This window comes from Quercus robur, chromosome 3, assembly GCF_932294415.1.
Source record: "Quercus robur chromosome 3, dhQueRobu3.1, whole genome shotgun sequence".
Taxonomy (NCBI): domain Eukaryota; kingdom Viridiplantae; phylum Streptophyta; class Magnoliopsida; order Fagales; family Fagaceae; genus Quercus; species Quercus robur.
Window position 1 is genome coordinate 49,731,791 of NC_065536.1, and position 144,179 is coordinate 49,875,969.

The 144,179-nt window shown below is 35.3% G+C and overlaps 5 protein-coding genes across 6 annotated transcripts; all 5 read left to right on the plus strand.

The window, feature by feature from the left end:
* Nucleotides 1–1,757: 1,757 nt before the first annotated feature.
* On the plus strand, nt 1,758–90,784 carry LOC126718201 (receptor-like protein EIX1). 2 transcript variants are annotated; one of them, XM_050420292.1, is made up of 2 exons: nt 1,758–5,031; nt 90,626–90,784. In XM_050420292.1, the coding sequence occupies exon 1, from the start codon at nt 2,353–2,355 to the stop codon at nt 4,813–4,815; it is 2,463 nt and encodes an 820-aa protein (XP_050276249.1). In that variant the 5' UTR covers nt 1,758–2,352; the 3' UTR covers nt 4,816–5,031; nt 90,626–90,784. The 2 variants fall into 2 exon arrangements, with proteins under 2 accessions (XP_050276249.1, XP_050276250.1); XM_050420293.1 differs by lacking the exon at nt 90,626–90,784 and adding an exon at nt 6,061–6,399 and having other exon boundaries at nt 1,760–3,586.
* LOC126719711 (LRR receptor-like serine/threonine-protein kinase GSO2) lies at nt 29,941–38,015 on the plus strand. The gene is made up of 7 exons (XM_050422237.1): nt 29,941–30,241; nt 32,598–32,665; nt 32,794–33,040; nt 33,215–33,338; nt 36,651–36,762; nt 37,461–37,759; nt 37,922–38,015. Exons 1-7 carry the CDS (start codon nt 29,941–29,943, stop codon nt 38,013–38,015), a joined length of 1,245 nt encoding a protein of 414 aa, XP_050278194.1.
* Nucleotides 63,984–66,929, plus strand: LOC126719712 (receptor-like protein EIX2). The gene has a single exon (XM_050422238.1). The coding sequence runs from the start codon at nt 63,984–63,986 to the stop codon at nt 66,927–66,929; it is 2,946 nt and encodes a 981-aa protein (XP_050278195.1).
* On the plus strand, nt 77,308–77,877 carry LOC126719713 (uncharacterized). Its single transcript, XM_050422239.1, has one exon. It carries the CDS (start codon nt 77,308–77,310, stop codon nt 77,875–77,877), a length of 570 nt encoding a protein of 189 aa, XP_050278196.1.
* Nucleotides 90,785–120,669: 29,885 nt separating the features above from the next.
* Nucleotides 120,670–121,152, plus strand: LOC126719714 (uncharacterized). Its single transcript, XM_050422241.1, has one exon. It carries the CDS (start codon nt 120,670–120,672, stop codon nt 121,150–121,152), a length of 483 nt encoding a protein of 160 aa, XP_050278198.1.
* The last annotated feature ends 23,027 nt before the right edge of the window (nt 121,153–144,179 follow it).

Sequence of the window (144,179 nt, forward strand, 5' to 3'; positions counted from 1 at the left end):
AAGAATTTCTGGTGTTTACCAGAAAATCATATCTTATATATATAACAATGCTCTCTAGTTAATAACTAAATCTTCTGTTTTATATAAAAAAATCATATTCTACTTGTAATATGTATTTTTCCCATTATTATATTAACTTAATATACGCCCTTAAAAAAAAAAAAATTATTGTTTATTTCAAATTAATTTTCTTTAAAAAAAAATCAAACTCAAAATAGTATCTTAACAATTAAAAGATAAACTAAAAAAACAAAATCCATGATCTCACAGCTTCATTATTTTCATGGGTTCTAACTAGATTAACGGAAAAAGCCTCTTATCTTAAAAAAAAAAAAAAAAAAAAAAAAAACAAATCTAAGTTTGAATCCCAACTATATAAAAAACTAATAAATATCATTATTTTTTTCAATACATCGATAATTAAGAGGGTGATATAATGATTTCTAACCAATAAAGCTATAACGCTCTTAGTAATAAATAAACAAACAAATAAATGATATTGATATCATAAATTCAAATACTATCGTATTAATATATAAATTTAAAAAATAAATTAAAAAAAACCTTCTCCACTCTCATTTAGGTTATTTATTCCCATTTGAATTTAAGGGTTTCTTATCTACATGCGGTTATGGTTTCTTCTAAAAATAATAATGCTGTGATTAAATTAAATACATGCGGCTATGGTAAAAAAGAAAAAATAAAAAATCCACTCCTCGTTTTGTAGTTAAAATGATAACCACCAATAATATTTTATATTTCTATTTTTAATTTTTCTTCAAATGGCAACTCAATTACCAAAACTAACCCATAAATTAATATGAACCCAATATCCAAATAATAGCTAAAAGGAAAAAAGAAAATTCTTGATTAAAAAAAAAAAAAAAAAAAGCTTTAACATACTAGCCAGTAGCGTGTGTCGGTGTGTGAGAAGGCTAGTTTAGGGAATGCAAAAAATTCCTTGTCTTTCCCCCGAAACGTGTTTTACATTAAGGCTGCGTTTGAATCGACTTCAAACGCATTCCGGAAATGATTTTCCGGAAAATAGGTGTGTTTGGTTAGTCCGGAAAATTCTATTTTCCGGAAATTGAAATCCGTTGACCGAAAAAAAAGACCTTTGACCACGGAAATCAATTACCGGCTCTATTTTCACTTCAAAGGATTTCCGGAAAAGAGAGAGAGAGAGAGAGAGCGCGCGCGCGTGAGGGAGAAGACTAGTCCGCGCCGATCTCCAGTCCTAAGACCAGTCCGACGACGGCGATCTCGCCTTCGCGAGATCGCGATCGACGGCGCGATCTCACGAAGCGTCATTCGCGAGATCGCGCCGTTGATCGCGATCTCGCGATCGACGGCGCGATCTCGCGAAGCGTCGATCGCAATCTCGCGAACGCGAGATCGCGCCGTCGCGAGATCGCAACGTTGATCGCAATCCGCCGGCGAGATCGCGATCGCGCAATCTGGATTTGTGTTTAGGCGAGATCGCGATCCGCCGGCGAGATCGCGATCGCGCGATCTGGATTTTTGTTTTCTGGGTTGTGGCTTGTGTCTGGATTTGTGTTTTCCTTTCTTCTTTTCCAAACACTAGAAAATGTTTTCCGGAAAATTTTTTGAAATGCAACCAAACACACAGAAATATTTTCCTTTTCCAGAAATTAGCATTTCCGGAAAATATGTATTTTCCGGAAAACGTTTTACGGCAACCAAACACAGCCAAAGTAACATAATTTCCCTTTCAAAGGAAAGGGGGAAAAAAAAAAAATCTGAAATGAACTATGATCATTATAAATAGCATTTAAACCTTCAACATTGTAAATCGCCAAGCAACGATGTGTTAAAGACAGTCATGATTCTAAAACAGAGCACAAGATGAGAATAGAAGAAGAAGACTCAAAAGGCTAGTTAATGACTAGTTTCATATTAGAAACGATGTCGTTTAAGTTAGCCTAGTTTATGTTTGAATGAAACAGGTCGTTTTGGAGAGATTGTCTATGAGTCAAACCTTCCAGTGCTCTGTTTCCTCATCAAGCTTCAGAGTCACCTTCAGTGCTTGATCAAACTCTCAATAGTCCAGCTCTGACTTCCAGCTATCATAACCACCTTCTAGCTGTCAACCCTTAATCCGCGCCTCATAATGTGGAGTTAGTTATGTTCAGTTAGATTAGTTTCTGGTATCATCTTCATGTAAATACTATATAAACAATCTTGATGCTTGTATTTTATTAAGTTGTGGAAATACATTTTCATTTTAACTCTCCAGAAATCTCTCTCTCTCTCGCTCTCTCTCTCTTTCATTTGTTGATTCTTATTTTTCCGCCATTGTTGAATACTCTGTTAAGCTCCAAAACTTACACGATGGCTAGCATGAAAACCACCTTTCTACTTGCTCTTATTTACCTTCTTTTGCAAACTGAGTTGATTTCACTTGAAGCTATATGGTCCAATTCTAGTACTGGCAACTCCACTGTGGGTTGCATTGACATGGAAAGGGAAGCTCTTCTTAAATTTAAAGAAGGTCTTTATGATCCTTCAAGTACTCTTTCTTCCTGGGTTGGCGAAGATTGCTGCGACTGGTTGGGAGTAGGCTGTAGCAATCGAACAGGTAACATCATAAAACTCGACCTCAATGGCCAACTTTTATGTGATCAAATGTCTGGTAATACCTCAAGAGAATGTTGGAATCCTACGATCGGTGTTTTATCTCCTTTGCTTGAATTAAAATATCTAAATTACTTGGACCTAAGCCTCAACGATTTCCAAGAAATTCCCAACCTAAATTTCATTTATTCTCTCAATAAGTTGACTTACCTTAATCTCTCCTATACATCCTTTGATGGAACGATCCCTCCTCAAATTGGGAATCTTTCTAACTTGCTTTATCTTGATCTCTCTTGGAATATCCTAACAGCTTCAAATTTAAATTGGCTCTCCGGTCTCTCTTCCCTAAAATACCTCAGTCTGAATTACGTGATCCTTTCCCAAGCAACAACTGATTGGCTTCAAACTGTTAATTTGCTCCCTTCTCTGTTGGAGTTGCACTTGTTCGAATGTGGACTTCATTATCTCCCTCAAAGTTTTCCCTCTGTCAACTTTACGTCACTTTCAGTACTTGATCTCTCTCATAATGACTTCAACTCTTCTTCAATTCCTCAATGGGTGTTCAATTTCACTTCCCTCACAAATCTCCAACTTAGCTATTGTAATCTCAAAGGCTCCATCCCTAAGATTGCAAAGGGTAACCTATGCAAATTGCAGACTTTGGATTTGTCAGAAAATAATTTAAGTGGCGAAATAACAGAATTTTTCCAGGCCTTATCGGAATGCAGCAACAGTAGCCTAGAGGAGTTATATTTGGGCGAGAACCAACTCATTGGGAATATCCCACATTCTTTGGGGAATTTAAAACGTTTGAGAGAGATTCAACTTCATAGCAACGCATTCTCCTGTTCAATTCCATCATCTATACAAAATTTGTCCCGTTTGGAGATACTGTCCCTCAATGACAACAAGATGAACGGAACCATCCCAGAATCAATTGGACAACTTTCTGAGTTGGGAGTGTTGCGTCTCTCCGGGAATTACTGGCAAGGTATCATGACTGAAACTCATTTCCTAAATCTCACAAAATTGTATGATTTTTCCTTGTCATCATCATCTAGTAACCTTTTAGTTTTCAATGTGACACATGACTGGATTCCTCCTTTTAGTCTACAAAATGTCTATATTTTGGACTGTCAATTTAACCCTACATTTCCTGCATGGCTTAGAACACAGAAGGAACTCAGAGAGATCTATTTAGTAAATACTGCAATTTCAGATACAATACCGAATTGGTTGTGGAACTTGTCTTCACAACTTGAGGTGTTGGATCTTTCTCATAACAAATTAATGGGAAACCTCCCCAAGTCATTAAACTTCTCTTCCTTAAAGTCGGTACTTCTAGATTTTAATCATTTAGAGGGTCCACTACCACTATGGCCTAATGTGACAAGGCTTTATTTGAGGAGCAATTTACTTTCTGGACCAATACCGATAAGAATCAGCCAAGAAATGCCGCACTTGATAGCTTTAGATCTCTCTGGCAACTATCTAAATGGTAGCATCCCATCATCCATAAATGGACTAGGACAATTGATGTATCTTGCTCTATCAAACAATTGTTTATCTGGAAATATCGACTACCACTGGGAGAGTATGCGAAGTCTGGTCTTCATAGATCTGTCCAAGAATAATCTATCTGGTGGCATTCCAAGCTCAATGTGCTCACTACCTTCTCTTATGTGGTTGCAATTGAGTAACAACAATTTTTCTGGGAACCTCTCTTTATGCCTGAAATTTGTTCCAGGCAAATCACTATTAACACTTGATCTTGGTGAGAATAGATTGTCAGGGACCATACCAGAATGGATTGGAGAAAGACTTCCGTCCATAACAATATTAAGCTTGAGAGGAAATATGCTCTTTGGAGATATTCCTAAACAATTGTGTGGTATCACTTCTATCCATGTCTTGGACCTTGCCCAAAATAACTTCTCAGGATCTATTCCATCGTGTTTTGGTAGTTTGACTGGTTACAAGTCTTTCCATGGCAACATATATGCAGGTATCACAAAGCATATGGATTTGGTTGTTAAAGGAAGACAATATGAATACTACGATCAAATCTCAAATGTTAATCTCATGGATTTTTCGAAAAATAGTCTTTCGGGAGGGATCCCCACAGAACTAACAAATTTGACCTTATTGAATTCATTGAATTTGTCATGGAACCATTTGACGGGAGTGATACCAGAGAATATTGGAGCTTACGCCAATTAGAATCTCTTGACCTCTCAAGCAACCATCTTTCAGGTCACATTCCTTCAAGCATGTCTTCTATAACTTTTTTGAGCCATTTGAACTTGTCATATAACAACTTGTCTGGACAAATTCCATCAACCAACCAGTTTCAAACCTTCAATGATCCGTCTATTTATGAAGGTAACCCACAACTCTATGGGCCTCCTCCATTGCCAACAAGTCTCTCAATGCCAAGTGACAGGAATGCAGAACATAAAAATGGTGAAGATCAATTTGAAAAGTTATGGCTGTACCTAAGTATTGCGCTGGGTTTCATTGTGGGATTTTGGGTTGTTTGTGGCAGCTTGTTGATAAATAAGTCCTGGAGAAATGCTTACTTCTGTTTTGCTGATAAAATGAAAGATAGGCTTTTAGTGATCATTGCAGTGAATATGGCTCATTTGCAAAGGAAGATTCAAGCAGAAAGACACTGAGATTGGGCTTCAATGGAACTAGAAAATGTAATATATATATATATATATATATATGTTTGTATGGATGTATGTATTGTGCTTAATCTTTGTTTGTCATGTATTGTACTTAATATTTAGGTTTAACTTTTGGGTCAAAGTTATGTCTCAATATGTTAGGCCTCAAATAGAGTCTCTCAATGTTGTTATATGATTATCTCACCAACAGACAGTTTAATAAATTTGAAGCTATGTATTACGGTTTGTTATTGCCATTGTGCACGAATTGCAATGTCAAAATTTTGTTTGTTTTGCCATTCCAGATTCAGAAATGTATGGATTAATGGAGACATAAAAGCAGGGGCAGTGCACATCTAACACTTAGTACGTCACATATATGAGCATTTCTCGGAGGAAGTACCTCTTAACCCATATAGGTGCATTTCACAGAGCATATGGATTTGGTTGTTAAAGGAAGACAATATGAATACTATGATCAAATCATGAATGTAAATCTCATAAAATTTTCAAAAAACAGTCTTTTAGGGGAGATCCCAGCAGAACTAGCAAATTGACGTTATTGAATTCCTTGAATTTGTCATGGAATGGGTTGATGGGAAAGATACCAGAGAATATTGGAGCTTTGCACCAATTAGAAACTCTTGACCTCTCATGTAATTATCTTTCAGGTCACATTCCTCCAAGCATGTCATCTATGACATTTTTGAGCCATTTGAATTTGTCATATAACAACTTGTCTGGACAAATTCCATCATCCAACTAGTTACCTTCAATGATCCATCCATTTATGTAGGTAACCCACAACTTTATGGGCCTCTTCAATTGCCAACAAGTGTCTCAATGCCAAGTGACAGGAAGACAGAACATAAAGATCAAGAAGATGTACATATAAATATCGATGGTGAAGACCAATTCGAAAAGTTATGGTTTTACCTAAGTATTGCACTGGGTTTCATTGTGGGATTTTGGGCTGTTTGTGGCAGCTTGTTGGTAAAAAAGACTTGGAGATATATTTACTTTTGTTTTGCTTATAAAATGAAAGATAAGCTTTCAGTGGCCATTGTAGTGAATATGGCTTGTCTGCAAAGGAAGATTCAAGCAACAAGACACTGAGATTGGGCTAATGGGACCAAGCAATATAATATATATATATATATATATATATATTTGTGTGTGTGTTATGAAATGTAATATATATGTATTTGTACTTATTCTTTGTTTGTCATGTATTGTACTTAATATTTAGGCTTAAGCTTTTTGCTTAAGCAATGTCAATATGTTAGGCCTCAAGTGGAGTCTCCCCAAAGTTTTATCTTCCCAACAAGAACTTCAATAAATTTGAAGCTGCACGTAACAAGACGAATGACAGTTTTTGCTTCTCATTCTCATGTATCATGTGCAATATAGTGAAGACGCTAGTTACCCTCAATTATGCACGAATCACAATGTCAACTTTAGTTTGTTTTGCCATTCCAAATTGAGAATTGCATGGACTAATGGAGCCATAGAAGCAGGGGCAGTGCACATCTACACTTTGGCTTGGCTCATCATATATATATATGTGCATTTCTCAGAGGAAGTATCTCTTAACTCATATCTAAAGAACCTATAATCACAACCATTGACTAGAATACCATATCCTCAATGCAAGTTAACATGCAAAAAATTTCTCTTTAGTTTTTACAATTCATTAATAACAAATAAGCTACCCAAGCACTTGTACTAGATATTACATGGATGTCAATTCATATTTCACTTTAAAGACTGCCTCAGCCACAAATAAAATAAAAATAATAATTGCAATTTTGCTTGAAGAAAGCCAAGTAAGATGAAAAGGGAGCTTTAAGATCAATTTCATGTCCAGTTAGGAGTACCGATTCTTTAAAGTATAGACAGTAAAAAGCTAGGCTTTGCTTCCAACACTAGGGTCCGGCAAGGCTCAGCCTCTTCCGCCTCCCCCTAAAGCTCAGGCTGCACATCGAATTCGAAAGGCAACATCTTGCAGACTTGGCAAATTTTCCCTTCCCAGGGTTGTAACTTCTATTGTGTATTGCCTCACTACTGCATGCAAAGTTTGCTACACATCCATAAAGGCTTTTATTTGTAGATTTTGAAGAAAGAGGACAAATGGTAGGATTGGCTTTTGACCTCTCTTGTATATTTTGATTGCCATCAATAGCATCATCCCTAAAGCTCTCTTGAAAAAGCTCAATTAGTTGTTTCTTCATATGTGTTGGAGAGGGTTCAAGAATGGGACTGGAGCTACTGCCCATGTAAATTGGTTTTTTGACGAGAGGAGTTTCTTTCAAGCCGCAATGATGGATAGGAGTGTTCTCACAAGATGGGGTGGTATCTGCAGAAATTACAAGTTAGTAAAAAATCTAAGACGCAAATATAAACTGGTCTCCCAATTTATTTATTTATTTTATTAAAAAAAAGTCTATGCTTAGAATTATAGAAGTTAAGAATAAACATATATAAGCCAGCCAAATTCTGAATCAAATTGAAAACAACTCTCACCACCACTGACATTGAAGAAATCTTCAAAATCAGGTTCTAAGCAGGACTGCAGATCAAAGTATACTTCCTCTTTAGAACCTGCATAATAGGCACCATTCTGTTAAAGACGCTATATAGTTCACGAGCAAGTCAAGAGGAAATGGTTGTAATGGTTATGTAAAACATTTACTAAAATGTGTAAGCTACGGAAGTAAAAAATCTCCCAATTTCAACCCACAATTGATTTATACATTCCTTGAGAGGATAGTAAGGTGGGATGAAAGATAATATAAGAAGAATCAATAAAAAAAAAAAGAAAAAAGAAAAAAAGAATATATAGACATTTCTCCCCTATTTTTCTCATATTTTGGGAAGATTAAAAATGGTGGGCTGAATAGAAAATTAATAATCAATCATTTTTAACTTCTTTTCACTTTTCTAATCAATCCATCTTCGATTCTCTCTTTACCATTTACTTTACTCTTACTTTTCCACCCAACCAAATGCACTTTTGAATGTTTAAAAGACACCCAACAGTGCCAACCCAACAGTCTTGGTGTATGATGGAGGCCATAGGAATAGCTGTTTATAATCATCTCCTTTGGCTGCTACCACACTACTGAAAATTCCAAAATTTCACAGCCCAATAGAATTTACGCTATAAGACATTACAATATTACAGCTTGCTTCCCCCTCCTGCACTGCAATTTTATCTTCATTCTCTTAGAATGTCACCATTTGCATGTAGCCATTCACTCTTCAAAGTCAAAAGGTGATTTGCCTTCATTTGAAGAAGGTAATTACTAATTTAACAGTTTTAATTTGCCAAAACATCAAACTGATTATTATGTACCCTGCAAGTGCCAAGAGACCTAAAGAATGTGTAGAATAATACTAGACCCCTCCTAGAAAAGGAAAAACAAAAAAGAGAGAAATCCAAGAAGAATTCCAAAGGATAAGTGCACAAAACCACTATGATTAAGGACTAAGAAGCCACCAAAACGGTCTCCGTGCTTCTTCAGCCGGATTTTCAAGGCGGCGAATTAAGAAGAAGATCACAAAGAACGCAAAACCGCTAACTCCTAGCATGACTTTGAGATTGACGTCGAAGATCCGAATGGAGTTGGGAGCTTTATTTCTATCTTTACGTAGTTTCGGGTTAGGTTTTGTGTTACGGAGAGGATCGTCGCCGTCGGCATCGGCGGCGGATTTGGTTCTGTTTCTAGTAGTTCTTCGGCCATTTCCACTCATTTTCAGATTAGGGTTTATCCATGCTCAAATGCACAGCATGTCGATTTTTGTGGATATATTTAGTGATCGATATAAGGATGAAATTAAGAGTGTTAGATCAAACGCAGACACAGTCTATAAAACTGGAACTGGAAGTCGCGACGGAAAAAATGTCATTATTATGAGTTCGCAATGGAAATGAAATTGAAGTTGGGCCTATGAGGGGCTTGGGTTTGGGCCTGGTTGTGTGTGTCCTTCTAAGAAGCATAGCCGTGAAGTAATTAGAATGTTAGAATTCTAGGCCGAAAGACTGTTTATCACTAAAAGGCCTAGGCGCCGAGCCATTCTTCGAGCTATAGTAGGTGGCAATTCAATAGCCATGGACTGGCCGGAAACATTTTAGCTCAATAATTTCGAAGGTAAGATATAGTAATAATTTAAAATATTGAGAGAAAAAGTTATCGGATGTTCTAAGGATATTAATTTAGGAAATATTTTTAGAAGTTTTATATGGAAAAAAGAAAAAAGCAATTAATTTTTAAAAATTAATTTTTATATTTTTCATGAAAGCATAGTTATTAAACCTAGACCAGATATTGACCCGATCTATGAGGTGGGTCACTAGGTTACTGGTTCAACTAGTGGGTCATTGGTTGAACCACAAGGTCAAATAATCTTTTTTTTTTTAAATTAAATATATATAAAATTGAATTTGAGAAATCATAACATGAGTATGAAAATTAAAAAAGAAAAAAAAAAAAAAAAAGACATATGCCTAAATTAAACTTGCCATGCATTATAATTCAAAATCAATGTTTCATAAGCAATAGCATTAGAAATTCTATAAAATTCACAAGGAAAATAAACAAATGTCATAAGATTGCAACAAAGTCTTTGCTAAAGAAAATCTTGTTACATGTCTAAAAATTAGGTATATTAAATAAATAAAAAGAAAAATTTCAAACTCTAATGCATATTTCTCTCAATCTCTCATACACTCACACTATACATGACCAAAAAAAAAAATTTAAACTAAAGATGCTTAAATTAAAAAGCAATCAAGAAATAAAGTATAAAAAAAATAAAAAATAAAAAAAAAATCTAAACAAAAGAAGATAGTTGGTGGCATAGAGTTATATGGTCATACTTACATGCTAATTGTTGGCCAAGTACATCTATTTAGACTTCAAAAAATAAAAAAATTTATGCACAATAGCAACCCGTGGTAGTAGGTTTTGAGAATTGTGAAAACTGAAAATTGAAACAATGCTTTTTTGGGATTTTTCAAGTTTTCTCTTGTTTAAATTACCATATTATCACACATTAATATATATATATATATATATATAACTGAAACTTTTGAAACTCCCACAATTTTCCACATCAGCACAATAATAATAATAATAATAATAAAACTTTTCTAAAACCCGAACCCGATGCTCTACCTTCTCTTTCTCCAAAAAGCACGCCCTCAAAAGACATCTTCTTCCTTAGAACAGAGGTCGATCTCCTTCCTGAAACTAAGCAAATTGAAGCCATGGTAGGAAGCATGAAGGTTCAGCTCTTTCTCCAAAATGCACACCCTCAACAACCATCTTCTTCCTCAAAACAGAGGTCGATCTCCTTCCTCAAACTGAGCAAATTGAAGCCATGTTAGGAAGCATGAAGGTTCAGAAGAAACAGAGAATTGAAAAAGATGATGACAACGACAAAGACGACATGATAAGCAGTCAACCTTCCAATACGAGATTGTTGGAAAAACTATTTCTCACTATTTTTTCGCCTGATACTTTTTCTAAAAAACTCTCCACCAATCTCCTTCTCCTTTCCAAAAAAAAAAACCAATCAACTCTTTCTCTTCCTTTCATCCCCATCTCCCTCTATATCACAAGCCCATAAATCACCAAAACCAAAATAATCCCATCTCTCTCTTCATCATCTTCCTCTTCATCCCATAAATTTCTCCAAACATAGTACACAACTAGCACAAACCAAACCCATAAATCACAAACACATGCCAAATCCACAAATCACAACCATTACCATTACAACACCCTCCTTTGCCGTGAGAGGATGAAGAGAGAGATAGATGAGGTGAGAAATCAAAAATTTTTTTTTTTTATTGACTCCACCCATGATTAAGTAGAGGAAGAAGAATGCTTGAAATAACCAAATCTAAAGTCATAGCTCCACCATAGACTTCGTTCTTCATGGTTTCAGCTTCATCGTGGACTAGGTGATACTTTACCTTGTGATTTTGGTCAGAGATAGTGAGTTCTGTAGAACATGGGTCGTTTGTTTATGAGAAAGAGGTGAGGGTATGAATTTTTGGTTTTATCCCAACATGGTTACCGTATTGACCATTGGTCTTAAAAGCCACGATCAAAAGGGTTTACAGTTAAGCTATTTAGATTTTTTTATTTTATATTTATTTGTAGTCGTACTTGTCACTTGCCAGTAATAAAGAGTTCAAATATTTTAATGGCATAAAGTCATAATCATATTCGATTTTAAAGATATTATTATATTGACTATTGCACTAAAAAATATTTCAAATGGTAAATATTTTTTTAAAGTCTATAATAAATTGCTAGAAATATCATTTTGTTTTTAAGCCTCCAGAGAGTTTTCAATCTATGATATCCGCTCCTAATGATAGATCTTTATCATCAGACCAAGATATCAATCAGTTCCTTCTCAAAAAAAAAAAAAAAAAAAAAAAAAAAAAAAAAAAGACATCACCAGATCTCTTATTCAACTATTAGAGACTTTACCAGTTGAGCTAACTGGAACCGACTTTTAAGCCTCCTTTATACTTGAATATCTTCGAATATTTTAAATTTTAAATCAAGATCATTAATTTGTATATATTTATTTTATTTATTTCATACTAATTAATTATATATGGCATTATTGCGGTTCGACCTTGGTTAAACTCAGGTCCAACCTTAAAAACCTTGAACTTCTTTCTTTACCAAGTCTGAAAACCAAGCCACATTTCATTTCAATTTTGAGACCCTCCCTTCCACCATGTAATATGTATGTCATGTCTCTCTCTTCTTTTTTTGTCAACCTATTCTTCTTCTTTTTCATTTCTTTTAAAAAAAAAAAAAATTTATTTTTAGGTTCATATTATAATTGTAATATTCTAGAAAATTTAGTTGTTATTATTATTATTGGGTAAAGATTTGTGTCTGGTATTGATATATTAGTTAAAACATCTCAAAAAAATTATATGAATTTTGACCAATAATATATAAAGAAATATATGTCTCTATATTAAATTGGACTATTTTAATTAATTTTTATATTTGTACTAATTTAATATATTTATTTATATTTTGAATTGGACTATTATTACTTTGAAACCTTTTAAATTGGACTATTTTAGTTAATTTTTTTTTTTATTTATACTAATTTAATATATTTTTTCACGTAAGGCTTTCTTTCTTTGTGGACAAATTTCGAATCTATTCCATGGGTTTATCTCAGATTTTTAAGGCTATTTAGCATTGTCTACAACATTGAATAAGTGATAATTTAAATTCTTCATTCATTGTTGGATTTTTTTTCATAATCAATAATTTTCCCGTGCATCGCACGGGTTAGCGACTATTTAAATAATAAAAGAGTCAATAAAATAGATCTATTAATGTAATTTTACATAATTCACAAACCCGGCTGGGTTTATAAAACCCAACCGAGTCACACGGGTTGCTTAAAACCCACTAGTTTAGACTGGGTCACATACTTTTTCACTCCAATTAATCACCCGGCCTGATCAACGCAACAGATCATCGGGTCACTGGTCTGATCAGCCGAGTTGGACCGGGTTTAATGACACTACATGAAAGCAATATTAAAACATTCTAAGGGTACTTGTTACAAGACCCATATATTAAAGTGGAAGCACCATCAGGCAAATTCACATTTTGAAATTTAAAGTGGAAGCACCAAAACTTGAGTAAATTTTGTTATGAACTTCACTATAGCACAAGCCCTTAACCTCTTTATATAACCTTCATCGCACACGAAATTTGTAAGGAGAGTCCCCATATTGAAGCGCTATAGACCTAAAACGATAAAACCTTCTCATTTTATGTACCTTCTCCCTCTCAAATTGCCATATATCATGAGAGGAGATTAAAACCATTATACATATCAAGACCTTGAGTATTCTTGAGTGTTGTTGGTGCTTGGCAACCATTGAAGTAGCCCATAGCTGGCCGAGAGACTTGGATATTGCAATTAAAGGCTTAATTGCAGATCAAGATGCTAGTGTAGAGAAAGGACTTGCGGAGTCAATTGCAACCTGTATGCAGGTACTCGAAGGGCTCAAGCACATGGTTGCCACTTGATTTGTATGGTTTTGTGGGTAATATATATTGCAACTATCTATTCTAGTGGATCACTTTAAAAGGTGAAGTTGGGGGAGGTTTTTATGCTCGGTACTTGGGTTTTCCTTTTCAATAACACCTCACGTGTTATCATTGTGCTTTTGATTGTCTGTGGGTTCAATTTATATGTTTATACATACATTTGTTGCCATCCATGCTTATGCCAATTGACTAATCACTTTAATTTATACTCAATTAATAAATATGACTAAATTGACTAATTTGTAATTAAAATTTGAGGTCTAAATCATAATCAAAACTTAATTTGATCATTTTCACCTTTAAATGAAAAGTTATTTATAAACGTTACAATACATTATACATGTATTGCGATATTGTAGCACAATAGTTAATATATATTTTTTATAATATTTCCCCCCAACGTTTCTCTTGGTCTTTCTTTCAAGTTTATCAATTTCGTACCGTACCGGCCGTACCGGCCGGAATATACCGTACTGGCCAGCAATCCAGTACACTCGACCTCCCTATTTCGTACCAGAAAAAATACCAGCCGTACTGGCCAATTTCGGGCAATATCGGCCGGTACCGGGTGTACCGGCCAGTACAGAAAAAAGTTTTTTTTTTTTTTTTTTTTTTTTTTAAGTTTTGTAATTTTTGAATTTTTGTTAGGACAGAATGATAACTTATTTGTATTAATTTATTAGTATTATTTGTTTTCTTAGTATGCAATGGTAACTTTTAAGCTTTCTATTTTAATTTTTTTATTTTTTTTCCTTTTTAATTTATACTAAAGTCTAAAACTATGAATAATTAGTTCTGAATTGAGGAAATGTTTTATGGTAAACTTTTATATTTATTATAATATATATATACACAGACACATACATACATATATATATATATATATATATTTCGGGTACACCGGTATTGACCGGTATCCGAAATATATCATACCGGTGGCCAAACCGATACGGCCTCCGGTACGGTATTGACATCCTTGCTTTCTTTCCCATGCTACAGCTCTCTCTCAGTAGATCAAATAGATCAAGAAGGTCACAAGAATCTAGGCAAAGACAAGCTCACAAGGGAAAACAAAGGTGACAGTTGGAGAAGAAAAACGGTTACGTGCTTAGTTTTTTTAATTTAATTTAATTATTTAAGATTTTATTTTTTGTTATTAGGAGTTGGGTAATTAGATAATGAATAGGATAACTTTCTCAAAATAAAAAGATATGAATAGAATAAATTGTTAGTTTAGTATTTGAATAAATCTTATCGACTTGTTGTAGATAAAAATTAGATTTCTTTTGAATTTAAATATTAGCTTTATCTTGAAAAGCCATCTATTTATATGGCTTAATGTTGATTAATAAAGAAAGCTGAACAATATTATTATTGAGTGAATATTCACTTTGGAGGTTAGTTTGAACTCCCTCGAAGTAGTCTATTCATCAATTAAGAGGTCTTAGTTCCCCTAAAGCAACCAACAAACTCAATTGGGTTTGTAACAAAAACTCATAAGAGAAGATGAAAACAGAGAAAAGAAAAATGTGGGAAAAGACAACAATTTTTGTGAAAATTTGTGGAAGGTTGATTTGTCTTTGTGTGAAAAATTATGAATTTTGTAAAAGAATTGATGATGCAAAAAAATCGTTAGTTGAACTCTTTGTCGATACAAATGGACGAAGGCGTTGGCTTTGTCTAGAGACAAACCTTTTGGTGTTGTTCTTCTCTAAATTTATAGCTACTGATGTAGAAAATCGTCAGTTGAACTCCTTGTCAATTAAGATGGATGAAGGTGTTGGATTTGTCCAGAGGACCTCTGATAATTAAGTTAGAGTGGAATTCAATTGGAGTCATCGCAAAAGAATTCAACTTGAGAATAGTTTTAGGGGTGAGAATTGTCTACCTTTCTCCCTTTGTTTTTTGTGGGTTTTATAGCCCTTGTATTCATTGTCTGAATAAATATATGCATTTGTGGGATATAGAGCCGTTGGTATTAATGGCTGTTTTTTATTGTTTGACAATGGCTATTCGTCCGTTGGTGCCCATACGTTACTCCTTAGCTATCTTGGATATTGAATGTCTTTTATGGCTTCGTCCGTCATTGATGTCCATACGTTACACCTTGTAGTGAATAGCATTTAATTTGTCCGTTGAGAGATGGATGATCTTGATAAATTAATACTCATTAGTAATGAATGCGGAGGCATTATAGACTTCAATGATCTTTTTCCCGTTGGTCTGTCGGTTACGCTTTTGTTTGTCTGGCACGTTAACTATTACTCATGTCATTTATGATGAACCCATTTAACGTATGCTGTAGTCGTTCATCACATGGACAATGCTAGCTTGATGGACGAAGTTGGCATGATGGACGATGCTAAATTTTTCTTCTTTTGCTATATGATGAACGAGGGTGATTTTTTTCCTCTTCAAAAATCATTTGTGAAATTGACAAAATAGACACTTTCTCTATGTGTTTGGTTTCTTTTGTGAAATTTTGTTGATTTGTTTGTAGTTGAGAAGATTGAGAACTTGATGAAAATTGAAATTGGGAAAGGACAGAGGAGAGAAATATTGATATATTTGGAGTGATAATAATAAAACTTAATAAAGAGGCATATTTTGCCAAATAGCAAAATATTTGAAAATATTTAGGAAAAAAGCATAGGGTCAAACTTATCTAGTTATGTAGCATTTTTTTTTTTTTTGGGCAAGCATTATGGCAATCTGATCAAACAATGCTTGGAACTTGAGTTTGACAAACTCGAGTTTCAAAAAAGTGTTACATAACTAAATAAGTTGATCAAATGCTACTTAACAAACTTTTCCTAAAATCATGCTATTTAGCAAATTTTTCCTAATAAAGAATATTTAAAAGAAAAGAAGAAAAGAGTATAAAGAGTTTGATGTATGAATATGTGAACAATGAAGTGCCAATCAATTAAGCACTTGAGCTACAAGACTTTTAACTTTTTTGGTTCTTTCATTCATTGATATGCAATAGTATTTCAATAATTTCTCTATCATTATTTGCTGCAATCTCTCTCTTAATTTTATTTATTGCATTTATATTAAACATAATGGCAAAAAGTGAGCATTCGGACTAGACGGAGTACCAAACCATCTCTCTTGGCAATTCAGTCAACTTTTGACCCATGCATAAAATCAAAAGGTATGAATCTTCAATGCATGTTTTCATTAGAAATAAATTTTTTAAGTTAGTCTACATGATGAGAAGGTATAGTGTGCATCATGGGTATAAATCTACCATCTCACAGCAAGTGGGTATTCTACATGATGACAAGGTATACCATGTAGCAAGTGTATACATTCACCCTCTCATATCGGCCACATGTTGTGAGAGGGTGGGCGTATATACCCAATGCTTGGTATACTTTTTGCTACATGATATATTCTATATGAGATTTGTTCCTTTCATTTTCTTGTTTATGTTTATGTTTCTTCTCCTCCTCTTCTTCTTTGTTTTAGTTTTTTATTTTTTATTTTCTATTTTATTTATTTATCTAGTTTAGTTGATGTTTTTAACAAGAGAGAAAAAAAAGTGGTTGGATCTATGTTGGATTTGTCAAGATGGAGCTTCAACGCTAGCCAAATATCCCTAGCCCTTGGGTTAATGGGCCAAACCCCATCAACCATGGTTGGGTAGCCAACAACATTCTAATGATGAGTGAAAGAAATAATTAAAAGCTATCTGCCTTACTTTTCCAATATTTAAGTTAAATAAAATATACTTATGTGAAAGTAGTCTAGGGTTTTAACTTTTAAATGAGTTGAGTTGTGTATTAAAAGTTTAGGCTTATTTACTAAGTTTTTGTTTTTTGTTTTTTTAACACGAGGCAAGCTCAAGCTCGTTACAGAACAAAATTACATATTCAAGCTTGGTTCATATTCTTGACAAACAAACTTGAGATTGTTCATGAGCTACTCAATTAATTATTCTTTCCCTATGTATAATAAAACCATGACTCAAATTTTTTACCCCTTCACAAAGTTAAGATTTTTTTTTTCTACAAGGGGATTGTTTATGTTATACATATATATAAAAAACTACAAATGATATTTTGATATCTTATGGACTTATTTAGTGAGTTTGGGAAGCGCGTTTTGCGCGTTTCCTAGTGGGTGCTTTTTTTAGTGGGTCCTGTGTACTGTTCACAAGACCCACAAGTACTTTTTTTCAGCAAAAACAACTTTAAAACTGAGTCTCACGGCACTATTCACAAATTTAAAAATTATTTTGCTACAGTGTTTTCAGTTATCAGTAATAAGCGGTATCCAAACAGATCCTTACAAACTTACATAATATAATCTCAAGTCTATATACATATATTTTTAAACAAGTATTCATATAAAAATATAATATTATATATAATTAATCAAGCCTTATGTTTATGAGCTTGTTTACGAATACATTATTATACTTGAGATTCATTTAATAATCGAGTATAAACTTGAGCTTAAGCTTGACTTGTCTGCTAAACACACAAACACAAACATAATCTATTTCACTATTCAAGGCTTGAAACATTCAAACATAGGATTGGAAGTCAGGTCACATTATTTTTCCCCTAGTCATTTTCAATGCCTTTTCTTCTATGTTTCCTTAGATTGCTAATGACTTGACATAGAGTCGACTCCAGATAAACTTGAGTTTGAACTTGACTTGTTTGCTAAATACATGAATACAAACATAATATATTTTGCTATTTAAGCCTTAAAACATTCAAACATAGGATTGGAAGTGAGATCACATTTTTTCCCCCTAGTCAATTTCAATGCATTTTCTTCTATGTTTCCTCAAATTATTGATGACCTGACATAGAGTCAACTCTAGATTCATAGATTAAGGATAATTTTGTATGATTTCTTGTACTTGTGTAATACCAAATAAAAAAAAAAAACAAATCTTGAAGTTTTATATTGTCACTTACATCAATTATTTTTTCGAACCATCATTTTCATATTAAAGAGAAAATGTGGCAGATTTAGAGAAATGATACATTCAACTCTCCAGATTCAGAGAATGAGGGTAATTTTGTATGTTTTCTTGTACTTGTGTAATAACAAACACAAAAAGATCATTTTCATAAGCAAGATAAATTCAACCCCTTAGAAAGTCGATGCAGAAGTGCATTATTTATAGTTTCTACCAACAGCCCAAGTAATATAATTTCAGCCGGCCGCATGATAAATATATTTTGGTATTCAAGGCTTGAAACATTCAAACATAATTAGTGGAAGTCAGATCACTCTTCTTCTTTTGTATTTTTTTTTTTTTTGCTAGTTATTTTTAAAGTTTTTTCTTCTATTCCTCAGATGACTTGACACAGAGTCAACTCCAGATTCAGAGATTGAGGATAGTTTTAATGTTTTCTTGTACTTGTGTAATACCAAATAAAAAATAAGACTAAAATGCAAAATTGACCCTCTAACTTTTTTCAGATTTTATTTAAATCTTCTAACTTTGCTTTCGTTCATTTCAGTCTTCTAAGTTTCAGATTAATTTAATTAAGGTATTTGTGTTAACTTTTGTTAAAATTTTTTGAAAAAAAAAATTTGGAAAATATTTTTCAATCATTAATTGATTTTTTTTTTAATTTAAAAAATTTGAAGAAAAATTTATAAAATTAAAAAATTAACCACAACATATAACAAAAGTTGATGGAAATTGGAAAATACTTAATTGAATAAAATTGAAAGTCAGAGAACTGAAATGAATAAAAGTAAAGTTAGAAAACTAAAATGAAATCTGAAGAAACTTAGAGGTTAGATTTGCATTTTACCCAAAAAATAAATAACACAAAGGGAAGAGGGAAAAATCTAAAATAGACAATCCCCACGTTTATATAAGTAGCATCTCAACCTTCGACTTTGTAAGGCGTCAAGGAACAATGGCTAGCCTGTAAACCACCTTTCTATTCCTTTGTTTCCATTTCCTTCTTTTGTCAACTAAATTCATTTCACTTGAAGCTATATGGTCCTATTCTAGTGCTGGGAATACCCGTGGGTTGCATTGAGATGGAGAGGCAAGCTCTTCTTAAATTTAAAGAAGGGCTTAAGGATCCTTCAAATGGTCTTTCTTCTTGGGTTGGCCAAGATTGCTGCACATGGTTAGGAGTGGGCTGTAACAATCAAACAGGTCACGTCATTAAACTTGATCTCAAAAGCCAACCTGTTTGCAATCAGGTAGCAGGTAGTGTATTTTGTAAGGAGTTAACATTGGGTGTTGAGTTATCTCCTTCTTTACTTGATCTAAAATATCTAAATTACTTGTACCTGAGCTACAATGATTTTCAAGGAATTCCCATCCCAAATTTCATTGGTTCACTCAATAGGTAGAGTTACCTTGATCTCTCCTATGCATCCTTTGGTGGAACAATCCCTCCTCATCTTGGGAATCTGTCTAACTTGTACTATCTTAATCTCTACGTTTTTGATTAACTTTTCCGTTTCAAATTTAAATTGGCTATCTGGTCTCTCTTCCTTGCAGTACCTTAGTTTGATTAGCGTGAACCTTAGTAAGGCATCGACTCATTGGCTGCAAGTTGTTAATATGCTTCCTTTTTTAATAGAATTGCACTTGTCTGGTTGTGAACTTCAAAATCTTCCTCAAACTCTTCAATTTGTTAACTTTACTTCACTTTCGGTCCTCGATCTCTCTTATAATAACTTCAACTCTAGTTTAATTCCTCAGTGGTTGTTTAACATCACTGGCCTCACAAATCTCCAACTTAGCTCTTGTTATCTCAAGGGCTCCGTCCCTGAGATTGCAATAGGGAGCTTGTACAATTTGCAAAGTTTAGATATATTATTAAATTATTATATTAGCGGCGAAATAACAGAATTTTTCCAAGTCTTATCAGGATGCAGTAACAGAAGAGGTAGATTTTTCTTGAAATATGCTCACTGAGAATTTGCCCTATTCTTTGGGATATTTTAAAGGTTTGAAAAGCCTTCTACTCTCTAGAAACTCATTTTCAGGTCCAATACCAGAAAATATAGGAAATTTGTCTCGTTTGGAAGAATTAGACCTTTCTTATAACAAGATGAGTGGAACTATCTTGGAAAGTATTGGACAACTTACAGAGTTGACACAATTGAATCTCTTCAGTAATTCTTGGGAAGGAATCATATCTGAAATTCATTTCCTAAATCTCACAAAACTGAGCAGTTTATCTTTGTCATCAACTACCAATCTTTTAGTTCTTAATGTGAGTCATAACTGGATTCCCTCCTTTGATCTATCCCTCATCGAAGCTGATGGCTGTCAATTAGGCCCTGCATTTCCTGCATGGCTTAGGACTCAGAAAAACTTGTGGGATATCACTCTCAAAAATGCTGCAATATTAGACAAAATACCCGATTGATTATGGAACTTGTCTTCACAAATTTATAATCTAGATCTTTCTCATAACCAATTAAGTGGAAATCTTCTTGGGTCATTGAAATTTAATCTTCCTGCATCTATAGATTTGAGTTTCAATCTTTTAGAGGGCTCACTCCCTTTATGGACTAGTGTGACAAATCTCTATTTGAGGAATAATTCATTTTCTGGAGAAATAACAATAAAAATCTTCCAAGAAATGCCACAATTGTTCAACTTAGATCTCTCCATGAACTTTTTGAACGGTAGCACTCCCCCGTCCATAAACAAACTAAAGAATTTGTTTCTTATTGGTCTTTCAAACAATCATTTGTCTGGAGAAATCCATGACCATTGGAAGGGTATGCAAAACTTGTATACTATGGATCTTTCCAAGAATAATCTCTCTGGTGGTATTCCAAACTCAATGGGCTCACTACCTGATCTTATATGGTTGCAATTGAGCCACAATAATCTTTCAGTCGACCTCTCTTCATCCCTAAAAAACTGCTCTCACATATTAGCAATTGATCTTGGAGACAATAGATTCTCAGGAATCATACAAAATGGATTGGAGAAAGATTTTTTTTAATAGTGGCATTACGCCTATGAGGCAACATGCTCTCTGGAAACATTCCTGAAGAATTGTGTAATTGCACCCAAATCCATGTCTTGGACCTTGGGCATAATAGTCTCTCAAGATCTATTCCTACTTGTTTAGGTCGATTGGGTGGTTACCAATATTTGTATCCTACAATTTCGCCGATTGGCACACATTCTAACCTGAAGCATATGGATTTGGTGTCGAAGGGAAAACAGTTGGACTATGGTTACCCACTCATAAATACCATAGATCTTTCACAGAACAATCTCTAAGGGGAAATCCTAATAGAATTAACAAATCTATCAAAATTGGATACCCTAAATTTGTCATTGAACCACCTGACTGGAAAGATACCAGAGAATATTGGAGACCTACAATATTTAGAAACTCTTGACCTCTCATGCCATCTTCTCTCAGTCCCCATTCCTCAAAGCATGGCTTCGATCACTGTATTAAGTAGTCTGAACTAGTCGTATAACGACTTGTCTGGACAAATTCCAACAGCCAACCAATTCCAAACCTTTAATGATCCCTCCAATTATGCTGGTAACACACAACTGTGTGGGCCTCCATTGCCATTTGCCAACAAATTGCTCAACACCTAGTGACAAAGGTCCAGAACATAAAGATCAAGAAAATATAGATGGCAACACCGAAGGGTCTAAAGAGTTATGATTCTATGTAAGTGTTGCGTTGGGGTTCATTGTGGGATTTTAGGCAGTTTGTGGGTAAAGAAGTCTTGGAGACATGCTTACTTTCACTTTGTCGATGAAATGAAAGATAGGCTTTTTGTGGTGATCTCAGCGAATGTGACTCATCTACGAAGGAAGATTGAATCCTAAGGTTGAAGGTAATTTAAATAGAGAAATCATTTGTTAGTTATATTACATCTAATTCATCTTTCCTTTTATATAATTTCACTTCATTATCTGGCCAGTGCAGGTTTGGTTCATGATCATGATGAATTTGAGGGAAGTTACTTAAGAAGGCAAGGTGAATCATTACATGTTAGGTTGTGCTTCCATAGTTCCATGTTATACTTTTTATTGTATTTTCTGTCACAAGTAATTGCAAGGGGGAGCCAGAGGATGAAGTTCGAATGGAACTACGGGTTATATAAATGTATTGTACTTGATGTTTGATGTGTTTGCTACCTCTTTGAAATAATAAAATCAGAATTATATATCAGACAATGCGGCTCTACCATGTCTTTTTTTTCTTTCCAGAATTTAGGCTTCATTGCCTAACACAACGCTACCACTCACTCCTACGTACCTAAGAAGATCGAATTATAACTTTTGGCATGTGTAAGGGTAAAACTAACTTTTTAAGTTTCCGAGCTTTTTAACAAATTCTGTGAGAACATTAATAAAGAGTAAGGCTACAATGATGTCATAAAGGATTTAATTTGATTCAATTTATTCAACTTCTAGCTATTCTGAGATTAGGATTCATTATAAATAGAGTCACATACAAAAGGTAAAAATTCTAGAATTGTCGAAACCTTATTTTTGTACTTTTCGTTTATGGATAAACTTAGTGTACGTTTCGTATGATTAATTTTGCTAACTTATTTTACTATTCAACTTATTTTTGATACTAATCAAAGAAAACATATTTATTAAAATTCACATTCAAAATCCAAAATCAAACATAGAAATGCATTCACCAAAGCAACATAAAATGAAAATGACAAAGCAAAATTCAAATATCTAAGAATCAGTTACATTGAGAGAGAGAGAGAGAGAGAGAGAGAGAGAGAGATGGGGGACGTTACTGTCAGTAGCAAAGGTCTTGAGCTAAGAAGCGAAACCCATCCATTTACGAGGTATGCTATTGCTTTGGCATTTACCATTGGTCGTTGTGAAGTTTCAAGAGAAACAAGAGCAAAGGGATGTGTCGTTTAACAAAAGAAAGATGAAGTCAGAAGAGAAGGAAAGCAACAACACCATTTTATATTTATTAAGTGACAAGATGAAGAAACTAAAGAGGAAACGATGCCGTTTCATTTAAACAAAGAGGACACGGGTTGACAGATTTAGCCTTTTAGTTTGTTAGTGCTTGTACAGATGTCATCCACTGATTGGCATGTTTAGAAATTAGTTTAATTTGTTTGTTTTGGCTCCAACTAAATCTAATAAACAGGTTTTTGTACATATAGCAGAGCAAGTGTAATTAATCTTTCTTTAAGCTTTCTCATTTTGTTTTGACAGTAATAAAATTTCCCAATTTCTATTTAGAAAGCCCGCTCTTTTTACAGTTGTACTTGTGTCATTATTCATGAAAGCAAAGATGAAAGGGATTGAGATCCCGTGCAATACCTAGGGTATTGTATGGGTGCAATAGCACAAATCTCAACCTTTCATTTAATCCAATGACTCATTCTTTTGACACCTCACCAAATATTAAAAAGATCCTTTCACCCTTAAAATTTTTCAAAACCCATCGTTTCTTCTGTGCTGATGGGTCTGAGTTCATATTTCACTAAATCAAATTTCTCTCTCCTACGTAGCTACCCTCCTCTGCAATTGTTTTCAACCTCTCCCTCAACCCATCGTCATCACTGCCAGCATACCTAACTCAAACCCATCAGCTAAAACAAAGAAAAAACTACATCTTACCATTTGAAATTTCTTAACCCCTAAACACTCACACTCTCCCTCTTTCTTTGTCTCCAAGTGTGAAGCTGTCTCAACTCTCAAGGAGTGAAACTCTCTCTGAAGTGACATAGCCAATGGCTAGATCAGTGGTTCCAATGGTACTTGGCCATTGTATCATCGAAAAATCCCCAAAATCTCATTTGGCACAGTCACTGCTGGTCCATCTTTGATTCCTAGGTTGCTTCTAACATCGAATGACTCAAGGAGGTTAGTTCTTTCTTTTGTATACATTGAATCAAAATAAAAATTGTTTTTTGGGTAAGAGGAGAGTTGGGTCAGGAGTTAGGATAGTTGGGGTTTGATTTTAGTTCTACAAGTGATATATATTTCAACATGGAATCATTATTTAGTTTTGTTTTGAGGAATATTTATGGGTAGTTTTTTTTGTTACAACTTGAATATTGCACATTTTCAAATGGATATGTGAAATATGGTCTAGCAAAATTAAAGAAATGGATGGTCAGTGATACAGGGGATATAGCTAAAATCCCTCTTTTACTTACTTAGATGTTACATTGGTTGAATTCTATGTTTTTAGGTCCTAGATGTGTTTAAATTGTAATGTTTTAGTCTTTGCATTTCAAGTTTGCAGTCAGAATTTAGTGATAAAAATTTCTTGTTATAGGGATAGAAAATTTTGATAATTGAATGTTTGTCCTTGTATAGGTATGATACACATAAATAGTTTCTTAAGAAATTTTAGCTTTAAACTGTCCTTTATCAATTGGGTCATCATCTCTCATGATCAAATATTAGTTTGTTGCAATTCTTATATATGATAAGCACAATTTTGGTACAAAAATTTTTAGCTTTTATTTTCAATGAAAACATTCATTCTTTTATATTTATAATAGTAGATATTTTGTATATTTGTTAATTACAGGAGTATTCTTTAATTCATTGCATAGTGTGGCAAGATAATTCTCTCAAAACATATGCCAATGCAACTAAAAGCATATGAGAAACCAATAGAGCAAGAAGCAAGGGCTGTAAACAAAAACACAGATTTAAATTGAAAATGTGAAAAAAGCAATGTGCCATACATGTTCAAAGTATGATTGCCTGCTTCATGGGGATAATTTCATAAATTGCTTCTCTTATAATCATTGTGATTAGGCACCATTAACTCCATCATTATCTTAAGTATAAAATGGTGCGGATGTTTGTCAAGCAAAATGTAAACGTTTTCATACATGAAATTTTGAATAAACATACTTGTTTATATGTTTTATGTTTTGTAGTCATAAGTAGCTAGATTATTTCTTACACTTTTACTCTTATAATCATTGTGATTACATAGGCAACATTCATTAGTACCACCTTTACACCACCGTCGTCTCAAGTATCAAATCATGTGAATATTGGTCAAGTAAAAAATAAATGTTTTCATACATGTTTATTGAATAAACTTATTTGTTTATATATACACAGGGAAATGAAGTTAGGTTCAATTATGCACTAACTCCATGTGTTGAAAATACAAATGCTTGCCTGCAAACACAACACTTTTTTGGTATGTTAAAAACTAATAAATGGTAAGTTCAATTATAGTGAAATTTTATCATGTTTGTTTAAGTTTAAAATGTAACTTGATTTTTTTGACATATTTTTAGGCTAATATTGATTTTGCAATATGATGGACAAATTTTTTTGGACAATTTTTTTGATAGTATATTGCACAGTGGACATGGTAGCATATTGCACAGTGGATAGTATTTTTGGACAACTTTGCCTTGGACAGTTTCTTGGACAACATATTTGACTATTTAGACAACTGATTACACATGTAGCAAATTTTTTGGATAATTTTTTGTAACTAAAGAAGAAGGCAGATTTCTCCATGTTCATGCATTGTTCATAGTTAGAATTCACTGTTGCATGCTAGGTGTTTGACAAAATGTCCTTGTGACATTCTTGTGTTGAATTGGACTCAACTGAGTTCTAATGCTTGGTTTTTATCTTAATTGATCATGTTTATCATGTTTTGGTCAGTGTTTATGTGTTTTACACACTATGTCCATTTTGTACCTCAATGCCATGCCATGCACACTCTAGGCACACCTCATGCATCTCATGTTGCATCCCCATGCATCACATGCTGCACACACATGCATTAGCACATGCTCAGCATAGACACACACATGCACAATGATTCACTTTATGCATTTTACTTTTGTTTACGTGGTTAAACACTTATAGCATGTTGTTTTGTGTTTGTTTGCTCTGTTTTGAGTTGTTTTTGCTCTATTTTTAAGTTGTTTTACTTTTGTATTGAACTAACTTGAATCTAATCAAGTTTTATGTTTTGTCTTTGTGTCTGTGCACTTGTTTTTGTTTCTTGTTCTCTGTGATATTTATGCAGATGTCTTCTACCAAACATTCTGCGACCAAGAAATCCACAAAACATTCTCGCATTGATTCTGACAATTTCAAGTTTGCTGAGGCTGATATGAAATACAATGACTGCTACAAAAGAGCAACCATTATTATGGAGAGGGTGGTCTAGCTAGAAACCCTTGAGGACACCTTCATCCCTAAGGTGTTCAAAGAAAGGACTTAGACCAAGCTGTTGAACCCGGTTGGGTTGTTTACTCGGAGATCATAAGAGAATTTTTCTCAAATGCAACTATAGAAGGAGACCATATAGACTGCTGGGCGAGGCACAAAGAATTTGTGATTACAAAGGATAGCATTCAAGAATTTTTTCAAATTCATCCTCCCTCTCAACCAATCTCAGTCCAATATGAAGACAGATTGGGATCAACTGAGGAGATAGTGGAAATACTTGGTGGTACATCAAAGAAGTCATCCATGAATACAATCCCATTTTCACCGGAGATAAGGGCTTTGGCATATGTGATGATCCATAACTTGTATCTAGTCACCAATCTCACTACATTGTCGGCTCCAAGGACAAAGTTTTTGTACGATCTCTTTACTCATAAGGAGATTGATATATGTGGACACATCTTCCATCTGTTGAAGAAAAGCATTGAGAAGCAAAATTCCAAAACATTTTTGCCTTTTCCCTCACTGATTATGGGCCTAATTGCGAAAACAAGGCTCAAACTCCTAAGTGCTCTGACAGTAGTTCAGAGGGACTATCCCATTGGTGCACACACAGTGACTAGGAGCACAGCTCACATCAAGGGTTCCAAAACAGGTGTGCATACAATACCACATGATCGTGTTGAGGGCGAGGGTGGAGATACAGAGGAGGAGATTGACAGATTCACTTCTGCTCCAGAGACTTCAGCACAACCATCCTCTTCTACACCAGCACGAGGACCCGGCAGACTTGATCACCTCTTGGATAGAGTGGACTAGATGTTTACAATGCTTACCTCCCATGTACAGCACACTGCGGACTAGTTTGCATACATCTAGGGACAGATCATTGCATTGTCTTCACAGATCGACGACTTGTCCATGGCGCAGGGATCAGATTCAGAGTCTGATTAGTTCTAGCCTCTTTAGCCATTTCGGTCAAAAAGGGGGAGAAAATTTTGAGGGGGAGCAGAGCATAGACCATAGCCTAGGCATAGAATCTTTGGTTTATATAGGCGGTTTAGCTTTATTTATGTTTTGGTTTAAACTATTTCAGTTTTTATAACTATTGGATAGTTGTTTTTTTTTTTGCTTTCATTTAAAGCTTTAGTACTCTGTTTTTTAATTTCAGTTTATATTCAGTATGCTATGTTTACCTTATTGCTTTGTAACATTTTTTTGTACTATTAAGATATTGCCAATATGTCTTGAGTACCTCACTCTTGTGCCTTTAGTAGAATTTTGTATCCTAGATGCAAATACTTCGTGTATTTTGCATTGGTTGAGTGTTAGACATGCAATTGATCCGTGGGATTGCTCTTAATTGCATTGCGTGTCCGGATGAGCATTTACTTGCTAAATGTTCATTATAGTCATTCTTTAATGACTGATCCTGTTTGATCAAGATACGCTTACACGTTCTATAGTGTTTACTAACTTGATTGCATTTTACTTGCTCATATACATACCATGTATTCAACTTGCCATAAGCTTAATGAAAGTTTTGTTTGTGTGCAAGCGTTTCAGGTTACAGGTACATACGTGTAAGTGCTTCACAGCTTCTAGATTAGGTGTGAGTGAGTTTTGCCACTGTTCCCAAACTCATGTTTAAGTCTAGAGTCTATTTTAGGGGTTTTGTCATGGGATAGCCAAAGGGGGAGATTGTAAAGTTGTAATTTACAACTATGTGTTTTGTTGGCTTTAATTCCGTGCCAAATTTGATTGTAATTTTATTCAATTTTTTGTACCCTGTATTTATTGTGAGATTTGATTGTAAGGGTTGTGTGATAGAGAGAGAGTGTGTGAAGACTCAAGCAATTGAAGACCGAAGAGTTTTCGCGGGTATCTCGCGACTAAGCATCCCGCGAAGTGACCCATGTGACTTGCATATGTTGGAATGTGAAGAGTCAGGACAGGATGGAGGCAGCTGTGTTTCACGAGTATCTCGCGAGTAAGGCCTTCCCACGAGACACCCGCGAGACATTCTGTTTTGCCAAACTGTCAATTCTGATACACACTTTTTGTGACTACACTATTTATACACACATTACCCACAAATGTTGAGGAGTGCTTTTGAGAGAAAACCCTAGCCAAATACCTTGAGAGTTAGAGATTGTTATACCCACAATCCTCTACATAACTACTTGTGGATTTTCCTCAACTCCTACATCTCTATTTCCATACCATTGAGAGGTTGATAGCCCAAACACTTACCACACCTTTTCAGAGTGTCAAGTGAGGTTTTGGTGCTGCTAGGAAGCATTGGAAGAAGTCAATGATGGCAGATGCAACATGGAGTTTGTTGTGAGATCCGGAGAGCTAGACAGGACACGGTTCCGAGAAGTCTTGTTGGAGTAGGAGCTTGGAGGGCTTAGGTACATTGGGTAGATTAGGCTTGGAGGGTCTCTTGTTAACCCATGTATCCCAACTGATTGTCTAATGGATCGATTACCGCTTGGAGGGCGGTGGAGAGGTTTTTTGCCGAGTTCTTCGGTTTCCTCTTCAATAATACATCGGCGTGTTATCTTGTGTTTGCATCTCTCTTCCCTACTCTTTTATATTCCTTTTTATTGCTGTGCTGTCTTGATTATGGGTTAGAGTAGCTTGTTTGTTTATCCGCTCGCATTTACACTATTCCGCAATTAGAATTAAGTTAGTGTAAAATCTATCGAGGTGTAACTTTAATTTGGGGGTCTAAACAGCTCTTGTGTTTTTAACACATTTTCGAGCTTTCAATACCAATAAGAATTGGCCAAGAAATGTTACGGTTGGTAGAATTAGATCTTTCTGACAACATTCTAAATGGTGCATCCCATCATCCATTGATAAACTAAGAGTTTTGGGCTTTCTTAGTCTGTCGAACAATCATTTATCTGGAAATATCCACAACCACTGGCAGGGTATGCTAATTTTTTTTTTCATAGATTTGTCCAGATATAATCGATCTGGTGGCATTCCAAGCTTAATGTGCTCACTGCCTCATCTTAGTTGGTTGCAATTGAGTAACAACAATCTTTCTGGAAACCTCTCTTTAGGCGTGAAATTTCTTTCAAGACAGATTTCAACACTTGATTTTGGAGGAAATAGATTATCAAGGACCATACCAGAATGGATTGGAGAAAGAAATTTTTCAATAAAGATATTACGCCTTCGAGGTAATATGCTTTATGGAAAAATTCCTAAACAATTGTGTGGTCTAACCAATATCCATGTCTTGGACCTTGCCCATAATGATTTCTCAGGATCTATTCCAACATGTTTGGGTAGTTTAGTGGGTTACACAGATTCCAATGTCGTGGATCATATGAACATCCCACGGTATATGGATTTGGTTGTTAAAGAAAGACAATATGAATACAACGATGAAATTTTTTTGGTTAAAACCATGGATTTTTCAAGAAATAATCTTTCAAGGGAGATCCCAGCAGAACTAACAAGTTTGACATTATTGAATTCCTTGAATTTGTCATGGAATCAGTTAACTGGCAAGATACCGAAGAATATTGGATCTTTGCGCCAATTAGAAACTCTTGACCTCTCAAGCAAACATCTTTTAGGTCACATTCCCCTAAGCATGTCTTCTTTGACTTTTTTGAGCCATTTGAACTTGTCATATAACAACTTGTCTGGACAAATTCCATCAACCAACCAATTTCAAACCTTCAATGATCCGTCTATTTATGAAGGTAACCCACAACTTTATAGGCCTCCTCCATTGCCAATGCCAAGTGACAGGAATGCAGAACATAAAGATCAAGAAGATGTACATGTACATAACAATGGTGAAGATCAATTTGAAATTTTATGGTTTAAACTAAGTATTGCGCTGGGTTTCATTGTGGGATTTTGGGTTGTTTGTGGCAGCTTGTTGATAAAGAAGTCTTGGAGACACACTTAGTTCTGTTTTGCTGAAAAAATGAAAGATAAGCTTTTAGTGGTCATTGCATTGAATATGGCTCATCTGCAAAGGAAGATTCAAGCAGAAAGACACTGAGACTGGGATTTAATGAAACTAGTTTATATATATGTGTATGTGTTTGTTGTACTTGTCTTTGTATTGTACTTAATATTTGGGCTTTACTTTTGGGTCAAATGATATCTTAATATGTTAAGCCTTATATGGAGTCTCTCTAAAGTGTTATCTCCCTAAAAGGGACTTAGATAAATTTGAAGCTTTATATTACGATTTGTACTTCTCATGTATTGAAGATGCTTGTTGCCTCCATTGTGCACAAATCGCAATGGTCAACTTTTTGTTTGTTTTACCATTCCAAATTGAGAAATGCGTGGAATAATGTAGGCATAGAAGGCAGTGCACATCTAAAACCCTTTTTTTTTTTTTTTTTTTGATAAACTTCAATATCATTAGCAAGAGAAAGTGGGGCAATCCTCCTTACAGGCGAGCTCAAGAACTCTTGGAAGATTGTCCTTGTAGAAACAAACAGAAATCCTAGAATTAAGAGAGAGTTTTACAACTACATGAGTAGCTGAGTTACAATCCCTCTTGATCCAATCAAATTTAAAACCTAGGAAAAGAGCTTTAAGCGAAAAAAACATTGCTAATTACATTATGGATAGACCAATTAGAAAAGCTGCTCTCTGAGGACAGTGGGTCTATACAGTTTTTGACATCTCCCTCAAAGATAACATGACTCCACTTCTCACTAAGTGCAAGTTGGGTTCCCCAAAGGAGTGCAGAGGCTTTAGCCATGATAGGGGTACACTTTGAGATCGACTTGGCCCAAATCTTGATGACTTCACCTTTATCATTTCTACCAACTGTTGCTATTGAAGCGAAAGACTAAGATACAGCAGTGTCGACATTTAGCTTTATCCAACCAGGAGGAGGTGGTTCCCATTCTTGTTGAGGATGATTAGTGTTGGGAGATGCTTCCAATGCTAGAGCTGGTTCCAATGATTAGTGCACATCTAAAAGTTGGTACGTCACATATATAACCATTTCTCATAGGAAGTTCCTCTTAACTCATGTAGGTGCTTTTGCTATGTTAACCATACTACTATATCCTCAAGGACCTCAACGCAAGTTAACATGAACAAATTCACTCTTTACATTTTACAGATGCAACAACAAGAAGTAGCTCCACGAGCACTTGCACAAGATATTACATGAATACCAGTTCATAATTCACTTTAAAACTAGCTCCCAGCCACAAATAAAAATAAAAATAATGATATAACTTTGCAATTTTGCTTGAGTGAAGCCAAGTAATATGAAAGGGAGCTTTTAGAGTGAAGCTTTGCCAAGTAATATAGATAGAGTTAAAAGCTAGGCTTAACTAGTTAGCCTCCAGTTCTATGATCGTCAAGGCTCAGCCACTTCCTCCTCCCACTAAAGCTCAGGCTGAGCATCAAATTTGGATGGAAACACCGTGCAGACTTGGCAAATTTGCCCTTCCTAGGATTGTAACTTCTGTTGGTTATTGCCTCACTACTACATGAAGGAATTACTGGGAAAACAAGTCTGGCGGCTGTTACACAACACAGAATCCCTTTTCTACAAAGTCTTCAAAGCAAAGTATTTCCCTAATGGATCAATCATTGATGAGGATGTTAAGGGTGGAGGCTCATATGCTTGGCAAAGCATTTTTAAGGAGAGGAAGGTGATCAATTTGGGTTCTATTTGGTGAATAGGTGATGGAAAAAAAAGTGAAGATTCGAGGTGATAAATGGTTACATGACTTGACCTCCAGTGAAGATTCGAGTGCCTATAAGCTGCTTATGGACAATGAGGCCTCAACAAGGCCTAGTACGTTGAATCCTACTGTGCTATCGGGGTTTTTGGAAAAAGATTTGGGGCTTGAAAGTGCCTAATAAAGTTAAACATTTTGTTTGGAGGGCATGTAATGAAGCCTTGCCTACTAAGAAGAATTTATTCCATAGGAATGTTACTGAGTCTGCAATATGTGGTGGTTGCAACTGAGTTGGAGGACACAGTTCACGCTCTTTGAGGATGTCAAATGATTAAATATGTTTGGTGGGAGGATAAGTTCTGTTAGACAAGTTTATTTGAACACTTTGTAGATTTCAGGGATTTATTTGTGGGAGTTTTGAATTCTGATGACTCGGAATTAGCAGATCGATTCACTATGGTAGGGTGGAGTATCTAGTTTAAGAGGAATGCAAATCATACGGTGTAAGGACCACTACCATACCATTAGATCTACTCTGATGTAGTGGCAAGACTACAAGAATTCTATGTTGTTTCCATACCATCTAGTTATCTAGTTTGCCTCAGCTTGTATTTCGATTTGAGCATTGGGTACTCCCTAACCTGCCTTTTCACAAAGCTAAATTCGATGGAGCTCTCTTTAGAGATTCCTCATCAGCTAGCATTGCAGTTGTTGTTGGAGACTTTGAAGGTAATGTTATCAGAGCTTTGTTTGAACGGATTGGTCTACCTGCATCCGTGGTGGAGGTGGAAGCTCTTGCTTGCAGGAGAGCTGTTTCTTTTGCCATTGAAATTGGTCTATAGGAAGTTGTTTCTGAAGGGGACTTTGAGACCATCATTGACTCTTTAAACTCAGATTGTTCTTGCCTTGCCCATTTTGTTCATCTAGTTGAAGATTGTTGAGTCCATGTGGGCAACCTTCGGTTCTCTGTTTTCACTCATGTGCATAGAATCTATAATGTGGTGGCAGATAAATTAGCTAAGAAAGCAAGATATTTGCTTTTGCCCCAGTTTGGGCTTGAGGAAATCCCTGTTGATGTCTCTCCATTTGTAATGCAGGACAAATTTTATGTCAAATCATTAATAAAATTCCAGTTAGTTTCCTCTTAAAAAAAAAAAAAAAAATTGTTACATATCTGTAAAGGTTTTTATTTGTAGATTTTTGAAGAAAGGGAACAAATGGTAGGATGGACTTTTGACCTCTCTTGTAAATTTTGACTGACTGCCATCAATGGCATCATCCCTGAAGCCCTCTTGAAAAAGTTCAATTATTTGTTTCTTCATATCTGTTTTAGAGGGTTCAAGAATGGGATTGGAGACACTGTTTATGTAAAGTGGTTTTTCTAAGTGATGAGTTTCTTTGAAGCTACAATGGTGGATAGGAATGTTGCCACGAGAGGGGTTAGTATCTGCAGAAATCACAAGCTGGTAAAAAAGCTTAGACACAAATATAAACTATAGTCTCCCTTTTTTTTTTTTTTAATAAAAAGAGTCATGCCTTTATGAGAATTATAGAAGTTAAGAGTAAATATATATAAGTAAGCCAAATTCTAAAAAAAAATTGAAAACAACTCAAACCACCACTGACACTGAAGAAATCTTCACAATCAGATTCTAAGTAGATTGCAGATCAAAATATACTTTCTCTTTTTTTCTTTTTTTTCCCCCTTTTTTCAAATATTTCCTCTTTAGAACCTGCATAATGAGCACCATTCTTTTAAAGTTTGAGCAAGTCAAGAGGAAATGGGCGTAATGGTTTGAAAGTGTAAAACAATTTATTAAAATGTGTAAGCTACAGTCTACAGAGTCAGAAGTAGAAGACCTGAACAAGTTACATTTCCCAACAAGTCTGCATAAATAAGTTTGCTTACGGAATTCAAAATCTCCCAACTTTTGCCAACAGTTAGTGGTGGAGCGAGGAATTTATCTTTGAGGGGTCATATATAAAATTTTTTTGTGTATGAAATTTAAAATAGTAATGTACAATACTTCATAACTCAATATGTGCTATAAACAACAACTAAATACATGTTAATATAGTAGTATATACCGTATACTTTAATTAAACTAATCAAGTACATTTATAAATTATAATGCCAATACGATATATAGTATATTGATTATCATAATAACAAATAATATATTATAAGGAAAATAAAAAAGAAAGCAAATGAAAAGTAAAGTAACACAGGAGCATTGTACAGGGGTTAGGGGTCTACAGAAGCTTCAAGCTTATCTTTCATTTTTTCTTGTCTAGTCTAGTCATACAAAACTTTTGCAGCAACAGTGGGAAAAAGGAAAGAACTGAAGAGAAAAAAAAAAGGGCAAATGCCAACACAGAGAGAGAAAGAGAGGGAGAGTCAACTATGAGAGCACTGTGAGCAAAATTTTTTGCAATTGTGTGGGGGACTTGGTGGTATGACAATTCAACAAAGCTGCTGACCTTTCAATTTTTCTATTGCTGTGGTATAAGTAAGCCCTAGATGTGTTGGGATGAAATTAGATTTTCTTTTTTTCACTTTAATTTGTTGAGGTAGTTGTTAAAATACCTATATGTTTATTTAAAGATGCTAAATGTTTAATTATTGTAATTTTTTGACATGCATTCTATTTAAATGAAAGTTATGTTTATTTTTAGAATTTCTTTAATACATATGTATATTATTTGGTATGGGGGGGGGGGGGGGGGAGGGGGGAATGATAAGATTCTTTTAAAAATTTTCAAATTATTTAGGATAATTCCAAAAAAACTTCCTTTTTTTTTTCTTTTTTTTTTTTTTGGGGGGGGGGGGGGGGCAAGGCCCCTCTCGGTCCTCATGATGCTCCGCCACTAACCCATTGTTGATTTATACATTCCTTGTTAGGATAGAAAGGTGGGATGAAAGAAAATATAAAAAAGAATCAATAAAAAAAGTAAAGAATATATAAACATTTTCTCACCTATTTTTCTCATATTTTGGGAAGATTGAAAATGGCGGGCTAGATAGAAAATTAATTCTCTCTCCTTTTTAACTTCTTTCCACTTTTCTAATCAATCCATCTTCCATTCTCTCTTTACCATTTTCTTTACTCTCACTTTTCCATCCAACCAAACGAACTTTTGAATGTTTAAAAGACACCCAACAATCCCAACCCAACAACCTTGGTGTACAATGGAGGCCACGGAAATAGCTATTTATAATCATCTCCTTTGGCTTCTACCACACTGCTGAAAAGTTAAAAATTTCATAGCCCAATAGACATACAATAAAATTTATGCTATCAGAAATTACTATATGGGAAATGTTAACCAATGCCCTAATTGCTTAAGGAGCTTTTTTTAGAAACATTTTATTGGGAAAATAATAAAACAATAAATGTTGTTGACAACTTTTTATATTTCCCATGAAAGCGGTGTTAAAATTTTCCTATTATAATTTATTAACAATTGCCTAAAGGGCATCTGTTAATATAACCCTTACTATATTATAGCTTCCTTCCCCCTCCTGCACTGTAATTTTATCTTCTTTCCCTTATAATGTCACCATTTGCATGTAGACATTCACTCTTCAAAGTCAAAAGATGATTTGCCTTCATTTAAAGAAGGTAATTCTACCGTCAATGTGAGTTTGGATTGCACTGAAAACAGGGGACGTATGCATTTGGCGTTTTTCCCTAGGTCTCGTGCACTGTTCACGGGACTTACAAGTATGGAAAAATGTAAATTTTTCTTTAAACTAAGTCCCACGATACTATTCACACATTTAAAAATTATTTTGCTACAGTATTTTCAGTAATAAGTTTTCAGTTTTTAGCAATAAGTGGTATCCAAACAGACTCTTAGTGTGCGTTTGGATAAGAATGAAAAATTAAAATTATTTCACTATTCAGCTTATTTTTGCTACTATTTATGGGCATTCAGCACTTTTTGGCACTATTTATGGTCTCACTATACTATTTCAACTAACTTTTACCTTTATATACAGTATTTTCAGCAATAATTTTTTAGTTTCAGCAAAATAAGCGGTATCCAAACACACCTCAGTGTGCTAAAATATCAAACTGATTGTTGTTTACCCTACAAGTGTCAAGAGATCTAACGAATGCGTAAAATAATACGAGAAGCATTTCAAAGGACAAGTGTACAAAACCACTATGATGAAGGACTAAGGAGCCACCAAAACTATGACATAATTTTTGTAGATTCAAGCTAAAATAATACATCATCTTCGTCAACAAATCAAGTTATTTGAACCAAATCAAAATCGTTTTCAACAAAAAATGACAGAATCTACAAAACTTCAAATCATACTGTCATGGATCATATGCTATCAAAGAAAACAAGAACCATCATTATAACAACAATTGAAACATATAAGATTAGAAAAGACAAGTTGATAATTATGTAGAATATGGTGGGTTTGAAGATCAGAAAAGGCAAGTTTGAAGAAAGACTTAAAGATCCTTCAAGAAGTCTTTCTTCCTGGGTTGGTGAAGATTGCTGCAAGTGGTGGGGAGTGGGCTGTAGCAATCAAACAGGTAACATCATAAAACTCGACCTCAAAATTCCATTTTTTTGTGATCTAATGTCTGGTGATACATCAACAGTATGTTTGGGTGGTGTTTTATCTCCTTCTTTGCTTTATTTAAAATATCTAAATCAATTGGACCGAAGCAACAATAAATTTCAAGGAATTTCTATCCCAAATTTCATTGGTTCTCTCAATAAGTTGAGTTATCTTAATCTCTCCTATGCATCCTTTGCTGGAATGATCCCTTCTCACCTTGGGAATCTTTCTAACTTGCTTTATTTTGATCTCTATACGTTTGCATATCCACTAACACCACCAATTTCAAATTTAAATTGGCTCTCTGGTCTCTCCTCTAAAATACCTCAGTTTGAATGGTGTCAACTTTTCCGTAGCAAAAACTGATTGGCTGCCAACTATTAATCTGCTCCCTTCTCTGTTGGAGTTGCGCTTGTCCTTTTGTCTACTTCACTATCTCCCTCAATGGTTTCCCTCTGTCAACTTTTCGTCACTTTCAAAACTTGATATCTCTGGTAATGACTTCAACCCTTCAATTCCTCAATTGGTGTTCAATATCACTTCCCTCACAGATCTCAAACTTGGCAATTGTTATCTCAAAGGCTCCATCCCTAAGATTACAAAGGGGAACCTATGCAATTTTGCAGACTTTAGATTTATCAGTTAATCATTTAAGTGGCAAAATAACAGAATTTTTCCAGGCCTATTTTGGAATGCAGTAATGGTAGCCTAGAGCATTTAAATTTGAGCTTGAACCAACTCATTGGGAATGTGCCTCATTCTTTAGGGTATATAAAACGTTTGAGAAACCTTCAACTTTACATCAACACATTCTCCAGTTCAATTCCATTATCTATACAAAATTTATCCCATTTGGAGAAACTGGACCTCAATGTCAACATGATGAATATAACCATCTCAGAATTAATTGGACAGCTTTCTGAGTTGAGACTTGAGAGTGCTGCATCTCTAAAGGAATTATTGGCAAGGTATCATGACTGAAACTTATTTCCAAAATCTTACAAAATTGTATAAGTTTTCTTTGTTATCACCTAGGAACCTTTTAGTTTCCAATGTGACACGTGACTAGATTCCTCCGTTTAGTCTACAATATGTAAGCTCAATTAATAGTTTTTTCATATCTGTTCCAGTGGGTTCAAGAAATGGACTGGATCTACTGTCCATGTAAACTGGTTTTTCGTAGTGAGGAGTTTCTTTGAAGCTGTAACGGTGTGTTTCCACTAGCTGAAATCACAAGCTAGTAAAAAATCTATGATTCATATACAAACTAGTCTCCCAATATTATTTTTATATTTTAAAAAGAGGCTATACATTTCAAGGAATTACAGAAGTTAACTAGGAATATATATATATATATATATAGACACACACACACATAAGCGAAATTTTGAAACAAATTGAAAGCAACTCTCACCACCATTGACACAGAAGAAATCTCCACAATCAGATTCTAAACTAGACTGCACATCAAAATATACTTCCTCTTTAGAACCTGCGTGGAATAATGGGCACCATTTTGTTAAAGATGATATATAGTTCACGAGCAAGACAAGAGGAAATGGGCATAGTGGTTGATTATGTAAACCAGTCACTAAAATGTGTAAGCTACAGAGTAACAGAAGTAGAATACTTGGACACAACTAGTTATTACAGGGCGCGTTCTTTGATATCCTTTAAGAGGATAGAAAAGTGGGATGAATAAATTATAAGAAGAATAAATATAAAAAAAAGGAAAGAATATATGGACATTTTCTCACATATTTTTCTCAATGCAAACAATCTGTTTGTTCTCCTTGAAACTTCTATAACCAATTCTATTCACTCCATAAACATATAGTAATACCAATAAAAAAACACTAAATAAATCAATTAGAATTCAAAATCCTATAATAAAAAAAATTCAAAAAAGTGACATTTCACCTAAGGAAGGTCCATGATTTTTTTGGCGAATTAAGAAGAAGATCACAAAGAATGCAAAAACAATTAAATAATGTATGTGCGGAATATGAAAATAAGCTAAAACAAAATTGATAAAACAATCTAAACCGAAAATAATCACAACCACAGCAGTAATTAAATGGTAAAGATTAAGGAAAGAGAGATGCAAACACAAAGATAGCACAGCGATGTGTTATCAAAGAGGAAACCAAAGTCCTTGGCGTAAAACCTCTCTGCCGCCCTCCAAGCGGTCAATAATCCACTATAGAATAAAGTTGGGATACATGAACTATAGAAGACCCTCCAAGCCTAATCTACCAGTGTACCTAAGCCCTCCAGGCTTTTTGCTCCAACGAGGTTACGCTGAACCTTTGTCTTCTCTAGCTTACCGGATTCCGCAATTAGCCCATTGCATCAACCAATATCTATTGGTCCCTTCCTAACTGCTTCCTAAGCACCAAATAACTTTCTCACAGATATAGGTATGGTGAGATAAGAATTTGACTAATGTACCTCTCAAGGATGTAATAATGGAGAGGATGAGAGTAGAGGAATTTGGAGAATCAAAGTATAAAGATTGTGGATGAGTCAATCTTGTTTTTCTCTAGGGTTTCTCTCTCAAAATTCTCTCTAGAAGCTCTCTACAATATGTGGGTATAAGAGTATTTATATTGATGTGTGTTTGGAATGTGAAAGGTCATGTTTGTAACAAATAGAGCTGTCTGGTGACTCGGGCTCGCGACTAGAATGAGTCGCGAGTTTAAGTTGTGAGCTAACTGTCTAGCCAGACTGGGAGTTTTGTCCTGTAGTGCTCTAGCTAGCGTGATTCTTCAACTCCCCTGCATACTTCACACGTGTTCCTCCTTTGGCGACTCGCCAGTCGCGAGGCCCTTCTTGATTACACACTTTTGAGCTTTTCTTTACACTCTCTCACACACTACCCTTACATGATTCTCATCTAAATACAGGGTTTCTAAATGCTGAATTACAAGTAAATTGGCACGGAATAAAGCCAAAAAAAAAAAAAGTTGATTAAATTCAACCTTACAATCTCCCCCTTTGGCTATTCCATGACTAAACCCTAAAACAAACTCTAGACTTAACATGTGAGTTGGGAACAGTTGAACAAAACTCACTCACACCTTACTCTAGAATCTATGTAGCTCTTGAACCATATATACAAGTATTTCCTAAAAAGAACAACACAATATGATCATTGTATGCAGAAAACTTGAAATGCATATGGAGCAAGCACAATGCGATCAAGCAAAAGAGTTTAAAGCAATAAAGCATGGCTTGACCAAAAATGAACAATCACTATAAAATAGTGACCACAATGATCATTCACACAAGGAATGGACATCCGGACATGCAAGCTAATAAGCTCAATGCAAAGTATCATTTGCATGTCCAACACACAACCGATACAAAAACCAAAGTAGTTGCATCAAGGATATAAAATCCAACAAGGGCACAAGAGTGATGTACTTAAAGAAATGCATAACATTAACAACAATTACTAAGCTACAAAGCATGGGTACAAAACAATATACTGAATATAAACTTATATAAACCAAAGTACCAAAAGCTTTAAGCTAAAGCACAAAAACCACCCATGAGTCAATGTATCAAAAGCTTTAACAAAAGAGTTGTGCAGACCTATATTAAAACTATCCAAATATAACAGCAAAACCATAAATAACATAAATATGCTTAAAGTTTTTCTCCCCCTTAAAATGATGCTTCCCCTCAAGAGCTACTTCTTCTTCATCTCCATCCAAAATTCTCCCCCTTTTGGACCAGAATGGCCAAAGGGCTATTGTTGAGTAGTGAAGTTGTCAAACTTTGTTGAGAGAAGATTCATCTGTTCTTGGATAGCAGTCAGCCTGTTTGATTGTTCATTCTGGACGTCTTGAAGCTTGTTAATCTTGTCAAGGATGATCTAAAATGCATCTAGAAGTACTGCAGAAGATGATGATGCTTAGCTCCTTTTACCACGGCTTCGTGAACTTGAGGGTTGCGCTTCAGCTTCTATCTTAGTGTCCATAGGTTCTCCTTGTGTTTGATCACCCTCCTCTTCATCATTCGGAAGACGAACTCTGATCTGTGTAATGGTTAGAGCATTGATAGCTGAAGGAGTAGACATGAGACTGATGTCTTGAGGAATTTCCACACCCTTTGCTCGAAAGAGTCTCATGAGGAGACTAGGGAAAATCAGCTTTGCCTTTGAAGTGGTTCTTGTTTCATCAGCAACAATGTAGAAGATATGAGCACTAATATCAATGTAAGTGTTCTCCCGGAGCTCCATGAGGAAAATGGCTCTAGCATTATTAATGGTAGTTATCTTCTTCATCGGGTACAAATTGAACATCATGATCACGGTAAGACATTTCATATCAGTTGGAAAGGCAGTAGTGTTGAGGCATCTTCCCTTTCTAACTTCATAAATATGAGATTGGACAGTTTCTATAGAGAGTATTCTGTCCTTGTAGTGTGTGAAATCATGGTCCAATTCCTCAAAACCAAGCACCTCATCAATGTCCTCCAAATCAATGTTGAATTCATGGCCTCTTATTCAACAATTGATCTCATCCTTTCTTAAGACAGCATTCGCATAGAATTCTCTGATCAAAGGTTCACATACCCCAGGCAGATCACTTAGTAGCTTTTCCCGACCTCTGTCTTGAAAACAACTAGGAATAAAAGAGTCCTTTAAATCAACCAAATCCACAAATCTTTTTTGAATGATGGGAGCCTTCAAATAGAACTAATTGTATCTCTCAAAATGTTTGGTAGACCTGAACTTTGTATTGTCCATTTTCTTACTCTTGTCAGCCTTTTGTGCAGTGGTCTTCTTCTTTGGAGTCATCTGCACAAACATAGCAGCAAAGACCAAAAAATAGAGCACAACATATGGTAACACCAAAAATTAGTAACAAATTAGTATCACTAAAATGGACAAAGAGTTAGACCAAAGATTCAGTCTACAGCACAGTTCAGACACAACTTGTCATGAGAGAACACACAACAACAAAACACAGTAGAGTTTTATCACAAACTTTTAAACATATCACAAAGTGAGTGTGTGCTCAAAACATTTCAAGAGCAACCTAGGGTAAAAAGCAAAACACATAACTAGAGAAGTAAATAACAATTAGTGTATACTAAAGACATCTCACAAACAGTGGTTAACACAAAATCCCTAGAACACAAGAAAATGTCTCGTAGACATTTTACAATGGGTATGAAATGCACAACACACCTCAGAACAAGTGTCAAACTCAAAAATGAGATTCAATCATGAGAGCATGTGTATTAGACATCATATTATCACAATCAACAAAACCCATTCAATCAAACCCAACAAAATGATCCCAACCCATATTCGAACATCATATATATCAAATCTCAACAACAACTCAAAAATCCAAGAAATCAAGGCTATAAAAATGAAACACTTAGAAAAAAAATAGAAAACCCATACCTTTTCTTGAAGTTTGAAATAGAGATGATGAAGAAAAATGGTGGTTTTTTAGAGTAACATGGTGAGTTTGTGAGAGAGATGAATGGACAAGACAATGAACAATAAAAAATGTTCGAGGGAAAACTGAAAAGTTTTAAAAACTATCCTTAAAGTGCAAAACACGCGTTTTTCGCGATTGAAACAAGTCGCGAACAAGTCGTCAGGACAAGTTACCAAACACCCTGTGACAAAAATTTTTAAAAATTTGTCTAAGTGTTTTTTGCGACTGGAAGTTCCACCCGCGAGGAAGTCGCGAAGGGAGCTGTGAAAGTTTCTGAGTGAACCTCGTGACTGGAGCTTCCACTCGTGAACAAGTCGCCAAACCGAGTTACAAGAAATCTAAAAACTCATATTTTTGAAAAAATTTCTAAGTCTTTTTCGTGACTGGGACTATGACCCGCCAGTGAGTCGTGAAAACCTTTTGTATAAGCTCGCAACTGAGGCATGCAACTGGATTGACCCGCGAACCAAGTCGCCAGAATAGGGCTGCACAGTTTTAGAAATTTTTGCTTTTTGCAAAAACAAAATACTTTCCAAAAAAAATTAAAACACTCAAAAATCTTTTTGTGTTTGATCAACATATAATTGAGCATGTGCAACACATTTCATCAAGTACAATCACACAAATGAATAAGGCATTTATTGAACATAAACATGTGTGATGTGTGTGGGTATCAAAAATGAGATAGTCCTTAATCTAATGTGAAGCTTCAATGATCAATTCAATCAAGTCATACACAATTAGCACGAGGAAAAGTGACCAATCTCAATTATAGAAATATGCATATATGACCTCCTACATAAACTTGATTACTTAATTTTGAAACTTTTCATTTGGCTCTATTCTCATCATGACATTTGATCTTTTTGAATCAATACATCTCATTTTGAGATCGATACCTGAAATTTTTGATATTTCAATTTGATGAACAAGCCTTTGGCTTTTTGGGCATCATACATTTTCATAAAAGGTCGCTTTCCCTTCGTCCTAGTCAAATATTAGTATGTGCGACGGCTTTTGCAACTCATTATCTCTTTTCATTTTGAGATTTACATTTGTTAAGCTCTTTAAGCAATATATATATATATATTGGGAAGATATATAGGCACAAGTCTATGCAAGTTTCAAGATCAACAAAACCATTGAGTAATCATTCATGACAAGTTTGAAGATCTATTTACAATAGTCACATAGATGTCAAGATTTTCCCACAATAATATGAGTGCATGAAGAACAAGCTACGCTTGTAAATGCACAAAGTCATTAGTACAAAGGTACAAGGCAAAACATGCTTGTGACAAAACACAACAATGCCGATCAAACTTTTTGGAATTTCTACTTTTTATGTGTTTTTGAATTTTTGACATAAAAGCAAGAAAAGATTGATAAAAAATAATGTAAAAACATTCAAAGCAAATAGCAAACAAACAAAGAATTTTTAACACATAGAGGAAAAAAAAAAAAAAAAGTCACACAAACAATCAATGTCACAAAACATAGGAAGTATTAATGCATGGACATGTTTTAATGCTTATGCATGTGTACCTTTCTTCACCCACACAACACTTGCGTTTGGGGTGATATCCCTAGAGGATTGGGTACAATCGTTGTGAATTTCAAACCTTCTGGTGAAGCTTGCCAAATAGGTGGTGAATGCATCAATCATCCACATCATATCCCTCACTCCGGGATCACCTTCTTGACCTTTTGATTGCTTAGCAGTCCAATTCCCTTTGCATGTTTTGGTCCTCTCGACCTTTGAGCACTTGAATTCTTCAATGCTTTAAGCTTATGACAATTTGATCTGGTGTATCCTTGAATTCCACAGTGATGGCAGAAGTGTTGGGTTCTCAGACCTCTTTGTGACTTTGGGAGTGATTTCCCTTTACCCTTAGGTTTGACCATTGATTGGTTAGGAGGCTTAGTCATAAACCGTTGTTCAGTCACATTCCTCTTCTTCTCCACCTTCAAATTCTCAGCAGTAGTGGTGACTACCATCGGTTCCTTGGCCTTCATAAACTTCATTTCCTTGGATGTATTTGCAGCTGAACTACTCTCTCCGGTGTATCCCAATTTGCTTCTGTCGGTGAATGGTTTTGACGAGCAAGAACATCATCAAGATTTTAGGAGGAAACTCGCTTTACTTTAGCATTCACTTGAATCACCTCAAGCTCAAGGAATTTGATTTTTGAATAAGCTTTGGTTAACTCTTCGTTCAGCATCTCCATTTCACATTTGGTCTCCTTATATCGGACTAAAAGACTTCTATAATCTTCCTTCGCTTTCTTCATCTTTTTAATGGCTGCGTTAGCCACTTTTGCATATTCACTGGTCTTCTCAAGGAGGGAATTATAGGTCTCTTGCAGTCCCACTGTTCCGTCATCTTCCTTATCATCAGATTCCTCCACTATCCCAATTGACTCCAATTCAGTGTGCTCACCAAGCTCTTCCACTAGCGCACCTAAATCATCTGAAGATTCCATAGGAGCAATGGTCATGAATGCTGAGAAGTTTCCCTCTCTATCACAGCTTTCATCTGAATCTGAATTAGAGGAGTCTGAATCACTAAAAGTAGTGGCATACACTTTGCCTTTCGCTCTCAAATAATTGGGACACTCTTTCTTGAGATGTCCATGTCCGTTGCATTCGAAACACGTGATTCCTTGAGAGGATTGAGAGTCCTTCCCATCTTTCCTCTTGAAATCCTTTTTCTCCTTTCTGAAATTTGGGAATTTTCCCTTCTTAGCAAACTTTCCATTCTTCTTGAGCTTCAAGAAATTTTGGAAATTCTTCACAAGATATGCCACATCTTTATTGACTTCATCCTTATTCGTTGAGTCGTGGGCTTCCACCCTCTCATTAATTGTCTTAAGAGCAAAGGATTTGCTTTTCCTTTGTGATGGCAATGATAGCTCATATGTTTGAAGTGAGCCAATTAGTTCTTGAACTTTGATATCATCAAGATCCTTACTCTCTTCAATTGCTGTAACCTTTGCACGAAAGCTCTCTAGCAATGATCAAAGAATTTTCCTCACTATCTTTGAGTCCTCCGTTTTCTCACCCAAGTTGAACTTGCCAATAACCACCTCATTCCGTTTGCCATAGAATGAGTCAAATGACTCATCTTCACTCATTTTCAACTCTTCAAACTGAGTGGTTAGCATTTGCAACTTAGTGTCTTTCACCTTCTATGTTCCTTCATACGTGGTCTCCAATATTTGCAACGCCTCCTTGGCAACAGTTACGTGAGAAATCCTGTGAAACTCATCTAGAGAAACACCACAAAAAATTGCATTCAAAACTTTACTGTTAGCGTTAGCTATCGTAAGGGCTGCCTTATCCCATATGGATTTAGCAGCCTCCGGCCAAGTCCATCCAACCGCATCCGAAACGGTTTCACCAATTGAACACAAGAATGCCCTCATCTGGACTTTCCAAAAGACATAGTTGCTACCATCAAAATATGGTGGAACATTTATAGATTTAGATCAATCCATCTCAAACGGGGTCAAGGATCGCACTAAGATAATTAAACCACAACAAGTGCACTTGCTCTGATACCAATTGAATGTTCAAATAGTGTGTTAAACACCTATGAACATTTAGACCCCCGAATTACAAATTATCAATTCAAGCTAATTATCAAACAATGTATATGCGGAATATGAAAATAAGCTAAAACAGAATTGATAAAACAATCTAAATCGAAAATAATCACAACCACAACAGCAATTAAATGGCAAAGATTAAGGGAAGAGAGATGCAAACACAAAGACAACACAGCGATGTGTTATCGAAGAGGAAACTGAAGTCTTCAGCGTAAAACCTCTCCGCTGCCCTCTAAGCAGTCAATAATCCATTAGAGAATAAAGTTGGGATACATGAAGTGCAGAAGACCCTCCAAGCCTAATCTACCTAGTGTACCTAAGCCCTCCAAGCTTCTTGCTCCAACGAGGTTACGCCGAACCTTTGTTTTCTCTAGCTTACTAGATTCCACAATTAGCCCATTGCATCAACCAATATCAATTGGTCTCTTCCTAACTGCTTCCTAAGCACCAAATAACCTTCTCACAAATATAGATATGGTGAGATAAGGATTTGGCTAATGTATCTGTCAAGGATGTAACAATGGAGAGGATGAAAGTAGAGGAATTTGGAGAATCAAAGTATAAAGATTGTGGATGAGTCAATCTTGTTTTTCTCTAGGGTTTCTCTCTCAAAATTCTCTATGGAAGCTCTCTACAATACATAGGTATAAGGGTATTTATACTGGTGTGTGTTTGGAATGCGAAAGGTTAGGTTTGTAACAAACAGAGCTGTCTGGCGACTCGGGCTCGCGACTGGAATGAGTCCGGAGCTAACTGCCTGGCCAGACTAGAAGTTATGTCTTATAGTGCTCCAGCTAGCATGACTCTTCAGCTCCCTTGCATGCTTCACACGGGTGCCTCCTTTGGCAACTCGCCAGTCGCGAGATCCAGTTGCGAGGCCCTTCTTGATTGCACACTTTTGAGCTTTTCTTCACACTCTCTCACACACTACACTTACATAATTCCCACCTGTGGCTTCTAAATGCTGAATTACAAGAAAATTAGCAAGGAATAAAGCCAACAAAAAGGTTGATTAAATTGACTCGTATTTTTCGAAAGAAGGCTTGACCAAGCTCCCATACCGTGAACCAAAATTTTAAAAACAAAAAAATTTCACCAATTGTTAGAATTCTTTATCGTTTATTTCAAATTAATTTTCTTAAAAACACAAATTAAAGGGAAAAATGTGTTTTAACAATTAAAAGATAAACTTAAAAATACAAAATCCATATTCTTTTTTTTTGAGAAATAATTAAAAAATGCTACTAGGACCCTTAATATCCACTCTTTTAAAAATAAATTTTTTTCATCCTTTATTTCAAATTAGTTTTCTTAAAAATACAAATAAAAGGAAAAAAGTATTTTAATAACTAAGAGATAAACTTAAAAACCAAAATCCACATTCTTAAAAAACAACTTCACCATTTTCATGGGTTCAAATGAGAATTCTTTTATTGTCACCCACCGGTTGATGCTTAGAATTCTTTCACTATCAATTTGTCACCCACTAGTTGTTGCTTAGGTCCTGCTAATATTTATTATGATGACTCCTATTTTCCACAATTAACTTGACTTGACTCATATTTATCCAAAGAAAGCTTGACCAAGCTCCCATACTGTGAACCAAAATTAAAGAAACAAAAAAATTTCACCTATTGTTAGAATTCTTTACCGTATATTTAAAATTAATTTTCTTAAAAACACAAATCAAAGGCAAAAAAGTGTTTTAATAATTAAAAGATAAACTTAAAAATACAAAATCCACAATCTTTTTTTTGAGAAATAATTATAATATGCTGCTAGGACCCTTAATATCCACTCTTTCGAAAATAATTTTTTTTATCCTTTATTTAAAATTAATTTTCTTAAAAATACGAATCAAAGGAAAAAAGTGTTTTAATAATTAAGAGATAACTTAAAAAACAAAATCCACATCCTTAAAAAAACAACTTCACCATTTTCATGGGTTCAAATGAGAATTCTTTCATTGTCATCCACTGTTTGATGCTTAGAATTCTTTCATTGTCAATTTGTCACCCACTAGTTGTTGCTTAGGTCCTGCTCAAATTTATTATGATGACTCCTATTTTCCACAATTAACTTGACTTGACTCGTATTTTTCCAAAAAAGGCTAGACCAAGCTCCCATACTGTGAACCAAAATTAAAAAAACAAAAAAATTTCACCTACTATTAGAATTCTTTATTGTTCATTTCAAATTAATTTTCTTAAAAACACAAATCAAAGGCAAAAAAGTGTTTTAACAATTAAAAGATAAACTCAAAAATACGAAATCCACATTCTTTTTTTTTTAGAAATAATTACAACATGCTGTTAGGACCCTTAATATCCACTCTTTTAAAAATAAATTTTTTTTATCCATTACTTCAAATTAATTTTCTTAAAAATACGAATCAAAGGAAAAGAGAATTTTAATAATTAACAAATAAACTTAAAAAACAAAATCCACATTCTTAAAAAACAACTTCACCATTTTCATTGGTTCAAATGAGAATTCTTTCATTGTCACCCACCAATTGATGCTTAGAATTCTTTTGTTGTCAATTTATCACCCACTAGTTGTTGCTTAGGTCCTGCTCAAATTTATTGCGATGACTCCTATTTTCCACAATTAACTTGACTTCACACGTAATTTTCGAAAGAAAGCTTGACCAAGCTCCAATACCATGAACCAAAATTAAAGAAACAAAAAAATTTCACCTACTGTTAGAATTCTTTATCGTTTATTTCGAATTAATTTTCTTAAAAACAAAAATCAAAGGCAAAAAAGTGTTTTAACAATTAAAAGATAAACTTAAAAATACAAAATCCATATTCTTTTTTTTTGAGAAATAATTACAAAATGCTACTAGGACCCTTAATATCCACTCTTTTAAAAATAAATTTTTTTCATCCTTTATTTCAAATTAGTTTTCTTAAAAATACAAATAAAAGGAAAAAAGTATTTTAATAACTAAGAGATAAACTTAAAAACCAAAATCCACATTCTTAAAAAACGACTTCACCATTTTCATGGGTTCAAATGAGAATTCTTTCATTGTCACCCACCGGTTGATGCTTAGAATTCTTTCACTATCAATTTGTCACCCACTAGTTGTTGCTTAGGTCCTACTAATATTTATTATGATGACTCCTATTTTCCACAATTAACTTGACTTGACTCATATTTATCCAAAGAAAGCTTGACCAAGCTCCCATACTGTGAACCAAAATTAAAGAAACAAAAAAATTTCACCTATTGTTAGAATTCTTTACCGTTTATTTAAAATTAATTTTCTTAAAAACACAAATCAAAGGCAAAAAAGTGTTTTAATAATTAAAAGATAAACTTAAAAATACAAAATCCACAATCTTTTTTTCGAGAAATAATTATAATATGCTGCTAGGACCCTTAATATCCACTCTTTCAAAAATAATTTTTTTTATCCTTTATTTAAAATTAATTTTCTTAAAAATACGAATCAAAGGAAAAAAGTGTTTTAATAATTAAAAGATAACTTAAAAAACAAAATCCACATCCTTAAAAAAACAACTTCACCATTTTCATGGGTTCAAATGAGAATTCTTTCATTGTCATCCACTGTTTGATGCTTAGAATTCTTTCATTGTCAATTTGTCACCCACTAGTTGTTGCTTAGGTCCTGCTCAAATTTATTATGATGACTCCTATTTTCCGCAATTAACTTGACTTGACTCGTATTTTTCCAAAAAAGGCTAGACCAAGCTCCCATACCGTGAACCAAAATTAAAAAAACAAAAAAATTTCACCTACTATTAGAATTCTTTATTGTTCATTTCAAATTAATTTTCTTAAAAACACAAATCAAAGGCAAAAAAGTGTTTTAACAATTAAAAGATAAACTCAAAAATACGAAATCCACATTCTTTTTTTTTAGAAATAATTACAACATGTTGTTAGGACCCTCAATATCTAGTCTTCTAAAAATAAATTTTTTTTATCCATTACTTCAAATTAATTTTCTTAAAAATACGAATCAAAGGAAAAAAGAATTTTAATAATTAACAGATAAACTTAAAAAACAAAATCCACATTCTTAGAAAACAACTTCTCCATTTTCATTGGTTCAAATGAGAATTCTTTCATTGTCACCCACCAGTTGATGCTTAGAATTCTTTCGTTGTCAATTTATCACCCACTAGTTGTTGCTTAGGTCCTGCTCAAATTTATTACGATGACTCCTTTTTCCACAATTAACTTGACTTCACTCGTAATTTTCGAAAGAAAGCTTGACCAAGCTACAATACCATGAACCAAAATTAAAGAAACAAAAAAATTTCACCTACTGTTAGAATTCTTTATCGTTTATTTCGAATTAATTTTCTTAAAAACAAAAATCAAAGTTAAAAAAGTGTTTTAACAATTAAAAGATAAACTTAAAAATACAAAATCCATATTCTTTTTTTTTGAGAAATAATTACAACATGCTGCTAGGACCCTTAATATCCACTCTTTTAAAAATAAATTTTTTTATCCTTTATTTCAAATTAATTTTCTTAAAAATACGAATCCAAGGAAAAAAAGTATTTTAATAATTAAGAGATAAACTTAAAAAACAAAATCCACATTCTTAAAAAACAACTTCACCATTTTCATTGGTTCAAATGAGAATTCTTTCATTGTCACCCACTGGTTGATGCTTAGAATTCTTTCATTGTCAATTTGGCACCCACTAGTTGTTGCTTAGGTCTTGCTCAAATTTATTACCATGACTCCTATTTTCCACAGTTAACTTGACTTGACTCATAATTTTCGAAAGAAGGCTTGACCAAGCTCCAATACTGTGAACCAAAATTTAAGAAACAAAAAAATTACACCTACTATTAGAATTCTTTATCGTTTATTTCGAATTAATTTTCTTAAAAACACAAATCAAAGGCAAAAAAGTGTTTTAACAATTAAAAGATAAACTCAAAAATACGAAATCCACATTCTCTTTATTTTTTTTGAAATAATTACAACATGCTGCTAGGACCCTTAATATCCACTCTTTTAAAAAAAAAATTTCTTATCCATTACTTCAAATTAATTTTCTTAAAAATACGAATCAAAGGAAAAAAGTATTTTAATAATTAAGAGATAAACTTAAAAAACAAAATCCACATTCTTAAAAAACAACTTCACCATTTTCATTGGTTCAAATGAGAATTCTTTCATTGTAACCCACCGGTTGATGCTTAGAATTCTTTCATTGTCAATTTGTCACCCACTAGTTGTTGCTTAGGTCTTGCTCAAATTTATTACGATGACTCCTATTTTCCACAATTAACTTGACTTGACTCGTAATTTTCGAAAGAAGGCTTGACCAAGCTCCAATACCGTGAACCAAAATTAAAGAAACAAAAAAATTTCACCTACTGTTAGAATTCTTTATCATTTATTTCGAATTAATTTTATTAAAAACAAAAATCAAAGGCAAAAAAGTGTTTTAACAATTAAAAGATAAACTTAAAAATACAAAATCCATATTCTTTTTTTTGAGAAATAATTACAACATGCTGCTTGGACCCTTAATATCCACTCTTTTAAAAATAATTTTTTTTATCCTTTATTTCAAGTTAATTTTCTTAAAAATACAAATCCAAGGAAAAAAAGTATTTTAATAATTAAGAGATAAACTTAAAAAACAAAATCTACATTCTTAAAAAACAACTTCACCATTTTCATGGGTTCAAATGAGAATTCTTTCATTGTCACCCACCGGTTGGTGCTTAGAATTCTTTCATTGTCAATTTTTCACCATCGAAAATGTGTGAAAACACAAGAACTATTCAGACCCCCAAATTAAAGTTACGGCTCGATAGATTTTACTTTAACTTAATACTAAGTGCGGAATAGAGTAAATGCGAGGGGATAAACAAACAAGCTACTCTAACCCATAAACATTATAACACATCAGTAAAATGAAAGGTAAAAGAGTAGGGAAGAAGAATGCAAACACAGGATAACACATCGATGTGTTATCGAAGAGGAAACCAAAGAACTCAGCGAAAAACCTAGCGAAAAACCTCTTTGTTGCCCTCCAAGCAGTAATTAATCCACTAGACAATTAGTTCGGATATATGGGTTAGCAAGAGACCCTTGAAACCTAATCTACCCGATGTACCTAAGCCCTCCAAGCTCCTATTCCAACAAGGCTTCTTGGAACTATGTCTTGTCTAGTTCTCCGGATCCTGCAACAAGCTCCATGTTGCATTTGCCATCCTTGGCTTCTTCTAATGCTTCCCAGCAGCACCAAAACCTCATTGAACACTTTAAAAGAGTGTGGTAAGTTTTTGGGCTATCAACCTCTCAAAGATATGGAAATTGAGAGGTAGGAGTTAGGGAAAATCCACAAGTAATTGTGTAGAGGATTATGGGTATAACAATCTCTAACTCTCAAGGTTTGTGGCTAGGGTTTTCTCTCTAAAGGACTCCTCAACTTTTGTGGGTAATGTGGGTATATATAGTGTGGGTACAGAAAGTGTGTATCAGATAGCACAGTCTGGCAAAACAGATTGTTTCTTAGGTGTCTCGTGAGAAGGCCTTACTCGCGAGCTACTCATGAAACATAGTTGTCTCCATTTGTCCTGACTCTTTGCATTCCAGTCATGTGTAGGGCACATGCATTTTTTTCGCGGGATGTTTAGTCGCGAGCTACCCGCGAAAACTCTTTTATCTTTAGTTGCTTGAGTCTTCACACTTTCTCTCTCTAGGTGTTTTTAATACTTCAAGAAACTATGTTTCAAGATCAAGTGTTGAAGCCATGCAAGTCTATCCAAGATTCAAGCTAGAAAGTACCTGTCATTAAAGCTCAACAACTAGCTATCTATCGAGCTTAAAGAGCTATTCAGCCCCGAGGCTCGACAGCGGCTCAACAGATAGGGTATCTGTCAAGGTTTAAGAAAATCAGATTTTCAATTCTGTTTTAACTCCAATCCGTGTTTATGTGTTTGGGCTTTCTTTTCTCACAACCCTAGACATATAAAAAGATTATTTTAAGGGCCATCAAAGTGCTCACAAGTTGCACAAGCTTTGAAAATAGTTTGTTCAAGTAGATTGTGACCAGAGACAAAGTTTTGCCCTAGTTCATCTCTTTTGAAGAAGTTGCTGTGTATGTGCACCGTAGGGTTTTGTGATCAAGCATCTTCTTGATCTTCATCGTGTGGATGAATTGAAGAACTTTGCAGCCAACAACCTTCTCTAGTTGGTGATTGAAGTCGCGTACTGGGATCCGCGCAATTGCTTAGTCACGTACTTGGGAGTCATGCATCAAAAGGAGAAATTGTCACTACAGAACAAGTCTAATTGGTTATTGGGGTAAGGGTTCAACTGTAGGTTGGTATAAGGTACTGGGATTCCTTTACTTGTAACCGCTTGTTGTGATAATAGTGGAATTTCGGGAGTGGTGACCTTAAAATCACCCGGTGGGGTTTTTGCCATGTAGGTTTTCCCCATTCGTAAGTAAATCACCGTGTCAAATTTATTTTCCGTTGCATACTTAGTTTATTGGTGATTTGTTTGTGCTACCACGCGTTTGCATGTTAATTAACTTAATTAATTCACTTGGCTAAATTAATTGGTTAATTTATTACAAGGGGTCAATTCGTTTTGGCCTATCAAGTGGTATCAGAGCAGGCACACTCTGATTAGATTTTAATCTTTGTTGTGTTGATCCATTGACCCCTGTTTATCATGGATAGAGGACAGTCTTTAATCATATCTCCTTTAATTGATGACACTAACTATGCATATTGGAAAGTATGCATGAGAGCTTTCTTGCAGTTTTTAGATGAAAAAGTGTGGCAAGTTGTGGAGATAGACTAGACTAAGCTTACAGAAGCATCGACCGATTGGGATGATGCCATGATCAAGGAGGCAAACTTCAACAGTAGAGCGTTGAATTCCTTATTTAGTGCGGTCACCAATGAGGAGTTTAAGAAGATATCCTCAACTGAAACTGCCAAGGAGGCTTGGACCATTCTCCAGACAACCTATGAGGGAACCAAGGCTATCAAGGATTCGAAGCTACAAAGGCTCACTACAAGCTTCGAAGAGATTAAGATGGAGGAGGATGAGTCATTTGATGAGTTCTATGTCAAGCTGAAGGACATAGTGAACTCTGCGTTGAATCTTGGGGAAACCATTCCTGAATCCAAGATTGTGAAAAAGGTGCTCAAATTTCTGCCCGAGAGATTCCATGCCAAGATCACCGCAATTGAGGAATTAAAGGATATTGACAAGATTCCTTTGATAGTGCTGGTTGGTAATTTACAGACTTACGAGCTAAGGTTATCAAGGATTGGTAAGTTGGGCAAGAGTAAGAGTATAACATTGAAAACCAAGAGCAGTGAAACCGATGAGTCTTTCGATGATGAAGATTCTAAAATGAAGTCCTACATCACTAGGTAGTTCAAGAAGTTTATGAAAAATGGCAATGGAAAATTTTTCGACAAGGACCGTAGGCAATCCAGTTCTTCTCAGTTCAAGAGCCAAGACAAAGGGAAGAAGGATGCAAGGGATGGCGGTCAGTACACTGTTCCCACAGGACCTAAGTGCTTTAGGTGTCAAGGCTTCGGTCACATGAAACAAAAGTGTCCTACATATCTCAAGAGCATTGGGAAAAGCAAGGCACTTGCTGCTACTTTGAGTGACACCAAGCCTAAGGATGATTCCGACAATGAGGATGATGGAATCTTGAATGCCTTCACTACCACTGTCAATCTTACTGATGAGATTGTTGAAGATGTGGATGAAGAAGAGGAATTAGTAGAGTCCAAGTTTAAGAAGATGGATGATCAGGATGACATCCATACAGCCTATGAGAAACTGTACAAGCTCTCTAAGAAACATGAGAAACTTTATAGGTTGACCACCAAGAAGCTCAGTGATGTGGAACTTAATCGAGAAGAGCTTTCCACAAAGTTTGATGAAGCTAATCAGACTATTGGAGTATTGAGGTTCGAAAATAATTTCTTGGCTGAGAAGACTAAGAAGCTTGAAGCGGAGCTGTTTCAAGTCAGAGCTCAATTAGAGAGGACTTCAAGTGCAAAGCTTGATGAGATGCTCAGTCTTCAAAAATCTGCTTCTAATCGAACAGGTTTAGGGTATGGTTTCTCTTCCTCTAATATTGTTTCAACTAGTACTACTATTTTTGTTCCTTCTAGCAATAATGTTGAAATTGAGAACAATGATGTTAAAACTGATTTAGTTAGTGAGAACTTAGACAAGGATAAATCTATCTTAGGAGCACCCCTTAAGCAAGATAAGAAGGAAGTTAAGAACCCTAAGGCTAAGAAGGCTAACTCTCAAGAGCCTAAACAAAAGAAGTAGCATCTCTGTAATCATTGTGGAGTTGCCGGTCATACTCGACCAAATTGCTATAAGTGGCTAGCCACTCAACAGAGCAATGACATAATAGCATCTGAAAGCCAGAATCAACTTCAATCCTCTCTTGCTCCCTTTGGAGATCTTCTCAAAGCCCTCATGTTCCTTTCGAACTTGAACGGTTTCAATTCTTCCCCCTTACCACTGGTTCAAGGGTTTAATCAAAGGAAAGGTTCTTCCAAGGCGTGGAAGGAAAAGGGCTCCAAGTGATTCTATCACTTTCTTCTCTCTCTTTGAATTTTTGTTTTTGCATGACTTGTGTGTTTTTGCATTTATTTTGAGTCAGTCTAGTTTTTATACTTTGCTTTGTTTAACATGTTTTTGTTTGTTTATAGTTTTGTTTATTTTGTTTTTAATATATAAAAAATTGAAAAAAAAAATACAAAAACAGTGTGTGTTTTGCGTACATTGGTACTTATGTACCTTGGATGGCCATTGAAACAAATTTTTCTAAACTTTGTATCTCTTGTAGCTTAAATGTGCATCTCTATGTACAACTAAGCAAGTGAGCTTTATGGCTCTTGTTTGTGATGAGTATGATTAAGTTATCTTTTGTACTTAACACTCGTATCACTCTTTTTGACGTGAAGGACTAAAAAATCCTAAGAGAAAGGCATAAATAACCATCTCACCACTATTGCCCGCTAATCATAAAATGACATCTGTATACTTCAGCATAGCAAAAGTGCAATGTTAATGACAGCTATATGCTTTGGCATAGCAAAAGTGCAATATCAAATGCTTAATGTAATTGGATATTTCTTTTCTATCTTTTATATGCCCGTGCATGTTTTGCTTAAAAGAAAATTAGGCAAAGAAAATAAAAGCAAAAAGAATCAAAATGCTTTAAACATGATTGCGAGCGTGTCTTCTAAAGGATGTGGGAGGTATAGGATGTACCTCAAAGGTAATAGTCCCCATCAAGTAGTTATGATTGTGTTTGAGTTAAAGTGATTTTCTCATATCTCAATTCGTCATAACATGTATATACTTATGCAATCTTGCGATGTTTTACACACACAACATGCAACATTCTTTTCTACTTTTGATACATGTGCAGGTATAATGTGATTTGGCCATTACAAGGTTTACATGTGTTAATGTATGCTCACTAAATTGTCTTAACTTGTTTTTGAAATATAAAATTGGTTAGACTTGTTTAGTGTGTGTGTGTGTGTGTGTTTTTGGGATCTATGTGCTTAAAATTGTTGTTAAGAGATGATTTTGAGAGTTTAAATTGCTGATTGGATCCTTTTTGAGTTGCGTGCTTGATTGCATTCATGTCTGTGTTTTTCTCTTCTCGAAAAACTGTTTTTAAAAAAAGCTAGCTCGACACCTCCTCGACACCTAGCTATCTGTTGAGCTCTTAAGCTTTTTCTTATCGCAATCTCGTCAAATCCTCGATAGCTGATGGATCAATTGCAAAAGTTTCTGGACCCTTGATAGCTTCTCGATAGCTGGTGGATCGATCGAGCTTCTCTTCTTGTGTCTTTGCTTTGTTCCTCGACAGTTTCATCTGTCGACATTGTTTTTCTTAACAACTTCCTCAACATATGTCTCGACGCCTCTCGACACCTCTATCTGTCGAGAATTACTGAGGATCTATATATATGCTCTTCGTGATCTGATTCTCATTTCCTCGATCTCTCTTGATTTGTCCGCACCTGTTCATCTCCCAAACACTCTCTCCTTCACATCTAACCTCTTCCTCAAGCATTCTTCGAGATTAATCAAGTGTTTCTTCACTTGGTAAGCTTCTAATCTCTCATTCTTCATGCATTTCATGTTTTGAAACCTAGGTTTTGGGGATTTTGCAAAATTTTGGGGTTTCTCAAAATTGTTGAGTGATTGTTGAAATTTTGGGATGGGTTTTTGCTTAAATGAGTTTAAAATCTCATATTAGCATAATCACAGTATTATCATGCATTTTAGATGTGTTCAATTGACTGTGTGCTGGTAGGATTGGATTGGGCTGAGCCCATGATGCAATTTCTTTTGCATGTCACATGTTCATGCATCCCCATGCATACGTACTCCTCTTTCTATATACTTGCTATATTTGAACTGTTTGGAGCTTTTCTGATTGTCTCTTTCTTCCCCCTCTCTTTCTTGTTTACGTTAGTCGTGTCTATGGCACCAAAACATAAATCCACTCTGTCCCAGAACCCTCTTCGTTCTGGGGCGTCATCTTCCTCTGATCCTACTCCTTCTCATATCTGGTTCCGTGATGAGGATGCCCAAAAGGACTTCTCAGAGAACTTTTCTCAACGAGGTGTTCATTTGGAACGCCGAGTCATTTTGTCAGATTTTTTCGACACTGACCTACCCTCTGTCATTCACAGTTGGGGTTGGGAGTTACTCTGTGATGTCTCAATCACTTGTCCTTCCGTGCTGATCCAGGAGTTTTACTCCAACATGCATGGAATTAATTCTTTAGTACCTCTCTTTCATACTCACGTTCGAGGTACGCGCATTGTTGTCACACTGCAGCTTGTTGCGAATGTGCTTCATGTTTCGAGGGTAGAGCACCTTGACTACCCTGGATGTGATCGTCTAAGGACTGTGTCCAAAGATGAGATGATCTCTACTTTCTACGAGAGCCCTTCTGATTGGGGTGACCGTCAGTTTACACTATGTAAGTCCTTTGCTAAAGGTCCTAGATTCAGAAACATGGTGATGACTTTTGTTTTACACCCACTCTCTCACTATAACTCTATCATAGAGTCTCGTGCTCGATTTTTGCTTTCTTTGTTAGAGCACCTCACTATTGATTTTCCTTCACATTTTATTTTTTCTCTTATAGATGTGTTTAGGGATACGGCTACCCGTGATAAGCTTATCTTTCATTCGGCTATCACGAGAATCCTATGCCATTTTTCTGTTCCTTTTCCCTCTTCCACCTATTTTTCTGTCATGTGTGCCATAGACACCGCTACCGTTAAACATAGCGAGGCGCAATTTAGGTCACAGCAAATGAATTCCGTAGCTCCTCCCTCCCGTTTGGCTCCATCCTGATCTACTCCATCTATATCCACTCCCTCCTCTTCTTCGAGCGATGTGTCACTAGGGGACATCATAGCGCAACTACAGCGCATGGATGCTCGCCTTGATACACTCTCTACAGAGCTGTATTAGGTGAACGTTTGTGTCGGTCGTATCACACAGTGGCAGGCGACTATGGGCGGTTTTGCTCTAGCGGCTTCTCCTCCACCTCCTCCAATGGCTTCTAATTTTGATTCTAAGGATGAGGATGATGATGGTGGTGATGAAGATGATGCTTCTGATAATGATGATGGAGATGCTAACTTTACCGATGAGATGTCTACTTGACACTTTTACCTATATGAGAGTAGTCATACTTAGGGGGAGAGTTAGTATAAGACATTTTTGTTAGGGAGAGTGTTGATATCTTAAGGGATGTAGTGATGGTTTTATGTATCTTTTCTTTTCTTTCTTTTATAGATACTTGTTCTTGTACTTTAGGTCTTGTGACCATTATTGACATACATTGTACTTATCTTCCTTATGTGGATGTATGTTTTTCTTTCACCTACCCTTTACATGTGTTGTTTCTTTTCTCTCTTTATATACATGCTTCATATTACTTGTATGCAATTTATTATTTCTGTTTCACACAAAGATGCCTTGATGAGTTTTGTTTAAAGTGTTTTAGAAATACAGGTTGTGAAAGTCTACTTGCCATAAACTCTCTTCTTGCAAAGTTTTTCAAGAGTTTGTGTTAGGATAGATTTTATTATATTCAACAAGTGAATATGAGTTGAGTGATTTATGACTTCTGTCATATGTTCATTTGTTTGATGTGGTTTTGTCACAGATTGCCAAAGGGGGAGATTGTTAGAACATAGGTGATTCACTTGTTAGGAACATATGTCACTATTTTATGTAATTGGCTAATCTTTTGACAAAATGCACTTTACTTGTAATTAGGTAGATATAGGTGTTTTTAGTACTTCAAGAAACTGTGTTTCAAGATCAAGTGTTGAAGCAATGCAAGTCTATCCAAGATTCAAGCTGAAAAGTGTCTGTCATTAAAGCTTAATAGCTAGCTTGACAGCTAGTTATCTATCAAGCTTAAAGAGCTGTTCAGCCTCGAGGCTCGACAGCGGCTTGATAGATAGTGTATCTATCGAGGTTTATGAAAAACAAATTTTCAATTTTGTTTTGACTCCAATCCGTGTTTATGTGTTTGAGATTTATTTTCTCACAACTCTAGACATATAAAAGGATTATTTTAAGGGCCGTCAAAGTGTTCACAAGTTGCACAAGCTTTGAGAATAGTTTGTTCAAGCAGATCGTGACCAGAGACAAAGTTTTGCCCTAGTTCATCTCTTCTGAAGAACTTGCTGTGTATGGGCATCGTAGGGTTTTGTGACCAAGCATCTTCTTGATCTTCGTTGTGTGGATGAACTGAAGAACTTTGTAACTAACAACCTTCTCTAGTTGGTGATTGAAGTCGCATACTGGGATCCGCGCAATTGGATAGTCACGTGCTTGGGAGCCGTGCATCAAAAGGAGAAATTGTCACTACAGAACAAGTCCAAATGGGTATTGGGGTAAGGGTTCAACTGTAGGTTGGTATAAAGTACTGGGATTCCTTTACTTGTAACCGCTTGTTGTGCTAATAGTGGAATTTTGGGAGTTGTGATTTTAAAATCACCCGGTGGGGTTTTTGCCGTGTAGGTTTTCCCCATTCGTAAACAAATTACCGTGTCAAATTTATTTTCCGTTACATACTTAGTTTATTGGTGATTTGTTTGTGCTACCACACATTTGCATGTTAATTAACTTAGCTAAATTAATTGGTTGATTTATCACAAGGAGTCAATTCGTTTTGGCCTATCAAATTAAAAGATAAACTTAAAGAACAAAATCCACATTCTTAAAAAACAACTTGACCATTTTCATGGGTTCAAATGAGAATTCTTTCATTCTCACCCACCGGTTGATGCTTAGAATTCTTTCATTGTCAATTTGTCATCCACTAGTTGTATCTTAGGTCCTGCTCAAATTTACTACGATTACTCCTATTTTCCACAATTAACTTGACTTGACTCGTATTTTTCCAATGAAAGCTTGACCAAGCTCCCATACCGTGAACCAAAATTAAAAAAACAAAAAAATTTCACCTACTGTTAGAATTCTTTATCGTTTATTTCAAATTAATTTTCTTAAAGACACAAATCAAAGGCAAAAAATTGTTTTAAAAATTAAAAGGTAAACTTAAAATACAAAATCCGCATTTCTTTTTTTGAGAAATAATTACAACATGCTGCTGGACCCTTAATATCCGCTCTTTTAAAAATAAATTTTTTTTATCCTTTATTTCAAATTAATTTTCTTAAAAATACAAATCAAAGGAAAAAAAAGTATTTTAATAATTAAAAGATAAACTTAAAAAACAAAATCCACATTCTTAAAAACAACTTCACCATTTTCATGGGTTCAACTGAGAATTCTTTCATTGTCACCCACCGGTTGAGGCTTAGATTTCTTTCATTGTCAATTTGTCACCCACTAGTTGTTGCTTAGGTCGTGCCCAAATTTTTTACGATGACTCCTATTTTCCAAAATTAACTTGACTTGACTCATCTTTGTCCAAAGAAGGCTTGACCAAGCTCCCATACCGTGAACCAAAATTAAAAAAAAAAAAAAAAAAAATCACCTACTGTTAGAATTCTTTATCATTTATTTCAAATTATTTTTCTTAAAAATGCAAATCAAAGGCAAAAAAATGTTTTAACAATTAAAAGAGAAACTTAAAATACAAAATCCACTTTTTTTTTTTTTTTTTGAGAAATAATTACAACATGCTACTAGGACCCTTAATATCCACTCTTTTAAAAATAAAATTTTTTTATCCTTTATTTCAAATTAATTTTCGTAAAAATACAAATCAAAGGAAAAAAAGTATTTTAAAAATTAAAAGATAAACTTAAAAAACAAAATCCACATTCTTAAAAAACAACTTCACCATTTTTGTGGGCTCAAATGAGAATTCTTTCATTGTCACCCACCGGTTGACAGTTAGATTTCTTTCATTGTCAATTTGTCACCCACTAGTTGTTGCTTAGGTCGTGCTCAAATTTTTTACAATGACTCCTATTTTCCACAATTAACTTGACTTGACTCGTATTTTCCCAAAGAAGGCCTGACCAAGCTCCCATTCTGTGAACCAAAATTAAAAAAAAAAAAAAAATTCACCTACTTTTAGAATTCTTTATCGTTTATTTCGAATTAGTTTTCTTAAAAACACAAATCAAAGGCAGAAAAGTGTTTTAACAATTAAAAGATAAACTTAAAATACAAAATCCACATTCTTTTTTTTTTTTTTTTTGAGAAATAATTACAGTATGTTGCTAGGACCCTTATTATGCACTCTTTTAAAAATAAAATTTTTTTATCTTTTATTTCAAATTAATTTTCTTAAAAATACAAATCAAAGGGAAAAAGTATTTTTATAATTAAAAGATAAACTTAAAAAACAACTTCACCATTTTCATGGGTTCAAATGAGAATTCTTTCATTGTCACCCACTGGTTGATGCTTATAACTCTTTCATTGTCAATTTGTCACCCACTAGTTGTTGCTTTGGTCCTGCTCAAATTTATTACGATGACTCCTATTTTCCACAATTAACATGACTTGACTCATATTTTTCCAAAGAAGGCTTGACCAAGCTCCCATACCGTGAACCAAAATTAAAAAAACAAAAAAGTTTCACCTACTGTTAGAATTCTTTATCGTTTATTTCAAATTAATTTTCTTAAAAACACAAATCTAAGGCAAAGAAGTGTTATAACAATTAAAAGATAAGCTTAAAATACAATATCCCCATTCTTTTTTTCTTAAGAAATAATTATAACATACCGCTAGGACCCTTGATATGTACTCTTTTAAAAATAATTTTTTTTTACCCTTTGTTTCAAATTAATTTTCTTAAAAATACAAATCAAAGGGAAAAAGTATTTTAATAATTAAAAGATAAACTTAAAAAACAAAATCCAATTCTTAAAAAACAACTTCGCCATTTTCATGGGTTCAACTGAGAATTCTTTCATTGTCACCCACTAGTTGATGCTTAGAAATCTTTCATTGTCAATTTGTCACCCACTAGTTGTTGCTTAGGTCTTGCTCAAATTTATTACGATGACTCTTATTTTCCACAATTAACTTGACTTGACTTGTATTTTTCCAAAGAAGGCTTGACCAAGCTCCCATACCGTGAACCAAAAAAAAAAAAAAAAAAAAGTTTCACCTACTGTTAGAATTATTTTTCATGTATTTCAAATTAATTTTCTTAAAAACACAAATCAAAGGCAAAAAAGTGTTTTAACAATTAAAAGATAAACTTAGAATACAAAATCTACATTTTTTTTTAATGAAATAATTACAACATGCTGCTAGGACCCTTAATATCCACTCTTTTAAAAATAAAATTTTTTTATCCTTTATTTCAAATTAATTTTCTTAAAAATACAAATCAAAGGAAAAAATTATTTTAATAATTAAAAGATAAACTTAAAAAACAAAATTCACATTTTTAAAAAACAACTTCACCATTTTCATGGGCTCAAATGAGAATTCTTTCATTGTCACCCATTGGTTGATGCTTAGAATTCTTTCATTGTCAATTTGTCACCCACAGGTTGTTGCTTAGGTCCTGCTCAAATTTTTTACAATGACTCCTATTTTCCACAATTAACTTGACTTGAATCATATTTTTCCAAAGAAGGCTTGACCAAGCTCCCATACTTTGAACCAAAATTAAAAAAAAAAAAAAAATCACCTGCTGTTAGAATTCTTTATCGTTTATTTCAACTTATTTTTCTTAAAAACACAAATCAGAGGCAAAAAAGTATTTTAACAATTAAAAGATAAACTTAAAATACAAAATCCATGTTCCCACAACTTCTCTATTTTCATGGGTTCTAACGAGATTAACTAGAAAAGTCTCTTTATCTTTGAAAAAAGGATTCAAAGGCAAAAAAGTATTTTAACAATTAAAAGATAAACTTAAAATACAAATTCCATGTTCCCACAACTTCTCTATTTTCATGGGTTCTAACGAGATCAACTAGAAAAGTCTCTTTATCTTTGAAAAAAAGATTCAGGTTCGAATCCCACCTATATCAAAAACTAATTTGTGTCATTTTTTTTTTTTTTTATATTGGAGGTGAGAAGGTTTGAACCACGAATGTTTCTGTAAGAAATACCTAAAGGTGCCAGCCAGTTAAGTTACAAGTTACAATACTCTTAGTAATAAATAAATAAACTAATAAATGATATTGATGTCATAACTCATAAATTTAAATGCTATCGTGTTAATATATAATAAATAAATAAAACCCATCAACAGTCTCGTTTAGGTTATTTAAGCCCATTTGAAATTAAATGTTTCTTATCAACATGTGGTTATGGTTAAAAAAAAAAAATGCTTTAGGGACCGGAAAAGTTCCTTGTATAGTCCCCCAAATGTGTTTAAGGTAACATAGGGGCCGTTTGGTATAGCATTTTAAGTAACACTCTTCAGTTTTTAAACTACATTACACGTATTTTTACACACTTTTTCAACTACACGTATTTTCAAAATATAAAACAACATTCTTAGAATAATATTACCAAACAGGCCCTTTCCCTTTTTGGGAAAAAATCTGAAATGAACTATGACCTTTATAAATTGCATTTAAACCTTCAACCTTGTAAATTGAAAAGCAACGATGGCTATCATGAAAACCACCTTCCTACTCAGTCTTAATTTCCTTCTTTTGCTAACTGAGTTGATTTCACTTGAAGCTATATGGTCCAATTCTAGTGCTGGCAACTCCACTATGGGTTGCATCGAGATGGAAAGGGAAGCCCTTCTTAAATTTAAAGAAGGACTTGATGATCCTTCAAGAAGACTTTCTTCCTGGGTTGGCAAAGATTGCTGCAACTGGTTGGGAGTAGGCTGTAGCAATCGAACAGGTAACATCATAAAACTTGACCTCAAAAGGCCATTTTTCTGTGATCAAATATCTAGTAATACCTCAACAGTGTGTTGGAAGCCTTTGAGTGGTGTTTTATCTCCTTCCTTGCTTGAATTAAAATATCTAAATTACTTGGATCTAAGCTACAATGATTTTCAAGGAATTCCCATCCCAAATTTCATTGGTTCTCTCAATATGTTGAGTTACCTTAATTTCTCCTATGCATCCTTTGCTGGAATGATCCCACCTCAACTTGGGAATCTTTCTAACTTGCTTTATCTTGATCTCTCTGCTTTTGATGAACATCTACCACTACCACTACCAACTCCTTCAACTTCAAATTTAAATTGGCTCTCCGGTCTCTCTTCCCTACAATACCTCAATTTGAATGGGGTGAACCTTTCTGAAGCAACAACTGATTGGCTGCAAACTGTTAATCTGCTCCCTTCTCTGTTGGAGTTGCACTTGTCCAATTGTGAACTTAATTATCTCCCTCAAAGTTTTTCCTCTCTCAACTTTACTTCACTTTCTGTACTTGAGCTCTCTTATAATGACTTCAACTCTTCTTCAGTTCCTCAATGGATGTTCAATATCACTTCCCTCACAAATCTCAAACTTAGCCCCTGTAATCTCAGTGGCTCCATCCCTAAGATTGCAAAGGGGAAGCTATGCAATTTGCGGACTTTAGATTTATCATATAATCATATCAGTGGCGAAATAACAGAATTTTTCCAGGCTTTATCAGAATGCAGTAATAGTAGCCTAGAGGAGTTAAATTTGGGCTGGAACCAACTCATTGGGAATATCCCTCATTCTTTGGGGTATGTAAAGAGTTTGAGAAAGCTTCAACTTTTCAGCAATGCATTCTCCGGTTCAATTCCATCATCTATACAAAATCTGTCCCGATTGGAGATATTGGACCTCGAATTGAACATGATGAATGGAACCATCCCAGAATTAATTGGACAACTTTCTGAGTTGAGAGTGTTGCATCTTGTAGAGAATTACTGGCAAGGTATCATGACTGAAACTCATTTCCTAAATCTCACAAAATTGAATGGCTTTTCCTTGTCATCATATAGGAACCTTTTAGTTTTCAATGTGACACGTGATTGGATTCCTCCTTTTAGTCTACAATATGTCAACATTTTGGACTGTCAATTGAACCCTACATTCCCTACATGGCTTAGAACACAGAAGGAACTCACAGAGATCCATTTAGTGAATACTACAATTTCAGATACAATACCGAATTGGTTGTGGAACTTGTCTTCACAGCTTGAGGTGTTGGATCTTTCTCAAAACAAATTAATGGGAAACCTCCCCAAGTCATTAAACTTCTCTTCCTTGGACTCGGTACATCTAGATTTTAATCATTTAGTGGGTCCACTACCACTATGGCCTAGTGTGACAAGGTTCTCCTTGAGGAGCAATTTACTTTCGGGACCAATACCGATAAGAATTGGCCTAGAAATGTCACAATTGACAGTCTTAGATCTCTCAGACAACTTGCTAAATGGTAGCATCCCATCATCCATAAATGGACTAACAGATTTGGGCTTTCTTCTTCTATCAAACAATCATTTATCTGGAAATATCCACAATCATTGGAAGAGTATGCAAAATCTGCTCTACATAGATCTGTCCAAGAATAATCTATTTGGTGACATTCCAAGCTCAATGTGCTCACTACCTTCTCTTAGCTGGTTGCAATTGAGTAACAACAATCTTTCTGGAAACCTCTCCTTTTGCTTGAAATTTGTTTCAAGCATATCGCTATCAACACTTGATCTTGGTGAGAATAGATTATCAGGGACCATACCAAAATGGATTGGAGAAAGACTTTCTTCATTAACAATATTAAGGCTACGAGGAAATATGCTCTTCGGAAGAATTCCTAAACAATTGTGTGGAATGACTAATATCCATGTCTTGGACCTTGCACATAATAATTTCTCAGGATCTATTCCATCATGTTTAGGTAGTTTGGCTGGTTACAAAAATTTCAATGGCACAATATTTCCGGAGATCACAGAGCATATGGATTTGGTTGTTAAAGGGAGACAATATGAATACTACAACCAAATCTCAAATGTTAGTCTCATGGATTTTTCGAAAAATAGTCTTTCAGGGGAGATCCCAACAGAACTAACAAATCTGACCTTATTGAATTCCTTGAATTTGTCATGGAACCAGTTTACGGGAAAGATACCAGAGAACATTGGAGCTTTGCACCAATTAGAAACTCTTGACCTCTCAAACAACCATCTTTCAGGTCACATTCCTCCAAGCATGTCTTCTATGACTTTTTTGAGCCATTTGAATTTGTCATATAACAACTTGTCCGGAGAAATTCCATCATCAAACCAATTTCAAACCTTCAATGATCCATCCATTTATGTAGGTAACCCACAACTTTATGGGCCTCCTCCATTGCCAACAATTTTCTCAATACCAAGTGACAGGAGTGCAGAACATAAAGATGGTGAAGATCGTTTTGAAAAGTTATGGTTTTACCTAAGTATTGCGCTGGGTTTCATTGTGGGATTTTGGGCTGTTTGTGGCAGCTTGTTGATAAAGAAGTCCTGGAGAAATGCTTACTTCCGTTTTGCTGGTAAAATGAAAGATAGGCTTTTAGTGGTCATTGCAGTGAATATGGCTCATTTGCAAAGGAAGATTCAAGCAGAAAAACACTGAAATTGGGCTTTAATGGAACTAGAAAATGTAATTTATATGTATTGTGCTTATTTTTTGTTTGTGATGTATTGTACTTAATGTTTAGGCTTAACTTTTGGGTCAAGTGATGTCTCAATATGTTAGGCCTCAAGTGGAGTCCCTCCAAGGTGTTATCTCCCCAACAAGGACTCTAATAAATTTGATTCTGTGTATTATGAATTGTACTTCTCAAGTATTGAAGACGCTTGTTACCTCCATTGTGCACAAGTCACAGTGGTCAACTTTTTGTTTGTTTTGCCATTCCAGATTGACAAGTCAGAAATGCATGGACTAATGGAGACATAGAAGCAGGGGCAATGCACATCCAAAACTTGGTAAGTCACATATATAAGCATTTCTCAGAGGAAGTACCTCTTAACTCATATAGGTGCTTTCGCTATGTGTCAACCATACTACTATATCCTCAGCGCAAATTGACATGAACACATTTACTCTTTATATTTTACAGATGCAACAAGAAGTAGCTCCACAAGCACTTGCACAAGATAATACATGAATTTCAGTTCGTAATTCACTTTAAAACTGCCTCCTAGACACAAATGAAAATAAAAATAAGGGTAAGCTACGTATTTAGTCCTTATCTTATATATCATATTTCAATTTGGTCCTTAATCTTTCACTTGTGTCAATTTGATCCCCAACCTTCAGTACTGTGTCAATTTAGTCAATGTTATTATTTTTTGAATGTAAATTGATGACGTGTTTAATGGTAAAAATAAAAAATCAGCTTTTGTTAATGTGACAGTACACTAAAATTTTATTTTGGCCATTTTCCATGTCATCAATTTTCACCCAAGATAATAATGATAGGAACTAAATTGACACGACACTGAAAGGTTAGGGATCAAATTGACACAATTAAAAGGTTAGGATAAAATTGAAATATGGTGCAAAGGATATGGACCCAATACATAGTTTACTCTAAAAATAATAATGTAACTTTGCAATTTTGCTTGAGTAAAGCAGAGTAATATAAAAGGGAGCTTTTAGATCAAATTTATGTCTTGAATGATGGTTAGGAGTACCAATTCATTAAAGTATAGACATAGTAAAAAGCTAGGCTTAGCTTTTAGTGCTATCAACTGGCAAGGCTCAGCCTCTTTGTCTTCCCACTAAAGCTCGGATGCGCATCAAATTCGGAAGGCAACATCGTGTAGACTTGGCAAATTTTCCCTTCCCATGGTTGTAACTTCTGTTGTGTAGCATGCAGAGTTTGCTACAAATCCATAAAGACATTTTATTTGTAGATTTTGAAGAAAGGGGACAAATGGTAGGATTGGCTTTTGACCTCTCTTGTAAATTTTGACTGCCATCAATAGCATCATCCCGAAGCTCTCTTGAAAATGCTCAATTAGTTGTTTTTTCATATCTGTTGTAGAGGGTTCAAGAATGGGACTGGAGCTACTGTCCATGTAAACAGGTTTTTATAAGCAGGGAGTTCCTTTGAAGCTGCAATGGTGGATAGGAGTGTTTCCACAAGATGGGGTTGTATCTGCATAAGTCACAAGCTAGTAAAAAACAAAGATTCATATTATCATTTACAAACTAGTCTCCCAATTATTTATTTATTTTAAAAAGGAGTCTATGCCTTTAAAGGAATTATAGAACTTAACTAGGAATAAATATATATAAACAAAATTCTGATACAAAATTGAAAACAACTCTCACCACCATTGACATTGAAGAAATTTTCACAATCCGATTCTACCCATAGTTGGTTTTTACGCGGGCATGTTTTATGATATCCCTTGAGAGGATAAAAAAATGGGAGGAAAGAAATTATAAGAAAAATAAATAAAAAAGTTAAACATATATGGTCATTTTCTCACCTTTTTTTTCAATACGAACTTCCTCTTTTCTCTCCTTGAAACTTCTATAACCAATTCAATTTACTCCATAAATATATAGTAATACCAATAAGACTTAGACAAACACTAAATGACTAATCAATCCAAATTCAAAAAAGTCACATTTTCACCCCGGGTAATCAACCCAAACCCATCCACTCATATAAGACCTAAACCCACCCAATTATTAATTAGGTCAAATGGGTATTAACCCAATTAAACCCAATTTACACTTATGTTAATTGGGTTTAAAATAGGTACCCAATTAGATCCATGTATGATTCAAGTATCATTTACCCAAATCAGTCAACTCTAAAATACCCAAAAACAACTAAAAAGACCAAAATACTCTTGGAACCACCAAAATAATTATAATACACTCCAAATGATCAAATATACCTCGTAACCTCTAAAATAACCAAAATACTCCTGAAATCTCTAAAATGATCAATAATACCTAAAAACCTCTAAAATGACCAAAACATCCTCAAAATCTCTCAAATGAGCCAAAATATAAAACCTCTAAAATGAGTGAAATATTAGGGCTGAGCATGGATTTGGCTTGCCTAACTAAACTGCCCAACCCAACCCGACCTGAAGGGTTTTGGGCGGGTTGGATAGTTCTCGGGTCAGCTGCCAGCTCAATTACTCGGGTCACGGGTCCAACCCGACTCACCCAATTTTTAATATTAAAAAAAAAAAAAATTTAAAAAGAAGAAGAAGAAGAAGAAGAAGAAAAGTTAACATGTTTTCTCAACCTTGAAGATCTTTTGCTTGCCATCCCTTTTTTTTCTTTTTCTTTTTTAATGTAAAAGAAGAAGATGATTAGAGGTGGGTTTTTTTTTTTTTTTTTTTTTTTTTTTTTTTTTTTTTTTTTTTTAAAAGCAAAAAGAGGTGGGTTTTGAAAACTTGAGAAACAAACACACACACACAAGGGAGAGGGAAAAGGGTTCTAACACAAAGGCACAACACAACTCCACTCAAAAACTATGGTAACTTTTAAGGGAGGGTAGGGCAAGTTATACTACACATAACACACTCTTTTAAGCAATGTGGGATAATTACCTTTTTTTTTTTTAAGAAACAAACACACACACACACAAGGGAGAGGGAAATGAGGTTTTAACACAAAGGCACACCACAACTCTACTTAAAAGTCATGGTAACTTTTAAGAGAGGGTGAGACAAGTTATACTACACACAACACACTCTCTTAAGCAATGTGGGACAATTACCCATTCTTTTTTTTTTTTAAGAAACAAACACACATACAGGAGAGAGGGAAATGGGTTTTAACATAAAGGCACACCACAACTCCACTCAAAAGTTATGGTAACTTTTAAGAGAGGGTGCGGCAAGTTATACTACACAACACACTCTCTTAAGCAATGTGGGACAATTACCCATTTTTTTTAAGAAAAAAAAAGGAGGTAATTGTCCTACATTGATTAAGAGAATATGGGTTTTGAAAACTTGGAAAGAGGTTTTTTGATATTATGATCATGCCTAAAATTATGATATTAGATACTTATATTTCTAATATAATATTCAAAAAAGAATTATTCCTAAGATAGATTTCTTTCTTAACTTACAATATTTAGTTAAAATTCTTTTTTTAGTCATAGCCATCTGTTGGAATTTTTTTAATGCAAACCTTTTGAAAATTAAAGTTTCCTTTTGAGTAATGTTTTCCTTCATTAAACCTTGATTCTAAATTTGAATCTCATTTTGAATTTGGTCGTCCATGACAAATTAGGAATTTTGCAACAAAGAAGTCAAACATAAATTCATTAATTTATACTTATCAATAGGAATGTAATTGTATATGCTAATTCAATTTTTTTTTCTCCGAATTTTTTTTAAAAAATCTTCCTAATGCAAAATTTTCATTTGAAAAGTCAAGTTTCCTTTTGAATCATGTCTTCATGTGTGACATATCTAATTTAGTCAAATTCTAATCTAATTAAGTTTCATTAGATAAAGAAAATTAATAATAAGAACGTAATAATATTTGGAGTAACAAGCATATTCATTTGGATAAAGAATATTAATGATAAGAACGTAATAAAATTTGTTTGTAACTCAAATTCATCTTAATATAACCTTTTTTTTGTTGAGAAAAAAAAAATGTGGGTGTTTATGGTTATATTAAACCCCCGGGCAGAGCACACACATTTAGGGATATGATGCCCACTAATGGACTCCTGTTGGTAGCGGAAATCGAACCTGAGTATGTTAGGCAGAGCGAATGAACCATACCCAGCTGAGCCAAGCCCCCATTGGCTCATCTTAATATAACCTTACAATACTACAACAGTCAATAATAGACTAATAGTATGGCTAGAAGTTCTTTACAATGTTAAATAGTAAATACCTATCTCTTGATTGTTCTCTCTAAACGTTTGAAGAGGTAGTAATAAGAACGTAATAATATTTGGATGTAACAAGTATATTCGTTTGGATAAAGAAAATTACTGATAAGAACGTAATAAAATTTGTTTGTAACTCAAATTCATCTTAATATAAGATTACAATACTACAACAGTCAATAATAGACTAATAGTAAGGCTAGAAGTTCTTTACAATGTTAAATAGAAAATACCTCTCTCTTTCTTCTTTTCTTTTTTGAGAAATAATTACAACATACTGCAAACCCCGCAACTCGTACCCTTTCCCCCCTAGACCCCAAGCACTTTGTACATGGGAGGTTCCAATTCAGTTACAAGGCCTTTGACAAAATACCTCTCTCTTGATATTTCTCTCTAAACGTTTGAAGAGGTAGTAATAAGAACGTAATTATATATGGATGTAACAAGCATATTCATTTGGATAAAGAAAATTACTGATAAGAACGTAATAAAATTTGTTTGTAACTCAAATTCTTTTGTTTTTATAGAGAGTTTCAACCTATGACATCCGCTCTTGATGAATGCTCTTTATCATCAGACCAAGACATCAATTAGTTTTTGGTGTAGACAGAAATTGAAACTCAGATCTCTTCTACAACCATCAAAGATTTTACCACTAACTAGAACCCACAAATTCATCTTAATACAACCTTACAATACTACAACAGTCAATATTAGACTAATAGTAAGGCTAGAAGTTCTTTACAATGTTAAATAGTAAATACCTCTCTCTTGATTGTTCTCTCTAATCGTTTGAAGAGGTAGTAATAAATGACGTGAGAGAAAAAAAAAAGATCTTAAATTAAGTTAGCGGATATGGCAATTGACTTTTACTAACTATTGAATCTTTTATAAATCCAAGGTGTATAAAAGGTGTAATTTTTGTCAAATTACACCAGGTGTAACTTGAACCTATCTTATATATATATATATATATATATATGGATAAAACTTAGGTACTGTTCCTTAGGTTCCCTTTTTAAGATTCAGCCATATGGTTACTTAATTAAAAAATACACTTTCATCCTATGTGAAAAATTCCACATGGCAGAATCTTAAGAGGAAAACCTAAGGAACAGCACTTAAGTGCTGTACCTAAGTCTTGCCCTATATATATATATATATATATATATATAGAGTTGGGTTCCAGTTACATCCGGTGTAACTCTATAAACGATTTTACACCACTTAATAACTTATTATTAGATGCGAATTTTGACAAATCTACCGTTGGATTACATTATATTCATATACTCTCAATGCTTGCAAAGTTTCACGGTGATCAAAGATTAATAGTTATGTTATCAATCAATTGTTTAAATTCAAGTTTTTATAGCTTAAAATAATTCATAAAAGATGAGTTTATGGATCACATGGTAAATAACATCCAATTAGCATAAAAATTGGCATGCATATTAAGCACATATAGAACATATAATTCAACGGTAGGATTCTTAAAATATGAATTTAATAACAAATTATTGGATAGTGTAAGGGTGGTATAACATTGCTTAGAGTTACACTAAATGTAACTTGAATCTAACTCATATATATATATATATATATATGACAAGTTCAAGTTACACATTTTTAAGACCATTGATTTCTATAAGATCTAAGGGTTAATAATAGTCAACTGCCACATTTAAAAACTTTATTTTAGGTTTTTTTTTTTTTTTTCCTCTCACCTTATTTATTACAACCATTGATTTCTCTCTTCTTATTTATTTATTCATGATGTCAAAATGAGAACATTTTTTGAGAATACACGTAGTATCTGCATGCAATTCAATGTGCATAATTTTTTCATCCTTCTCAAAGTTGTCGACCTCATCCACTTCAATTTTCAAAGTATTCTTATTTTTATTTTACCTTGTTGATTAACTTCAATTTTCAAGGGTGCAATGATAAATTTAAAAGCGTATTCAACCAAAAAAAAGAAAAGAAAAGGAAAATATATTTTGGCTTGCAGTGATAAATTTAAAAGCATTTTCAACAAAATAAAGGAGAAATATATTTTGTCAAGACCAACAAAAGTAGGAGTTAGCAGTTTCTTTTATAGCATAAATTGTGGAAGGAAATACTACATAAACAAAGTAGTCGGCCCCTAAAAGAAAAACAAAGTAGCCGAAATATATTGCTAATGGATTGTGGTTATATTGCCGTAATTGTAAAATCAGGACATCATCAATAATTAGCTTATTTATTTATTACCTCACTACTTAGAATTTTGACATCCAAATCAGATCTTTCAAACTCTTGAATAACAACTATTCAACATTAGGGATAGTAAAATCTTCATGAAAAGTTTCAGATGATGGCACCAATACCCCGGCCTGCCTACCCCTTGCTTCAAATAAATCCCAGTAACATCCAAAAAAAAAAAAAATATAATATGTACATATATGCAACGCAAGTGATAGGATGGAGCACTGTGATGTTATGCAATAAGGGCACGTTTGGTAGACTGTAATAAATACTGTAATGTAATAGATATTCTTATGGCATAACTATTCGGTTGTTTGGTTATGTTTTTATTATAATGAATAGTTATTCCTTAGGAATAGTTATTCTTCAAATGAAAAATAACTATTCATTATAAAAAATACTGAATATCTATTTCTTCACCTTATGTAATAAATTTTAAAAAAAAAATTCCTAAAAAGCCATTAGTTGCCACATCTTCAAAAGGAAAAAAAATAAATTTTCCTTATTGTTAATTAGTAGCTCTATTTTGACTTTAAAATGATTTAATTACACCTTCTTTTTGTACTCTACTAAATTGTGGATGCATATTCAGGATTTTATTCCTAAATGGTCACCAAACTAATGAATAGTAATACTTATTACATTCCAACTTAATGTATTCATTGTAATACTTATTCCTATTTGTATGTAATAATCATTACAGTGTACCAAACATGCCCAAGTCTCCATAGCAAGAAGGGTGGAATAAAAGAAAATTATACCATAATAACCCGGAGAAAAATAAAAAATGTTCTCATTTTGACAGCATGAATAAATAAATAAGGAGAGAGAAATCATTGGTTGTAATAAATAAGTTGAAAAAAAAAAACCCTAAAATAAAATTTTCTAATGTGGTAGTTGACTATTTTTAACAATTAGATCTCATAGAAATCAATGGTCTTAAAAATGTGTAATTTATTTGAAGTTACACTAGGTGTAACTTGAACCAATCTCATATATATATATATATGGACAAAATTTAAGTATAGTACTTTAGGTGTTGTTCCTTAGATTCCCTTTTTAAGATTTAGCCATGTAGCTACTTAACTAAAACATACACTTCCATTCCATGAGAAAAAATTTACATGACAAAATCTTAAGAAGTGAACCTAAGGAATAACACCTAAGTACTGTATCTAAGTCTTACTTATATATATATATACATATAGGCTAATAAAAAAAACATATTCTATTTAATTCATTTTATTTAATGAAAATTTAACTATTACCATAATCGTCCAATTTATTTTGACTATTCCTAAAAATTAATTATAGAAAGTATCCTAAGATTATTTTTTGTTTATTTTTCAAATAACAAGGATGAAAAAAACAATAAATAAATAAAAAACAATAAAAAACTGACTTGAGACCAACCCGACCATGGGCCAAAATCTTCTGGTTGGGTCGATTTTATTCTTGGAAATTTTGGGTTGGGTTACGAGTGGCTGGAAAATCGATCTGACTAGACAAAAGCTCGGTCCTACAAAATATCCATGAAACCTCTAAATGTCCAAAATACCCCCAAAATCTCTAATTTGAACCAAATTACCCAGAAACCTCTCAAATGACCAAAATACCTACAAAACTTATAAAATGACCAAAATACACTCGAAAATCTCTAAAATGACAAAAAAAAATTCCCCAAAATCTCTAAAATAACCAAAATACCCTAAAAATCTCTAAAATGGGCCAGAATACCCAGAAACCTTTAAAACGATCAAAATATCCTCGAAACCTCTAAAATCAGCCAAAATACCCAGAAGTCTCTAAAATGACCAAAATGCCATAAAAAAAAATCTAAAATGATCAAAATGCTCATAAACCTCTAAAATGACAAAAAAAAATCCCGAAACCTCTAAATTTATCAAAGTAGCCTTGAAACTTCCGAAAATAACCAAAATACCCCTAAAACCTAAAAAAAAAAAAAAAAAAAAAAAAAAACCCTTAAAACCTCTAAAACGGCCAACATACCCCTGAAATATCCAAAAAGACTAAAATACCCTCAAAAGCTTTAACATGACCAAAATACTTCAAAACCTCTAAAATGACCAAAATACTCCTAAATCCCTAAGATGACCAAAATACATCCAAAACCTCTAAAATAACAAAAAAATAACTCAAAACTTCTAAAATTACCAAAAATACCCTGAAAACTAAAAAATGACCAAAATTTCCCCAAACCTCTATAATGACCAAAATACCCCCTAAAATATATATAATGACCAAAGTACCCTTGAAACCTTAAAAAGGCCGAAATGCCCCTAAACATCTCAAATGATCAAAATACCCCTAAAGCTCAACGATGATCAAAATACATCTGAAACCTCTAAAATGACCAAATTACCCTCACACCCACTCAACCCAATCCAAACAACCCAGTCTCAAAATTCCCCAAATTTGAAAGGATGAAACCCCAATGCTGCAATCCCACTACCTTAATTGGCAAGCCCAACTGGTAATCCAAAACCAACAACCCCAAGGAACACTCCATCGCTAGTTATTGAGAAATCCACATGAAAGTTACGACCAATAGATGGGTATATGGGTATAGAGCTCATTAAACCCATAGCCCACCAACAAATTTCAAACAATACGGTAAAAAATGTTACAAAATTCAATCATTGATTTAGTATTAACTTCACTAATCTTGAAAGAAAAAAAAAATCATCAATCCATACACCCATATAAAAAATTTGGCATATCATTGGCTAATCTTCAAAACAAAAACCAGAATCAAAATAAATTTCAAGAAAATGAAAAATACTGCAACCCAAAGATCAAAAACAAAGAGAGCAAAACAAAATTTTATAAGAAACCTCCAAAAGAGCAACTTTTGGCCAACCCAAAGAAACCAAGAATCCTCCAAAGATCTCTCTTTTATACCAAACCAAACCAAGCAAGTCATTTCTAAAATTTTCAACCAAGCAAAACAGTTTCCTTAGAGTTTTTTGAATAAGAAAAGGAATTGTCTTCTATTTGTGTATAGCAAGAATGTTCAAAGTTTTTGTGTTGCTTCAGTACCCATTAGCTCAACAGAGGAGGGAGGTTGCGTTTGAACTCTTTATAGTGGGTTGGGGTCGCCGATTGAGGCTAGTGGGACTATGGCGTTGGGAACCTGGGGTTCATCCTTTCAGATTTTGGGATTTTTGAGTTGGGTTGTCTGGATCGGGTTGATTGGGAGTGAGGGTAATTTTGTCTAATTGAAAATTTTAATTTACACATGCCAATCATTTTATGCCATTTGTTTATAATTAAAAAAATAAATTAGTTTGATCCAAGTCAGGTATGACATTAGCACTCTGTTAAGCCACATAAGATATAAACTAAAAAAATATAAATAAAAAGGATAAAAAATAGTACGTTTTGCAAAGTTTAAGGACAAAAAATAAGCTTTTGAAAGTTTAAAGATGAAAAAATGACTTTTGTAAAAATTTAGGGGCAAAAATGATATTTTACCATTTTTTTAATTTTAATTTTTATGGATTGAGCTTTTATTAAACAAAATGGCAGAAGGCGTTGGGACTGGACAGACTACCAGACACTCTTAATTGGCCATTCTTCCAACTTTGACCAATGCATAAAATCAAAAAGTATAAATCTCCAACTCATATTTTCAATGTAAAGTAAAGCATGTTAGATCTAAAGATTTTTCTCTACCACGCTGCTCTCTCTTGAGACCGTGGTACGTAGAACTTGGTTATCTTCCTCGAAGTGATATTTTCTTCCCTCTACTAACACTGTTGGTAGTAGGGCTTGTTGGGTTTTCCTTTCCTGGGATCTGGGAAACACTTTTCTTCTCTCTCTTTTCTTTTCTAAAATCTCAAAACCACATCCGGAATGGAAGATATCCTTAGTGAATGGGAAAAGTCGTCCCTAACCACTGAAGAAGGGACCAAACTCAGCCTAACAAAATCAAAAAATCTGAAGAGTAAGGAGTACGTATTAGCATCAAAGTTCCTGACAAAACGGGCCATTAACATGGAAGCTATTGGACAAACATTTAAACCCCTGTGGAGAGCCCGTAATGAGTTTAAGATCAGGGAAGCAGGTGACCATGTTCTGCTTTTTATATTTGAGTTAGAATCTGATGCTGAAAGAGTTTTATCACAACAGCCATGGTCCTTTGATAAACATTTAGTGCTATTCCAGCGCTATGACTACAAGACTCCAGCCAAACACTTGCGCTTCACAAAGGCCAAGTTTTGGGTGCAAATACATGGTTTACCAATGAGATTATTGGATCCTGAAATAGCAATAGAACTGGGCGAATCTCTTGGAGAAGTATCAGAGACGGAGAATCCGAAAGAGCTGGTGGGAAACGATTTTGTCTGTGTGAAGGTGGAGGTGGATATCTCAAAACCCCTATGTCGAGGCCGTAAAATTGATATAGGAGAAGACAGAGAGTGATGGGTGTCTTTCAAATATGAAAAACTCCCTAACTTCTGTTATTGGTGTGGCTTAGTGTCCCATGATGAGAAAGAATGTGAGAAACGATTCATGGATAGAAGCTCTGGTTCTAAGGAAACACAAGGGTATGGTGCTTGGCTTAGAGCGACACCGTACAATCCAGGAAAATCATCCAATACGATTGTTTCAGGTATGGGTGATGGCCTTGGAGGTCTGGATGGAAGTACCACCATGAAGCAACCAGTCAGGCCAAGAAAGGAACCTTTGGTAGGCACACAGGGTGTCAGCCAGACTCAGGCCAACATAGAGTCACATTTAAGCGCTGACTTCTATGATTTGTCAAATATGGATATTGCGGAAAATAGAGACATTCCTCAGCAGATTCCACGTGAGATTTCCCCCCAAAATTCCCAGGTAATTAATGACTTTCCTATTACATGCCCATCACCCCATCCAAGAGATTTTGAATCCCAAATTGAAGAGATTGATACGGCTCTTAAAAAGTTTGACTCCCATGATTTTAGCACACCAGATATGACAGTTGGCACCTCAATTTATGCGGCCTCTAATGGAGACAATTTAGGAGTTGTTATGAATAGGGTGGAAAGCGGGGAACACCAGAACTTGGCACACGTGGGTAGTCAACTTATACCTACTATACCCGACACAATTGAACTCAGGAGATGGAAGAAGTTGGCACGTAATATCCCTAAGACAGATTCAAACACACAATCTCCAGTACCAGTAAAACGGGGAAGAGAGGAGGGTGATGAAATCCAACTTGAGTTACCTTGCAAAAAATATCAGGTTTCAAGAATGGACGAACAGGACATTTCAATGGTGGAGGCAGCTTAACAGCCCCGCCAAGCACCATGAGTATCATTGTATGGAACTGTCGTAGGCTTGGGAACCTGCAGACAATGAAGGAGCTTGAAGTGATGATTCGAGCTAAAGATCCCTCCGTCGTGTTCTTAGTCGAAACATGGGCGGATGAAGCTAAGCTACAAGAGATTAAGCACAAGATAGAATTTGATAATTTATTCTTTGTGGAAAGAAATAATCGAGGGGGCAGTTTGGCACTATATTGGAGGAATTCTATTGATGTACATGTAGATACTTTTTCCAAGAACCATATTGACTCCATCATTAATAAGGGTGGGGAAGATGAATGGCGCTTCACAGGTTTCTACGGAGAACTAGTTTCCCACAAAAGATTTGAATCATGGAATAAGCTCCGACAACTCCAGAGAAAGTTTAATCTCCCTTGGTTGTGTGCTGGAGACTTTAATGAAATTTTTGGCAGTTCAGAAAAACTAAGAGGTAGTAATAGAAGTCAAGCGCAAATGCAGTTATTCCGGGATGTGGTGGATGAATGTGGTTTTATTGATCTTAGATTCTCAGGCTATCGGTTTACATGGCAGAAGCACTTCTCTTCAGGTCACTCTTTATGGAAGCGACTTGATTGAGCATTAGCAACTAACGATTGGCTGTTGAGATTTTGCAGGTACAAAAGTCCAACATCTACATGCAGACTCATCTGATCACTGCCCGCTATGGATCAATACCATGATACTTAACTTTCACAATGCACCAAAACTCTTTAGATTTGAAGAGATGTGGCTGGCTGACCGGGGATGCACTGAAATAGTTGAGGCAGTCTGGGATGCTAGAGGTAGTACTTTCGTACTAATGGCGTAGTGCATTTACAAGTTTAGCTTGTTATGTATGTACATATATCTTTGTGGAAGAAATCTTGAAATCTATGTGTGATTGTTGTAAATAGATCTTCAAGCTTGTCATGAATGATTGGTCAATAGTCTTGTTTGTCTTGATACTTGTATAAACTTGTGCCTATATCTCTTCCCACTTTATTTTTATGTTTTTGCTATAGAACTCACCAAATGTAAATCTCCAAATGAAAAGAGATATTGAGCTGCAAAAGCCTGTCGCACATACTAGTATTTGACTAGGAAAAAGGAAAAGCGACTTTTAAATTAAAATGAAAAGGTGCTCAAAAGCCAAAGGATAACTCTAATTGTTGAAATATCAAAAATTTCAAACACCAATCTCAAAAGGAGATGTATTATCCAAAAAGGATCAAATGTCATGAATTATGCAGAAGCCAAATGAAAAGCTTCTAAATTTTCTAATCATTCTCTTGTGGGAGTTCATATATGTTCATTTCTATAATTGAGATAGACTACTTAATTTCGTATCAGTTGTGTATGACTTGATTGAATTGATCATTTAAGCTTCACTCTAGTACTATTTCACACTTGATCCACACACACAACACACAAGTTTAATGTTCAATGAATGTCAATTTCATTTGTGTGGTTGTACATGTTCAAATGTGATGTGTGTGTGCTCAACCATATGTGGATCAAACCAAAAAGATTTTTTTTTGTTCTTTTTGTTTGCTTTTGGAAGTGATTTGTATCACCTATGTTTTTAAAAATTTTTCAAGTTGTGTTTGTGTGAAAAAAAAAACATGTTTTCTGGGTGTTTTCGTGACCCATTTCATATGCAAGCTCAACTGGGAGTTAAATGGTCCAAATCTCATGTTTTTCAACTTTGTACAGAGAGTTTCGCGACTGTTTCATGAGTAGCTCGCGAGTAAGGCTTACTCGCAAAAAATTTTGCAAATACTTTCGCGAGTTAGCTTCCCACGAAAATTCCCAGATCAGCTTTTTAAAGGGCATTTCATGGGAAGTTTGTTTTAAACTTCTCCCATCTTCTCTCAAACCCCTATTTTAATACTTTAACATCAAAACCCAACTAATTTCAAGTGTTTTACATTTCATAAACATATCTAAGGTAATCTTTGTTAGGTTTTGAGTTTGTAATGTTGGCAAACCATGACAAAAACTAAGTCTTATTAGTTTAGAATGGTCTACATTGAAGCCCAAGACAAAAAAAAATCAAGTTTGGGACAAAAACACATGAGTTACAAGCTGGTTGGTTCGATCAATCGAAAGAAAGGTTCGATTGGTTTTCCTGGGTTATCATATCGTTTTGTTATTTATCTTTTCGCTGCTTTGCATGATATGATTATATGATTGTGTTAACCTAGATCTGAAACTTGGACTAAGCAATCACTTGGCTAATTATCTAGGTTAATCTAATTGTAGTTTTAAGGGGTCTAAAAACCAACAATCTTTAACTCTTTTCATCTATTTTGATCCTTAGATTATACTTTTTGGGGTTTTGTGTTCATAGTTGAGATTTTTTAAAATGGGAGTTAGAAAACTTAATTTTTGTCAATCTTTTTTATTGGGCTTTGTTTTAAATGATGATTTGCTTTGGATGTTGGCCCCTTGTGGTAAAATTAAATGTATTTAGGCAAGATTTTCATATATTCTTGCATTGTTTAACATACATGTGTAGTGTGTGCACTCTAAATGTTTGATAAAATGCCCAAATGACATTTTCTCCTTTGCTGCACACACTCTAACACTTGACATGTTTTGCACTTCTCTCATGCTAGTCAAGTCTTTTTAGACCTTTTAGCACTTAACATGTTCTTGTGTCTTTGTCATGCCTAGGTTTACATCATGTTCCATCATCCTTAGCATGCCATATTCTTTATGCTTTGTAGCAATTTTTTTTTTTTTTTTTTTAATGTTTTTGTCTTATGTTTAAGCTTTATTTTCTCATTCATCTTGCACCCCTCATGCATCATACCCTTGCTCATATCTTCTTTTCTTTCCCTCATTCCTATTGATTGTTTTGTCTATTCGTGACAAAAAGGGGGAGAGTATACTAGAGAGTATACAGGTTTGTATTGTCATTTCTATATGACTCATGTGCACACTCTTAGGGGGAGTAATTCTATCTCATGCACATTCGTAGGGGGAGAAAGCTATAGGGGAGATGCATATACTAAGGGGTAGAAGACATTTTCCTTATTTTGGTTTGGTTTATATTACTCTTATGCCCTAGTAGGATCTTGTTCCTAGATGCATATACTTTATGTATTTTGCATTGGTCGAGTGTTGGACATGCATTTATCCTTATGCTATTGTGCTTTATTGATTGCATGTTCGGATGATCATTTGCTTTGCTATATGATCATTGTGGTCATTTCCATATGACTGTCATGTGTTTGATCAAGTTGCTCATATGTTTCACAACATGTTTACTTGATCGCATTTTACTTGTCACATTATACTTGTCCTTTTATCACTTGATTTACCTTGAGGGTCTAATGTGTTTTGTGCAAGTGTTTCAGGTTACAGGTATATATGTTCCAAGTGCTACACAGCTTCTAGATTTAGGTGTGAGTGAGTTTTGCCATTATTCCTAAACTCACGTTTAAGTCTGGAGTCTGTTATAGGGTGTTTTGTCATGGAATAGCCAAAGGGGGAGATTGTAAAGTTGTGATTTACAACTATGTTTTATGTTGGTTTTATTCCATGACAAAAAGTGTTGTAATTGCTCTAATTTTGTTCCTTGTATTTTGTGGGATTTTATTGTATTGGGTTTAGTATTAAGTTGGTGAAGACTTAAGCTTAAATGAAGAATTAGTGGATTTCGAGAGAAGCTCGCGAGAAGCTAAGCCGCGAAAGAGCATGTGAGGAGCACATGACTAGAAGCTGAAGAGTCGTTTTCGCAAGTGTCTCGCAGGTAAGGCCTTCCTGCGAGACAGTCGCGAAACATTTTACCTGGAGGATTTTTATGTGCGAATTCCTTACCCTTCACCCATACTATATATACCTTCATTACCCACAAATGTAAGTGAGGTCATTCACAGAGAAAAACCCTAGATAGGTTTTCTACAACACACACACCCATCTTTTTGAGAGAGAGCTACTCATCCTTAGTGAGAATTAATTGTAACCTCTTCTCCTTCCCTCTCCCATTATCATACCTTGAGAGGAGATTTATATCCAAACACAATTTACACATTTTCAGAGTGTAGTGAGTGTTTTTGGTGTTGCTGGGAAGCATTGGAAGAAGTCAAGGATGGCAGATGCAACATGGAGCTTGTTGCGGGATTTGGAGAGTTAGACAAAACACAGTTCCGAGAAGCCTTGTTGGAGTAGGAGCTTGGAGGGCTTAGGTATAGAGGGTAGATTAGGCTTGGAGGGTCTCTTGCTTATCCATGTATCCCAACTGATTGTTTAGTGGATCGATTACCGCTTGGAGGGCGACGGAGAGGTTTTTCGCTGAATTCTTCAGTTTCCTCTTCTATAACAAGTCTCGGTGTTATCTGTGTTTGCATCTCTCTTTCCTACTCTTGTTCATTTCATTTTACTGCTGTGTTGCTTTAAATATGGATTAGAGTAGCTCCCTTGCTTGTATGCTTGCTTTTACACTATTCCGCACTTAGTATTAAGTTAGTGTAAGATCAACCAAGCCGTAATTTGAATTGGAGGTCTAAACAACTCTTGTGTTTTTACCCACCACAATAGGCCCGCTGTAACAGCTCGTTTTTCTTGTAGTGACCTACACTTCATGATTAGGTACATTATTCTCTCAAGATTAAGAGTTTATGTAAATAGAAGTTGTTGGTTTTTAGACCCGTTAAAACACAATTGATTTAACCTAGGTAATTAGCCAAGTTGTTACTTAGTCGAATTTAACAAATCTAGGTTATCACAATCACAAAGATCATATCATGCAAAGCAGCGGAAAGATAAATAACACAAGATAAGATCACTTAAGAAACCAAATCGATAAAAATCTGGGAATGATTTAACTTAGCTATCCTCAAGGTAAAAAAACAAATCCACTAGAAAGAATCAAAGTTCATACAATAAGACTTACAAGCCCCCACGCTTAACTTCTTATTGCTACCCACCAGTAGAACTTACTAACACGACCACGTGCAAGCTCCAAATCCACGGACTCTTCTTTCTTTGGCCTTTGCAAAACACAAACACCCACGTTTGTGACTTTGAGATCCCACTCAAAGGTTAGCAACACAAACTCTCATGTTTGTGACTTCAAGATCACCCTTGAAGGTTTAGATCATCAACACCTTTGATGACAAGAGAAGGCAGCAATTTCTACAATATCGGATCTTGAGATTCTTCAAGGAATAGCACCGATAGAAGACATAAGAGAGCTTTTTAGGAACAAAACCCTAAATACAAAAGAGGCACACTCTTTTCTCTCTGAAAAGCCACATAAAAACGTGCTTAGGGTTTCCTTTATATATTGGGAGAAGTAGATTAGAAACCCTAATCCTTAATGGGCTTGAATTGCTGGGTTTAATTAAAATTCTGCAGATACGACTTTCGATCGATCGAGCCTATCTTTCGATCGATCGAACCAGACAGATTATGAAATCTTCTTCCTGCAGCTTGTATGTTCTTGAATCTTGACTTGAATCACCTTGAGCACTGTCTAATAATACCTATAGACTCTAAGATCTATATCTAGACAAGTTTGTGTTCACGATTTGCCAATTGTTCTAAACATTTAGAACCTAACAAACTCCTCCTTTGGCAATTCGTGACAAAACTTTCATACAAAATGAAATGCTCAAATATAAGAACAACCCAATACAATAAAATGCCCAAGTACATCACAAATCCCAATCTAAGACTCCTAACTTAGAAGTTACAAGAAGAGGTAGAAGGTCTTGATCAGAATGCACTTATCTTTCCTGAAACACTCAACAAACACATCACCGCATGTGTAGAAAGAAAGACATATAAACAATAATATGAAACAAAATATAAAAAACAAAAGTAAATTCTAACTCTCCCCCTAAGTTAGATATATCAAAAAGTTTTTATATTCTCCCCCTAAATAAAACAAACAGGTCATCTATGTCTCCCCCTTTTTGTCACGTATTGACAAAAACTATCCAATCAGAAGATAGACAGAAAACATACGCAACAGAGTAAGAGAAAATAGAGACAACTCCCCCTATGAAGAACAACAACTCCCCCTAAGAACCACAAAGGTTAAAAAAATTTCTCCCCCTATTAAAATAGGAAAAACAAAACAAGTTTTGGGAAAAATAGTTTTGGGGAAAAATAAAGGGAGTGGGGATAAAAAAAGACACAAACCAAGTTTAAAAAAAAACTAAGTTGAGGATACACATGAAGAAAAGATATTCTCTCTTTCAATAAAATGCAAACATAGCACTATGTGTCCCATAAACAGTTGCATGAGTAGAGAAAATATTTGCACATTGATTATCCATTATATCTCTTAAGAAAAAAATTTCTGCAATTCACACATAAAAATAGCATATACTAGAAAGTACATAACTCAAAAATTAATCAATCAATTTTTAAATCAAGTTGAGTACCCAATTTAGCAAAGTGTATGCATGTTATGTGTGAAAACAATGAGAGATATGACTGCAAAACTGCAAGATGGATGCAGAAAACAATGCAATGCATGTGAATCCTAAACATAAATGATGCATGGAAAAAACAAATTTTTGAAAAAATAGAGCAAATTCAGAAACTCCTCAAAGCACAATATTTCATGAATGAAATGCATGAGTATGAGATTAAAAGTTTTTTTTTTTTTTTTTTAAACACTTGAATTCAACCCAGATCTTCCAAAAAAAAGTTTTTCAACCAATTTGTCCTCAAAAACTCAAACGTTAAGCACATTTTGCATCAAAATCAAGGAACTTTAATCTTGGATGACCACAACAAGATCACACACAATATAATGTACCAAGTTTAGCAAAGAGTAACTTGTGTAGTGTGTGCAACTAGCAAAAACTTGAGATACATGTGAGGTGATATGTAAATAGAAATCAATCACAATGTCTACAAAATTCATCACATAGAATTTGAAAGAGACTATCACCTAAAGAGTTACATCATATAACTCTCACATCTCCTAGAAAACAAGCTTGCAATCATGTAAGTTTCTTGAATTATGCCTCATAATATACACACCAATTTTAATTCATTTAGAAATTTATTAAAAGGCCAGGATAATGTACACACCAATTTTAATTATGTGATTTTGGCATCAAGCCTAATAGTACACACCAATTTTAGCATTTATAATCGAGGCTACACCTTATGTTCTTTTTGTGCATGTGCTACACTTTCTCGAGTACGAAATCTTACGATATGCACTAAGGTATTCATAATTGGCTAGTGAATAGTGGTGAGATAGTTATTTATGCCTTTCTCTAAAGGTTCAAGTCCAACAGTCAAAGACATGTGACTACAAGATCAACACAAAGTGATTAAAACCATAAACATTTCCCCACACAACATGCACTACAAAGTTTCAACTAATAAAGTGTAATAAGTAAGCTCATCAAAGCTAAACAAGGTACATAAACTTGTTATGTAAAGATAATATGGTCAATCATTGATTATAAATCCAAGATGTGAAAAATACAAAAATCTTTTTGGTTTTAAAAAATTTATGACCAAAAACAAAAAGCACACATTATGCTAAATGAACAATGCAAATGCTATGCATGATAATGCTTAACTAAGCTGTAGAGGGTACACAAACAAGAAATATCAATTTCTTAATTAACCCATGAGTACATGTACAAACTAGTATATACTCACACAAAATCAGAAATAGCTTAGCACTTATTTAACACATACTATTCAAGTTTCTCCATAATGTCAAGCATGTTCTAAATCAAGAGAGAGATATCATAACTCATGTAATCCTCAAGAAAAATAAAACTCGACACAAAATAAAATATTTTTGTCATTTTGAAAATTTTTCAATGTTTTTGGATTTTTTTTTTTATAAAAAAAATTAAAAAACAAAACAACAAAAACAAAACATGTCCACAAACAATTGAAAGAATTAAATCATGGACAAGTCAGCAACACTCACCTTAGAGAATTTTTTCTCACCCATATAGCACGAGTTTTCGGCTTTGAAGGTGAAAATCCATGAGAAGCAGAGTGTATTTGAGGGATTACACCAATCTTCTGAGAAAGACTGAAATTCTGCAAATTCCTTTCACAAGCCAACAAGCTCAAATTTTTCAAAAGAATAAGAAACAATTTATATGGACTTATGGTAGGAGAAATATCATCACAAATCCTAGATTGAAACACAGAATGCTTAAATTTCAGTTTATGACAATTAGGACGAATGTGACCACGGACACCACAAAAATGACAGACAGGAACAAATTTAGGAACATCAGCATTCCTAGTGGGGTTTCTAGTCACAGGCTTTGGTTCTTGCCTCAACAAAGAACAATTTGTTCTAATATGACCAACAATACCACAAAGGTGACAGGTAGGCAAAAAAACAGATTTATTATGCTCTCTAACAGGAGGTTTAGACTTAGGTTTAGAAACTTCAGCGTCAACATCAGAACTTTTACCTTTGTCTAACCTAGCAAAATAAGCCTTTTCTTTATTATTCCTCTTGAAAGGAAGGATATAAACTTTCTCAGTTTTAGGCTTAAGAGAAACAGAAACACTTCTGTTATCAACAGCAAACTTGGTACAAGTCAAATTTTCAATTTTAGCTTTAGATTCAACTAACTCTTGTTCCAAGCTTTTCATCTTCTCATCTTGAGAGGAAATTTGATTTCTCAAAAATTCATTCTTTTTATTAGATTCATCTAATCTAACAACCAATTCCTCTTTTTCAAGATTAGCCAATTTTAACTCTTCCTTAAATTTCTTAGCAATTTTCATAGATTTCAATAATTCCATACGAAGAGTTTCACAGGCATCAATAAAATCAACAGAAGCATGAGCAGAAACATGATCAGAAAAACACTTCAAATTATCCATGACAACAGGGGTCAAGGATCAGCTCTTAGATCAAAAGATCTAAAACAAAAGAGCAATCTGCTCTGATACCACTTGTTGGTTTTTAGACCCCTTAAAACACAATTAATTTAACCTAGGTAATTAGCCAAGTTGTTACTTAGTCTAATTTAACAAATCTAGGTTATCACAATCACAAAGATCATATCATGCAAAGCAGCGGAAAGATAAATAAAACAAAATATGATCACCTAGGAAACCAAACCGGTAAAAACCTGGGGAGAATTTAACCTAGCTATCCTCAAGGTAAAAAAACAAATCCACTAGAAAGAATAGAAGTTCATACAATAAGACTTACAAGCCCCCATGCTCGACTTCTTATTACTACTCACCAGTAGAACTTATTGACACGACCACGTGCAAGCTCCAAATCCACGGACTCCTTCTTTCTTTGGCCTTTGCAAAACACAAACACCCACGTTTATGACTTTGAGATCCCACTCAAAGGTTTAGCAACACAAACTCTCCTGTTTGTGACTTCAAGACCACCCTTGAAGGTTTAGATCATCAACACCTTTAATGACAAGAGAAGGCAACAATTTTTACAATACCAGATCTTGAGATTCTTCAAGGAATAGCACCGGTAGAAGACATAAGAGAGCTTTTTAGGAACAAAATCCTAAATATAAAAGAGGCACACTCTTTTCTCTCTGAAAAGCCACATAAAAACGTGCTTAGGGTTTCCTTTATATATTGGAAGAAGTAGATTAAAAACCCTAATCCTTAATAGGCTTGAACTGCTGTTTGGGTTTAATTAAAATTCTACAGATACGACTTTCGATTGATCAAGCCTGTCTTTCGATCGATCAAACCAAACAGATTATGAAATCTTCTTCTTACAGCTCGTATGTTCTTGAATCTTGACTTGAATCACCTTGAGCATTGTCTAATAATACCTATAGACTCTAAGATCTATATCTAGACAAGTTTGTGTTCACGATTTGCCAATTGTTCTAAACATTTAGAACCTAATAGAAGTCGTGAGATTTATTATTCATTTGACAGTCGTTAGGAGAATAATAAATCTCACAGCGGTTCAGTTCAATATGTCTTAACTTTTAAAACATATCAACTAGAAGTCTCCACTTCCATGAATAAGACAAATCATCTTAGTTGATATGTTATAATCTTAACAGATGAAATGCCTAATTTCATCACCGACTACGAATTAAAATTCTGAGTTTACAAAGAACTTGTGATTTATATTTTCTGTGACTAAATCACATGCTATGCATCTCATGGACTATATGATAATATCCAAATATTCATGTTACCCTTATTTTAGATAATAATAAAACAACTTTATTAATCATAACATTAAGTCATACATAATATCATACATAGCATCATACAATAAGATTTAAGGGCACTAATCCTAACAGCCTAGAGGAGTTAAATTTGGGCAATAACCAACTCATTGGGAATATCCCTCATTCTTTGGGGAATTTAAAACGTTTGGAGATACTGGACGTCCAAGACAACAAGACAAAAGGAACCATCCCAAAATCAATTGGACAACTTCGGAGTTAAGAGAGTTGCATCTCTCTTGGAATTATTGGCAAGGTATCATGACTGAAACTCATTTCCTAAATCTCACAGTATTGTATGAGTTTTCCTTGTCATCATCTAGGAACCTTTTAGTTTTCAACGTGACACGTGACTGGATTCCTCCTTTTAGTCTACATTTTGTCTACATTTCTGACTGTCAATTGAACCCTACATTCCCTACATGGCATAGAACACAAAAGGATCTCACACAGATCCATTTCGTAAATACTGCAATTTCAGATACAATACCGAATTGGTTGTGGAACTATTCTTCACAGCTTGTGGGTTTAGATCTTTCTCATAATTAATTAATGGGAAACCTCCCTAAGTCATTAAGCTTCTCTTCCCTAGAGTCGGTACATCGAGATTTCAATTATTTAGAGGGTCCACTACCACTATGGCCTAATGTGACAAGACTCTCTTTGAGTAGCAATTTACTTTTTGGACCAATATCGATAAGAATCAACCAAGAAATGTCACACTTGATAGCTTTAGATCTCTCTGGCAACTTTCTAAATGGTAGCATCCCATCATCCATAAATGGACTAAGACAATTGGGCTATCTTGTTCTATCAAACAATTATTTATCTGGAAATATCCATAACCACTGGAAGAGTATGCAAAGTCTGGTCTTCATAGATCTGTCCAAGAATAATCTATTTGGTGGCATTCCAAGCTCAATGTGCTCACTACCTTCTCTTATGTGGTTGCAATTGAATAACAACAATTTTTCTGGGAACCTCTGTTTATGACTGAGATTTGTTTCAAGCAAATCACTATTAACACTTGATCTTGGTGAGAATAAATTGTTAGGGACCATACCAAAATGGATTGGAGAAAGTCTTTCCTCAGTAAAAAAATTAAGCTTAAGAGGAAATATGCTCATTGGAAAAATTCCCAAACAATTGTGTGGTATCACTAATATCCATGTCTTGGACCTTGCCCAAAATAATTTCTCAGGATCTATTCCATCATGTCTTGGTAGTTTGGTTGGTTACAAGCATTTCTATGACACGAACTTTGGAGATGTTGCAGAGCATATGGATTTGGTTGTTAAAGGAAGACAATATGAATACTATGATCAAATCGCAAATGTTAATCTCATGGATTTTTCAAAAAATAGTCTTTCAAGGGAGATCCTAGCAAAACTAACAAATTTGACGTTACTGAATTCCTTGAATTTGTCATGGAATCAGTTGACGGGAAAGATACCAGAGAATATTGAAGCTTTGCACCAATTAGAAACTCTTGATCTCTCATGCAACCATCTTTTAGGTCACATTCCTCCAAGCATGTCATCTATGACTTTTTTGAGCCATTTGAATTTGTCATATACAACTTGTCTAGACAAATTCCATCATCCAACCAGTTTCAAACCTTCGATCCATCTATTTATGAAGGTAACCCACAACTTTATGGGCCTCCTTCATTGCCAATAAGTTTCTCAATGCCAGGTGACAGGAATACAGAACATAAAGATCAAGAAGATGTACATGTACATAACAATGGTGAAGATCAATTTGAAAATTTATGGTTTCACCTAAGAATTGTGCTGGGTTTCATTGTGGGATTTTGGGTTGTTTGTGGCAGCTTGTTGATAAAGAAGTCTTGGAGACATACATACTTCTGTTTTGCTTAATAAATGAAAGGCTTTTAGTGGTCATTACATTGAATATGGCTCATCTGCAAAGGAAGATTCAAGCAGAAAAGACACTGAGACTGGGATTTATTGAAACTAGTTTATATGTGTGTGTGTGTGTTTTGTACTTAGTCATTGTATTGTACTTAATATTTAGGCTTTACTTTTGGGTTAAGTGATATCTTAATATGTTAAGTCTCGAGTGGAGTCTCTCTAAGGTGTTATCTCCCTAAAAGGGACTTAAATAAATTTGAAGCTTTGTATCACAGTTTGTACTTCTCATGTATTGAAGATGCTTGTTACCTCCATTGCGCACAAATCGCAATGGGTCAACTTTTTGTTTGTTTTAGCATTCAAAATTGAGAAATGCATGGAATAATGTAGACATAGAAGGCAGTGCACATCTAAAACTTGGTACGTGTTAACCATACTACTATATCCTCAACGCAAGTTAACATGAACAAATTTACTCTTTACATTTTACAAATGCAACAACAATAAGTAGCTCCCCAAGCACTTGCACAAGATATTACATGAATATTAGTTCATAATTCACTTTAAAACTACCTCCAAGCCACAAATAAAAAAAAAATAATAATAATGATATAACTTTGCAATTTTGCTTGAATAAAGCCAAGTAATATGAAAGGGAGCTTTTAGATCAAATGTGTGTCTTGTATGATAGTTAGGAGTGCTAAGTCTTTAAGCTTAGCTAGTTAGCCTCCAGTTCTACAGACCATCAAGGCTTAGCCACTTCCTCCTCCCACTAAAGCTCAGGCTATGCACCAAATTTGGAAGGCAACACTGTGTAGTCTGTAGACTTGGCAAATTTGCCCATCCCAGGATTGTAACTTCTGTTAGGTATTACCTCACTAATGCATGAAGGAATTACTGGGAAAACAAGTCTGGCATCTGTTACACAACACAGACTTCCTTTTCTACAAAGTCTTCAAAGCAAAGTATTTCCCTAACGGATCAATCATGGATGAGGATGTTAAGGGTGGAGGCTCATATGCTTGGCAAAGCATTTTAAAGGCGAGGAAGGTGATCAATTTGGTTTCTATTTGGTGAATAGGTGATGGAAAAAAAGTGAAGATTTGAGGTGATAAATGTTTACTTGACTTGACCTCCAGTAAAGTCATTTCCCCTCAAAAGTGCTTGCCTATGGATACTGGGGTTTATGCCCTTATTGATGAGGATGGCCCAAGCTAGTTGGAGTACCGAGTTGTTAATGAATTTTTACCCTGTGAAGCTAGCTCTATCTTGAGTTTGCCCCTCAATTATCGCAACACTACTAATAAGCTGATTTATTGGTAGAGTACAACTCAAGGCACTCACACAGCAAAGAGTGACTATAAGCTGCTTATGGACAATGAGGCCTTGACAAGGCCTAGTACTTTGAATCCTACTAAGCTATCGGGGTTTTTGGAAAAAGATTTGGGGCTTGAAAGTGCTTAATAAAGTTAAACATTTTGTTTGGAGGGCATGTAATGAAGCTTTGCCTACTAAGAAGAATTTATTCCATAGGAATGTTACTAAGTTTGCAATATGTGGTGGTTGCAACTCTAAGTTGGAGGCTACAATTCATGCTTTGTTTCAAAGCCAATTGAGTTTGTTGGTTACTTTGAGCGAACCAAGACCTCCTAATTGATTGATAGACTACTTCGAGGGAGTCCAAACCTCCAAAGTGAATACTCACTCAATAATAATATTTTTCAACTTTCTTTTTTATTAATCAACATCAAGACATATAAATAGATGGATTTACAAGATAAATCTAATATTTAAATTCAAAAGAAACCGAATCTTTATCTACTACAAGTAGATAAGATTTATTCAAATACTAAGCTAACAATCTATCCTATCATTATCTAATAATCCAACTCCTAAGAAAATCTTAAATAATAAAATTAAATAAAAACTAAGCCCGTAACATTCCTCCTCCCTTGAAATCAGCCCTTGTCCTCAAGGGTTTAATCTGAAAATGATTGTTGCATAAGAGCTCGATCTTCCCAAGTTGCTTCTCACCTACTGGATCACTTCTTGGGCTTAAAAGGATCTTATGACTGGGTATCTGTAGAGATGGAAAACTATTTGGTGCTGTAAAACTATCTTTAACCTGATTTAAAAGTTGTTGCATGCTTGAATAGCGTGAAGGTGGAATGATTTGATTTTGTGGAGCTCCCATGGTCTTCTTATCTTCAAGTATGCATTGCCCACCACTTTCCTTATTTGGCTTCTCTTATTCACAGAGAGCCAAATTTGTCTCTTTGGTTGCGCATTGCCCACTATCCTCTTTAGTTGGTGTCTCTTGTTCATATCTAGCCAAACGCAAGGACTTGCATATCATTTGCATTTTTTTGATAGTTTCAACTGTTAGAGATTGTATCTCTTTTAGTTTGTCTATGCATTCCAACAATTGTTCCAACCATTGTTGCTTCATGCTTGGCTCTAATACTAATTGTTACAAACCAATTGAGTTTGTTGGTTACTTCAAGGGAACCAAGACCTCCTAATTGATAGAAAGACTACTTTGAGGGAGTCCAAACCTCCAAAGTGAACACTCAGTCAATAACAATATTTTTCAGAGTGTTACGTACCAGCTGCCAAACTAGATTGGTTCTAGCTTTTGAATTTGTTTAGGAGTTTATCTTTATCTTAGCTATTGATTGTTATCTGATATTTCAAGTATTTGTTATTTAATAAGATAGCAATTGCCTTTATCCTTATTAGATTAGCAGGCTAGCAATTGTAGGAATTGTTCCTATCGTTTAGGTGTTGGATTTGTTTTTACATTTAGTTGTAAGCCTATATTAGGTCTATTATGATTAATAAAGAGGTATGAGAATATTTTAGTAAAATCAAGCTTTACTTATTAAGGAGGTCTCAGTTATCCCTCGAATTATAACCATATATTTCCTCTTGTCTATTGTTTTTTTTTTCTGAAAATCCTTAGATCTAACCATAGCCTGTTGAGGGAAAAGAGGAGCTGCACATGCACGTGGCCGTGGAGGGGGTCATATCAAATTGGTATCAAAGCAGGTTATGGCTAAGGATCGGGTGGACAAATTGGAAGGTGAGGTTAACAACCAAACTTCCATGGTTTCAAAACAACAGAAGATGATGAATGAGATATAGGGAATGCTTGCTGTAATGTATTCTCATTTTGACAACCTTTAGAGTAATCATAGCAGTGACAATTCTCACAAGCGTGGTCAGGGGGAAAGGTCTTCAGGTAGAGTCAACTCTGGACCATCCGGCTCACATAGTACTGTCATTCCAAGGGTGACAAAACTAGATTTCCCACACTTCAACAGAAATGAAGATCCAACTAGTTGGATCTACCATGCAGAGAAATTTTTTGAATTCCAAAATATTGCTAAGGAAGAAAAATTTCATTGGTTGTCTACCATTTGGAGGGGGAAGCACAATTATGGCATCTGTAAGGTTGAATTTAATCAACCATTTTATTGGCTTTATTCCGTGCCAAATTTGCTTGTATTTCAGCATTTAGAAACCCTGTATTTAGGTGGGTTTGTTGTAAGGGTAGTGAGTGAGATAGAGTGTTGATTGCTTAAGAGTGTGCAAGAAAATAGAGACTCGCGGCTTGTTCTCGCGGGTGGCTCGCGGCTTCAAGCCGCCAGACGCAGCACACATACCAAGCGTGCCAGAAGGTGAACAGTCTTGCTAGCTGGAGCACTACAGGACAAAACAGGACAACTGGCCATACGATTATCTCGCGACTGGATCTCGCGACTCAGTCAAGTCGCGAGGTCAAGCCGCAAGCCACCCCTGTTTTGTAAAACCTGACGTTTCACATTCCTCTCTCACTCCAGTATAAATACCCCTTATACCCACAAATGAAAGAGAGCTTCCAGAGAGAATTTTGAGAAAGAAACCCTAAAGAAAAACAAGATTGATTCACCTACAATCTATACATTAGAGTCTCTTCAAATTCCTCCACTCTCTTCCTCTCCATTGTCAAATCCTTGAGAGGCATTTTACCAAAACCTTGTTCTCACCATATTCATCACTGTGAGAGGGTTGTTTGGTTTTTTGGGAAGCAGTTAGGAAGGAGCCAATCTACATTGGTTGATGCTACGATCTAGTAGCGGAATCCGGGAAGCTAGAAAAGAAAAAAGGTTCGGCGCAATCTCGTTGGAGTAAGAAGCTTGGAGGGCTTAGGTGCACTGGGTAGATTAGGCTTAGAGGGTCTATTGCTGTCCATGTATCCCAACTACATTTTCTAGTGGATTGTTTACCGCTTGGAGGGCGGCAGAGAGGTTTTACACCGAGGGCTTCGGTTTCCTCTTCAATAACACATCGCGTGTTGTTTTTATATTTGCATCTTCCTTCCCTTTTATCTTTACCTTTTATTATCTGTTGTGGGTTGTGATTTTAATTTGGCTTAGATAATTTATCCAATTCTATATTATAGCTTATGTTCATTTTCCGCACACTAATTGTTTGACATAAAGCTTGAATTGGTTAATTTGTAAATTGGGGGTCTAAACGTTCAAGGGTGTTTATACACATATTTGAACTTTCAATTGGTATCAGAGCGGGTACACTTGTTGTGGTTTAAATACCTAAGTGTGATCCTTGACCCCTTGTGTTTATTTGCCATGGATTGTGCTTTGTATGCCTCTTTATATGATTTGGTTGGTGATGAATGTAACATGCCACGTGCTTGTGAAAATGTCTCTATAAGTGTTAATCCTCATAAGTGTGATGACATGTTATTTGGATCTATGGGTGTTGTTGACAAACTCTTAAAGAAAAATGCTAAGAAGTTTCAAAAGAATTTGAGCAAGTTATTTTGTGAAAAGGATGATTTGATTGCTAAGCTCAATGAATCCAACAAATTGGTTGAGAAATATAAAAAACTTGCTGAAATTTCTCTTGAAAAGCTGAAAGAGTTTGAATGTTTGAATATGGAAATGGATGCTAAACTTGTTTTGTCTAACAAACTTGTTGATGATCTTAAATGTGAAAATGAATCTCTTAAGATGCATGCCAAGTGTTGATTGCTGAACCTATTGTTAAAAAGGATGAAAATATTTGTTGCAATCATGTTGTGGTATCCGATTTTGTGCCTAGTGTGTGTTTTACCTTAAAGGACAAATCGGTGTACATTCCTCCACATAAAAGAAATCAAAAGGTGGAGAGAAAGGCTGTTAAGTCAAAGCCTTCGTTTAGGTCTCAACCTAAGGTTTTGAATGGATCTAAGTTTGTTCCAACTTGCCACCATTGCGGTGTGATTGGTCATATAAGACCTCAATGTCATAAGTTGAAGAGGGAACAAAACCATGTTGCTAGATCCCTTCCCAAAAAGCCTAATGGACCTAAACACATTGTTTGTCACCATTGTGGTGCCTTTGGTCATCTAAGACCTCAATGCTCTAAGTTTCATGCTTTTAAAAGAATCAAAAGAAAAGAAAAACTTGAGCTTCTTGGAAGTTGTGCTAAAAAGAGTGAACCAGTTTTGAGTGAAAATAGCATGTTGTTAAAGAAAATGTTTAATGCTCTTAACTCCTTGACTATGTGCATCTCCGGTTCTCATTCTTCCAACCCTCGTCTCACTTCTCTTGAGACACTTATTCCAAACAATCGTTCCTTTTGGATGAGGATGGGTTCCTATGGTTGAGCTTTTACTCTTTTGGTCCTTAATCTAATTCTTTCGATCTTTGTAGGACCCTTCATGCATTAAATGTCATATCTTCATGCATTTTGTGCATCTTCATTTATTTATATGCATTGTTTTGTTTTTTATCTTACTTTTATATTTCAGTTTTGTGTGAGTAAAAAATCCAAAACCACATAAAAAGTGAAAAATATAAAAAGTGAAAAATTCAAAAAGTTTGATCGTATATGTTTGAGCACATATCACATGTGAGTTTGGCCTTGTACCTTTGTACAAATGGCTTTGTGCATGTACGAGTTTAGCTTGTTATTTTTGCACTTATATCTTTGTGGGAAAAATCTTGACATCTTTGTGTGATTGTTGTAAATCGATCTTCAAGCTTGTCATGAATGATTTGTCAATAGTCATGTTGGTTTTGATACATGCGTAGACTTGTGCTTATATCTCTTCCCACTCTTTTATTTTTATTGCTTAAAGAGCTCAATAAATGTAAATCTTAAAATGAAAAGAGATAATGAGCTGCAAAAACCGTTGCATATACTAGTATTTGACTAGGAAAAAGGGAAAGCGACTTGTATTGAAAATGTTTGATGCCCAAAAGCCAAAGGCTTGTTCATCAAATTGAAATATCAAAAATTTCAGGCATCAATCTCAAAAATGAGATGTATTGCTCAAAATGAGTTGTATTGATTCAAAATGATCAAATGATATGAATTGTAAGAAGCCAAATGAAAAGCTTCAATCTTATATAATCATTTTCTTGTGGGAGGTCATATATGTTCATTTCTATAATTGAGATATACCACTTGACTTAGTACTAGTTGTGTATGACTTGATTGAATTGATCATTGAAGCTTCACTCTAGACTAAGGACTATTCCACATTTGATACACACACACAACACACATGCCTAATGTTCAATAAATGTCTTATTTATTTGTTAGATTGTACTTGTCTAAATGTGATGTGTGTGTGCTCAATCATATATGGTTCAATCCAAAAAGATTTTTGATCATTTTATATGTTTTTGGAAGTGATTTTTATCACTCTTTGTGTTTATGTTTAGTGTTTACTTTGTTTTTCATTGTTTAACCATGTTCTGTATTGAAAAATAGGTGTCAGTGTTTTTCGCGGCTCAGTTGGCGACTCGCCAGTCGCGAGTTCATCCAGAAGCTTTTGGCGACTTACTCGCGGCTTGCTCGTGACTCACTTGCGACTCGCGAAAATTTCGCGACTGAACCTCGCGACTCGCCCAGTCATGAAATGCCCAGAAATAACTTTTTAAAGGGTTTTTTGTGGGAAACTTGTTTTAAACCTCTCCCATCCTCTCTAAAACCCCTCTTTCAATACTTTTACATCAAAACCCAACCAATTTGAATGATTTTTCATTCCATTAACATTTCTAAGGTAATTATAAACTCTTTTCATTAATTTTGATCCTTAGATTATGTTTTGGAGAGTTTTGTGCTCTTGGTTGGGATTTTTATCATAGGGGTTGGGAAAACTTAATTTTTGTCAAATTTCTTCATGGGATTGGTTTCTTTTGTTTGGTTTGCATTGGATGTTGGCCCCTTGTGGCAGAAAGAACATGTATTAAGGGTGGATTTCATGATGTTCATATATTGTTTCACATTATTGTTCATAGTGTACATGCTAGGTGTTTGATAAAATGTCTCTTAGACATTTTCTCGCTTGTTTGGACTCTGATGAGTACCAAACTTTGGGGTTTCTCATGTTTCCTCATTAAGAACATGTTTGGTTCATTGGTTGTGTATTTAACACACCTTGCCCCACATGTGCATTTTTCATGCATTGGTCACATTGCACTTTGCCACCTCTTGCACACACCTTTGCTACCCTTGTCATGCATTGGTCTAGACCTTACTTCTTCATCCTAGCATGTCATGTCTACCTTATACTTTGTAGCATTTTACATTGTCTTAGATTTGAGCTTCATTTTCTCATTCATCTCGCACCCCTCATGCATCATTAGCATTGTTCATACCTTCATCTCTTGCCCTCGTTTCTTCTTGACCCTTTGTCTATTCCTGACAAAAAGGGGGAGAGTATACTCTAGAGAGTATACCCGAGTGTTTTGTCATTTCTATATGACTCTTGTGCACATCCTTAAGGGGAGAAATTCTATTTCTCATGCACATTTGTAGGGGAAGAGATATTACATAAGGGAGATGCATATACCAAGGGGGAGAAGGCATTGAGATAATAAGAAAACTTTACTCTGTTTGTTTTCTTATTTTCTTTATGGTGCTTTGAGTTATGCTTTGTGGTTCTCATCGCATCATATTTTTTGTTTTGGACATGCATATATCCCTATGCTATTGGGCTCCATTGAATGCATGTTCGAATGATCATTTGCTTTGCTATGTGATCATTGTAGTCATTTCTATATGACTGTTTTGGTGTATGATCAAGTTGCTCACATGTTTCACATCATATTTACTTGATCGTAATTTACTTGTTACATTATTCTTGTCCTTTTATTACTTGCTTTACCTTGAGGGTCTAATGTGTTTTGTGTAAGTGTTTCAGGTTACAAGTTTATATGTTCCAAGTGCATCACAGCTTCTCATCACTTTGAAGGGGAGAAACTTTAAACACTTTTAGTTTATATTGTTTAAGTTTATATTCAGTATTTTGTGCTTTGTACCCATGTTGCTTATGTAAGCTTTTAGGGTTATATTTTTATGCATATTTTGTAGGCTTTATGGTTTGTACCATGCTTTATGTAGCCTTTTATTCTTTGTTTAAATCAGTACTTCTATCTAAATGTATTGCATTTTCTTTTAAGTATTGTTACTCTTGTGCCCTTGTAGGATTGTTCCTAGATGCATATACTTAGTGTATTATGCATTGGTTGAGTGTTGGGCATACAAGTATCTTGCTTTGTTCTTGTTAACTTGTATGTTCAAGTGTTCATTCCAAGTATGAATGAGCACTGTGATCACTACCTTGTGATGATTACTTGGTTGATCAAGCCATGATTTGAATCTTCACTTCATCTTTGCTTGATCACCTTAAACTTGTTTCATATGTATTTCATGCTTTTCTGCATACAATGATCATGGTGTATTGTTATGATTCAAGCGCTTCACAGCTTCTAGAGTTAGGTGTGAGTGAGTTTTGTTCAACTGTTCCCAACTCACATGTTAAGTCTAGAGTCTGTTTTAGGGTTTTGTCACGAAATAGCCAAAGGGGGAGATTATAAGGTTGAATTTAATCAACCATTTTATTGGCTTTATTCCGTGCCACATTTACTTGTATTTCAGCATTTAGAAACCCTGTATTTAGGTGGGTTTGTTGTAAGGGTAGTGAGTGAGATAGAGTGTTGATTGCTCAAGAGTGTGCAAGAAAATAGAGACTTGCGGCTTGTTCTCACGGGTGGCTCGCAGCTTCAAGCCGGCAGACGCAGCACACATACCAAGCGTGCCAGAAGGTGAACAGTCATGCTAGCTGGAGCACTACAGGACAAAACAGGACAACTAGCCATACGATTATCTCGCAACTGGATCTCGCGACTCAGTCAAGTCGCGAGGTCAAGCCGCGAGCCACCCCTGTTTTGTAAAACCTGACGTTTCACATTCCTCTCTCACTCCAGTATAAATACCCCTTATACCCACAAATGAAAGAGAGCTTCCAAAGAGAATTTTGAGAGAGAAACCCTAAAGAAAAACAAGATTGATTCACCTATAATCTATACATTAGAGTCTCTTCAAATTCCTCAACTCTCTTCCTCTCCATTGTCAAATCCTTGAGAGGCATTTTACCAAAACCTTGTTCTCACTATATTCATCACTGTGAGAGGGCTGTTTGGTTTTCTGGGAAGTAGTTAGGAAGGAACCAATCTACATTGGTTGATGCTACGATCTAGTAGCGGAATCTGGGAAGCTAGAAAAGAAAAAGGTTCGGCGCAACCTCGTTGGAGCAAGAAGCTTGGAGGGCTTAGGTGCACTGGGTAGATTAGGCTTGAAGGGTCTATTGCTGTCCATGTATTCGAACTACATTTTCTAGTGGATTGTTTACCGCATGGAGGGTGGCTGAAAGGTTTTACGCCGAGGGCTTCGGTTTCCTCTTCGATAACACATCGCGTGTTGTTTTTGTGTTTGCATCTTCCTTCCCTTTTATCTTTGCCTTTTATTATTTGCTGTGGGTTGTGATTTTAATTTGGCTTAGATAGTTTATCCAATTCTATATTATATCTTATGTTCATTTTCCGCACACTAGTTGTTTGACATAAAGCTTGAATTGGTTAATTTGTAAATTGGGGGTCTAAACGTTCAAGGGTGTTTATACACATATTTGAACTTTCAGCATCAATTACTAAAGGAAGAAGAGAGTAATCACTTGGCCTCTCTTCAAAGAAGGCTTGTACACACGTTATGGCCCAACAGGGTTTGATGACTTCTTTGTTGATCTAATGAAGCTCAAGCAAATGGGATCTGTGAAAGAGTATTTGCTTAATTAGTGGCCTTAAAAGAACATTTACAAATTGATGGTCAAGCACTCAAACCGGCTTCCTTATCTGCTGTAGTGGGCAATTTCAACATCAACAACCTCTGTTAAGGACATATTTTTTGTAATTGGCTAATCATTTAACAAAACGCACTTTACTTGTATTTGGGTAGATCTAAGATGTGTTTAATACTTCAAGAAACATGTTGTTCAAGTCTAGTATTAAAGCCATGAAGATTAGATCAAGAAACAAGTGAAGAAAAGCTGTTCACTAAAGCTGGACAAATAGCTCGACAACTGCGGACAAATAGCTCGATAGCTGCTCGATAGATAGCTATCTATCGAGGTTTAATGAGGCTCGACAGATACTATTTATCAAGGTATCTATCGAGGTTATGGGAATTCATATTTTCAGATCTGATTTTCGGCCCATGCTTTTGTATTTGTATAGGGTTTTTTTTCTCACAACCCTAAACATATATAAGGTTTATTTTAGAGGCTATCACATAATAGAATATAAGGAGAACATATGCAAAAGGTGACCGATGCCTTATTCTTTCTGAGAGAAGCTACTGTGTCTTTGCGCCTTAGGGTTTTGTAACCAAGTGCTTCTTGATCTTCATTGTTGATGAAGTGAAGAACTTTGCACCCAACATCTTCTTCAAGTTGGTGAGTGAGTCACGTACTGGGATTCATGCAAAGGAGTTAGTCATGTACTAGGATCCGTGCAACAAAAAGGGTGGCATTCATATATTGAAGAGTTTAGAGGTTCTGAAGCGGTAGAAGGTTTCTACTGTAAGTTCATCTACGAGGATTGTAAAGTCTAGGGACAAAGGTTTTGTACTAGATTTGAAACTTTTCTTTACTATAGTGAATTGCTTTTCGGGAAGGTTTCCCCCCAGGTTTTTTACTATGAAACTAGTTTGTTTCATTGGTTTTCTTGGGTTATCATATCTTGTCTTATTTATTTTTCCGCTGCATGATTTTGACATGAAATTGATGTTTGTTTGTTTTAACAAGTTTTATTCATAATAAATCTAATTAACAACTTGGATCTAAAACTTGTTAATTCTATCAACAGGGGTCTAAATTTCCCAACAACCTCCATCTAAAGAAAATGAAGATCCTTTGCCTCTATCTCTTAGCAAAGTGAGTCCAACTACTAAAACTTAGCAAAGTGAGTCCAACTACTAAAACTGTCAAAAAGAGAGGCGGGACAAGGGCTTGTGCTAATTGTGGTGAGAATTTTGCACTAGGACATCAATGTAAGAAGCTATTTTTTATTGAGGTGTGTTGGCCGGATGAGCATGGAGAAGTATCCCTTGAGGAGAAGGGATGATTTTAAGGGGAAGGGAGTGTGTGTTACATACCAACTGCCATACCAGATTGGTTCTAGCTTTTGATTTTGTTTAGGAGTTTATCTTTATCTTAGCTATTAATTTTTATCTGATATTTCAAGTATTTGTTATTTAATATGATAGCAATTGCCTTTATCTTTACCAAATTAGTAGGCTAGCAATTGTAGGAATTGTTTCTATCGTTTAGGTGTTGGATTTGTTTTTACGTTTAGTTGTAAACCTATATAAGGCCTATTATGATTAATAAAGAGGTATGAGAATATTTTAGTAAAAATCAAGCTTTGCTTGTTAAGAAGGTCTTGGTTATCCCTCAAAGTATAACCATATATTTCCTCTTGTCTACTGTTTTATTTCCGAAAATCCTTAGATCTAACCATAGCCCCTCGTGGGAAAAGAGGAGCTACACGTGGCCATGGAGGGGGTTGTATCACGCTCTTTGGTTATGTCAAAGGATTAAAGATGTTAGGTGGGAGGATAAATTCTATCGAACAAGATTATTTGAACACTTCTTAGATTTCAGGAATTTGTTTTTGGGAGTTTTTAAATCTGATGATCCAGAATTAGCAAATCGATTCACTATGGTAGGGTCGAGTATCTGGTTCAAGAGGAATGCAGATCGTATGGTGCAAGGATCACTACCATACCATAAGATCTACTCTGATGCAGTGGCAAGACTACAAGAATTCAATACCATTTTCATACCATCTAGTTTGCCTTAGCCGGTATTTCAGTCTGAGCATTGGGTACCCCTTTGATTCACCTTTTTACAAAGCTAACTTTGATAGAGCTCTCTTTAGGGGCTTCTCATCAGCTGGCATTGGGGTTGTTGTTAGAGACTTTAAAGGTAACTAGATGATGTCTCGTGCGATGCACAGACCATTTTACAATTTCTTTTGAATCATTTTTATATATATTAAGACCTACATATAGTACTTATTTTGTTATATAATATTTATGTTTGCCCACAATATTATTGAATACTTTGAAACTTGATTTTCTTAATTCATATTTTAATAAAAAATTTGTATAACACTATAAGACTATAACATATTATAATATTTACTGCTAAAATTAAATAGATTTTATTTTTTAAACTAATTAAATGATTTTGAAATCTATAAATAAGAACTTAAAGCATAAAATATTTTTATATTCTAAAATTACATATATTTAAGCAACCTACCAAACACTTCCTCAACCACTCTATTCTCACAACCAAATATGGAGACATCTATAACTTGCCCCACCCTCCCTTAAAAGTTACCATGGCTTTTGAGAGGAGTTGTGGTGTGCCTTTGTGTTAGAACTCCTTTTGCTCTCCCTTGTGTGTGTGTGTGTGTGTTTGTTTCTCAAAAAAGAAAGAAAAAAAGAAAAGAATGGGTAATTGTCCCACATTGCTTAAGAGAGTGTGTTGTGTGTAGTATAACTTGCCCCACCCTCCCTTAAAAGTTATCATGGCTTTTGAGTGGAGTTGTGGTGTGTCTTTGTGTTAGAACCCCTTTCCCTCTCCCTTGTGTGTGTGTGTGTGTGTTTGTTTCTCAATATATATATATATATATATATATGGAGACATTAATTCAAACACCCAATTCACTATCTCAATGAAGTTAAAGAAATCATTTTTAAGTATCAACATAAAAAGAATCTAACTAAACAAAGATAAATTGGCTAAAAACACATCAATTTATCAAAATTTAATTTTTTTTAATTGGGTTTTTGTATCCTTTAAAAAACAGCAAAAAATATTTTGAAATCATCGCCAATTTTTATTTTTATTACTATGGCTCATACCGCACAAAACAATCGTAAAAAAATCCTACAAAGAAACCTACAAATTATGAGTTATAACACAAAATAATAAAATAGTTGACTTCATATATAATCAATTAGAATGTATCCTTTTCTTTTTCTTTAGTTGACTTCATTATAATCAATTAAAATAGTTGACTTCATTTATGACTGGTAAAGTCTCTGATGGTTGTATAAGAGATTTGGGGTTCAATCCCCGCCTACACCAAAAACTGATTGGTGTCTTGGTCTGGTAATAAAGAGCTATTATCAGGAGCGGATGCCATAAGTTGAAACTCTCTCAAAAAAAAAAAAAAAAAAAATACATTTATGACTTTCCCAAACCAAAATCTCAAACACCCAAAAACTCAAAGCGAATCACAACCTTCACAAAATCAACAACGTCCGACTTCAACATCAAAACCGTACACTTCTATCATTTGAATAAAAAAATGCAATCCCCTTTCCTTGGTCATAGTCTACATACTCACATGGGTTAGAATCAAATGGTACCACAATGTTAAAGTTATGTACGTGTCTTTGAAAGGCTAAAGGTAAATGACATTGTTTTTGTATGAGTGTATTTGAGATGAGATGGCATGAAGGGTTGTAGGCATGTGTATATAAAGGAGTAGAAGTGAAAAGGGTGAATAGAAATGCAAAGAGTTTTTTATGTGTGTGAGAGAGGAAAAATCTTGAAACATTGAACCAAATAAAAGAAATGGTAGTCTTAAAACATTGAATAAAAAATGTAACAAAAAGTAGTCTTGAAACATTGAACCAAAGGAAATAAAGAGTCCTTATTTTCAAATTTGTTTTTATCTCTAATGTGGCTTAAGAATATTTCAATTCTCTTCATAGAGTGCGCCACATGGCAAAACCTCATGCTTTCCCACATGAGGTCTCTGCTTTTATATATATATTGATTGATGTTATCAGAGCTTTGTTTGAATGGATTGGTCTACCTCCATCCGAGGTGGAGGAGGAAGCTCTTGCTTGCAGGAGAGCTGTTTCTTTTGCCATTGAAATTGGTCTGCAGGAAGTTTCTGAAGAGGGACTCCAAGACGATCATTAACTCTTTAAATTCAGATTGTTCTTCCTTTGCCCATTTTGGTCATCTAGTTGAAGATTGCGGAGTCCATGTGGGCAACCTTAGGTTCTCTGCTTTCACTCATGTGCGTAGAATCTGTAATGTGTGGCAAAAAAATTAGCTAAGAAAGCAAGATATTTGCTTTCCCCCCAATTTTGGCTTGAGGACATCCTTGTTGATATCTCTCCATTTGTAATGCAAGACAAAAATTTTATGTCAAACCATTAATAAAATTCCAGTTGGTTTACTAAAAAAAAAAAAAAAAAATTTGTTACGCATTTGTAAAGGTTTTTATTTGTAGATTTCAAAGAAAGGGGACAAATGGTAGGATGGGCTTTAGACCTTTCTTGCAAATTTTGACTGCCATCAATGGCATCATCCCTGAAGTTTTCTTGTAAAAGCTCAATTATTTGTTTCTTCATATCTGTTTTAGAGGATTCAAGAATGGGACTGGAGCTGTTGTTCCTGTGAAGTGGTTTTTCTAATTGATGAGTTTCTTTGAAGTTGCAATGGTGGATAGGAGTGTTGTCATGAGAGGGGGTAGTATATGCAGAAATCACAAGCTAGTAAAAAAGTTTAGACACAAATATAAACTATAGTCTCTCCTTTTATTTTTAATAAAAAGAGTCTATGCCTTTATGAGATAGAAGTTAAAAAGTAAATATATATAAGTAAGGGTGTGTTTGTTTTGGGTGAAAATCACTTCTGGAAATGCTTTTCCGGAAATGAGGCTGTTTGATTGGTCCAGAAAATTCTATTTTCCGGAAATTGAAATCCGTTGACCGAAAAAAAATGCCTTTGACCACGGAAATCATTTTACACTTCCATTTTCACTTCAAAGTATTTCCGGAAAGAGAGAGAGAGAGAGAGAGAGAGAGAGAGAGCGCGCGCGATAGAGGAGAAGAAACATTCCAGTTAGTCTGATGATCGCTGGCGAACTCCGAGCTCTAGTCTGCGTCGATCTCGTGAGCTCCAGTCCGACGATCACCGTGAAGATCGAGATCGCACCGTCGCGAGATCGCGTCATCGATCGCGATCTCGCGAAGGCGAGATCGAGATTGCGACCGACGGCGCGATCTCGCAAAGCGTCGATCGCGATCTCACCTTCGCGAGATCGCGCCGTTGATCGCGATCTCGCCTTTGCAAGATCACGATCTCGAATAGCGATCGTTGATGATTTTTTTCCTGGGTTTGTCTTTTCCTTCTTCTTTTCCAAACATCAAAAAATATTTTCTGGAAAATTTTTTGAAATGCAACCAAACACATGAAAACATTTTCCTTTCCGAAAAATAGCATTTCCGGAAAATGGAATATTTTCCGGAAATGCTTTTACACGAACTAAACACAGCCTGCCGAATTTTGAAACAAATTGAAAACTACTCTCACCACCACTGACACTGAAGAAATCTTCACAATCAGATTCTAAGTAGACTGTAGATCAATATATAAATTTTTTTTTTCTACCTCTTTAGAACCTACATAACGAGCACCATTCTGTTAAAGTTGCTATATAGTTCATGAGGAAGTCGAGAGGAAATGGGTGAAATGGTTTGAAAATGTAAAACAGCTTACTAAAATGTGTAAGCTACGGAATTCAAAATCTCCCAACTTTTGCCTACAGTTAGTGGCAGAGCTAGGAATTTATTTTTTGGGGGCCATATATATAAAATGTTTTTTTTTTCTTTTGTGTGTATGAAATCTAAAATAGTAATGTAAAATACTTCATAACGTAATATGTACTATAAACAACAACTAAATACATGTTAATATAGTAGTATATACTTTATATTTTAATTAAACTAATCAAGTACATTTATAAAGTATAATGTCATATGGTATATAATATATTGATTATTATGATAACAAATAATATATTATAAGGAAAATAAAAAAGAAAGCAAATGGAAAGTAAAGTGAAGAAATCAAAAGAAAGCAAATGCAAAGTAAAGTAACATAGGAGCATTGTATAGGGGTGAGGGGTTTACAGAAGCTTCAAGCTTGTCTTTCACTTTTTCTTGTCTAGTCTAATCACACAGAACTTTTACTTTTTATATTGTGAACACAAAATTGCAGCAATGGTGGAAAAATGAAATAACTGAAAAGAATAAATAAATAAATAAGGAAACAGAGACAGAGAGAGTGAGAGAGATAGGAAAAAGTATTTTATATCAAATGATACCACATCTGTATTAAAATCCAATAAACAAGAGACATTTGTGCAAAAATAACTGCCCACTAACACATGTCTTTCATTTGTTAGTAGGTTAGTTATTTTTTGCTGACATGTCTCACACTTATTGGATTTTGGTACCATTAACATGGTATCATTTGATACCAAATACTTGAGAGAGAGAGAGAGAGAGAGAGTCACTTGTGAGAGCACTGTGAGCAAAATTTTCTGCAGTTGTGTGGGGGACTAGGTGGTGTGACAAATCAACAAAGCTGTTGATCTTTCAATTTTTCTACTACTGTGGTACAAGTAAGCCCTAGATGTGTGTTAGGATGAAAATTAGAATTTTTTTCCCTTTTATTTGTTGAGGTAATTGTTAAAATACCTATGTGTTCATTTTAAAAATGCCAAATGTTTAATTATTGTAACTTTTTGACATACATATTTATGGACTGTATCCTATTTAAATGAAAGTTTATTTTTAGACTTTCTTAAATATATATGTATATTTTTGGGTATGGGGGGCCAAAATGATAAGGTTCTTTTAAAAATTTTCAAATTATTTAGGATAATTCCAAAAAATTAACTTAATTTTTTTTCAAAAATTTGGGGGTGGTGGGGGTGAAGGCCCCCTCGGTCCTCATGATGTTTTGCCACTAACCCACTGTTGGTTTATACATTCCTAGATTGGATAGAAAGGTGGGATGAAAGGAAATATAAAAAAGAATCAACAAAAAAAGTAAAGAATATATAGACATTTTCTCACAAGTTTTTCTCATATTTTGGGATAATTAAAAATGGTGGGCTGGATAGAAAATTAATTTTCTCTCCTTTTTAACTTCTTTCCACTTTTCTAATCAATCTATCTTCCATTCTTTCTTTACCATTTTCTTTACTCTCACTTTTCCACCTAACCAAATGCACTTTTGAATGTTTAAAAGACACCCAACAGTCCCAACCCAACAACCTTGGTGTACAATGAAGGCCATAGAAATAGCTATTTATAATCATCTCCTTTGGCTTCTACCACACTACTGAAAAGTTACAAAATTTCACAGCCCTATAGACATACAATAAAATTTATTTTATCAGACATTATTACTATATTACAGCTTCCTTCCCCCTCCAACACTGGAATTTTATCTTTTTTTTCCCTTAGAATGTCACCATTTGCATGTAGACATTCACTCTTCAAAGTCAAAAGATGATTTGCCTTCATTTAAAGAAGGTAATTCTACAGTCATTGTGCTAAAACATCAAACTAATTATTGTTTACCTTGCAAGTGCCAAGAGATCTAACGAATGCGTAAAATAATACTAGACCACGTTGTAGAAAAGGAAAACAAAAACAAAAACAAAAAAATCCAAGTAGCATTTCAGAGGACAAGTGTACAGAACCACTATGATGAAGGACTAAGCAGCCACCAAAACTGTCACATAATTTTTGTAAATTCAAGCTAAAATAATACATCATCCTCATCAAAAAATCAAGTTATTTGAACCAAATCAAAATCATTTTCAACCAAAAAAAAATGACAGAATCTACAAAACTTCAAGTCATACTGTCATGGATCATATGCTATCAAAGAAAAAAAGAACCACCATTATTACAACAATGCCAACATATAAGATTAGAAAAGACAAGTTGATAATTATGTAGAATATGGTGGGTTTGAAGATCAGAAAAGGCAAGTTTGACGGACTTGAAGATCCTTCAAGAAGTCTTTCTTCCTGGGTTGGCGAAGATTGCTACAAGTGGTGGGGAGTGGGCTCTAGCAATCAAACAGGTAACATCATAAAACTCAACCTCAAAAGGCCATATTTCTGTGATCTAATGTCTAGTGATACTTCAACAAGTGTTTTATCTCCTTCTTTGCTTGATTTAAAATATCTAAATTACTTGGACCTGAGCAACAATAAATTAATTTCACGGAATTCCCATCCCAAATTTCATTGGTTCTCTCAATAAGCCGAGTTACCTTAATCTCTTTTATGCATCCTATAGGGGGCTTGGGCCCAAAAAATCAGTACCAGCCCACTTAACCAAGGCCCACGATCGACCTAAGTAGCCAAAGCTAGTCCATAAGATGGAAGTGGACCCAAACTTAGTTGAAGTGAGCCCAGCCCGATGATACGTATGATGGGACTTATAAATTATCATTCGAGGGAATCCCATAGTGTTCAGCCCACTATCGACTGATGAGGTGGTGGGAAATCGATGAAGAAATGATTAAATTCAAGTTGATTGCCAAGAGTTGTTAGTGCCTTTGGGGAGCTCACTACTGAACGCTATTTGGCATTTGGAACAAGTGTCAAGAGAATCCTCAGAAGGCATGATGGTTTCTTGGGATGCTGGTGAAAGTGGAGATGCATGGAAATTGGTGAAACAATAATGATTAGAACCCCATTAAGGAGAGACTATACAAGGAGATGGAAGGCAAACAAGAAAGGGGTGGGAAAAACTGGAAAAAAGAGGGAAGGAGAGAAAATAGAGAGAGTGGGAGTGCAAGTAAAGAAGGGAGAAGAACAATCAGAGGGGAAAGGGGGTGTAGGTCTAAAAACTCATAGAGATAATAGAAATTGGACTGTCCAGTTTGTGTTTAAAGCCGTTTCCCGGAGGATTGTTAGGAAACCCACTAATAGATAAATTGGGGGCCTAAATCCTTTGTCCAAGACATCAGCTCTCACAAGTTTGGAGACCACAATTGGCATCATCTGTGGGAATCTTACTTAACCAAAGATTTCATGCTAACTTGATATCATTTAAATATGGAGGGTCTGCATGCTAATGAAGGCTCAATTGAAGGAAATCATTCGAGGGCTTTCTCAAGGGGTCGTAGAAGGTTGGAAAGGGAGCGTAGAAGGAAACAGCAGCACATGCAAGAAGGGTATCAGACCAGACTTGATTCTAACGAGGGGTCCTTACAACGGGAACGAACCGTGTCATATATCCCCGAGCGATCTCATCGTAGCAACCAGGAATAAGAGTTGGAGAATTACGAAAGCAAGTTAAGGACCTGGAAATTGAGTTGAGAGGCTGGCGCTGTAGGCGGGACCATGAGGACTCGTTTGATGACCCTAACTACACATGGGAGAGTTATCTCGTGGTGGCGATTTACGTCGGTTGAGGGACAGATCTCACGAAACCGTAGGGTGTCATCATGAATCTCCCAATCATGATAGGCATAGGCATCATAATACTGTGTTGGACGCCATGAGCCGGATGTTGAGGAGAAGTGCCCGTTCACCCTTTTCTGATGAAATAAAGCATTTAGAAATGCCGAGGCATTTCACCTTCCTTATGTTTACCATTTATGACGGAAAAACTGATCCAATGGAGCATGTAAGTCACTATATTCAAATGATGTTGCTTTGTTCCTAGACTGATGGTTTGATGTGCAAGGTGTTCCCGTCCATCCTCGAACCAACGACAATGAGGTGCTTTATGTAGGAAAAATACATGTTTGTATTGCCTACAAAACTTACGCAATGGAAAATTAACAGATCTACTTCATTCGCAATTGATAACATGTACTATGTAAATTTCAGAATATAAGAACAAGAGAATGTACCTTGGTGCGGTGAAATTCAAAACCAAAGATTAAAAGTACTTGGAGACACTTTTAATCTTCACTCTAATTCCACTTGATATCCAAGAAGTGTGGTCTCTCAATCAGTTTATATGTATGTGTTCAAGGGAGAATAAAAATGAGTGTCCAATACTCACATACAAACCATTTCATTTACTTCCAAAATTTTGTATGTTTCTCTTCTTATAATTGATTATTTAATTGGGCTAGCCCTTTGGGTTTGATGGGAAATTTAAACCCCAGTTGATAGAATTAACAAGTTTTAAACCCAAGTTGTTAATTAGATTTATTATGAATAAAACTTGTTAAAACAAACAAACATCAATATCATGTCAAAATAATGTAGCGAAAAAGTAAATAAGACAAGATATGATGACCCAGGAAAACTAATGAAACAAACTAGTTTCACAGTAAAAAACCTGGGGGGAAACCTTCTTGAAAAGCAATTCACTATAGTAAAGAGAAGTTTTAGATCTAGTACAAAACCTTTGTCCCTAGACTCTACAATCCCCATAGATGAACTTACAGCAGAAACCTCCTACCGCTTCAGAACCTCTAAACTCTTCAATATATGAATGCCACCCTTTTTGCACGGATCCCAGTACGTGACTAACCAATGATGCACGACTTCCAGTACGTGACTAACCATTGATGCAGGCTCCCAGTACGTGACTAACTCACCAACTTTAAGAAGATGTTGGCTGTAAAGTTCTTCACTTCATTAACAATGAAGATCAAAAAACACTTGGTTACAAAACCCTAAGGCGCAAAAGAAGCAGTAGCTTCTTTCAGAAAGAATAAGGCATTGGTCACTTTTTGCATGTGTTATCCTTGTATTCTCTTAGGTGGCGGCCTTTAAAATGAGTCTTATATATGTCTAGGGTTGTGAGAAAAGCAACCCTACACAAATACATAAGCATAGGCCGAAAATTAGATTTGGAAAACTGATTTTCGTAATTCTCAATAGATACCTCGATAGATTGTATCTGTCAAAACCTCGATAAATAGTATTTGTCGAGCAGCTATCGAGCTCGATAAATAGCTATCTGTCAGGAATTTGTCCAGCTTTAGTGAACAGCCCTTCTTCACTTGTTTCTTGGACAGATTTGCATGGCTTTAATATTAAACTTAAACTCTTATTTTTTGAAGTATTAAACACATCCTAGATCTACCTAAATACAAGTCAATTGCATTTTGTCAATGAATTAGTCAATTACATAAAATATTGACATATGTTCTTAACATCAAATCACATATGTCATAACATTCTTCCCCTTTAGCAATCCGTGACAAAACCACAACAAACAAATGAGATATGAGAGAAGTCATAAATCACTTAACTCATATTCACTTGTTAAATACATTAAAATCTATCCTAACACAAACTCTTGAAAAACTTTGCAAGAAGAGAGTTCATGGCAAGTAAACTTTGACAACCTGTATTTCTGAAACACTTTAAACAAAATTCATCACGACATCTTAGTGTGAAACAGAAATAATAGATTGCATACAATAAATAAGAAACGTGTATTAAGAAAGAAAAGAAACAACACATGTAGAGATAGGTGAAATAACATACATCAAAATATATATAAACCAAATATAAGTACAATGTATGTCAAGTGGTCACAAGCCCGGTGTACAAGAAGAAGGAGGTAAGCACTCCCCTTAAGAAGATGAAACACATCCCCCCCTTAAAAAGGCATGTATTTCTCCCCCTAACATGTAGAATATAGAATCTTAAAAAAGAAACCACAATTTCTCCCCCTTTATGTCATGATTGACAAAAGGTACAAGAAGCTAGAAAGCTTCACCCGAGAAACATAAAGATAATTAAGGGGGCACAAGGAATCCATATAAATGCATGAATGTAATGAAACAAGATGCTATGGATGACAAGATAAAAGAAAGATGCAAAACATGTGAACAATAATGCATGCAAGAGGATCTCGACAGATCAAGAAGCTGTCGAGCAACTGTCGAGCAGAAGCCAACCTCGATGGATCGAATAGCTATCGAGGAGACAGAAAGTTTCTCGATGAATCAAACTAGCTATCGAGAATGTGATAAGAAGTAGCTGAAGGGTCTCAATATATAGCTTATTTGTTGAGAGCTATCGAGATTGCTTAAAAACAGTTTTTTCAAAGGAGAGAAAAACATGGATATAAATGCAATCAAGTATGCTACTCAACCAGAGATCCAAACAAAATTTTAAGCTCTCAAAAACATCTCTCAACACGAAAAATGTTAAGCATAAAGATCCAAAACACACACACACACACTAAACAAGTCTAACCAATTTTATATTTCAAAAACAAGTTAAGACAGTTTAGTGAGCATACATTAACACATGTACTCCTTGTGATGGCTAAATCACATTGTACCTGTGCATGTATCAAAAGTAGTAAAGAATATTGCGTGTTGTGTGTGAAAAATATCGCAACATTGCATAAATGTCTACAGGTTATGACGATTTGAGATATGAGAAAATCACTTTAACTCACACACAATTATAACTGTTTGATGGGGATTATTACCTTTGAGGTACATCCTATAACTCTCACATCTCCTAGAATACATGCTTGCAATCATATATAAAGCATATTTATTCTTTTTGCTTTTATTTTCTTTGCATATTTTTCTTTTAATAAGCATATCATCATACATGGGCATATAGGAGAGAGAAAAGAAATACCCAATAATGTTAAGCTTTTGACATTGCACTTTTACTATGCTGAAGCATACATATGTCATTTCATGATTGGCGGGCAACAGTAGTGAGATGGTTATTTATGCCTTTCTCTTAGGATTTTCTAGTCCTTCCAATCAAAAAGAGTGATATGAGTGTTAAGTATAAGAGATCACTTAAACTTACTCATCACAAACACGACCTACAAATCTCACTTGCTTAGTTGTGCATAGAGATGCTCATCTAAGCTACAAAAGATACAAAGTTTAGAAAACTTTGTTCCATTGGCCATCGAAGGTACACAAGTACCAATGTACACAAACACACATTGTTTTTGTATTTTTTTTTTATTTATCCTTTTTATTTTTATTTTGAAAACAAAAAAAAATAAAAACTAAACAACCAAACAAAAACAGACAAACAACATAAAAGCATGAAAGAAAGATGCATATGCATGAGGGCATGATAGAAAGGTGCAGATGCATGAAAGCATGATTCTAAAAGTAGATAAGAAATCAAGCAAAAAAAAGTTCTACTTTATATAGAAAGAATTAAAGTAGAGGACAAACAAAAAAGACAATTAAGTCTTAGGCTAAGAATGTATTGACCCCTTGTAATGAATTACTTGATTAATTAGCCAAGTTTATTCATTAATCAAATTAATATGCAATGTACGCGGTAGTACAAACAAATCACCAATTAAACTAAGTATGCAGCGGAAATAAAATTGACACAGTGATTTGTTTACGTATGGGGAAAACCTACACAACAAAAACCTCACCGGGTGATTTTAAGGTCACCACTCCTAAGAATCTACTATTATCAAAACAAGCGGTTACAAGTAAAGGAATCCCAGTACCTTATACCAACCTACAATTGAACATTTACCCCAATACCCAATTGGACTTGTTCTATAGTGACAATCTCTCCTTTTCAATGCACAGCTCCCAGTACGTGACTAACCAATTGCACGAATCCCAGTACGCGACTTCAATCACCAACTAGAGAAGGTTGTTGGTTGCAAAGTTCTTCAGTTCATCACACGATGAAGATCAAGAAGCTCCTTGGTCACAAAACCCTACAGTGTACAAACACAGTAGCTTCTTCACAAGAAAGATGAACTAAAGCGAATTCTGTCTCCGGTTACAATTTGCTTGAACAAAACTTTGCTCAACACTTATGCAACTTGTGTCACATTTGACGACCATTAGAATAATCCTTATATATGTCTAGGGTTGTAAGAAATATAATCACGAATTGGATGAAAAAAAGTCCCGAAAAAATTGAGTTTCATAAACCTCTACAAATACCCTATCTGTCAAGTTGCTGTCGAGCTACGGGATTCAAACAGCTCTAAGTCTCGATAGATAATAGCTGTCGAGTTTTAATGAACAACACTTTCTGACTTGGTTCTTGGACAGACTTGCATGGCTTTAACACTTAAACTTGAAACCTTGTTTCTTGAAGTATTAAACACATCTTAGATATACCCAAATACAAGTAAAGTGCGTTTTGTCAAATGATTAGCCAATTACATAAAATAGTGACATATGTTCCTAACATGTGAAACACATATGTCCTAACAGAAATCAAGCAAAGATAGTCCTACTTTAGGTAGAAATAATTAAAGTAGAGGACACAGAAAAGACAATTAAGTCTTAGGCTCCTTTTTCACCCACACAGCACGAGTCTTTGGCCATGAAGATGAAAGGGCACGTGTCCTAGTATGTCTACTAAAGGACATAGAAGAATTATAATTCTCCTGAAATTGGGTTAAAAAGCTCAAGACTTTTAATAACTCTCCAAACAAAGGTGTAGGTCCTTGAGAGGAAACCTGTGACCATTTGGACACTTACTTTTGAGGATACAACTTAAAGCAATTAGGATGAATGTGTCCAGAAATACCACAATGATGACAAACATGAGGTCTAACAAAGGATTTAGAATTAGATAAATTAGTTATGGATTTCATACCTTTATTACCTTTCTCAAATTGGGGCACAAAGATAGTCCTTGATCCAGAAGCTGTGGAAGAGGAGGGGCTGGAAGAAACAGCATATCCTAAGCCAGTCTTATCAGAACTAGGCTTTTGAGCACTCAATACCTCATCAAGCTTTGCACTAGACATCCTCTCTATTTGAGTTATAGCTTGACTAAGCTCAACCTCAAGATTCGTGATCTTCTCTTCCAATGAGATGTTCTCCACAACAAGAGTCTCAACCAACCTTGAAGTCTCATCTAATTTGACTAATAGATAAGCTTTTTTTTAGTTTTTACCTCATTAAGCTCTTTTCTACAATAAAGATAAGTCTTTTTAGATTTTATAAACTCAGTGCATAGCTTATCATAGGTTTCCTGAAGGGTCATCTTCTTGGGTACTTCATCATAAGAAGAATCCTCACTGTCACTAGCGCTCTCCACAATCACCTTATCAGTTATGGCAACAAAAGCCATAAAGTGACCACTTTCATCCACATACTCATTAGAAGAGTCATTCTCAATATCACTCCAAGTAGCAACCAACTCTTTATCTTTTGACTTCTTGGTATTTTCCTTCATAAGGTAGTTTGGACACTCTATCCTCATATGACCAAAACTTTTGCATTTCTGGCATTGGATGAAGAGTTTCTCATTCTTGCCCTTCTTTGAGGATTTAGATTTCCTAGGAGGTTTGCCCTTATCATATTTCCTAAATTGAAGAAGCTTGATAATCTCATCAATTATGAAAATTAGATCCTCATATTCATCATCATCATCTTCATCTTCATCTTCACTTTCATCTTCATCTTCACTTTCATCTTCATCTTCAAAGTCCTTAATCTCTTCCTCTATACCCTTAAGAGCCAAGTTTCTACTCTTTCCATCTTTTCCCATTAAACCTAATCCCATCTCATAGGTTTGAAGGTTCCCTACAAGCTCAGTCAAAGGAATTTAATCAATGTCCTTTACTTCTTCAATGGCAGTGGTCTTGGCATGGAATCTTCCTGATAAGGGCCTAAGGATTTTCCTAACAATTTTGGATTCTGCTATAGATTCTCCAAGGTTGAAGGCAGAATTCACAATATCCTTGAGTTTAGCATAGAACTCATCAAATGTCTCATCTTCCTGCATCCTTATTTCTTCAAAACTACTAGTGAATCTTTGAAACTTCACAGTCTTTACTACCTTGGTACCTTCATAGGTGGTCTCAAGAATAGTCCATGATTCCTTGGCAACTTCTGTGGATGATATTCTATTGAATTCCTCATTGGTCACCCCACAAAACAAAGCATTCAAGGCCCTACTGTTGAAATTTGCCACATTGATTGTTGCTTCATCCCAATCCACTGGTGCTTCCTTTGGCTTAATCCAACCAACTTCAATAGCTTGCCATACATGTTCACCTAAAGCCAGCAAAAAAAAACTTTCATACATACTTTCTAGTATGCATAATTAGTGTCATCAAATAAAGTAGGAATCAAAAGAGATTGTCCACAATCCATGACAATGGGGGTCAAGGATCACACTTAGGAAATTAATCCAATCAGAGTGTCAAAATAATGCAGCGGAAAAGTAAATAAGACAAGATATGATGATACAAAAAAACTAATGAAATAAACTAGTTTCAGAGTAAAAAACCTGGGGGGAAACCTTCCCGAAAAGTAATTCACTATAGTAAAGAGAAGTTTTAGATCTAGTACAAAATCTTTGTCCCTAGACTTTACAATCACCGTAGATGAACTTACAGCAGAAACCTTCTACCGCTTCAAAACCTCTGAACTCTTCAATATATGAACGCCACCATATTTGCACGGATCCCAGTACGTGACTAACCAATGATGCACGGCTCCCAGTACGTGACTAACTCACCAACTTGAAGAAGATGTTGGCTGCAAAGTTCTTCACTTCATCAACAATGAAGATCAAGAAGCACTTGGTTACAAAACCCTAAGGCGTAAAAAACGCAGTAGCTTCTTTCAGAGAGAATAAGGCATCGCTCACTTTTTGCATGTGTTCTCCTTGTATTCTCTTATGTGACGGCCTTTAAAATAAGTCTTATATATGTCTAAGGTTGTGAGAAAAGAAACCCTACACAAATATATAAGCATGGGCCAAAAATCAGATTTGAAAAACCGATTTTCGTAATTCTCGATAGATAGTATCTGTCGAGCTCAATAGATAGCTACCTATCAGGAATCTGTCCAACTTTAATGAACAGCCCTTTTTCACTTGTTTCTTGGACAAATTTGCATGGCTTCGATACTAGACTTGAACTCTTATTCTTTGAAGTGTTAAACACATCTTAGATCTACCCAAATACAAGTAAAGTGCGTTTTGTCAAAGGATTAGCCAATTACATAAAATATTGACATATGTTCCTAACATCAAATCACATATGTCTTAACAGGGTTATTCCAATTGGGTTTTAGTATGTGGCTTGGAGTGGGACCAAAAGGGAACAAATAAGACACTAGCTCTAATGGGCCTTGAGCTTTTCTGTCAACTCTTGAGAAGTCCAAAGTTACCATTAATTATATTTAATACCACTATATAAATATAATTGCACTCTAAGCCTTATTAATAAATTATATCCCAAGACTTTATTATACATGCAACCCCTTCATAAAATATTCGTAGTAATACAAAGTCATGTAGGTTTACTGCCACTTTAAAGATTACTACATCTTAATCCTTGAGTACTCGATTTAATCCTTTAAGTAATTCATCATATATTTAGGAAATCCAATTTCATAAATATATTCTTTAGTAACTCCTTACTAAAGTAGTTAGACCTAATATTCTGAATATCTACTAGAAGTCTCCACTTCCATGAGCAAGACAAATCATCTTAGTTGATATGTTATAGTTTTCATAGATGAAATGCCTAATTTCATCATTGACTATGAACTAAAATTCTAATTTTACAAAGAACTTGTGACTTATATCTTCGATGACTAAATCACATAAATCACATACTATGCATCTTATGGACTATATGATAATGTCCAAATATTCATGTTACCTTTATTTTAGATAATAATAAAACAACTTTATTAATCACAACATTAAGTCATACATAATTTCATACATAATATCATACATAGCATCATACAATAGGATTTAAGGGCACTAATCCTAACACTTTAATGGTTTAAGAAAATGCTCTATTCGCAATTTCGGGGAGTTGATGCAGGCATTCGGAGCACGATTCATAACATGCAGCAAGGTCCCCCAACTGATCGATGTATTGTTGTCCATGAGGATGAGGAGTAGGGAGACCCTCCGATCTTATGCAAATAGATACTAGGAGTTATATAATGAAATAGGAGAGGGAATGAGTAGGTGGCCGCCAGTACCTTCAGGCTTAGGCTCCCCCAGGAGTCAGAATTGAGGGACTCTCTAACTATGCATCCTCCCAAGAATATGCACCAGTTTATGAGAATGATTGAGGAGTATAAGTGAAAGTTCAAAAACGTGTACAAAACACCCTTCAACGTTTAGACCCCCAAATACAAAATAACCAATTCAAGCTTTATGTCAAACAACTAGTGTGCGGAAAATGAACATAAGCTATAAACAGAATTGGAAATCAATCTAAGCCAATTATAAATCACATCCATAGCAGAAAATAAAAGGCAAAGATATAGGGAAGAGAGAAGCAAACACAAGAACAACACACGATGTGTTATCGAAGAGGAAACCGAAGCCCTCGGCGTAAAACCTCTCCGCCGCCCTCCAAGTGGTCAATAATCCACTAGAAAATGTAGTTGGGATACATGAATAGCAATAGACCCTCCAAGCCTAATCTACCCGATGTACCTAAGCCCTCCAAGCTTCTTGCTCCAACGAGGTTGCGCTGAACCTTTTTCTTTTCTAGCTTACCGGATTCCGCTACTAGACCATAGCATCCGCCATCCTTGGCATCTTCCAATGCTTCCCAAAACTCCAAAAACACTCAACACTCTAAATGGGTGTGGGTAGAGTTTGGATAGAAATCTCCTCTCAATAGGTATGACAATGAGAGAGGGAATGAGAAGAGACTACAAAGATTTCTCTCTAAGAATGAGTAGCTCTCTCTAATTGGGTGGGTGTTTTGAAGAAACCTCTCTTAGGGTTTTTCTTTCTGAATAGCCACACATATCTTGTGGGAATGAGGGGTATTTATACTGGTGTGAGAATGGAATACGAAGAGTCAGTTTTTCCAAAAACAGGGCTGGCTGGCGACTTGACCTCGCGACTTGACTGAGTTGCGAGTTCAAGTCGCGAGCTAACTTAATGGCCAGTCTGGATTTTTGTCGTGTAGTGCTCCAGGTGGCGTGACTGTTTAGCTCCCCTGCATGCTCTGTACGTGAGCAACTTTTGGCGGCTTGCAAGCCGCGAGTCACCCGCGAGTCCTAGCCGCGAGTCTCTTCTTCACTGCACTGTCTTGAGCATTTCTTCACACTCTCTCACACACTACCCTTACATGATTCCCACCTAAATACAAGGTTTCTAAGTGCTATATTACAAGCAAATTTGTCATGGAATAAAGCCAACACATGGTTGATTAAATTCAACCTTACAATAAGAGATTGGAAGAAGATAGGCTATATGGCAAAGGCAAAGCTCCGACCTCTTCACAATACAACAAAGACTATTGTCTTGAGAGATTTCAGCAGAGAACTAGGAGGGAGCCAAGGGTCCTGAGTATGGACTTGGCACAGTAGACCAAGGGAGTTAATGTGACGTTTAAGGAGCCTATCTATAAGATCCTTGAGCGCATCAAGATTGAACCTTACTTTTAATGGTCGGGGAAGATGGGTGGGGACCCGGTTAGAAGGAATCACAGCTTGTATTGTACTTACCATAGAGAGAAAGGTCATACTACCGGGCAATGTCATATGTTAAAGGGCCACTTACAGCAACTTGTAGAGGCGGGGCATTTGATGGAATTTGTGGTCAGCCAAAGAGGGGTAAGTGCAGACTAGGGCTTAGGAAGCCGAAGTAACAATGCAATTCCCCTACCCTTGGAATTGTTAAGGTCATTCATGCAACTTCCATTGGAGTAAGTGTGAGCCATCGGAGGGGCATATTGAGTGTAATGACCCCACCTGAGATAGAGGCCACAGACCAACCTGAGAAGAAACTCAAGAGGACTTTGGTCTCGATCACTTTTGGTGAAGTAGACTTGGAAGGAACGTCTCAGCCACATGATGATGCCTTGGTGATGACTTCGCGAATTGGTGGATTCTTAGTGAAGAGAGTCATGATAGATCAAGGAAGTGGAGCTGAGATCATGTACCCTGATCTATATAAAGGGCTAGGGTTGAAACTAGAGGATTTTAGTAAGTATGACACACCACTAGTGGGAATTGATGGGAAAGTACTAATGCCCAAGGGGCAGATAAAACTCTTGGTAGTAACTAAGAGAAAGGAGGTTGAAGTAAATTTCATAGTGGTTAATGCCTTTTCACCATACACTGTGATTTTAGGATGGCCTTGGATTCATGCTATGGGGGTAGTACCTTCTACGTTGCACCAGAAGATCAAATTCCCTACTCAAGATGGGGTTGCTGTGGTCTGAGCCAACCAAAAGGTAGTAAGATAGTGCTTGGTGGCCGTGATAAATCACGAGATTAAGTAGAAGGAGCAAGTTGAAACGAATCAATTATAGCAATTATAGGGTGCCAAGAGCCTATCAGGGGTAGATAGTGCAGAGGAATTGGTTCAAGTACGAATATTGCCTTACACTAGCAGGTACTTTCGGATAGGGAAAAGTTTGCAAGTAGAAGATCCGGTAGAAGTTCTTCTGTCATTAATACAAAATTTGGATGTGTTTGCATGGAATCCGTACGAAGTGCCCAGGGTAGACCCAACTTTCATTACACATTAGTTGAATGTAGATCCTCTGGTCACGCTAAAAAAGCAAAAACTAAGGAGATCGGCAAAACCACACGTGGAAGCAGTGAAAGAGGAAGTGAAGAAAATGAAGCAGGCATTGGGCCATAAAGGAGGTGTTTTTCCCCGAGTGGTTATCTAATACGGTGGTAGTGAAGAAGAAAAATGGGAAATGGAGAGTTTGTGTTGATTTTATCGATCTCAACCGAGCGTGCCCAAATGACCCATTCCCTGTACCGAAGATAGACCAGTTGGTAAACGCTACAGTCAGACACTAGAGAATGTGTTTTTCATATGCCTTTCAAGGTTATCATCAGATCACTTTAGCACCTGAGGATCAAGAGAAAACCTCTTTCATTATGCCTGAGGGTAATTACCATTACATAGTGATGCCTTTTGGGTTAAAGAACGCAGGGTTTACATACCAACAAATGGTTACTCAGGTGTTCAAGGAGCAGATCAAGGAAATGGTAGAAGTTTATATTAACGGCATGGTGGTGACGAATAGAAGAAACAAAGAGCACGTGCCTAATCTGGTAGAAGTTTCTAAAATATTGAGGCAACATAAGTTATGCCTCAATGTAGACAAATGTGTCTTCGGCATGGGCTCGGGTAAGTTCTTGGGTTACATGATAACTACACAAGGAATAGAGGTCAACCCCATTTAGATTACGGCAATTCAACAGCTCAACCAGCCTACTAACACTAAAGAAGTGCAAAAACTCACTAGAATGATTGCCACCATAAATAGGTTCGTTTCAAGGTTAGCAGATAAGTGTAGACCATTCTTTTGATTGTTGAAGAAGTTGAAGGGTTTTCAGTGGATGGAGGAATGTGGTACGGCATTCAGAGACCTAAAGTCTTACTTGGCTAGCCCGCCTATTTTATATCGACCTGAGCTTGAAGAAGATTTGTATATGTACTTGGCGGTTTTCGACCATGCGATAAGCTCAGTATTGCTAAGACATTAGGAGGGGATCCAAAGACTAGTATATTATCTCAACAAAATGTTGATGGATGTAGAAACTCGGTATTTGCCGTTAGAAAAAATGGCATTTGGTGCATGCTACAAGGAAGCTACCACATTATTTTCAAGCCCACACGATGTGGGTGCTGACCTAGTACCCCCTATAGTCACTTTTGAGAAGGTCAGATTTCATTGGAAGGATAGCTAAATGGGGAACAAGACTTAGGATGTTTGACATATGGTACAAGCTGAGGAATCCTATTAAAGGTCGGGTTTTAGCAGACTTTGTAGCTGAATTCACCCCCATACCAGGAGTTCCTGTTAGGATATACCAGGTTATGGTTAAGAAATGGCGAGTGTATGTGGACGATGTGTCTAATACAAGAGGATTTTGGATCGGGTTGTAATGATATCTCCTGAGGGGTTACGATTAGAAAAATCACTAAGATTGAGTTTCAATGCTTCAAACAACGAAGCCGAGTCTCATTGCCAGTCTCAGGTTGGTTTAGAAGCTTGGTGCTGAGGAAGTTAAGGTATTCTTGGACTCAAAATTGCTGGTAAGCCAAATTGAGGGGAGCTTTAAGGCAAAGGATGCCCGTATGTCGCAATACTTGAAGTTGTTGAGGGCCCTACAAGCAACTTTTTAAAAAGTAAGCATGGTTAGGATACCGAGAACTTAGAATAGTCATGTTGATTCATTGGCCACTTTGGCTTCGTTGCTAGATGAATGTATTCCCCGAATGATCTCTATAGAGTTATTGGAGCAGCCGAGTATAGAGCATCGTGCAATTGTAGCATCAACTACAGTGTCTGAATCAAGCTGGATGGATCCTTATATTTCTTTCTTATTTGATGGATCTTTGCCAACTGATTCGAAAGAGTTAGAGAAAGTACGGAGAATGTCGACTCGTTTTTGGCTATCCGAGGACAAAAAGTAATATCGACATTCATTTGGAGGTCCTTATTTGTTATGTCTCCATCCAAACAAAGTCACTAAACTTCTAGCCGAGCTATGACTCAGGGATTTTGGTGGCCGAGTATGCAGTGGGACACGACCGACTAGGTTAAAAAATGTGACCAATGCTAGAGACATGCCCAATCATTCATCAACTAGGTGGAAACCTAAACCCGGTCACCAGCCCTTAGCCCTTCGCACAATGGGGTCGGGATATAATTGGACCGTTCCCTCAGGTGACGGGAAACATAAGGTTTGTGTTGGTTGCTACTAATTATTTCAAAAATTGGGTGGAAGCCAAAGCCTTGGCGAACATTAGGGATGTGGATGTAAAGAAATTTGTGTAGAGGAATATCGTTACAAGGTTTTGGGTACCCCAAGTACTGATTTTGGATAATAGATTGCAATTTGACAATAAAGCCTTTCGAGAGTAGTGTAGTAATCTAGGAATAATTATCAAGTATTCGTCACCAGCATATCCCCATAGCAATGGATAGGCGGAAACAACAAATAAGACAATAGTTAATGGCTTGAAGAAAAGACTGGAAAGGGAGAATGTTTTATGGGCTTATCGAACCACACCGAAGAGGTCAACAGGTGAGACTCCTTTCTCCATGACGTAGGTGGTAATACCAATCGAGATTAACTTGTCAAGCATGAGAGTTGCAGACTTCTCACAAAGCAATAATGATGCTCAAATAGTCGGGACTTTAGACTCTTTGGAGGAAAGATGAGACATGGTATCTATTCGACTTGTTGATTATCAGTAGAAGTTGGCCCGAGGGTATAACAGGAATGCAAAGCCCAAGGAGTTTCTAGCGAGAGACCTTGTTTTGCGGAAAATGGTGGGGAATATGAAATATCAGAGTACGGGGAAATTCGCCCCGAATTGGGAAGTGCCCTATCGGGTGACATTTGTAGCTAGAATAGGGGCTTATTTTTTGGAGGATATAGAAGAAAGACCTTTACCCCGATTGTGGAACATTTGTAATCTGAAAAAGTATTACCCGTAAGTGTGGAAGGAAAGTTGTAAGATATGTTTAAGGTTGTAAATGAGCTTGAATAGAGAATGCGGAAAGAATTCAATTATTACATTTTGAGTTGTTAAACAATTTAATAAATTCTCCTAAGGACAGAAACCTAGCCTCAACTTGACTCCGGTCATTGACCAGGTGGAAACCTTAATAAATTCTCCTAAAGACAGAAACCTAGCCTCGACTTGACTCTGGTCGCCGACTATGTGGAAACCTTAATGAATTTTTCTAAGGACTGAAACCTAGCCTTGGCCTAACTCCGATCACCTACCAGGTGGAAACCTTAACGAAATATTATGAGGATAAGAACCCTGTCCCGGCCTGAACCTATTCACCGACTACTAAAAAAAAAAAAGACTTTAACAAGGCCCTTAATTGTAATAGCTCATTTTTTAAACCTGTAGTCCAAGAGACTATAATAAATTAACCTCTCGGTCATGGAACAGGAATATATTGCATATGTGTTACCGATCGTTTACACTTGGGATTTTTTGAAGTGTGATGGCATGACTCCCCTTAAAAATAATAAATCATGCATATGAAAAGGGCTTGGCCATGCAATCATGCTCTAATTGGAGCGTTACAACAGTGTGAAAAATAGATTGAATGTTATAAAGAAATAAAATGGAGCAATAAGCAAAGTATTTAACTAAAGAAACTCAAACATTCAGTATTAAATAAACTAAATAAAGTTTAATACACGAATAAAATATCACTTATCTAGATACAGAAAATTTTGATTATCCCTAAAGGAAAAAAAATAAAAAAATAAAAAGTAGAAAATGGTTTAATAAGTCAGGTGGTCGGTTTTCGGGGCACGGTAGAGGTTGTTGAGGGAACTTCACGGGCAACTAGAGGGGCTGAACCAAGGGTTGATTAGGGAGCACCCCGCATCTTGGTGGGAGTGGCAATTGTCAGGTTCTCCCCGTCAATCACCACCATATGAGAATCAATTTGTTGGGACAACTCCATCATGCCAGGGTTGTCCCCCTCTTCATTAGCGTCCTTAGATTGATCTTCAGCTTGGACCTCTATGAGCAGGTCATCGAGTAAGGGAATTTGATTAGCATCTCTAAAATGGGAGGTGTCTGGGAGACCGATTGTGTTCACCACCGCCATTCAACCCTCCGTAAACTCGAATTTCCAAGCTTGAAAGACTACTGCCCCCGCCAAGTTTTCAGCATCCTTGAATCCCATGTTATAAAAGACTTGCTCACAATTCTTCATTGTCTCCTTTAAGTCAGCAAGTTCTTTGTCGCGGGTGAAGACAATGCTCGCAACTTCGACAAGTTTGACTTTGGCCTCGCCGAGCTTCCCCTGTAAGTCCTTAGCTCTTTGCTTGGCCAACTCCTGAGCCCTTTCCGTAGTGGTTGCCTGTCACTCTGCTGCATTCAACTCTAGGGTTTTCTCATTTAAGCTGGCCTGGCAACTTGCTTCAAAGCCTTCTCCTTGTCGGCTTCCTCCATCATGCCCTATAACTAACCCTCCACAATATGGCTCAGTTAGGCAACTTGAGATGGTAACAAAGATGATAGGGGAGTAATAGCACTTACAAAATTGGGGGATGTAAAGATATAATAATAAAGAAGATAATGACAATTGGGAGTAGGTATACTCACGGCTATGGTGTGCCACTTCAGCTTCAAGACAATGTCTTCCTACCAACAGTCCAAGTAATGGCCGAAGTCGGCAAGCAACAGTAGAGCCTTACCAAGGCTATCAAAGACTTGTCCCCCGAGGCCATTCCTCCAAGTCCAAACATAGGAGTCATTAGGTAGAACTTTATCGCCCAGTTGAAAGTTGTATTCCCATCCGGAAGTGGAAGTTGAAGAAGTGGAGGCTGCATGGGATCTGATCATAGCAAGTTGACTAGTGGGCCTAACCCTTCAGGGGGTTTCCTCGGGTTGTGGAGTCACTATAGCACCCATAGCAGCAGTGGAGGGCTGGTCGGCAGGATAGATACCAAACTCAATAGTGGGGTCTTTGACTACCCTCTTCCTCTTCCTGCGTTGATGTGGCACAAACGGGATTCGCTTGCAGAGGAGTCGGTTAAAGGGCAACATGGCCCCTGACCGGCTGTGCTCCTAGGACCAACATTCGAGAGCCATATTGTGTCGTTGAACCATCCCTGCGATCGGATTAAGGGGAACTAGAGTGTTTGTAGTGGGGACTTCAATCAGAATATGTACCACCCAATCGTGAAAAACCATGTCACTAGAACCATCATGAATCGGTTCAAGTGAGGTTTCTCTGACTATTTTGGGCCCTTGGTGTCTAGCTTCACCACTGGTAAGCCCATGCGGCAAAAATCCAGGCAACCGAACGTCAAGATAAGACAAAAGGAGGCTTCTGGCTATTAAAGCTCCCGAAGAGTCTTGGTAGCTAGTGCACGAAGGCATGCAAGCGAGAATCAAGTGAGAGGCTCTCAGTTTCCCGTCGTAGTGCACAAAAATTTTTGAGCGCAAGACAAATTTCAACTCATACAACACTCAGGTCAAGTTGGAACCTTTTGGAGTCTACAATGAGAAACAACAAACAAAGTTAACAAAATTATATATGGCAATAGTAACAGATCAAACGTACAAACACACACACACACACAAAAGGAGAAAAGAAAACTTAAAGTAAAAATGCGCATTGCAAGGTCATACTAAAGAATCGGAAAAGAGGGTACCGACCTATCTGGCAGGGAGAGGTTGGACAGTGAGTTCTCTGTTGAGCCAATTCTCACTCACTCTCACAAACTCCCCCGTGGAGTTCCTGTTGGAGTCGAGGAGACAAGGTATCAACCTAACCATGGTATTTCAGGTTTGAAGGTAATACCCATTCCTTAGGCTTCCTCGAATATCGTATAGGAAGTTAATATCATGGTGTGTGTTAGGTTCTAAAAGCTTAGAACAATTGGCAAACCGTGAATACAAACTTGTCTAAATATAGATCCTAGAGTCTATAGGTATTATTAGACAATGCTCAAGTTGATATGAGTCAAGATTCAAGAACATACAAGCTGCAGGAAGAAGATTTAGTAATCTGCCTAGTTCGACCGATTGAGAAACAAGCTCAACCGATCGAAATACGGGTCTGTAGAATTTTAAGTTCGGCCCAACAGCAATTCAAGCCCAAAAAGGATTAGGGTTCTAGATCTACTTCATTTAGTATATAAAGGAAACCCTAGGCACATTTTATTATGACTTTGGAGGTGCTCTTGTGAGATCTAAAAAGTTCTGTGCCTTCCTCTATCAAAGTCACTACCAGATATCACTCTCATATCTTTAGAACCAATAGATCTGAAGTTGCTGCATGAAGATCAACAATAGCCGAAGATCTAAACCTTCAAGGGTGGTCTTGGTGTCACAAACAAGAGAGTTTGTGTTGATAGTCACAAGTATGGGTGCTTGTCTTGTAAAGGCCAAGGAAAGAAGTAGTCCATGGACTCGAAGCTATCATGGGGTCGTGGTAGTAAGTTCTACGTGTAATAGCAATAGAATGTTAGTGGTCTAAGTCTTATTGTAAATTTCAATTCTTTCTAATGGATTTGCTTTTTACCTTGAGGATAGCTAGGTTAAATACTCCCTATATTTTTTACCAGTTTGGTTTTCCTAGGTCATCATATCGTTGTGTTCTTTATATTTTCCGTTACTTTACATGATATGACTTTATTGTTTTAACCTAGATCTGAATAATAAACCTGTGTATTCACTTGGTTAATTAATTAGGTTAAACAATCTAATTTACAGGAATCTAAAACCTAACAGTGTGTAAGGTTTAGGCCATACAGTCGGTCCCACACAGTTTCCTACCCTATAAAAGTTGGGAGACATTGGTCGGGGCTGAGCCTATAAAAACTGAGAGTTCTAAGTAAAAAGGGATCTACTGGAAATCTAACTCCACCCTCTAGTGTAGACATTAAAGGAAAAAGGACCACATGGGGCAATCTTTGGTCTTCTATATCTCCCTCGTGATAGTATGATATATTCACATCATGAGGGATATTAAACCTAGTCTTTAAGGATTCTATGTCTGCATTTGTGTTTAAAACATACGAAAAAACCCATCTTTTCCTATTGCGTTGCTGAACCATCCCTACGATCAGATTAGGGGGAACTGGAGCTTCTGTAGTGGGGACTTCGATCGAAATATGTACCACCTAACCGTGAAAAACCATGTTGCCCGAACCATCACGAACCAGTTCAAGTGAGCTTTCTTGGACTATTCTAGGCCCTTGGTGTTTAGCTTAACCATTGGTAAGCCTGTGCGGAAAAAATCTAGGCAACCAAACGTCAAGATAGGACAAAAAGGGACTTCCAACTGTTAAAGCTCTCGAAGGGTCTTGGTAGCTAGTGTACGAAGGCATGCAACTGAGAATCAAGTGAGAGGCTCTCAGTTGCCCATCGCAGTGCACAAAAATTTCCAAGCGCAAGACAAAGTTCAGCTCGTACAACACTCAAGTCAGGTTGGAACCTTTTGGAGTCTACAATGAGCAACAACGAACAAAGTTAAAAAAAAAAAAAAATATATATATATATATATATATGGAAATAGTAACAGATCAAACGTACAAACACAAACACACAAAAAAAAAAAAAAAAAAAAAAAAAGGAGAAAAGAAAACTTAAAGTAAAAATGCGCACTGTAGGGTCATACTAAAGAATCGGAAAAGAGGGTACCGTCTTATCTAGCGGGGAGAGGTCGAGCAGGTTAGTTCTCTGTTGAGCCAATTCTCACTCACTCTCACAAACTCCCCTGCAAAGTTCCTATTGAAGTCGGGGAGACAAGATATCAACCTAACCATGGTATTTCGGGTTTGAAGGTAATACCCATTCCTTAGGCTTCCCTGAATAGTGTATAGGAAGTTAATATCATGGTGTGTAAGGTTTAGGCCGTACAGTTGGTTAAGACGCCCCACATAGTTTACTACCCTATAAAAGTTGGGTAAACATTGATCGGGGTTGAGCCCGTAAAAACTGAGAGTTCTAAGTAAAAGGGGATCTACTGGAAATCTAACTCCACCCTCTAGTATAAACATTAAAGGAAAAAGGACCACATGAGGCAATCTTGGTCTTCTATATCTCCCTTGTGATAGTATAATATATTCATATCACGAGGGTTATTAAACCTAGTCTTGAAGGACTCTATGTCTGCATTTGTGTTTAAAAGGTACGAAAAACTCATATTTTCCTATTAATATAACAATGGAAGAATGAGAATGAAAGAAACAGGAGAACAAAGACTTACTGAGTAACTTCTTGATGGAAGGGGTGGTTTCAGGAAAGATTTAAGGGCTCGAGAAGAAAGAATAAAAGGGATTCTGAATTTGAAAGAAACTAAAGAAAGTTATAAATGAGTAGGATGATAGTATTTATAGGGAAAAAGATCATTTAATGTAACTACAAACAACTAATCAATACTTACCATTGTTTCTACTCACGCGTGCCTTGGTAATCAAAGCGTCAGATCATCTTGACCATTCGATGTAATAGATGCTGTCATGCACTCATAAAGATCAAGCTGTCATGTCTGCTGTATTAATAGAGCGATTTTTTGTCTTCCCGAGGTATAACCATCGTTTTTGAAAAGCTTAGCCAAGCGCCAAAGCAGGAATCCTTGATCCTATCCCCACTTCGTGAAAATAGGATCATGGGGGCTATTATGGGAGCTTAGGCTTAGAAAATCAATACCAGCCCACTTAACTAAGGCCCAAGATCGACCTGAGTAGCCAAAGCCAGCCCATAAGATGGAAGTGGACCCAAGCCCGGTTGGAGTGAGCCCAGCTCGATGATATGTATGTTGGGACTTAGAAATCATCGTTCAGGGGAATCCCATAATGTTCGGCCCACTACCAACTGATGAGGTGGTGGGAAATCGATGAAGAAATGATTAAATTCAAGTCAGTTGCCGAGAGTTGTTAGTGCCTTTGGAGAGCTTGCTGTCGAACGCTATTTGGCGTCTGGAACAAGTTTCAAGAGAATCCTCAGAAGGCATGATGGTTTCTAGGGATTCTGGTGAAAGTGGAAATGCATGGAAACTTGTGAAACAATAATGATTAGAACCATAATAAGGAGAGACTATATAAAGAGATGGAAGGCAAACAAGAAGGGGGTGAGAAAAACTTGAAAAAGAGGGAAAGAGAGAAAACAAAGAGAGAGAGAGTGCGAGTAAAGAAGGGAGAAGAACAATCAAAGGGGAAGGCGTGTAGGTCTAAAAAACTCACAAAGATAATAGAAATTGGACTGTCCAGTTTGTGTTTGAAGCCATTTCCCGTAGGATTGTTAGGAAACCCACTAATAGATAAATTGGGGGCCCAAGTCCTTTGTCCAAGACATCAGCTCTCATAGGTTTGGAGACCACACATCCTTTGTTTTATCTTGATCTCTCTACGTTTGCATATCCACTAACACCACCAATTTCAAATTTAAATTGGCTTTCTGGTCTCGCTTCTCTAAAATACCTCAGTTTGAATGGCTTGAACTTTTCCGAAGCAAAAACTGATTGGCTGCATACGATTAATCTACTCCCTTCTCTGTTGGAGTTGCGCTTATCCTTTTGTCTACTTCACTATCTCCCTCAAAGTTTTCCCTCTGTCAACTTTTCATCACTTTCAAAACTTGATATCTCTGGTAATGACTTCAACTCTTCAATTCCTCAATTAGTGTTCAATATCACTTCCCTCACAGATCTCAAACTTGGAAATTTTTATCTTAGGCTTCATCCCTAAGATTGCAAAGGGGAACCTATGCAATTCACAGACTTTAGATTTATCAATTAATCATTTAAGTGGCAAAAAAACGGAATTTTTCCAGGCCTTTTTGGAATGTAGTTACAGTAGCCTAGAGCATTTAAATTTGAGCTTGAACCAACTCATTGGGAACATGCCTCATTCTTTGGGGTATATAAAACGTTTGAGAAACCTTCGACTTTACAGCAACACATTCTCCAGTTCAATTCCATTACCAATACAAAATTTATCCCATTTGGAGATACTGGACCTCAATGTCAATATGATGAATAGACCCATCTCAGAATTAATTGGACAGCTTTCTGAGTTGAGACTTGAGAGTGCTGCATCTCTAAAGGAATTATTGGCAAGGTATCATGACTGGAACTTATTTCCAAACTCTTACAAATTGGTATGAGTTTTCTTTGTTATCACCTAGGAACCGTTTAGTTTTCAATGTGACATGTGACTAGATTCCTCCGTTTAGTCTACAATATGTAGCTCAATTAATTGTTTATTCATATCTGTTGCAGTGGGTTCAAGAAAGGGACTGGATCTACTGTCTATGTAAACTGGTTTTTCGTAGTGAGGAGTTTCTTTGAAGCTGCAATGGTGTGTTTCCACTAGCTGAAATCACAAGCTAGTAAAAAAATCTAAGATTCATATACAAACTAGTCTCCCAATATTATTTTTATTTTTTAAAAAGAGTCTATACATTTCAAGGAATTACAGAAGTTAACTAGGAATATATATATATATAGACACACACACATAAGCGAAATTCTGAAACAAATTGAAAACAACTCTCACCACCATTGACACATAAGAAATCTTCACAATCAGATTCTAAACTAGACTGCATATCAAAATATACTTCCTCTTTAGAACCTGCTTGGAATAACGGGGGCACCATTTTGTTAAAGATGATATATAGTTCACAAGCAAGTCAAGAGGAAACGGGCGTAGTGGTTGATTATGTAAACCAGTTACTAAAATGGGTAAGCTACAGAGCAACAAAAGTAGAATACTTGGACACAGCTAGTTATTACAGGGCGCTTTCTATGATATCCGTTAAGAGGATAGAAAAGTGGGATGAATGAAATTATAAGAAGAATAAATATAAAAAAAGTAAAAAATATATGGACATTTTCTCACATATTTTTCTCAACGCAAACATTGGGTGTTCTTGAAACTTCTATAACCAATTCTATTCACTCCATAAACATATACCAATAAAAAAAAAACACTAAATGACTAATCAATTAGAATTCAAAATCCTATAAAAAAAATTAGAATTCAAAAAAGTGACATTTCACCTGAGGAAGGTCCATGATTTTTTTGGTGAATTAAGAAGAAGATCACAAAGAACGCAAAATCGCTGAACTAATTAATTTTGGGCCTTAAATACTATGTTTATTAGTTCTTGTTGAGAGCTTGGGTAGAGTGGAAGCTTGAGTTTGGGCCTGGCAGTGTATGTCGTGGTCAGGTGCATAGTCCATAAACTAATTAAAATGTTAGAATGCTGGGCCGAAGACTTGTTAAGTTGAAAATCATTGAGGCCTTTCAATAGACTTGACGGGCAGGAAACGAACCTACATTAGCTCAACAATTTTGGGCCTTAAATACTATTTATAAGTTCTTATAATTAAATTAAGGAAAAACAAATACAAAGCTCACCTTTTAAATTACAATTCAGTCTTCTAAATTTACTTTCTTTTAATTTAGCTCTCTAAGTTTCAAACTTATTCAATTAAGTTCTTCCATGCACTTATGTTAGCTACTTGTTGTAAAGTATTTAATTTTGAATTTTCTAAAAATCTTCTTTAATTAAAAATTCAAAAAAATAATAAAAAAATTTTTGTAAAGAAAAAGAAAAGAAAAGGAAAGAAATTATGGTTAATTGAAGTGTGCAGTGGGTGTGGCATCGATGGGTGATGAGGTCGATCATGCTGGTTGTCATGGCTGGAGTGTTGGGTAAAATATGGTCTCATCGTTGCTAGGAGAGGGTGCTTTTATAGTTTTAATTTTTAACAATAATGAGGCCAAAAGAGAGGTGGTTTAATCCTTTGCTATGTTCCCACTTGGAATGCATTGTGAGTTGATGATGCCAAAATCGTCAGTTGGATCACTCGTCCAATCCGGAACTTTAGACAATCTTCTAGGACCTGCAAGATAAAGAGAGTTGATCAAAGAGACCACCGGATTGTGCTCGGTGGAGAAGCCTCTGATGCTTAAGTTAGTATTAGCCCATATCTTTTGTGTATAGATAGCATTTTGTAGTGGTTTTTGACATACCTTAGCTAGTGAGACCGATTGTCCCTTTTATAGGTAACTTAGGTAGCTGTTGTACATAAATTAGGGTGATTATTACCTTGATTGTAACATTTTTTGTCTTGATGAGAGTTTAAGACCTTTGATGGTCGTTATTGAATGTGTTGAGTGGTTATCTTTGATGGTCTATTATTGATGCAAGGTCGTCCATATTAATGGACGACCTTAATGATTTTTCTAGACTCATTAGTTGCCCCCCATTCCTAAGTCTGATTTTGCTTTATGCTAGTCAGGTTTAGGAAATATTCTTGACTTGTTTAGATTCAAGCTTCTTTATCTTCAACTACTTTCTTCTTCAAGAATGGTAGTATTTTTGCGACGACTTCTTAGTATCTGCCTTTTGAAGGTCTATTTGGACATTCGAGGGATCATAGCTTGATCTTGAAAGTGAGCTAGTTTCTTTGGATGATCATTTTTTATCACTGCTGAAGAGCAAGCTAATTTCTTTGGACAACCATTTTTTTTCACCGTTGAAGGGTAAGGTGATTTCTTTGGACGACTGTTTTTTATCACTGCTATTCTTTGGACGACCATTTTCTATCATCGCTAAAGCGTAAGGTGATTTCTTTGGACAACCGTTTTTTATTACTGCTGAAGAGCGAGGTGATTTCTTTGGACGACTATTTTTTATCACTTCGATGCTTCTTCTTTCATTCATTTTCTGGTTGTCACGTTTGTGTGAGAATCCTTGTCTGCTTACACTCATCTAAGGGGATTTTAGTCACTTAGCCACTTTTAGGTGACTTACATCCAGTTACAGAGCTTCGCCATTTAGACTTCGTCAGCGATTTACATCGGTCTAGCAGAATCTTGTCCATTTTTTTTTTTTTGTGACTTACATCTATTTTCAGAATCTTGTCACTTAGGCTTTGTCAGTGATTTACATCCGTCTTGGCGGAATCTTATCATTTAGCCCTTTTTTGGTGACTTACATCCATTTAAGGAATCTTGTCACTTAGGCTTCGTCAATGATTTACATCCGTCTTGGCAGAATCTTATCACTTAGCCATTTTTTGGTGACTTACATCCATTTAAGGAATCTTGTCACTTAGGCTTCATCAGTGATTTACATCCGTCTTGGTGGAATCTTATCACTTAGCCATTTTTTTGTGACTTACATCCATTTAAGGAATCTTATCACTTAGGCTTCATCAGTGATTTACATCCGTCTTGGCGGAATCTTATCACTTAACCATTTTTTGGTGACTTACATCCATTTAAGGAATCTTGTCACTTGTTGTTGGAAAGATTCTTTGACGCTATGTCGTTTTGGACCTTCTTAAGGCCACGTTGATATTTGCATTAAGTAGCACATGCACTTGCCAAGACTAGGTTAAACAAGAATTTTGGAACAATTCATATATAAATAATAGGCGAAAAACACATTTTGGTCCCTATATTTTCGCACGATTCCTACTTTGCTCCCTAAATTTTATTTTTACCGCTTTTAGTCCCTGTTTAGAAAAACGCCTTCTGTTTTAGTCCTTTCCGTCAGTTCCGTTAAGGCACTGACCTACGTGGCAAACGGAATTATTAAGATAATAATAATAAATTTTATTTTGTCATTAAAAAATGCCAAGTTAGCATTTAAATTTAAAAAAATAATTTATTAAATTTAACTAAATAAAAAAATAAAAAACAGACGTGTTTGCAATCGCTTCTCTCCCACCGAAATCATCTTCTGCAATGTCATCTCCTTCTACGCCCGAGCCCGCCTCCTGCACCATCTGCTTCATCTTCGGTAGATGATGCAAAAACAATTTTTTCAAAGGAATGACTGTCACGGCATGTGTGTCTCTATAATCGTGCCCTTGAATTTCAAACACTTCTTGTAGTGAACCACAATTATATACTTGTAAAGTCTCTAGACTTTGGAATCTTGTCAACATATTAGATTCAAAGATGTTCACAAGATTTTCACAGTATTGAACAAGTAGAGATTGAAGCTTGAAAAAGGAATCTTCAGCTAATTGATCGTGCCATATGATTTTCAAGTTCTCCATGTGCGTGATATAAAATTTTTCCAAACTAGGGAATGCAACCTGCAAGTCCATCCCATGTGTGTTAATAACATAACTAATCATAGTAACTCACAAAATAGAAAATAAGATATACACGAAGTAAAACAGGGGATTACAAAAATAGAATTACCTCTTCATTAAAGAGAGGTTTCACAGAGAATTCATTTTAAGTAATTAGGAAGCAGTTAGTTCCTCAAAAGACTGGATTAGTTAACAGTTTCTCATTTTTTTTAATCCAAAAAAAAAAGTTTCTCATTTTTGATTGCTCTGATTACTACATAAAAAAACAGAGCCTCTCATTGTAACATATACTCACATTTTCTTCTTCAATGAAGATCACAACAATTCTATTTAAAGAGTCAACATTTTTGAAAACAGACTGTTAAATCTCTCAATTCGCTCCTGAATGGGCTCTGTAACTGTGGAGAATTTCACAAACTGAGAGAAATGTTTCTGGGTTTTCATAAATATGGAACCCCAGATGCTTGTACGTATAATATATTGATTAAGGCTTGTTGTAGGAGTGGGAGGTTGGAGGATGCGCGGTACGTGTTCGATGAAATGCAGAGGAGAGGTGTTTGTCCCAGTGTGGTGACTTTCGGGACTTTGATTCATCAGCTTTGTTTGAACTTTAGGTTGGAAGAAGCTTTTAAGTTGAAAAATGATATGATGAGAGTTTATGGTGTTATGCCTAATGCGTTTGTTTATACCTCATTGATTAAAGGGGTTTGTGGAATTGGTGAATTGAGTTTGGCTTTTAAGCTTAAGGAGGAGATGGTGAGAAACAAGTTGAAATTGAACTCAACAGTGTATTCTACTTTGATTAGCGTGCTTTTTGAGGTTGGGAGGAAAGAAGAGGCTTTGGGGCTTTTGGAGGAAATGAAAGGCTTTGGGTGCATGCCTGATACGGTGACTTATAATGTGATGATTAGTGGGTTTTGTAAGGAGAGGAATTCTGAAGCAGCATTTAGAATTTCAGATGAGATGGTAGAGAAGGGTTTTGTAAGGGGCGATTGCAAACACGTCTGTTTTTTATTTTTTTATTTAGTTAAATTTAATAAATTATTTTTTTAAATTTAAATGCTGACTTGGCATTTTTTAATGACAAAATAAAATTTTTTATTATTATTTTAATAATTCTGTTTGCCACGTAGGTCAGTGCCCTAACGGCACTGACGAAAAGGACTAAAACAGAAGGCGTTTTTCTAAACAGGGACTAAAAGCGGTAAAAATAAAATTTAAGGACCAAAGTAGGAATCGTGCGAAAATATAGGGACCAAAATGTGTTTTTTGCCTAAATAATAAGTTACCAATAGCCTAGGTGGACCTTTTTCTTATTTCCTTGTAATCTTAGAGTTTTACCTCTTTCATGATCTGTCTAGTAATGCATATATTTTTGCATGAAACCTTACTAGGTGTAAATTTTTATAGACGAATATAAAAGATACAGAGATAAATGTGTAACCTTAAATGGCGATATTATTTTGTCACATACCCTGATCATTTTATTGTTGGGATCTTCCTAACTAGCTCTTCCTTTTTTAAGATGATGAGCTCTTCTCTTTTCAAGGTTTTTTAAGCTCAACATGATACTTCATGTCTAAGGCCTAGATCTCTTTTGCTTCAAAATTTTTTTTTTTTTTTTTGGGTGCTTTGACAACTATGGCCATTTCTGTTTGTAATAGCAATTTCCTCTTCCTTCTTCTTTAATTGTACAGTTTAGTCACTTCAAAAGTGCTAGCTGCATTTTGTTAGGAATGACAATGTACGAATATGCAATTGCATGCTATAAAATTATGGATGTCATTTGACAAAGTGCATTCTATATGAATCATAGAGAAGTATTCTATGATATAAAATGAATTGAAGCTATTTGACTACATGCTTCTTTAAGCTGGTCTTTGTTAATTGCTTACACCATATATAATTTTTAAAGCAATTTAAAAAGATTTTGGTGAGTTGATGGAGATAGCAGAAATTTATCGAGACTTAAAATCATGACCATATTGTGAACATGATCAACTAGTATTTTAATTTTAGGAGACCTGATAGAACCTCTTAGACTCATGACGATGAAACATTTGCTACTAAGAATATATCTAGCGATATTAATTGTGATATTTGTAATAATTTTATAGCAATATTTTCAATATGTTCTATATATACATATTTGTAGATAATCATGCAAGTTTGATTTGCACTTAGTTATAATAAGCTAATATATGGGATGGCTAATTAAAAAGAAAGAAATAAATGAGTTACCTCAGCAAGAGATCCTAAATCATGATACTAATGTGTACGTACCTCGATCTTTTCATTGTTGTAGTCTTCTTGATGAGTTATTTTGACACATACATTGTTCTTTTTACTATTGGAGTCTCCTTGCCGAGTTCTCCTCCTTTGAGATCTTTTTTGTTAAGCTTAACATGATATTTCATGTTGAGGGCCTAGTTCTCTCTTGCTTCATTCATTTGAAGGGATGAGAACTAGGCCACATTGTGGTAATTCGTCGAGGTCGTTCAAAGGCTATATTTCATTTATCAAAGGACGAAGGTCATCCTGAGTTCTTTTATCATTGTTGTCCATAGTATCTGAAGATGACCAAAGGGTTTGCCCCCGTTCAAACATGAAAGGTGTAGTCCTTTGTTTGATGATAACCAAATGAATAATTTGTCATGATTTAAACCCGTATATTTCTTTCTTGGGGCTTAATCTTATCTTTAATTGTGTACTCAAAATGAGTCACCTCACTAATGCTTGCTGCATTTTGTTAGGAATGACAATAACCAAACAGGCAAATTGCATGTTGAACTATAATAGATATCTTTTGACGAAGTGAATTAAATGTGAATCATAGAGAAGTATTATATAATGTATAAAAAATGAAGCTATTGACTATATGCTTCTTTAAAGTGTCGAGACTAAAGTAGAGATCGTCAATTATTTTGGATACTCCTATTCTCGATAGGTTTCTCTTTGTTTTTACAAATTTTTTCTTTGGTAGAGTCACATTTAGCAATCTTTATAAGGCTATTTTCCGCATAGTTGACCTTTGTCATAAGATTACTATTAAACTTGGTAGTTCACCGGTGTTTCAGGTAATTCAACCAATTGGCTGAACCCCTCATGCACGTTTTGTTTGAATCTATATGAGGGTAGATATATATACTCCTTTTTAACCTTGGTCAACGGGTAGTTAACTTTCAAAAATAACACAGAATTGCAAATATTAAATGGTAAAAAGAGATGAATTATTAAATAGCGCAATCCATCACTTTCCGCTTTTGAGCACAACCAATAGTCATCTTAGGATTTGGCTTCTTTTTCTTAACATCATATATTATTATGGTATTTAGAGTGATGATGCCAAAGATTACTTTTGTATTTAATTGGTAATTTATGCAATGCCTTAAATGTAAACTATATATGTTACACTTGACAATTAAGTTTTATAAAATTAATAGGAGAAAGAGTAAGGTTTTAATTACCTGTCAGCCTTGGAGACTTTTTTAGAAATTGAATATCTGAGCCCACCTTTGCAAGGATGTAAGAACATTCATGCTTGGCTTGGAACCACTTAGCTCACATAACGAGTGATTTAGATATGTGTGTGATACTTTTAGTACCCTTCTAAGCTAGTTTCTTTTCAACAAGCTCTTCTTTGTTGGCTTCAAAGCTACTGGGGCTTGACTCTCCATTTGTGATGTCAAGGGAATTTTAACAATCTTTGGTTGTATTCACCTCTTCCACTTAAGACTTTTTGATCTCTTTCTTAGCTGTTTCTTTTTGACAAGTTCTCATTCCAAAGCTTATAAACTTAAGAATATAGGTCCTTTAGATAGTCTAGTACTTTTACTGTGCAAAGTGTTAGACTTGGAGTAGCATTGTGAAGTATAAAATTCACAAATGTTATTTACCACAAATATATAAAAAAAAATAATTTTGTGGCTTATGGGCAGCTGATGCATCTATAACATAGTCCATAACACAAATATGTGTGTGCATAACATAAAGAAAATGTAATTTAATTCATACTGAGCACTAAAATAATGGCTCAATTTGTGAAAGTATGGTGCTCAAACATATAGAGACCACTAAAGTTTTCATGAAACCATGTGGTGGATTTGTGAATAAATGGAACAATTTTTGTGCTCTATTTTAAAAGTCAAAGAAACATGTATTTATACATGGGAAATTTTGAACAATAGATTTTTTGTCCTCTATGATGAAACATTCAAGGTATAAAATCTTATAATAATATTTTTTTTAAAAAATAAATTTTGCTTTAGCAATTGTCATGTTTCTATAATGACTGAATTTTATAATTCTTTGGGGTCTTTCAACCTTAGACCCACCTTGCATTCACTTTGAAAATTATTATCTGTGCAAGGCCAAATAGGCCATTCTTGCATTTTATTTCTAAAGCTTTCTTTATTTTGGACTTTTTTTTTTTTTTTTTAATACCTAATTCTGATTAGGCTTGACCATGCTTATTGGACTTTCTCCTATATCCAAATTTAGTGTTTCTAAATTTGGTAAGACAATAAAATATGACTTTAGCCTCTTTAATGTCTAAAATGATGATATAACTTTGGTAAGATAACAAAACGGTTTGGCTTCGTTTTTCTTAAATGCCGAAAGTTATGATATACTATCTTGTGCAATAATATTTAACTTCCTTATTTCCAATCTTATCAAGATGCATTAGGAAAGAAAAGTAGTGATATAAAAAGTCATAATTAGGATATCAAGGCCATAAAATTTGCCAATGACTAATCCGTTTAATTTTTGAATGTGTGTTGGCTATAACTTTAAGGAAAATTATTAGGTATTCCCAGAGTACCATAAATGCGTACTCCCCCCTCTCACATGAATGGTAGGTCCCACCATGAATTTAATTAGTGGGACCCACCATTCATGTGAGAGAAGGGAGTACGCATTTATGGTACTCCGAGAGTACATAATAATTTCCCTAACTTTAAAGCCTCACTGTTGTACAACTATTCAAACACAAAATTGAAATCTTAAATTTTGGCTTGACAACAATCAAGGCTACTCCAAAGCTGGTATAAAATTTTGATGTCCTTTTTATCCCCTATTTTCAGTTTGTTGAAACAGGGTATATATTCCCTTGTACATACAGTTTTACTAAATAAAAATTTCTACCTATTTTACCTCAAAAAGATGGATTAAAATTGGATATCTTTCTTGAAATATCTCTAGACCATATATATTTATTACCATGAATTCACGATCTTCTAACAATATTATGGCATTTTCCATCAATGCTTAGCATAGAACTTGAGAATTATAATATTGTCTAACGTTTTGCATTCAAGGATGGAAAAGTATTATAGTTATTAATTCCTTCACCCACATGTGTCTTTTGAGATTAGTGTAGCGTGAAAGAAGATTAAATATTATTTGCAAATACTTGGAGAGTAGAAGAGGAGAAAAAGCGTAAATTTGACCTTTAGATTTTAGACCATAGTGTGTTCTTTGAACTGGGCCATATCCTTAAGGTTTGTCGAGGTCGCTTGAATTTTGTGGTCATCTAGCATTCAGTCCATGCCTTATAATGAACAAAACACCCATTTGATCTCCTCTACACCATAAGACCCTGAATGTGTGCTTTGTTTCTCTGCTTTAGTGGTGTGGACCCTCAAGGAGTCAAGGTAGAGGCCATAGGGTTTGAGACCTTGGATTTGGGTTCTCACATCATCATCTACTTAATTGGACGACAAAGTCATGCTTTGACGAAGATGGTGTGTCAATGATACCTCTTTGTCTCCTCCATCTCAACCTAATCTTATATTGCGAAAGTGGTCGAAGAAATGAGAATGTGCAAATTGAAGAGATGTTCAAAGGGTATCATCCTATGAGATGCTCTTGGTCCAGACGGTGCCAAACTGATGATGCCAAACTAATCTCTTCTCCACAGACGGTGCCAAACTGATGATGACAAAATGGTCAGTTGGATCACTCGTCCAATCCGAAACTTTAGACAATCTTGTAGGACCTGCAAGATAAAAAGAGTTGATCAAGAGACCACCGGATTGTGCCTGATGGGGGAGCCTCCGATGCTTAAGTTAGTATCAGCCCATATCTTTTGTATATAGATAGCATTTTTGTAGTGGTTTTTGACATACCTTAGCTAGTGAGACCGATTGTCCCTTTTATAGGTGACTTAGGTAGCTATTGTACATAAATTAGGGTGATTATTACCTTGATTGTAACATTTTTTGTCTTGATGAGAGTTTAAGACCTTTGAGGGTCATTATTGAATGTGTTGAGCAGTTATCTTTGATGGTCTACTATTGATGCAAGGTCATCCATATTAATGGACGACCTTAATGATTTTTCTGGACTCATCATGAGTCAATGACTTTAGTAATTTGCATAGAAGCATAGGTGTCCCTCATTGGAGACGATCAAATCTAATTTCCTACAGTGATGTTGGATTTCAGTTTTGCTACATGTGAATTTACCTTCTCACAGCCATGGCCTGAATCTCTATACAAATTACTAAAGTCAGGTACTCTCTACAAGGAGAAGGTATTTGGTATCAAATGATACCATGTCAACGGTATCAAATGATACCATGTCAACGGTATCAAAATTCAATAAGTGTGAAATATGTTAGTAAAAAATAACTAACCCACCAATAATTGAAAAGCATGCGTTAGTTAGTTATTTTTGCACATATGTCTCTCATTTATTAGGTTTTGATTTGGATGACGTGGTAAAATTTGATATAAAATACTTTTTACCAGAGGAGATGGTGAGACCAAAAGTGATTGTGTTGCTAATTGGGTTGTGTTGCCGATAGTGTTGCTTCATTCATATTGATCAAGGCAACCTGGTTTGTTCCTTCCCCCCCCCCCCCCCCCCCTCAAAATATCATTTCTTAAATTTTTTTTTTTAAAAGTACTCAAAAAAAAAAAAAAAAAAAAAAAAAAAAACCAAATTTGGACAGATAACGGTTATAACCAGTTAACAAAAGTGGATGGAAAGTATTAACTGAACAAATTTGAAACTTAGAAGACTTAATTGAATGAAAGTATACTTAGAGGATTGAAATGAATTTTGCTCAAGCCTAGAGGGTAAGTTTTATATTTTTGCATTAAATTAATTAAACAAATTACACAAAAATTGAAAATTGTAGTTTCCCTAACTATGATGTAGTTGTCACCCAAAACTAAAAAATTTAGCTATTTCCCTCCTTAACTATGGGTAATAAACAATTTGCACACTAAGATTTCCATCAAATTTAATGGAAAATTTAATTTTCGATTAGAAATGTTTGTCAAGAAAAGTGCATGTTCCTAAACTGTTGATACCAAAATTGACCATTATTACAACTTTGGTATTTGCATTTTCTCCTCTAAAGACTTGAGTCAAGTTCATTGGATATATGGTTGTCACCAGCTCCTTAAATCGTGATCCTCAAAAACTACCACGATGCCATTTGGGGTTGATGTTGTTTTCTTCTTGCCTGATAGCGAAGATAACTTTACGTTCTACAATGAAATCCTTCACCAGTTAGAGCACTCACATTAGGCTCAACATAGTGAAACTTGATTAAAACACTTTTTCGTGAGTTTCAATAGCCTTTAGACAAAAACAATAGCACAATACATGAATTGAGATATTTTAGCTCAATATTTCATTTTTTTTAATCTCTCTCTCTCTCTCTCTCTCTCTCTCTCTCTCGGTGCTCGTGCTTGTAGATTAAGAAGGTTTGGGCTAGAATTCACACTCCAATATGATCTTTTAGGTACATAAACGTCAATTCAGCCTCAACATGATTGCATGAATCACGTCGAAGTCGAGCTTTGTGAGAGAAGACATAGGTGGCGATTGGACTGCTGAAGAAGAAGAGCTTGCAAGAGAATTTTAAAACAAAGAGAAGATGAAGACAACAATGAATGTTTCTTCTTTAAAGACAACAAGCATGGCATCCTCCTTTATTGGGACTTTGTACAAGTGTATTCATAGAGAAAGAAATATAAAGTTCATTTTATTTTTCCAATATAGGACTTTCAACAAGTCAGAAGCCTTGTAGCTTGACTGACACATTCTAATGTTTTCAATAAAGACATCCAAGATTCAAACTTTCATTATCCTAATAATCAAATTATCTGAAGTCTTTCTTACAATAAAACTAGTCCCATATTGGGAAAAAAAAATGATGTTAACAATATTTTTACTTAACAATGAGCAAGTCTTTTTGTCTTATTTTTTTATTTTTAAGATGAGAACACGTTAATTTTTTAAATGACAATTTCCAAAGACTAAATCTTTATTAGCCTTTCTCATAAGTTAAAAAATGAAGAAGTATGCAGCAAATAAGAAAAAAAAAATTTCCAAAAATTTATAAGCATGAATCAATAAGTTCTCTCTCTTAATTGAGAGTTTATCAATCTTTAACTTATACAACTAGAGCATTCATAGTGGTGGTTGTAAAACCACTAAAACGCTATTTTTAGCACTTTAAACACCAAAATACATGCTATATCAAAGGTGCTAAAGCTAAAAAAATTTAGCAACATGCTACCGTAATCAACTAATAATAGTCAACCATTGTAGCATGTTGCACTACTATTATTTAATTCTATTGGGTTCTAAGACTTCAGGTTAAAATGTATTAGAACTTCATTTTGTAATGTTGGCAAACCATGATCAAAACG

Bases quoted from the DNA above. Each gene is read 5' to 3' on its own strand.
- LOC126718201 (XM_050420292.1), top strand. From the start codon at position 2,353: ATGGCTAGCATGAAAACCACCTTTCTACTTGCTCTTATTTACCTTCTT.
- LOC126719713 (XM_050422239.1), top strand. From the start codon at position 77,308: ATGGAAGATATCCTTAGTGAATGGGAAAAGTCGTCCCTAACCACTGAA.
- LOC126719711 (XM_050422237.1), top strand. From the start codon at position 29,941: ATGGATTTTTCAAGAAATAATCTTTCAAGGGAGATCCCAGCAGAACTA. The intron at 30,242-32,597 runs GTAACCCACAAC...AACACTTTGTAG, and splicing joins TGATCCGTCTATTTATGAAG to ATTTCAGGGATTTATTTGTG. The intron at 33,339-36,650 runs GTTAGTTTCCTC...GTGGGTTTGAAG, and splicing joins AAATCATTAATAAAATTCCA to ATCAGAAAAGGCAAGTTTGA.
- LOC126719712 (XM_050422238.1), top strand. From the start codon at position 63,984: ATGGCTATCATGAAAACCACCTTCCTACTCAGTCTTAATTTCCTTCTT.
- LOC126719714 (XM_050422241.1), top strand. From the start codon at position 120,670: ATGACCCCACCTGAGATAGAGGCCACAGACCAACCTGAGAAGAAACTC.